Source organism: Mugil cephalus, chromosome 15, assembly GCF_022458985.1.
Source record: "Mugil cephalus isolate CIBA_MC_2020 chromosome 15, CIBA_Mcephalus_1.1, whole genome shotgun sequence".
NCBI classification, from domain to species: domain Eukaryota; kingdom Metazoa; phylum Chordata; class Actinopteri; order Mugiliformes; family Mugilidae; genus Mugil; species Mugil cephalus.
Window position 1 is genome coordinate 6706821 of NC_061784.1, and position 143182 is coordinate 6850002.

At 42.5% G+C, this 143182-nt stretch overlaps 7 protein-coding genes across 12 annotated transcripts in view; 1 reads left to right on the forward strand and 6 right to left on the reverse strand.

Moving 5' to 3' along the window:
* Positions 1-2111: 2111 nt before the first annotated feature.
* hspb1 (heat shock protein, alpha-crystallin-related, 1) lies at positions 2112-6269 on the reverse strand. The gene is made up of 3 exons (XM_047607720.1): positions 5787-6269; positions 3478-3541; positions 2112-2897 (listed from the first exon to the last, which is right to left on the reverse strand). The coding sequence occupies exons 1-3, from the start codon at positions 6157-6159 to the stop codon at positions 2744-2746; spliced, it is 591 nt and encodes a 196-aa protein (XP_047463676.1). The 5' UTR covers positions 6160-6269; the 3' UTR covers positions 2112-2743.
* Positions 6270-8307: 2038 nt separating this feature from the next.
* srrm3 (serine/arginine repetitive matrix 3) lies at positions 8308-77661 on the reverse strand. 4 transcript variants are annotated; one of them, XM_047607396.1, is made up of 14 exons: positions 77399-77661; positions 44833-45134; positions 35091-35192; positions 26771-26866; positions 26196-26276; positions 25639-25707; positions 23378-23413; positions 23077-23127; positions 22412-22519; positions 20746-20893; positions 12668-12960; positions 12319-12570; positions 12098-12223; positions 8308-9982 (listed from the first exon to the last, which is right to left on the reverse strand). In XM_047607396.1, exons 2-14 carry the CDS (start codon positions 45120-45122, stop codon positions 9709-9711), a joined length of 1926 nt encoding a protein of 641 aa, XP_047463352.1. In that variant the 5' UTR covers positions 45123-45134; positions 77399-77661; the 3' UTR covers positions 8308-9708. The 4 variants fall into 4 exon arrangements, with proteins under 4 accessions (XP_047463352.1, XP_047463351.1, XP_047463353.1 ...); XM_047607395.1 differs by having other exon boundaries at positions 12668-12963; positions 77399-77660; XM_047607398.1 differs by having other exon boundaries at positions 9833-10791; positions 12668-12963.
* Positions 77662-79894: 2233 nt separating this feature from the next.
* Positions 79895-95432, reverse strand: LOC125020735 (carbohydrate-responsive element-binding protein). Its single transcript, XM_047606201.1, has 17 exons — positions 95024-95432; positions 93733-93839; positions 93435-93517; positions 92881-92970; positions 92296-92337; positions 88305-88479; positions 87451-87531; positions 85598-85749; positions 84880-85492; positions 84701-84774; positions 83187-83454; positions 82907-83022; positions 82670-82792; positions 82308-82435; positions 82022-82145; positions 80337-80466; positions 79895-80229 (listed from the first exon to the last, which is right to left on the reverse strand). The coding sequence occupies exons 1-17, from the start codon at positions 95401-95403 to the stop codon at positions 80084-80086; spliced, it is 2832 nt and encodes a 943-aa protein (XP_047462157.1). The 5' UTR covers positions 95404-95432; the 3' UTR covers positions 79895-80083.
* A 1535-nt stretch (positions 95433-96967) lies between these two features.
* On the reverse strand, positions 96968-99933 carry LOC125021635 (complement component 1, q subcomponent binding protein). Its single transcript, XM_047607761.1, has 6 exons — positions 99544-99933; positions 98764-98914; positions 98266-98356; positions 98046-98141; positions 97827-97952; positions 96968-97724 (listed from the first exon to the last, which is right to left on the reverse strand). Exons 1-6 carry the CDS (start codon positions 99794-99796, stop codon positions 97575-97577), a joined length of 867 nt encoding a protein of 288 aa, XP_047463717.1. The 5' UTR covers positions 99797-99933; the 3' UTR covers positions 96968-97574.
* A 1118-nt stretch (positions 99934-101051) lies between these two features.
* On the reverse strand, positions 101052-107425 carry dhx33 (DEAH (Asp-Glu-Ala-His) box polypeptide 33). The gene is made up of 12 exons (XM_047607821.1): positions 107031-107425; positions 106608-106768; positions 105893-106120; positions 105611-105781; positions 105263-105448; positions 105053-105164; positions 104574-104733; positions 104371-104459; positions 103890-104017; positions 103423-103626; positions 103245-103331; positions 101052-102621 (listed from the first exon to the last, which is right to left on the reverse strand). Exons 1-12 carry the CDS (start codon positions 107239-107241, stop codon positions 102313-102315), a joined length of 2046 nt encoding a protein of 681 aa, XP_047463777.1. The 5' UTR covers positions 107242-107425; the 3' UTR covers positions 101052-102312.
* Positions 107426-110295: 2870 nt separating this feature from the next.
* Positions 110296-122779, forward strand: p2rx1 (purinergic receptor P2X, ligand-gated ion channel, 1). Of its 2 annotated transcripts, none has more exons than XM_047606457.1 (12): positions 110296-110821; positions 113624-113768; positions 116711-116782; positions 117122-117179; positions 118353-118440; positions 118585-118665; positions 119540-119681; positions 120165-120310; positions 121126-121216; positions 121301-121366; positions 121451-121546; positions 122174-122779. In XM_047606457.1, exons 1-12 carry the CDS (start codon positions 110685-110687, stop codon positions 122315-122317), a joined length of 1266 nt encoding a protein of 421 aa, XP_047462413.1. In that variant the 5' UTR covers positions 110296-110684; the 3' UTR covers positions 122318-122779. The 2 variants fall into 2 exon arrangements, with proteins under 2 accessions (XP_047462413.1, XP_047462412.1); XM_047606456.1 differs by having other exon boundaries at positions 110297-110821; positions 117122-117191.
* Positions 122780-124729: 1950 nt separating this feature from the next.
* camkk1a (calcium/calmodulin-dependent protein kinase kinase 1, alpha a) overlaps positions 124730-143182 on the reverse strand; it is a 58609-nt gene continuing 40156 nt past the window's right edge. Inside the window, exons 7-17 of one of the 2 annotated variants that reach the window (XM_047606454.1) lie at positions 141617-141653; positions 141236-141257; positions 138390-138478; positions 136395-136594; positions 134731-134784; positions 134296-134369; positions 131489-131576; positions 130802-130930; positions 128976-129079; positions 127224-127271; positions 124730-126835 (exon numbers count right to left, since the gene is read on the reverse strand). In XM_047606454.1, the coding sequence (XP_047462410.1) occupies positions 126763-126835; positions 127224-127271; positions 128976-129079; positions 130802-130930; positions 131489-131576; positions 134296-134369; positions 134731-134784; positions 136395-136594; positions 138390-138478; positions 141236-141257; positions 141617-141653 (918 nt within the window). In that variant the 3' untranslated portion in view covers positions 124730-126762. The remainder of the gene's footprint in view (positions 126836-127223; positions 127272-128975; positions 129080-130801; positions 130931-131488; positions 131577-134295; positions 134370-134730; positions 134785-136394; positions 136595-138389; positions 138479-141235; positions 141258-141616; positions 141654-143182) is intronic. The other variant, XM_047606455.1, reaches the window with a different exon arrangement.

Genomic DNA, 143182 nt, shown 5'->3' on the forward strand with positions numbered 1-143182 from the left:
TAATCAGATTAATCATGATGATGGATTAATCCGTGTTTACGCGCTAATTTTGACAGCCCTGCTAAAGACACTGTAATGTTTCACAGTATGAGCAGCGTCTCTAGTTTGATGACTTAATGATCTGACAAAGGGATTGTGACAGTGAAATAAATCAGAGCTCCTGTAAAATTTCAGCCATGCTCCAGTGTGATGCTGTAAAACTGCATAGACACAGACATACTGTTTTCTTAAAAAAACAAAAAAAAACAAGCATGTCATACCTTTGAAAAGGACATTACAGCTGTATTATGGCACTGTGCACTGTTATGCGCTGTACTGTACGGCAGGATGTGTCATAAAAAATTTAAGATTCACATTTATGCTGCTATTATGTTTGTGCAGAAGTTATTCCAATCTGTGATAAACATAACATCAGTTTTGAACAAAATGAATGAATGGTTTACGACTTGTAACACATACTCTCCATGGCTGGTTCCACCTCTGGAATGCTACATTAGTTTACAATTAGCCTGACCACTGCAAACATGTTAGCTTAAAGCAGTTAAACAATCCGTTTCAGACTTTAAGGCTGTCTCTGCAGTAAAGACTAGGAAGATTATTCTGCATCTCAGTCCCACTTGATAACAATGCTAACTAATCTTTAGCTAACACGTATAGCATTAGACATACAGTATTTTGCCGTGTTAGCTAAGCGTAACATACACTTAGCACAAGGTCTAGGTGCGACTGCTGAGAACATCACTGGTTTTAAAGGTGAGGTACCTATAATAAACACTTGACCTGATGGTGGTGCTGGATGCAAAGCATTTGCAACTTTAATTATGTATGTACCATCTTATAGCCATGAAGAACACTAAGTCAGTCTCATCTTGGCAATAGAAGACAAGTCAGCAGCCTTGAGGATTCATCAACTGGGAACCAATGCTTCTATAGTGGGCTGGATCCTCCCCAGAATCTTGAATACTTGTACAAAACTCCACCACAATCCATCCAGTTGTTGTTGACACTACAACCATATTGCATGGGATGCTTAACCGTCAATGGGGCAAGGAACCATATATGGTACATTTGACACACATTTTAAACTTCGTCACCTGTGTAAAAAAAAAGTCCTCTTGTGTCCTATAAAGGGTTAAACAAAGCCATAGATTAAGTTACAATAATTATTTATTATACTTCCAGTATCATGCACTGAAAGACCTTTTAGTGGCAGCAGACACTACAGTGTTTTCATTCTCCCAGTAGCATCCGAGCCTGGTGCAATTGTTTTAAACAACCTTGTTCAGTCAGGAGTTGAGAGCAAATCTCCATCAATTATGCACAGTATCTATCTGGGTATGAATAATTCATTAGAGACATTCTGTATGATGGAATTATGCAATTTGGGAGTTATGACACATTTCAGTGCGGAGGCAGAGCCGAGGAGGCGGCTCTGTTTCTCTCGGTCCATATGACACCCACCACATATATCAACCGCCTTATCAATTTTTCTCTTAGCTTATGAGGTGCGGACCCACCCAGCAGTCAACCAGGAACCATTCCTGTCTGCGGAAGGTCACTTCAGATATTTAGATTCACACATTACAACTGAATTTCATTAGATCATTATGTGCAGGCTTGTAATGAATATGTTAACTCTTTTCAATGTAAATTTTTATATTCACTGACTTAATGCGGGGTGCTGTAATTAAAGGACACAAAGTCTAAGAAATGTTTTAGTCACCGTGGTTTGGTCTTAATGAAACCTCCTCCACTGTGGGACTGTGTAGGGATCAGACAGCCTGATGGAGGGCGCCATTGTTAAAATGTCAGAGTGTTAAAGGCAACATCTCGCTGAGAATGAGCTGCCTGCATCACTCACGGGGGCTGAACATGTTCCGCTTGCTCTCCTTTGCATGGACGACCATCAGATGAATAATTTAGCATAAGATACTGCCACATTAAGATGCTTAGCTTTTCCATTTCGTAACTACCTTCCTGTTTATTGACATATAACGCGTAAAGCTCAGAGTGGCTGCTTTAGAACGCCACTTGCAGGAAGACCACCGATTGTACGTCACCATCATACACATAAACAGCACAGTTTGCAACAGAAAAGAAGAGACTCAAGATGCTGTGTGTTCTTTATTCTCTATTTGCATGACTGCATAGTTTCCAAAGACCACTGCAGATGAAACCAGTCACTCACTTTCTAATCCAGGGAGACCCCAGTGCAATGGTTAACAAGCATCATTCTGTACTTAGAGTGGTGGTGTTCACACTCTCTTGGGATCTTAGTTCCTTAATTTACAAGATCACTGCTCTCACAGTCCGCTTCGCTGTTGCCTTGAACGTATCCAAAGAGGCAGCGTGAAGGGGATTTACTCAGTAGAAAAGAGAAACATGTATGTGTGTACGCGAGAGATAGATACAAGAAGCTGTGAGCGAGGCTAAGCTGAAATTTCCCATATTCAGATGAAGAGTGTAATTACGGCACAAAGAGCAGGCATATGGTACTGCTGCAGATGTGTTTGCACAGTGCACTCAGCTGGGGTTGGCTCATTACCAGAGATGGAGTGGAGAGAGGAGAGCGAGGGCAATCCCACGCTTTCGTCTGCCTCGCACCTGAACAAGCCTGGTATAAGAGGAGCGATAAGCTGCCGTCTCACCTTTCTAGAAGCAGATTGTAGAAAAAGTGTTTGAATATGTATGTGTGTGCGCGAGTGTTGGTGGGTGAGTGGAAGACGCCGCACTGCTTTCCTTCCTACTTCTTCACCACTTCACCTTTGTCCACGTTGACAGGTATTGTGGTCTCTGAGGACTCGATGGCCGGCCTGTTCAAAGGAGCCTCCACGGTCAGTACCCCCTCAGGAGACAGGGAGGAAGTCACCTTCTCAATGTTGGCTATGGAGGGGAGGCTGGAAGGGAGCAAGGAGACGCAAGGAGGTTATTATCCTAAGAAAGAGCTCGTGCCTTGACAAAAATAAAAGGCTTTAACCACCACTGCTTTAAACAAAGACTCAAACATCAAGGCTCGAATCACACTGAGGTAAAATCTGATCAACGGCCAGCTCATGTTGTCCTCTCAGCATCACGGCCCCTGGATGGCAGCAGAGCCCTGTGAAGCTACAATCTCCGACAGAGAGGGGACGGGCGCTAGGAGGCTGCCGCTGCTTTTCAGAGCATGAAATTCAGTTATCAGCAGCAACGAGCCCTCTACAGGACAGGCAGACCCAAACCTAAAGGGGTTCACAGCAGTCGGACTGTGACGAGAAAATCACAGGAATCCCCGCCCACCCAGGGGAATACATTTCCTTCACTTCAAAACTGGGCAGTTTTGAAGTGTTTTTTGTTTGTTTGTTTTTTGAATATTGTAAAATCATTCAATTGTCATTTTATTAATTGAGTTTTGGTGATCAGGAAAAAAACCTTGTGTGAATAAAAATTAATGCTCTTATAAATGATAATTAATGATAGTTAATGAGCAACAGCACTTACGTGTATTTCCTGGTGAAGCATCTGGACACAAAACCGTGCTCATCCTTCCTCTCCTCGTGCTTCCCTGTGGACACAGACATCTTGCGTTTACTTAAATGCGGAGTCTCAAAGATACCTTCACTTTAAGGAGTTCTATCTATAAAGTACATTATGATGCACTAATCCTGTGCCCAAGGTTACATTTCAACCTTGATCTCACCAGGACATCTTCATTTTGTCTTGTCTGTAGTGAAAAGAACAGATGTAAGTATTGTTAGTTCTGATGCATTTCATTGAGCCGGCGTGACAGTGTAAATCATTTTCAGAGCAGCGGCAAAAGCACAGGTGTAGTGATTCAGAACAGCAACAAAAGATTGTTCCACTTAGGTGAGGCAGGGTTCCCGGCACTGCATGCTGGCCCTTTGTTGTGATCAACCGGTACACTAGGACGTTATGAGCAGTAGTCACACCTGGGGCTTTCCAGCCATCACAAGAGAAAAAGCTGGTTTTAGCTAGCGTAGTACAAAGGTGGTACAAAATTTGTTTGTAACCACACCGGATACTTTCCCTTAAAATATGTTATTTCTTGCTAATTAAGTAATAGCCTCAGCATAAAGGCGTCGACATGTCGCTGCTTTTGTGACAGTGCTAGTTTAGCCACTTCCATTCTTCAAGCTATGCTAAACCAAGAGCTGGCTTGGCATAGCTTTACTGGTACGCATACAGCATGGCGTTAGACCAGTGGTCATGTTTATTTTCTCACTAAAAGTGCAGATTATAGCACAGTGGTGTCTGTGTGTTGGCCAAGCTAACTGTAGAGTTACGGGACGGTTAGCTTAGCTTAGAAATTCTGTGAGACCAGGGGTCAAGGGCTGTCCTCACCTTGTAGATGCTTAGAATTTCATTGTGCCGAAAAATAGATTGGTAGACTGCCCTGTGTGCTAGTTCCTCTATCATGTAGTTAGGTTTTTGTACATTTTTATAATCGAAGGTGCTTGAAGAATGTTGCTAGGTTCAATATTTAGCCTAATTTTAGAATCTTTAAGTATATAAAAAAGGGAAAGTATTTCCTAAAATGCTATGGCATGTTTGTTTACCATTTCACTATGTAATAGTAATTCTAGATACTTTGTACAGTATTATGACTACAGTGTTTTTTTTTTGTTTTTTTTTGTCCCACTGGTGTCCGTGTATCCACAGCAAGAACATAATATCCTCACCAGACTCAGCCATTCATCCCTCAGATGCCTGGCTATGATGTTGAGACACTGTCCTTGTTTCTGGTTCTAAATACAGTCGCATGTTTGTTGTGACAACAGGCTAATGAAGGTCACTATCCCCATGGTGCCGTCCCCTACCCCAATAGCACCAAAATGCTAGTGAACCGAGTAGCTACTATTTCTACTGCTACATGAAGGGCCATTAGTTCTGAGCATGATGATGACTGAGGAGAGGCTGCACTTCAGCGCACGTACGAAATTCTCCAGTAAGCCACTGAAATAATCTGCAAGCATACCAAGTGGTATATAAAACATGAACTGGTAAATCCCACTTGGACTTTGTTTATCTCTGTTTCTGACGAGGTCCAGTCCCAGAGATATTGGACACACTGGGGCTCTGTACCCTTTCCCTGGACAAGATCCAACAGTCCTTTTAAAGCAGCACACGTAGCGGGTGAGTCATGGCTAAATCCTCTGCTCTGAGAGTGTGATTCTCTGTGAAATGGCAGAGAGGCTGACACTTGCTCAGAGAAAAAGGGCGCACAAGCCTTGAGAGAGCTGAGCTATTTTATGATCCATTAGACACTTTCTTTGGGTTTGCTTTGGTCCTCCATGAGCTAGGGTGGACAGAGAAAACATTTCAAAGCTGAGAGGTGAAACTGTTTTTACTCTGTGTTCATCTCTGATCTAAGAGTCGACTCTCATGTGGTGAACTGAGTGTTGTGTTGCGTCTAGCGGGCTTGTAGCCAAACTCCTCCACCCTCCCGTGTCCCGGAACACAGTGCATTGTCTCAAGATGTTATGTAACTCTGCAGCAATGCATCTGCCTTGTGATTGACCCAGCAACAAAACAAAAAGGTTTCCTTCCTTTTTGTCATCTGTATTTTTGTTTGGCCTTGTTTCAGTTTTTGTTTGACATAAGAAAGAGAAGCACTTACAGAGAGCAAGTGAGATTTCTGACCTTACAGTATCTGTCGTGCATACAGCCATATTAGTGTTACTAGATGGAGTAGCCCATTCCAACTATGTGAGGGAAAACAATGCCCAAGCTTTGTTCTTTAAGGTTATACAAAACACCATTCAGTCGTCAACTGTGAAAACACTGCTCACCAGAGATTTCCACCACACCATCCTTGGTCTTCACCACCAGCTCCTCGGGCGAGAAGTGGTTGACATCCAGGGACACCTTCCAGGTGTCCTGGGTCTGCTTGATCTCCGAAATGCCGCTGCTCATCTGGCGGGACAGCGCCCGAGCCTGATGGGCCATGATGGGGTTGGGGTACATCAAGGCCCCCATTTCCGGAGTCATGATGGAGGGCCTCAGGTAGCCCGGCCAGTGCGTGCAGGGGAATGCTGGCAAGTCCTCTGGCATGGCCGGCATGCCGAAGGTCTGGTCAAATATGCGGCTGCTCTGGTGCCAGTCACGGAATGGGTCCCAGCTCGGGGTGCGGAGCAGGGTGAAAGGAATACGTCTCTCGGCCATGACCACTGGTGGAAGAGGATCGCTGCTGTGTGCTGATGAAGAGCCCTTTGGCCTCTGTGATAATATTCTCCTTGCGTTCTGTCTGCCTTCTCGACTTGAGCTTGAGCTTTTATACACGCTGACACCACCCTTGTCAACGGAGCCCTCCCTTCTGACTCAAGCCCCCTGAGTTCACACCCCCGAAATGCTTATGGAAAGTGCTCGAATATCTATTTGTGGAGGAGGTAGCACTCGAATGGCATCCAACATGAGGGCCGTCCCCAGAAACAGCTGCCTAGTGCACTGTTAACCCCTCCTCCCCCATGTGATTTGTAATCCCCCGCCTCCTGCTCTGTGCGTCCAAAACAGCCAGAACAATCTGGGAGGCTGCTGTCAGTCTGCTGAGCACATACAGACTAATATGCTATTTCTATCAGTGTAGATGATGGTGACACACAGCACAAGCATGGACATGTTGTCATCAACTTCAAGAAAAAAACAAAAAAACTTCAAGAACAAGTTGATTTTATGTGTGAACACTTCTATACTAATTAAACTGATACTTGTAAGAAGCGGAGAGACACGTTCATAATATTTACAACAGGCTGTTATCAGATCAGTTATATATTTGTTGGCTCCCCACCCCAACTCCCATGGTCTTAACATCACAAACCGGATATTAATAAGCTCTGGTGTCTTGGAGTTTCTGACAGCTTTTATTGTACACCACTCACATACTCCCATCACCGTCTCCCTGGCACTCACTTAAGATGTTCAGCTGAAAAACACCCTGTCGTCTTGCACCTTTAGAATCTACATATAAAGACAGCGGGGAGGTTCAGTCTCACTGTTCACTTCAGTCTGGATGTTATGTATGGAATTAAATATTGCATAAAACTGACAAGCAGTTCCAGTGCTGAGTTAAGGTTTGTTTTTACAATCAGGATGCCACCTTCCTATAACCCAAAAGATTATTTATGATTGGTTATACACACAGTTATACACACAGCCTCCCTCTGGAACACTAAAGCTCATGAAAACAGACTGCATGGGGACAAATTTGGAAAAAGTGTGTTCTTCGTGTATTACCTGGTATGTGTTGTGAGCAGATTGGCTGGTTCCATGGACGCAGCCGAGAGTATTCAACCACAGCTTTGACTGAAAGAGTTAGGGTTAGGGTTAGACAAACAGATTACTGAGGGAAGATTGTGACTGTGAATATGCGTCTACAAAAACACTACTAGCAATGTACTTGAAACATTAGCAGGTGGTAAATAAATGTACCAAACCGAGGAGAAGTTCTACTAGGATACTGGTAGAACTGACGCATGATTAAAAAGGTGTGTTTTCACCTGTGCGTTTCCTGTGACAAGTCAAAATGTCTGCTGATGAATCAAATTCATTATTCATAAGTTTTAGTTTGGCTCAGGTCTTAGTCAACCTCAATGACACGCTGTACTGTGCAGCACAATGTTATTGATGTGGTGTCTGTCTCTAAAATAGACCACATCATCCCTCGGCACTGGTTGGACTGGACTGGAGGCTTAAGCAGTTGTTATAGCTGGAGAACATTCTAGCTCATTTTTGAGCGGGTTTCAAGTTTTCGTCATGTGCAGCAACCGGTACCGGAAGTTTCTCATCAGCACCACCTGTAGGAAAACACACACACAAACAACACCTGCAAGGAATCACTTCACTGCTCCTGATGTAAGACAGAAGGAGAAAAGACGAAAGTTTGATTATTTCCCCATTTGTTTCTGTTTATTGTCAGGTATAATAACTTGTACAATACAAAGAAGGGTCTAAACCAAAGGGGCAATGCTATACTTGGAGTAAATGATCAGGTTTGCAGAGTATCATAAGACTGGTTACACTGGGATTGCAACACTGTATGAGTGGGGTGAGACTGGACGAATGGTAAGGAAGACTTAGGGTGATCCCTGACAGGATCGCCTGTTTGTTGTTCGTCCGGCTGAAGCTGCAGACAGACCCTGGCGCTGTCACGGCTCTAACCAGAAGCTAACCAGGGCACTTCTGATAGAAGTGTGCTGTCGTATGGCCAATTATACAAAGGGACTGAAGTGTGCAGTGGCTGGAAACATACGGTAGAGTGGAATGATGGACTGTCCTCTCCACATAAGGAGATGATCCGTTGTTCATTGATACAGGCAAGGCCACAATGGCCTGCATTAAAATGAACCAACAGAATGGCTCAAGGAAGCGATAATGGGAATAAATATGGACAAAGATGCAGTTCCACTGGCCAAACTCAGACTTCTTAAACACTGCTTGCTGAACCCATGATGGTTTCAAGCCATCGCCACAATAAACTGCTTGGGTCCCAGGACACGTACAGTACATAAGAAAAAAAAAAAAAATACATATTCAGCAATCTCCTCTTCAAAGCATGATCCGACTGCTTTACGTTGAAAAAGACAAATAAATAAACTAGACAATAAATTACCCAATAAATAAACCAATAAATACAGTAAATTCATAAATAGTTGAGGTCAACACAAATGAAGTGCATGGAGAATTTTTGCAGACAGTTTTCCTGTACAGTTCCACACGGCAGCCCCAGATGCAGGCTTCAGTCATGTACACATAGATTAGTACCTCACTGATCTTTGCAGAGGAGGTACACACACACACGCGCACACACACACACGCACACATACAGGGCTAGCAGAATGAACATAATCATTTAAACAGGGAAGAGAGTAAATAATACATAATCAGTCAGAGGGGGCACGGATTCACCCTGGCACCCTTCATTTCGATCTGGTCCTCTTCTTCGGAGCAGCGAGTCTCTCCTGATGATCATGCTAAACAAACCTCCTCAAACTATATGGAATATACAGTGCATAGTTTACAAAGCCGGAACTTAGAGAGAGTTTACAACTATACAGACAAACCTATACAATACCGGTTTTAATCATAAAAAAGTTTTTTGCTTCCTAATTCATCTGCGGACTTCTCTTTTGTTCTCATTCAGTTGATCACTGGGCTTCGATGAAATGGAAGTCTTTGGGGGGGGTGGAGTTCACGATGACTGGGAAATGTACACTAAGCTGTTTTCCTTTGACGTGTTGGTCTTCTTTTTGTCTCCTACCCAGCTCCTCTTTTCAGCATATATATTTATACAGTATATATATATACACATACATATATATATATATATATCTATAGTTGTTAAATTAATTTATTTTTGGTTGCTTTGTGGAAGATGAGAAAGAAAGTGCTAACATACAGCGAGATTTGTTCTTTGGGCTCAGCCAATTCATTTTTGACATTTGAAAACCCATTTTCCTCAAATACCTTATATATGTGAAGACATGAACAGTGACAGCCAATTTGAGAGTTGTGTGCTATATCAAAATACACCTCTCCTCTTTGATCCAGGCTCTGTGTCCGGACAGAATGGCTCAGGGTGGAGGAGTTTGGACCCTGGACTGTACAGCAGTGCAACCACCACCGTTGAGAGGGCTTGTGAGAGATGCGGGATGACTTTACCGGAGTGCAGTAAATTCAACCAGCGCGCGTGTTTATGTTTTCCTTCCCGTGCTGCGTTCAGAAGCCCGGGCTGTCGTAGCTGCTGCGGCTGTAGTAGCTGTGGTGGCTGCGGCAGCGGCTCCTGCTGCGGCTCCAGCTGCGGCTCTGGCTGCGGCTCCGGCTCCAGCTCCGGCTGCGGCTCCGGCTCCTGCTGTGGCTCCGGCTGTGACTCCTGCTGCGGCTGTAGCTGCTGTAGCTGCGGCTGCGGCTGCGGCTGGACCGCGACGGGCTGCTGTCGTAGCTGGACGATGACGGGCTGGGCCGGTAGTACGGGATCGGCCGTTTCCTGGCGCTGGAGAGATCAGACAGTGAGATATTTGACCACATACAGGCGTGCGGTGTGTTAAGATTTGGTTGACTGACAGCAGATCTGTGTTAGGTCATAAATGTGGTGTGATCAGTACAGGATCTGAAAGAGAGCAGCTATGTGGATTAGAGAAAGCTGTTCAAACACACTCTCTATACACTCACGCATACACACACGGAAAAATGCATGTTGTTAGTTGAAGCTTAAGCTTTGATTGCCTTGTTAATAGCCACCCTGGAAGTGCTTCCTGTAAAGTAATTAGCTGTTAGCTCCCAAAGAACCCTTTCTTCTCAGTGGAGGCCAACACCCAGGAAAATCAAGAGTCAACAGTGTGGAGAGAGATAAATGCTATCAAGGTATCCCTGCTGCTACAAAGTGTGCTTCACCTTGTTATTCCAGCACCGCTGCAGATAACTCCACCTTAGCATTTGTCTTACGTATGCGAGTCCACAGTCTGCACAATAACGGGGCACCCGCATAAATAAGCCTTGATAGCATTTTAATCTCTGCCTCCCTGTGTTACAACATTAGTGCATAACCGCAGAAAGTGCAGCATTAGAGTTGTTGTGAGTTTCAGGGGGGAGATGAAGAAGCTCATAGAGGACGGAAAGTAGAAAACAAAAAAACAAAAACAGGAGGAGGCCAGGTTTACTCAGAGGAACTCCTGATGATTTGCTGTTCAGTCGCGCTTCAGGAGTCAGACTAGCAGGGTCCTGCCGCACAGCAACTGTTACCAGGGTAACTAGCCTGCAGCAGATGAGTTCAGCAGCATCCTGTTGTCTTGGAATCAGGACCTTTAGGATGGGAGTGGAAAATGAAAAGGTACACACATTTCACCCATGTCAGCAGAGGACACAGAAACACTTCCTTCCTCTGTTCTTGTGTGCGCTAAATACATTTCCAGCACAAGTCTTACGCACATGTCTGCAAAAAAAAAACGTATATATATATAAAAACAAGTTTAAAAAGTGAGAAGGAAGCAAGATACTAAGACTGAGAAATGATACATAAAGAGTTCAAAGAGACATTGTTTCAGTGCAGCTTATTTTAGCCCAATGATGCACTTTGTTCACTTCATACATTAAATTAATCATTACTATTAAATAACTTATCTCTGAACTACATCACTTTACTAAGAGGAACCACATCTACTTTTAAGGACAACTTCTTTTTCCTCTCCTATTTTATTCAATACAAATCTGGTACTAATAGATAATAGCATATCAGTCAGTTAAATATAAAGCAGGAGAGAGACCTTAAGCTTCCAGAAACACAGGGGAAACAGCCGCACTGTTCAACCTGATGTACGTATGGAGACTGAAGAGGTTCTTTCTTTGCACTTTTTATTTGCATGGGTATAAAGCAGCAAGCCTGTTTGTTGTTTTCCCTCTCTCTCTCTTTCTCTTTCCAGGAACTGAACATTAATATTAATCCAGTTACTTACTGTGCAGCTTCAGCTGTCACTGTGTGCTCAGGAAAAGAAACAACAAGTGATTTTAAGTATTATTTTTTTTCACCTCTCAGGCAAAATAGAGACCGACATATCTCATCTCTCGTGGTGGCTCAGGCACCTGAGAGGAAGACTGCAGGCACCACTCAGAGCTGAGGACAGTTTTTTTTTTACCCGTCATGTGGCATTAAGGGACAGCATAAATATGTAGCCTTTACAAACTATTAGGACTCTAAAGGAAATAAAAAATGATGAAAGCACTTTAACAACATCTGTAACATCCACTGATGTCCACTATTAATACAGAAAGCTCAGCATCGTGTCTCGTTTATTAGAAAGATTAATCTAAAGGTGTAAAGGGGATATAAAATAAAACAGACAGATTCCTAGCAGGAATTCCCTCAGCTTGTCATCGCTGTAATTTCAAGCTATAAAAGAATGAATTAAAGAACTTTTGCTCCATCTCGAGTGCAGGGCTGCAAAATTATGGGACATGTTTTAATTGTAACACTTTAAAATGTGTCATGATTAAGTGCAGCAAATTCCAGATGTGTAACGGCTGATCATGAAACAAGACTCCTGCAATATTCTGAGCTTCATATTGAGAACAAATATGGATACGTTAACTTTCTACATTCTCGCGGAGTTACCTGGTGATCCTGCGAGCCTCCATGAAGCTGGGGGAATCTCTTCTTCTCTTACGGATGGGCGAGTAGCTGCGTGAGCGGCGGCGGGCTCGGCTGTCGGTGTCAGAGCGGTTAGCGCTGTCCCTCTCTCTGCAAGACACACACCATGATATCAGGACGTACAAGACAAGAGGCTCAAAGATGAGGTGGGGTGGGGGTGGGGGGGTCAGAGAGCGGAGCCTCACCTGGAGTTGTTCTGTCTGTTGTGTGGGGACTTGGCCTTGCTGGGGCCTCTGTCTCTGGAGGCGGAGTGCGAGGATGAGCGGCCGCTGCTCCAGGAGCTGCTGCGCTGTCTGAGGTTGGCTTTGCTCCGAGTTTCCTCGTTCTTCCTGCCTGACCCGTGTGAGTGACGTCCCGGGGATGCTGATGGGCTCCGGTGGTGTGCCTGGCCCCGACTAGAGCGGCGGTTACGCTTGGAAGAGTGGCCACCTTTAGTCCTGGGGTAATATGAAGTGTGAGGGTGGCAAAGCGGAAACTCCAGGCAGTGATAAAAGCCACAAACTACAGCAAGTGACACAAAGAGACAAATCGTACTTTCTCTGGTGACGAGAGGTCCTCCCTCTGTGGGCGTGGTTGTGCTGGGAGTGGGCCGAGTCGCTGCTGTGAGCAGGGGAGTGGGAGTTCTTATTCTGACCCCTCTGGCCCCCTCGCCTCCCCGACGTCTGGTTTACGGAGCTCCCCACACCTGTGCCCCTGCCGTCCACACTCCCAGCCTCTCCTGCAGCGCACATCTGTCCTGCTTGGCTCCTGCTGGGGGCGCTGTGGAGCTTGTGCTCTCTCAGCAGAGTGGACTGGATGCTTGCCGAGCTAGTTGTCAGCACACGGAGCTTCTGTAGAGAAATGATGACCAACAAAAGGAAAAAAAAAAAGAAAACAAAAAGAAAAAGGACAAAAATAGCATCAGAGTCTTTTCAGGTTGGTGATTGAGAGCTACGGTGTACTTGCCAAAAGAAGGTAAACATCTAAAAGAAAAAGGTCTAGGTTCTCTCCATATGGCTTATAGATAGTCCTCTATGGTGCAGCGCATGCAATACTTGGCATGCAAAACCATAATGAGTTGAAGAAATCATAATTGCAAAAACAAACAAAAAAAACTAGGAAGAGGAGAAAGAGAGGGAAAAGAAAAGAAAAATGTGAACCAAATAAGTTTAAGAGCAGAGGTAGAAAGTACAGAGCTACAGATCGTGTAAAGTAGAAAAAGAGGACTTCTTTTTTTTTTCTTTTAGTAATGGTTAAAAAAAATGAAACAAAACAGAAAGAGAAGACAACTTGACGGAACATCACAGAAATGGAAGGAACAAAATAAAGATCACAATTATTGAATCAATCGAATCAGAAAACAAATCGTCTGCTACTCAATTTTCTCTTTCTGGATTTTTTTTTCCTGAAGACAATTGCTGAGATGTGAACAGCGACCCATTTTCTTTGATTTTTTTTTTAATGGTTACTCTTGTTTAACTCCCTTCTGGTTAACATCCACTTACCAATAAAGTGGTATTCCCTCCTTTAGTAGGTAAGGTATGAAGAAAAGGGAAAAGTGGGGCAACATAAGTGCATCATTAGATTCACAAAATGCAAGAGAAAAAGACACAAAACCCTTCCCTGCCAGTGACTCATGAGACAATGCATGGAAATCAATAGAAAAGAACTCAAAAGCAAAGAGGAAAACCACAATGTGCAGGGAGTCCCTCACACAGAGAGTAAATCCTCTGGGGCCAGTCACCTTCCTAGACATCACAGAGCAACTGGCTGGAGAGAGTTGGAGGGATTTTCTTTACCTTTTATCTTTCCACGTAGCATCTACCACGAGGACATGCATTATTTTACTGTCTGACATGTTTACAGAGCTTTGTCCTCATGAGTTCCTTGATATAGGACACTACTTGGAGCTCTCATAATAGCAAAGGTTTCCATTAATGTAGTTCCAGGGAGCTGTTGCTACGTAGCAACAGTGAGGATTATGCTATTATTGAGATTTTCCTGTGTTCATCCACATTTCAAGGCAATAAGATGGTATTTTTGGGAGGACTGACTAACTGAGAACCCAATAAATAATTTAGTCCGTGAAAGATCAGTGGAGCTGCATCTAAATGATAAAACAATAAGAACATGGCAGGATTTTAAGGTGAGAGGTTTCTCTTAGAATCTACTCGTTTTATAAAATTACTTTAGTGAGTTAGAGGATATGGCAGGCAATAGTATATATATAATATTATATATTTTTCTTAATGTCAACAAATCCCACAAAAAACAACATATTATCATAGCATGCTAGTTTATTCATCTGTCCGAAAGCAAATACAGACAGTAGGCCATATTTCACAGAGGTTGTGATAAATGTTCCTTCATTACCAGGAAGTCGAGCTCTGGTATGTTGTCCTGGTGTGGTAAATACTCACTAGAACTGTAAATGTGTATTAATGAATGTCTCTAAGTAATCCCTAACAAAGACACTTTACTCCTTTTTGAGTGGGGGTAGTATTTAGAGAGATATTGACTGTGACATAACTTAAAAGAGTGAATTATTAACAGTGAGTGAAACATTTGTCGTGAATTCCTTACCATACCATAAGCATTTTGTGTGCACAAAGTAGTAACCACAAGCTCACAAGTTCCAATTGAAGGCTGGATACATACCAAAAAACTAATAAGATATTAAGATATCAGCCGTAGCTCTGCTCTCTTAGCTCTAATTAGCAAATGTTAGCATGCTAACAAGCCTAAGAACATCAGCATGCTCTTTGTGAAAATGTTAGTTTGCTGATGTAAGCATTTTGTGCAATCTTTTTCCAGAGATATTACTGTGAGTGTAGAGTCTTGATAAATTTTTTTTAAAACATCCTAGTAGAAATCAGTGAATTGGTGGCTGACAGGCAGACAAACACAGTGTTAGCTTTGGCGTTTTCAAGGGATTTGTTGATGGTAAGAAAAAAATAGAGCCATGCCAGCCTCATCCTTTAATCAGTGCGTGGTGGAGGAAGCCTCTATTTTGAGCATTCAACAAAAATAGAACTTAGATAACTGATTCAGTGGGAGTTCAGGGACTGAAAATTGATGCACAGTAACGCGCTGCTCTTTGTAAGCAGGTTATAAAAAGAGGGTAAATCTCCAAAAGGCGCTTTGTATAAAAGCACATACAGCTTCCGCATGCATTATCGTGTCTGTGTGAACTGCCTCGCAATCTAAAGATACAACAAAAGCGCCGACTGAATCTTGCGGAAGGAAGAGCCCTTCTCCACTAGGAAGGGGAAAGCTAAGCGGTTTAATAAGAATACACATAACCACTGGTGCTCATGACAGTTGTTAGAGACAGTCGAGGAAATCAATATGGTGAAAATCATAAGACGGATGTACTAATTCACCAACAAACAGAGAGATGCTGGACAAACAGGAATGCATTCTACCAAAACAGAAAGAAAAAGAGATGGAAAGAAATGGACCTGGAAGATAGAGCGGGATACTGGACTTCAGAATGAAGTTAAGGAGGAAAGAGAAAAACCAGAGCGCTACGTAATCCAATCTTTTGAGAGTCAAATCATAATTGATGAAGTCAAATTAATTTGGTTAAAGACCATTGGTAAACAACAGAAAGAGATAGAGAGAAAGAGAGAGAAACATTGACGTCACTCAGGCTAGGGTGCTTGTCACATTCTCATCTGCATAAAGATCACGTGCGTAGGCAAAGCATTACCTACCTTCCATTTCAATCAGTGACACGTATGCAATATCAACAAAAAAAGGAAAGAAAGAAAAAAAAGAAAAAAAAGGAGAAAGGAATGTTCTCCGCAGCGAAATGGGAAAAAGACAATGACCTCTTTTAGTATCAAAGCTACATATTTAGTCCAGAGACTGAGGAGAAACAAACAAAACCAAAAGAAAATAGAGGGGAGGTAAAGAAAAAAAATTCCAGATGGAGTTCAAAATCAAAACTGAAATTCGAAACAAAGGATGAATCTATTGACTAGGTGATTTGCTTTGTCTTTTTCGCTTGTACAAATGCAGCCATATTTGTATCAAAACAAGGGAAGGGAGGACAGAGGGAAGCGGGTAGAGTTAATTGTCATATTAGTGGACATCCACGTCGAGAAGAGTAGCTAAAGGGAGGGAGGATGAGGAGGAGGAGGAGGAGGAGGAGGGCATGCAGAGCTGGCTGATGTGAAAGATACGTGGGAAGAAAAAATGCCAGGACAACGAGAGTGAGACATGAGTCACGCGGGACACAGATGAACAGGTAGGAGAGGAGGAGGTGGGTGGGTAGGAGAGTGTCAGTCACTGCTAAGATGGACAAACTAAAGAGTCAGCACATTTGAAAGGGACCCCAGTCACATTTCGGCCTGGGCCTTCTCCAGCAGCAGGAGCAGCAGCAGCAGCAGCGGCAGCAGCAGCAGCACTTCTCTACTCTGTACGTTTTGGACCTGAGCCCAGCTTTCTTCCAGGCATTCTTTTGTGTTTGTTTATCACTATCAACACAGGTACGGCAAGAGGGAGCCTGAAAAAGCTTTGTCAAATCTGCTGTTTGAGCCGTTGGCGTGACCAGGGATCTTACATTCAAAATGGCTTGGGTCCCCTTTTTTAAAATAGCAGCCGTGTTAATAAATGCGTGAGTTGTCCTAGTTCATTTCAAAAGTCCACGTACTCATGTTTGAAGGCATCCATTAATAATGAGCAAGAAGACGACTAGGCCCGTCTGGGACTCTTTCATCCAGTGTGTAGGTGGCAGTGAAGGATGTTTCCCAAAGAAAAGTGTGGAGAAGCTGGGGTGTGCTGCGCTTTATTAGTGGTGGCTCAGTTAGTCCTCATTTACAAAACCTGTCTGTTGAATATAACACCAACAAAACAACAACATACTGTGATTCCAATACTTGGAATCAAAGGTTTTCAACAGGGTGTCTGTGGAAGCACTTCACGGGGGGTAGCAAAAATATTCGATTTTTCTATATATACATATATATTTTTGACTTTCCCCCACAAATTTACATTTCTTTAAATATACACTAACACGACTCCAACATATTGTAGTAAAGGGACAAGGGATAGCTTAATAATGAATGCAAAAAGAGTATAGTGTATTTATAAGTAGCACTAGGCCAAGTTTAGTATAGGACACATATAATATGTAGGAGGATCCCTACTTAATCTCTCTATCAGTTTGGGGTCCTTGGCCTGAAAAACGATGGAGACCCCTGCTTTAGTTATCTCATAAGTAGTAGTTTCCTTTGGAGAGCAGTAAACACCTGGGAGACACAGGCTGACCTAGCTAGCTAATCTGCTAGCATGGGGACTGCTGTGCGGTTACTTTCCTTGTCAGTTCCTGACATTACATAATTTGGATGTAGGTTCTTCATTAATACAAGTATAATACAGAAACTGAAGCCACTTTATGTTTTTTTCTACATTTTTATGGACAGCTGGACCTTTTTTTTTTTTTTTGCTGCTTCATCGCTGTCTTGCAGGGCCAGCCAGCAAGTCAAGCGACAAAGAACTAGTCTAATCGTGTCCTAAGCTTTCTCCGTCTGTCAGGTCTTTTCAGGCCACATGCGCCAACTGTTGTTGATGAAAACCACAGACGCTGTTGGTGTTTTTTTCCTCCAGTGGCCACAAGTCAACAAGCCTCATGAAGGTAAGATTGGCCTCCATAAAATTATTTTCAAACGCCATGTGTTGTTTTTTTTTTTTTTTGTTTTTTTGCACGAGGAAAGCCTTAAAAAAGAAGGACTGACTCGTAAATTCGAGAAATACAGCACCCAGTTGTTTGCATGAGCTTTTCTGTGGGACATCTGCGGGACGGCCTTCCACACCCACACAGTGGATGAGGCGGCTCCAGATGGGGCTAGAAGGCGACTAAATCAACACAAACTGAGATGATAGGTAGAGAACCAGAGCTGCTACTATGCAGAACGTTTGCTAAATCACACAACTGCTGCAGCAAAATCAAACCTCGGGCTAGATCCAGCACCTGACACACATAACCTTCCTCCTGTGCGTAGAGTCAGTTTTATGCTACAAAGACGCTACTTGAAAAATGTGAGTCAGCTACACGCTCCTCTTTTTCTACATCCCATCTGAATGGGTCAAAACAGAGCTCGCTCGCCATTCTCCCCTGGCACATGAGAGTGGAAACAAAAAGTCGGTGACAGAAGAGATACTGCCACCTAAAGGAAACATGCACATCGACATAGTGAAGTATAGAAGTAGAGAGGAGCATGTGCGTAACCCCCCCGCTGGTTTGGCTGGTTTGTCGGACGCCTGGAGGAGAAGAGGATCTATCACTGAGCAGAGCATGTGCTTGAGAAGAAACACAACTGTATTGACAAGAAGAAACTATGACACATACCCTGTTAACCTACTTGGTCCAGCTCCAAAGCATATGAGTGCTTTTTATATAAACGAGACAGAAAGATTTGGGCATTTATTCATGGGTAAACACCACTTCTTAAACTGATAAGGAGAAAACAATAATGAATGAAATAAGCAGAGAGAGAGAAACAGAGATCAGACGAGACCTCGTAAACACATGCAGGCTGGAGTAGGAGACAGGAGACATCAGTACTTGGGACTGAGTGTTTACAGGGAGTCTGCATCTTGTGTAGATTAATATTCATCAGAGAAAGTTTATTTCACAAGTGATACTCTTGGTCTAAATGACGGTTTTCTTGTATGCCAACATACTCTTACCACAGTTCTGATGGTCCCTTTCCAAAGTGGAGGATCAAGCTTCTTTTTGTAATTATATATAAAGCTTGAGGTTTCGAAGCTAACGTAAATGGCTATGTTCAAAGGTGCAGAACAAATACGGGGCATTTATACCACTTCAAGAGTGTATTGTGAATATATATATATTTAACTAAGGAACTGGTTACTGACCCATATATTCTATAAAAGTGTCAAATGTGTGGTATGTTTTGCAGCACAGTGCGCCGCTTGTAAGACATAGCTCTACCCTATGGAAGATCTAAAAGGCTTTGCTCAGACTGCGTCACATTCAAATGAAAAACATTTGTCAAAAATACTGTTGGGATTGGCCTCTTGGTTGTATTTAATGTGCGATGTTACCGTTTGCTCCCTCGTAAAATCTAATGACAGTGATTTGCATTTAGTGCTGCTACATCTAAGCTCCAATGCAAATCATCTCATTAAATCCTTTTTCCTTTAATGACACAGTAAAAAAAAAAAAAAATCCAGTATCCCTTAATTATTATTATTTTTAAACTGTTTATGTTTTTCCGTGTAAATACATTTTAATGGCTCATCTTAACCTTGGGGGCTGTAGGAGCCATAATACATTCTGAATACAAGTATTCTGTAAGATCCATTTGGTGATCAAAGGTGTGGCTATAAATGGGAATCTATCCTTATATAATAATAATAATAAAAAATTATCAATAATGTTGGATTTAGCTTCTATACTTATATACGTTAATGAATCCAATCAAATGGGGATAGGGAAATACATAATCATATGGATTTACATTTGACTGTTAGCTTAGTTAGCAGAATCACATCTTAGTGTGCGTTTGGTTTTCCGCCTACAGAAATACCATGTGGCTGAGGCTCCATTGCTTAAAACAAAGGTAAGGCCAGTAATGAAGCTTCCAACAGCTTTCTTATTGTCCTTTAAACACATGTTTTACCATTTAATTATGACACAGCAGATCCCCAAACAACCTTAGAACAATAATTCATAGTATCATAGTATAATAGTATTTCATTCATTTGGGTGTGACATTTTTAAGCCTTCCACGTGCCCCTCCACAAACAAACTGCTGAGGGTGAGCTGCAATGTCTTCAAAGTCATTTTTTTTCTACAATTCTTTTAGGTCTGCATGCATCAAGGCTGGCGAATATGTAATTGGATTAGTCAGTTCAAGGAGGAATCGCAGATTGCTATCACTTTAGATTATCATCAGGCATTTGATTGTGACTCTTGGATAATTAAGACTATCTTCTCTGAGTCATCTCTCCTGATGGACACATTTTCTCTGATATTTCATCCTGGGCGGGGCCTTTAGGGGGGAGCAAATGTTCGTAGAAGTCACACATGTCCCTGCTTTATTTATATATATGTTTCTAAATGTGTCGTATGCCTTAGCAGGCAGCCGCTCAGAAGATTTAGCACATCTTTTTGCTCATTCATTTGGAAACATTGTGTTCCGGTGCGGCTCATATTTCCATACGAGGTCTGGTATGGTAATGTCGTGCTCTGACTCAAAGGATGATTGCTGAACAGAAACACTTGAACCTTGCTTGTCTTTGCTCCCTCCCTCTTACTGTCAAACAACAAGAACGAAAGAAAATAAAACAGAAAATAAAACAAGATGGCAGAGGAGTCCAGGAGAGCCAGAAACAAAGCAGCAGTAGCGGCAAGTTTTACACAGGACAGGAGTGTCTTTGGCATGTCAAAGTGAATTCCATTAACAGTAACGATAACAGGAACTGGCCTACAACCTATGTATGTCCGATAAAAGAAGGATCTTTTAGAGAATAAGAAGATGAGAATACATGTAAACCTATAAAGAGAGCATGTTAATATTTGCAGAGACTGTGGCAGATACCGCTGGAGTGGGTGGTGGGTAGGGTGGGGTTGTGGGAGCAAAACAGAGTAGATTACGTACATCGTTCCCTTTCTCGCCCTCGGCGGTGTTGAGTCTGCCGGCCTTCCCGTTGCGGCTCCTCTGGGTGTGCTCCCCGTTGTGCCACGCAGTTGGACTTTTCGTGCCTGGAGATGCCTTTTGTCCGTCTGTCTTGTGCTTGGAATTCAGTCTGGAAGAGCACAGCCAAACAGCACGACATGGACTGGTGTGAAGGCGTCAGTCCCAGATATTTTCCTTTAAATCAATGTCAGTTGCTCTACTCATAACCTAGTGAGGTAACACAATGATGACTGAGCCTGTGGCCAACTTTAAAAGTATTGGAATGTCTACAGTATACTTCAGCATTATTATGAACCTAAGATATGTATAGTAAATTACTGCTAACACAACCTCTGTAAACAGGTCTATTAATGTGTTAGCTGGATGCTAAATTGTCATCAGGTGACAGCGAATGGATGAGATTGAGATTGTTGTGAGTGCAAACTGAACATGTCCTGCTGCAGCAGCTTCACAAAGACGTTTGTCACTCTAAGAAAAGCAGTGTGTTTTAGGGGTGGGAAAAAATATCGATACGGCAATATATCGCGATATTTTCTATTCCGATACAATATCAATTTTGAATGTCTTAATATCGATTTTAAAAGAAAAAGAAAAAGTGATGTTTTGGGCCGATTGTGAACGACTCCAACGAATTAACGCTGTCATCTGATGTACATTTATACAACGTGTGTTTTAAGGTGAATGTGGAATATTGCAATATATCGTATCGTGTCGTATACGTATCGTGAAGTCCTTGCCAATATCCACCCCTAGTGTGTTTGTCAGTGAGCTTTGCACTCTCACTACTACACTAACAGTGCATCTACAAAACAGGACAACTTAGACATATTTTTCATTTTTCAGCTTGAAATATTTCAGGAAGTAATGGAACATGAAGAAGCAGCCGCAGCGAGCTGTTAGAAGAACAGCCGCAGGCAACGCCTCCAACTCTCAGTGAGGTAACCAACTCCTATCACTGAGCCCAGCTACTCATAAACTCAGGCTGTGTGCAGCGTAAAATCAGATGGCTACTCACTTAATGACAAAAAGTTAATCATTATGTGACTTCTTTATTATCAGGACAATAATTTGTTTTGCTGCCCTCACTCAGCTAGTGCAGATATTAAGGATTCCACACAAATAACATTTATTTTTAAAAAAGATTTCCATAATAAGTTTCTCCAAAAAAACTATTGATTGTTTATTGCTGCCCTGGAACGCAAGAGATTAATAATTTGGTCACTTGGGAGAGGCTCTTGCAGTTTTCTCATTTTTATTTAACGCAATCTAAAAAACAGAAATGTTGCATATCACTATTCAACATACCAGCTTTTTAAATAAATACGATTATCCATGCAGCATGATATGACTATGGGTGTGATTAACAATGAATATTTTTCATCGTGCTGAACATGAGTGCAGAGTGAGATATCACAGTCATTTAATGGAAGTTTTAATAAGACATGCTGAGGAGCCCCATTTGCACCCTAATCTGTCCCCCAAGGGCAGAGAGTAAATGAGAGAGACTGACTGTCACCAGGGAAACCGCTCGACGGTGAGTGCAGCAATATCAGTTTGGGACACAGCTAAGCCTGTGTGTCTGCGTGTGTGTGTGGATGAACGTGTTGGCAAACGTTGAGGACTCTACCTGGAGGGAGATTTGGAGGTGCTCCGAGTGGAAGACAGGGAGGCGCTACGGGAGCTGCAGCAGCTGCCTTGACGCTGTGAACTCCTGCTGGGGGTCTCACCAGGGGACCTGACGAATGGCGGCAAATGGGCGGAAGCACCGCGCACACACATGCAAACACAAAGCAATGAGCATACATCATGAGGGCACACATGCCACAATGAGCTCACCCTCATGCCTTTTCAACATGTATATCTTTCGCAATCAATACGGGTTCCAATGTAAATTGTGTTGAACTCACACATAATGCTTAGACGATGCAATCTGTGATTTATACTTGTACTTATAATGTATTCTCTGAGGGTTTGAGGCCAAGATGTGTGTGTAAAATTCCACTATAAATTTATAAGAAACAGAATGTGGCTCCAATTGTTCCTATGGTTGAGGACTGAGACCTCTTTTCTCTGTTTGCCTTACTGGGAGCACAGAACAAATTGTGTCTCAACGACTACTACACATCGCTACTGTTGGAAAATTCCATATGTCCAATACATCAAATGCACATACAGCTTTCTTTTGTATGTGCTGTGATGAAAACAGCAGACAAATGTGTTTTTTTTTCTACATTTGCATTAACATGTGTTGTATTCTATTATGTTCAGGAAGGAATACCATGTGCATCTCACCTCTTTTTCTGTTTGTTCTTGTCTTTGTGTTTGTTCTTTGGGCTGCCGGATCTGAAACAGAAGCCATGCGTGAGATAATGAAGCTGGGCGCGTCTAAGCAGGGAACTCAATGTACCACTCACCTACATGGATTGCATTGTCGTTTGAACAAATGGTAATCAATAGGCAGAGGTGACAATAACACACGTTATGTTAAGGTAACTCATTCGAGGCATAGCTGTTTAATACGCGCTATCGCTGCAACATTGTCATCAGCGGTGACACTACGCTCTCAGGTTGCGTTGTCTCGCTCCGTACACACCTGTTTCTTCTCTTTTTCCTGGAACCAGACGCCGATCTACAAAAACAAAATCATCACAGTTTCAGCGTCACGTCAGCGACATTACATAGCGCTGACCTGTATGATTCATACCGTTAGCCTAATAGCATAATTAAAGTCATTTTGTGACTTGCTGTTACAATTTCAATAAAAATACAGATGTGCCAGCTAAAAATTGTGTTTGTTTTTTCTTGTTTTCTGAAAATGTTCAAATATGACAATTATGCTGTTAGGCTAAGGATATGCAGTTTGAACTGGTGTCTGTTCTAAGCAGGCATAATGAATAGTCTGGGTAACATTTCCTGGTTCTCATTTGACCAAAAATGTTCACACCCATGATTACTGATGCTACACAAAGTCCCTCAGCATGTGCATCGTAAGTCAACTTAAATTTCGTCCCTTAAAATTAAAAAACAGTGTTCCTGAACCTTTCCTCCAGTTCGGATGAACTTCTAATTAAAGCAGAATCTGCACTTTATGACCAATTTTATGTTTATGTTGAATATGTTTCGTGAAACGGAAGATACAACTTTGTGCAAAACATCCTTTTATAAGGTTGTAATTATATATCACCACGTATTTCGGATGATTTAATGGCATGCGTGTGAGCTCTGTCCTTGCAAACAAATCAGAGTCACATGGATCCGTATGTGCAGGGATGCCCCCGGGGGAGCTCTCGCAGCAGGTTTGCATTCTACAGGTGTTGGATGTCACGCTTCATTTTTCCCATTCCTGTCTGTAGGATGCTGCTCCCTGCGACAAAGCGACTGAGTGACAGTCTCCCTTCAGAGTGTAATGATGGGGAGGCCGGCCATTCCTCGGTCCTCAGTGCCGAATCCGCACGTCACCTTCATATCACTTTCATTCTCATTGCAGTTTCCATGGTGATTAGAGTTATTTTCCTGAAGAGCCCTTCATTTTCCCTGCTGTTTTACACACCTACAGCATGAGGCATGGAGTGGGAGGGAGCGCCAGCACAAAGCGTGTAGATTTGATGAGAGGGGAGTAATAAAGCTGTCAGAGTAATGTATGTGGCTGGTGGTGTATGGGACTCAGAGCAGTGTTTCCCCACTGGAGGGAGTCAGTTGGGAACTGGAGTTATTCTCATCTCTCATCACACCTTCAGGTACGAGGACATGGGCGGTGAAGGTGAGACACATCCTTAAGGACACGTGCTCAACCTAGACTTATTATTTGAGAAATCAGTCCACAAAGCAGAAGACTCGGGCGGGAATTTGCAGCAACCCCCCCCCCCCCCCCCCACCCCCTTTTCTAATGTGCACCTTAAACAGGAGCCTCGAGGGAGAATGTCTCTGGGGAGGGCGCTGGATGCTGCCTTTCCCATCCATTATTCATGTATCAACAGTACCTGCAATGCAGCGCATGGCTGGTGTGAGGCTGGGAGGGAGATGTGGAGATGAGGAGAGAGGACAAGGGGGACTGGGATGAGCGTGGATGGATGAGATGTGGAAAACCAGAGTGGGGCAGCGCACTGATGCTCAGCACTTTAGTGAGAGGCTCATTTTTCTTGTGCTGCGCGACCCCATGCAGTCTGGGTTATTAGAGTAACACATTCAGCCCCGTTCCCCCGGAGTCAGACGGACACGGAGGAGGAGGAGGAGGAGGAGGAGGAGGAGGAGGCCACTCTTCAACTGCTTATTGTTGTTATGATATCCCAAGGCACTGACCAAGTTTTTGTTGATGAGCTTCTCTCTTCTTCTTTTCTTCTGTTTGTTTCCTAATGTCTTTCCAATCCCATTTTCCTCTTTCCTTTCTTTCTTTTTTATTCCCTACATTTTCTTCCTCTTCCCAGAACCCTGTTTTCTCCTTTTCTCCAACCTTCTTCTTATCTTTCCTCCTCTATTCTGTCTAATCCTTGAACTGCGTCTTTCTCTTCTCATCCCTCTCAAATCTCCCGCCTCTCTTCCACCTCCCATTCTTCCTCTTTTGGTCCGTTCCTTCCTTTACATCCAGCCTTGAAATCTTTTATTCTTCTCTTCTTTCTTCCAATCTACTTTCCACCCTTTTCTCTTTGCCTCCAGGTTCCCTTCTTGTTTCATGACTTTCCTTTTCTTTCCGTCTTCTTAACGTGTTCCTACCTTTCTTCTTCTTTTCTTCTTCCTGTAATTGTTAATTTCCCTCTCACTGTTACTATTCTTCTCTTTTCCCTTCTTCTATTCTTTCCTTCTTTCTGCAACAGTTTGACCCCCCACCAGAGCTTAATAAAACAAGAATGCACACACCTGTCTCGCTTGTGTTTCTTCCCACTTTTCTTCTTCTTCTCTCTGCGAGTGGGTGAAGAGCTGCCGAACCTATTAATGAAGAGAAGAGGTATGAGGTTGAGCGCATTGCCATGAACGCGAAATGACTCTCAGGTTGCCACTTTTCACTCATCATTGTGTCACATTTCATCGAACCTCAGAGAGGATCATTGTTGGCCGAGGTGTTACGTCGTAGGAGCTCAGCTGATTTCTCTCTCAACTCTCGCTGTCCCCATCTCTATTCATCCCATCTCCTTTTCTTCCCTCTCTTTAACACCCACGCTCCTTTTTTTCCCCTCTTCACTCAATCTCCTCCTTTCGCTGACCTTGTCAAAAGAAATTGGAAGACGAGGCCGTGCTCTGCTAATCGCTCCCTCCCTCAAACCCCCCGCGCCATGTGAGGGCTCGTTTGCGACATTCGCCCCAAAATAATTGGAATTGTGCCTCGCAAATCCACGGCGTGATTATTCTGCCAGCATGCCGGCAAACAAAGGAGGAAAAGTCGAAGCACTTCATCAGTGGAGGCCACTTCCACTCACCGACTCCTTCGGCGGCCAGATTTCTTCTTCTTCCTTTTCTTTGGACGGGGGGATGGAGAGCTGCTTGACTTCCTCTTCACTCTGAATTGGCCGCAGACGGGGAGAACGGGTGGTGGGTGGGAAGGGGGGAGGGTCGAGAGCGAGAAAAGCAGGAATCGTTTACAGATGATTGTTATTATGAGCATTTTTTTTGGTTTTCACTTTCTGATTATAGTTATTTGCTGCTGTGCCGATAACAAGATGATAAGTGTATATTTTCTCATTTCCCCGGTTCGTTTGGCAACAGCGCATCATTCTTGGAACTCATCTTGCATAGAGAAAGGAAATTGCTCCCAGAAAAATATACATAAGCTTGTTTACAAAGGGAAATGTGCAGAAATGACCTCAGACTGGTCAAACACAGTAGCAGAGGTTTATCTCTGTGTGAACTGTGTGGAAACACAGTAATAACAGTTTTTTTTCCCCACTACAGGTAACAGGTAAAGGAGGCAGTAAAGGTGTCTGATTTCATTCATCACTTGCTCAGTACATCACTGTCATTCAGTAGGTGTGTGTTTAAACATGCTCCGGCTCACCTGCTGTCACTGTGGTAGTCATAGTCTCCATCTTCATAGCCAACCACTTCAGGGTCCTCTTCATACTCATCAGGAGGATAATGCAGGTGGTTCACCCTGAGAACGCAAGAGTCAACAATCCTCGCGGTTCAGCATTTTCAAACCTGCCGTCGTGCCTTGCTGCGTGACCATGGCAACCATAGGCAGTACAGAGATAGAAACAATGCATGGGCTGACATTACAGGCTTCTGAAAGACCCGCATCTTCATCAGCAGAGTGCAGACAGATCGATGAAGAGAAATGGAGCTACGTCAGCTTCAAAGTCTGATCATCCGCTCTGGGATAATAAATGACACCAGTCAGCGAACTAGAATATATAAATCATGTCATAGCGCCGAAAATACCTCCTACATGAGGATACAGCTTACTCTACATAGCTGTAAAATGATGCTGATTATCAGCAATGGAAGCTGCTAATTGAAAGCCCCTTTAGAAAAAGGAGTGAAAAATCTGAACAACTGCATTAACTGTGTCTAGCACACTGCACGTAAGAAAAAGTTAAGTTGAAAAATCCACTTGTCATGCTGTTTCTATATAACCTCAAACCTAATTTGAATTCTTGTAATTTACTGGTAAATATATTATATGTCAGTATAAGGATGCAGCAATGGATGATTTGATGGTTTAGCTCATATGCTAACGTTTGCATGGAAATCAGTCATTAGTTTTGCAGTCGTGTTCGGATTAACCTGCAACCCCACCAGCCTCTAGTGCTTCCATTAAGTCCTGTACGTCCGGCCTCATACTTCTAACAGAGGTCCCTCTACAACATAGGGCCAGCTAATGAGCACACAATGCAGGACGCACCTCACTTCGTATTGTACTTGGTCATAAATCGTGAATCCAACGGATTAAAATATTTGACCCGATCAGGGTGTTAGAGGATGCTCCGTGAGAGTGAATATATATCCCGACACACAGCCACAAACGTTCAGTTCGGGTCAGGTCCGTTCAAATTTTATCTCTCCAGCGCTAATCATAATGAAAACTGCTTCAACAGAACCCAGCGCCTGAAACCGCCTAGAGCGAGGAGTAAGGCGACCGTGGCCACGGAAAACTCAATTTTAACAGAAAGAAACCTTGGGCTGAACCCAGTTTATATAAGAACCTATCTGCGTTAAGGCTGAGAGACAGGAAAGAGGTAGATGAAACAGGAGAGGAGAAGAGTGCATGAACAAATTCATATACTGTGTGCATCTAGCATACAGGCAGCAGATAAAAATGCAAACAAGATTACATGTAACACATTGGTGATAGATGACACATGGGACATCGATAATCAAATGTGAGTGTGAACCTTATTGTGAGTGCTCTGGGACACGTCCCAGCAGTATAGGCCTATAACAGAATAAAGTTAAAGCATCTAAAGCTAAAACAAAGGCATGTGAACTTGTCTGACTTTTCTTGCAGACATTTGGCCGCTCATCCAAATAAGAACTGAATAAGCTAGTTATTTTATCTTTGCTACGGAAAAGGGGTAGTTTGATGCTATTTGAGCCAGCCCTAAATACTTGCTTTGTCAAAAAAGAAAGTTTAAATAATATTAAATAATTGTAAATGTAGAGAGAGTATCTGCCTCCTTGCTCCAAATTGGGAGCTGGTTCCATAGGACTCTGATACCTAAAAGCACTGACACTTCTTCTACTTCTGGAAACCGTAGGAACCACGAGTAAGTCTGCACTTCCAGCGAGAGAAGCTAAAGAGAAGCTAAAATTGTAGAAAAATGATCTCTCTTGCTAATTCCTATTCCTGCCAATGATCTCGCTGCAGCATTTTAGATCAGCTGGAGGCTTTTCAGAAAGTTATTTGGACGCTGTGACACCAATTTATATGCTAATTCATCCAATAGTTTCAGCATAAATCCTAATCATAAATATTAACTGTTGCTAGAGAAAAGACACTGCATTACTAAAATCTGAGGCATTCGTCCTATATGTTTGTCATGTATGTCTGTGCAAAGTTATAATATATATATACATATATCTCAGAACATACAAAATGGCAGCACCACACACTGATGTAACTACAAACCTTCCACCTACTCACTGCGTATAAATCCAAGTTGTGTACAAACAACTGAGAAAAACTTCAATTCAAGTACAGGCAAATCTGGTGCTCACTTACTTTTTGTTACTTCAGTTCTATAGTGACATTTGTCACGTTCCCTCAGCCCAGCAGTGAGAATATTATCAGATCTCACACTCTTACAGCTCAGCTTGTGGGATTCATATCTTCCCACTTGTTTCTCACACCTGCTGTATTGTATGTACTGACAGATGGCTGCAGCCTCCTCCCTAATCCTCCTGCCCCACTACCCCCTTCGCTCTAGTGTGGCCCGCTCTGATGCACCAAAATCGGACCCTCCTGAGCTCCGCGGAGGTTTGAGAAGCCAATACAATAAAGCCACACAGCACTGATTGTTTCCCCTCAGGCTGTCTCACCTCTCTGACCTTGTCACATTGCGGTCTTGTTCCAAACTCAACATGCCATCCGCTGGGCTTTCTGACACTTTCTCTTTGTATATAAGGGCATATGAAGAAGGCATTTGGATTAGAGATAACCTTGACGACTGACCATGAAGCATCAATTAGTAGGAGAGGGACGAAAACAGGCAGGACTAATGAGACAAAGACGGCGAAGTGACACCAAAACTATTTAATAAAGCAAAGGACAACGCACCATCGGTGAGGAGAAACGGCAGAACAGAATTTCTTACAAGAGATCGGGATAGATGAATCACGTACAAAAAGGGACAAAATAAGTATCGGGAAGGAGAGAGTGGAGGGAGTTTGAGGGTTTGTAAGGAAGACACAAGGCAACAGAGCTCTTAATTGGCTGAGCACCACTGGGCACAGCAGGGATGCCAAGTACCGGCAGAACAGCCAGACTTCACAACAACAACCTTTTTTTTTTGCACACTTATATGGAATGCACACACACTGCAACACTGGCGCTGGTGAATAAACATGCATAACAAAAACCACGTTTAATTGCAACTTGAGCCGCAATAACAACAGTCTGAGAAAGCAGAAGGAAGTAACCAAATGTAGGCACTGTGGCAGTTGATAGTCAGAAACTATTATGTTAGAAAGCCAGGCATAAATATAGACTAGAGGACAAGCTGGTGACACTTTGTTGCTGGAAAACTTTTTTTTCTTTCGTATGGAGCTGAAAAGAGACACGCTGCACAGCAGGACTTAAAGACAGTTGCTGGATTTCTAGTAACCCTAGAAATGCACAAAACCCGAATATCGCAATAAAAAAATGAAAACACCTACAGTACATTTAAAAAAAACAACCTGTCGAATATCACTAAAATACTTCTCCGCTGTTTTTTCACATGTATCGATATAAAAGTTTAGTGCGTTTAGTGCAATGGAAATGCTTTTTCCGCAGTTCACTGTCACCGTCGTCACTGGAGATGATGCAGGGATGTCATGTGACCAGTTCATTTGAAGTGAACGAGTTGTTTATGATATATATGAGACGGTGCTCTTTGTAGTGAAGACGGAGCTGAAGTATTTATCAAGGACAAAGTCTGAGGTCTCGATCAACAAAAACTGGATTTGTAGAACTGCAGTTAACACTTTAGTCAATGTAGTGGTCTCTGCGCTTAGTCATTAGTGATAAATCAACTAATTCCCCATCCTGTCTCTAATCTCTTCACTGACGCCATGCTCCGATATGCAGGAGACACCGGCCCAGCCCAGACTGCGTTTCTGTTAGACAGATGAGTGAGCGGTGAGGTAAGGCGCTACCCATTCAGCCACTGTCCCTGGAACCTATCAGTGATAAAATATGGTCAAGACTGTCCTCAGGGCTGCACCACAAACTAGTGCAACTTATTCATATCCTCTCTTAGACGGGCCCAGATATTTCTATCGCTGCCCAGAGTTATTGTTTGTTATTGTGGGAGGAGGTAGGGGGGATCGATTGCGCCTCATCATGAAGATGGGGGCAAATCTAGCAGTTGCTTTAAGGGAGACGTATTGAGATGAGGGATTGACTGTGGTGGGAGTTTAAGCTGACCTGATCAATTCTGTTATCATCAGGAAAGAAAATAAAAAAACAACAACACGCACAATCACCACGTATCTGCAAAACAGTCGAGTGGTGGTTCCATTCCTACTTCAGTGATATATATTTCCACGTAAGTAAAGAAAGGTTGCTCTCAGGAGTTTCATCAGATACCGAAGGCCATGGTCAGGTCCTCCATTGATCCCACACTGATCACACAGCCTTGGTGTGTAAGCCTGAGAGGCTCCGTGAGGCTTTACGCACCGCATTCCATCTCCGGCTCTGTGTTCGCATCCATTCAGCAGGAAATCAATGTGGGACACACTAAACGGAGTTATGAGCTCGCACATCTATGCTTACTACTGCCTGTTTACTGCCAGTGTGTAAGAGTATTAAGCTACAGCTGAGGAGCCTAGACTGTCAATAGTATTGGTCCCCGCGGAAAAGATTGCATCTGAATTTTTTTTACACAAAAAAAACAAACAGCTAAACAACAACTAAAGGCTGTAGCAAACGTACATATTCACAGTACTGTATATGTATGTACGTTCCATTTTGCTTAAAGTTGTACTGCAACACTTTGTACCTAAATTAAGATTAATTAGGTGAAAGGAGGAAGGGTTTCTTACCTATTTCTTGCACTTACCCTTTAATCTACACCATTAATCACTGTATATCTGTGGAATCTACTAAAAAGGATTTGACACAAATCAAATTATTTCAATCAAAATGTGTAATCTGAGACTGCGATCATGCTAGGGGCTCCAGCACACCGTAACAGCATCCTTGACAGCACACTCACAATGACAATGCTCATAATCACGTTAACCACCATAACATGCCAACACTTCCTAGTACGCACAACGAGTTGTGTCAATCTGCAGATATGAGCTGTTATTAAACCAGTTCACTAGGCCAATTAGTGGCGTAGGAGGGGAGCAGCCGTCACAACACGAACATAGTAGCCTACAGCAACTAGGAGCACGACAAAGCTCAGAAAAGAGTTACGTTACTAATGAAGATGTTACCAGTGGTGTGTTTTGTCCTCGTTGGAGACCGGTGATCGAAGAGATACAAGTGAAGGATTGTAAGCTGTCTGCGCGCATTACACACACACTTTTGTCAGTGTTTGTGTAATTGCTCCAGCAGCCAGATGGGGGAGACAAACGTTCTGCACTGCAGTTTTTAGGCTTCAACTGGAATTTCATCAGTCTCTCGGGTATTTGGTGATAAACCAAAGACCTGAAGTGGCACTAGACAAACAGTCCTGATCACCAAAGAGATTATGATTATCATCCACCATGATGGGGACATTAAAATTCTACCTCTGGGCGACACTAAAGAGCCATGGTTCTACTAATTGTTGAAATTCCACTGCCATCCCTAGAGCTTTGCAAGCAGCATGGCGGAAAAGCATCTAAGGCAGAGAACAAGCAGCTAAATATATATAATCCAGTTTCATGTTCATGTTTATTGCTGAAGGTCTTTTACTGTATTATCTTAATACAGCAGATGTGTGAGATGCTTATTATTGGTGGCAGAGAGTATCAAGAGGGTCAGCTTGTAAAATAATAAAGGCACACTTGCTAATGTTTCAAATGTAGGTATTTTACTGAGGGACAAAGGAATATCGATACTAGACAGACTGACTGCTGGTGTGTGTGTAGTACAGAAGATGGAGGGGGAGTGGGAGGATAACAACCCTGCAAATTACGAGCTTCTTCAATTTTACACATCAAGGCCTTTCTGGAGAGGCAATGTTGCAGAATTTGAGGCGAGCGCTGACATCCCAAATTGACCTGACTCACAAGAGCCCTTGAGAGTGAACTAATGTGAAAAGCAAAACAAACAAGGCTTTATGGTTTGCCTTCTCCGGGCCATAAATGTTTGATATATTCATCCGACTGTACTGCCTGACTCCCTCCCTCGGACTTCCTCCCGACTTCAGCATGTTCTAGTTAAATGTCAGACACCGGCTGAGGTGCAAAGGAGTGAGAACCATTAGTGGTGTCTGTGAGATGGGAAGCATCGGCGTCATTAGCCAGTCATTAGTCCACAGACAGCAGGTCACGTCACCACCACCGGGCCCCCTCTCCCAATCACTCACACATGCAGTGTGATGGACTGAGTCAGGAGCGGCACCACGCCCACATCCTGCTGCCGCTGCCATTTTTCATGTTTTTCAGAGCTATGGCGGTGGCATTTATGAGTGCGTCTCTCTCTTGTGATCTGGACCACGACTACACACACATTGTGATTGCTTTAATTCCATCTACGCTCGCCTAAGATGAGACACTCTCCCTCCCATCCCGCGCTCAAAGCTTGAATGAGGCTTAATGCTAAACAAATTGACAATTACCATGCCAATCTTTGCCTCATTGGCTTCCAGCAGAGTTTAGAATAGACTTTAAAATGCCACTGATTATTTTCAAAGCAATGGGGTTTAACCATTCCCCGTGTATTCAGATAAAGGTGCTGCCAGCCAAAAGTCAAGGATTCAAATTAAAATTTATTGCACTTTTGCAATTACGGCCAGCAATCTTAGGGACCGAGGGCCTGAAGACATAATTAGAGTAGCAGGTCATTCCTCATAACCTCTTTTAAAATCAATGTTTGATATTTATTGCTGTCTAATTCCATTATGTTAATTTATTACAATGCGTTTGTATTCATGTCCTAATTAAGTTATCATGAAAGATAGCAAACTTTTTGAATGGCCTATTAAATTAGCTCGGAAACAAAGAGTGTGACGGTGAAGGGAGGACGTAGACAGATGAAGACAGGTAACACTAAAAAATACAATACATTTTTTTTTCTGCGCACAGAGTATCACAAACAACAAAAAAAAGGTGCTATCATAAATTTCAGTCTTTTTCTTCAGTATCAGATGTGCCAGCAAACTCGCTTAAGGCTAAAACGCACACTGTGAATAGTTTTAATATTCATTCACTCCCCCCTTAACCAGATCATCTATGCATTGCAAAATAAATGATCCGGGGGCGTCTCAAAAATGCATGCTGATGGCTCTGGGTTGCTTTTAAGGTGCTTGTCAATACCTTTTTCCATTTTCTTCCACTGATACTGATACAAATTTCATTTTCATCCTGATCTTTTTAAGCTAAACTTCGACTATTTGAAGGTATGGACACACTTCTTTCTGGTCTCCCTCAGCAGCTGTTAATAACTGGATTTTCTGACACCGCTAAATCTAATGAACTTCTCCTCTCGGCATAAGAGAGGCTGATGGGGTTTTGTAGTGATCTTTGCTAGGTTTTTTTTTTTTTTTTTGCTGCACACTGCCCCAACAGATGGTCTCCAGTGCATTAGGAAATAAATAAATTCCAGCAGCTTATATTTGACAAGGCTCACATCTTAAATGGAAACATTCCAGGTGACATGAAGCTTGATAATAATGCGCAAAACTGCCGCCAAGGTAATTTGTGTTACTGCCCAGTTTAAATGCTTTCTGCTTTGATCTACGCTGTAAAAAATATTAAAGTAAAATAAAGACAATCCCTTGAATGAGAGAGGCTTTCACCAAGAAAACACGACTTGCAGAAGTATGTATGAGCCCAAAATGAAACCTTATGAGATGCAGAAAGGATGAAAGGATGATATTGGCAGGTGTTGTTTGCAAAATGTTTCCATGTAAAATGTGTTCTTCAGTAGCTGTTATGACTTTCATATTGTTCGAGCAGATTTTTAAAAATGAAAGAAATGCTATTAAGTGAGCAGTTGTGTCCAATCTTTTGAGCAGTATTGTGCTTATACAAAAAGGTAAAACAGGCTACATGATCAAGGTGTGTTCAGCCTATAGCCTCAAAGATCTCATAAACAAAATAATGAGTGCTGCAGAAAACTACGCACTAACTTGAATCTTTCCACTCTTCCTGTTTCTATTTTCACTATTGATTTCCACCCTCGCCTTTGACAAAGACACCTTTTTTTTTTTTTGTTAATGGCTCAGCCTCATGTTTTTGTGTTCTTTTTTTCAAAGGTGGGGATCGAACAAAAGTTACATTTTAGAACTGATTTCTTCATGTGCCCGAATGGCCTGATACATTAAGCTGTTAACCTAAAGATATACTGGATGTACAGCAGCAGGACATGATGTAGACTAGACCGTTTCTAACAGCTTCAGGTAGAAATCAGGACATGCATTGGATACAGACACTTTTGTGATGTAAGCAGAATGAGATACAGGTGGTAGCTTTGTGTTACATCCCTAATGCACATGTCACAAACCTGATGCACAGTTACTTACATTGGTTGCGCGTGTGAGCCCTCTCTGGTGATCACGCCCTCTTTGTCCATCAGCATTTGTCTGAATGTGCTCACCTTCTGTCGGATCTCTTCCTCTGTGTACCTGAGGACGTCAAGACGCAGAGTTAGCACAGAAAGACGTAACACATTCATCAACACCTACACTGAATGCACCAGGGGTACTGGCCACGCTGACTGCCATCCTTCATAACTGCCAGATGCTCGTGTCAGAGTCGTGTCATCCCCCGCTATAGCGAACAAATGGCAACGGCCGTCTTCTGACCGTGTCCTGACCAAAAATTAGATTCAGCCAAATGATGTTCATTCCGATGACTCCCTGTCAACCTCCCCGGCCCCCCGCGGGCGCACACTGCATGTCATGTTTTATTCTGCAAGAGAGCGCCATAACTAGTCGAGCTGAATGTAACTGTGGGGCAGCGTGAGGAGCTCTGAACAAGCTGACGCAGACAGAATACTGCAAACCGCTGCACGGCACACAATAAAAAATTACTGCCCGTATCACGCTGTTGATCTGTTTCCGTGCATTCTTCTTTTTCCTTTAAACTTCAAGCATTTCGTGGCTGCAAGTGCATGCAAGAGAGGTGCAATATTGTGCAATATTTTAGTTTCAAAGTAAAAGCATAATGAATGAATCACAAATGGAGGCAGTTGTTTATGCATAGTACTTTGGGCTACACCCACCCAGTCTGTTAATAACACTAGAAGCAGTCCCCACGGGCTGGCACTGTTAGAGAGGTGACAGCTCTGCAGCAGAGACAGTAATAATTCAACCAGCCTGTCTGAGCGAGTCGTGTTCTATTCCGCAGATTCTCCTAGGATTGCTGTGCAAGGCCATGCATCTGACAGTACACGGCCTCTCCAGTATGGCCTCCCCTTCTATTTTCACACTGTCTTCAAACCATCTCCACGTTCTGTACGAGCTGTGGTAACGGGCTGTAATGAGCTACAGAGGCAAGGGAAACATGACGTGAAAGGAGGGTGGAGGAGTGGGAGAATTAATAACGCCGTGAAAGGGTTGTCAGGAGCCAGACATTATGGAGTAAGACTGACTGGGAGCCACGATCATTAATAATGAACTGTAATCTTTATATCAAGTAAAACAACAGCAGAGATCTGGCACTTTGTTAAGATAGGAGTTCACTAATTACCCCACAACTGAAAATGTAGACGTCATGCATTCATGTTTGTTTAAGTTTCGTCATACTGATCTTTCATATTTTCGCTTTGGTAAATGATTGTATCTGGAATACAAGAACTATTTGCAATTTAGAAATAGAGTGGAACTGTCCCTGTGCTGAAACACACACGCTCACTCTCTTTACTGAAGAAATTTGCTTTCTTCCTGAGAGTTGAGAAGATCAACACATCAGTACAAGATGCACGAAGGTTAGCTTGTTGTATAAACTGGCAGTATGAGAAACCAGCAGCCTGGCAGTGAATGTAAAACATCTGTATGACAGCTCGCTAATTAACACATTATATCTTTTTAATGTTTCGTTCAATGTCTACATTTTTATGCAGCTTCATTAAGGGAGAGACATATGTTAATTTGCCATTTGTGATTCTTTCAGAGTAACGGCATGAGAAGCTTTTACATTTGATTGTTGACTTCCTACACATATTGCGGTATTAGCACCATACTGCTCTAAGGGGACCCATTCAGTGCTCCACTTAGAAGTCGTACAAACTCCAAAACCTGCCACAGGATCATTTTTAAGCTTTTCTTTGTTATGGATGTAATAAAGTGCTAATTGTGGATTCACAGCTAATTGCTAATTCGACATATTTGGCATCACTGGCACCAATTTCACAAAATCTAGAGCCAGATTGAGGTATAGCAGCATAATGCTAACCGTAGACCACAATTCATGCAATAACATTTAGAACATGAGCTCCACGTGGTGTAAGTAAAAGTCCGTGACAACATCCCCAACGCTAAGCGCTCAAACACTGACTATATATATAACTAGAATATATATTTATATATTTTCTAGTTCCATAAACTAGATTGTAAATTAACCAGTGGCTCATTTCAGCGTGCAAATAGCATTAGTCTGAGGAGTATTTGCCTTCCTCAGATTAAACATCGAGGCTGATACCGCATGTCTTGCGAGGTGGTTGCCCATCAGCACATTGGCGGTGTGGAGAATGAGATTAGATGAAGAGCTGAAATAGCTGGAAGATGGCCCAGCAGAGGAGAAGAAGAAGAAGAAGAAGACGGCTGGTGTGACAGCACCATCGGGTCCTGCCGTACAGCAATCTCTCAGCCCAGCGGATGTCAACTCAGCACAATGGAGCCCACAAACACGCACTTTATATTCATGGCTTTCCTCTCGCGGTGCAGGAGGGATCGCCATAGGTTTAGCTGCTGCTCGACATTTCTACAGCAGCCCCTGTGTTCTCTGAAGGGTGCACAACAATGGCTGTGAAACGGAGTGTGTTCTGGACGGCAGGGCTGCAGGGCTTCCTCCTGCGCAGTTTTGTAGCGAAGGCAAGGATGTTAGCGCCGTGGGTATTTCTGTTGACACCGCTGCTTAAGCAAGGAGAGGAGAGGGGTTAGCTCAAGTGTCTGCTGGCATACTGTATGACCTACAGAGTCTTCACCTCTTATTACGGCTTCTCCTCCTCCTCCTCCTCCTCCCTCCTCCTCCTCCTCCTCCTCCTCCTCCATCCTATTCAACGGTTTCGCGGCAGCCAAGTTGGGCTCTGTTTGATCGCTCTGTCTTTCTAACCAAAGTCGGAGAGTGTTTGCCCAGCAGTGGTGATGCTTTAACAAGCAGCCTCAGGTTTTAGAAGTATGGGCCGGGAGAATCCCCCGCTGCATCTGAATGCAAGCAGGAACCTGGCGAATGGCAGGGCGCAGAAGAAAGAAGTCCTTTCATGATTTCCCAACTTTTCTGTGTAGCATTTCAACAGAAGTAAAGCAACGATCCACGGTGAGCTCCGAATCAATCGGAGTAAATGGCCACACATTGGAGGTTTGTCAGAAGCAATAGGAGTACACACTGAAACATCGCATCTCTCCTCTGCACATTAAATTAGCACCTCCTGCAGCTGTAAAGGTAGCTGCTTTCTGCCTAATACCCCATCTGTTCTGCCTTGACACTGCAGAGAGGAGGGGCTGATTGGAGTGGTCACTCCCAGCAATGCTAATCTGTATGAATTCAGATTACAGCTGAACTGAGCAGGTCGGTTACGTATTTTCATCTGTGCATGTACACGAGTAAGAGGTGGAAAGCCATTTAGCCCAAGCCCATTGCCTTCAGCACGCAAAGTTCCAGGGATTTGGGCGAAGAGAGACGGGGGGACATCGATCAGAGCGGGGGCCTTTCCGCCACCACGGCCATGAAAAATCACCACGATTAAAGGACTTGATTGGAGTAATTAGACAGCTCCGAGCACCCGCAGATTCCCCCCATTAACTCGCGATCCTGGAAAATGAATAGTTGTGGCCCCAAGACTGTCCTTATGCTGATAGTCATCGATTTGATGAGGAGCGTCTACGTGTGGGGCGGGCGTGCGCTCATTCTGACCGCCAGCGAGGCCTCCGTGTTTGAAGTCTGAAGAGCTCTTCTCTACAAGTCCCTGGGCGCTGCCGTACGCGTCTGAAACTCTGCACTCATCAATCCTGATGCAAAGAGTGCAGAAGCGGAGTGATGCCAGCATAGTTAGTAAGAATAAATGGCTCTGGGAGAATGGGAACTCAAACCTGAACACCCCCGCATTTCTATTTCAGGGGCAGAATTAAAACGATCCACAGAGTGCTGGGGTGAAATTGTTTAACTCTCAAGTGGAGGGGATTTTCATTTGATATGCTCTCCAGTCATATATTTTCTGGTTAGATGAGCGACGTGGAGCAGACAGAAAAAAGCAACAAAGAAGGGGTAAACCTTTCTCCCGTTTTATTAAGCTGCCATTTGTGACTGCCTATCTAGTCAAAGACCTCCTGTAACAGCAGTTTGAAAGTGTTTTGTTTAGCATGGACCTTTGATATTGATTTGGAAGCCCCGTAGCAGTGCTGTATAAAATGGGTCATTCTCTCTGAGATGCTTTTCACTTAAAATCAGTCTTCTTGGACAAAGGCTTATCGTCCGTCTTGTAATGCAGGCGTTGACTTGCAGGAATCAGGGCAGAAATAGTTATTTGCCCTGGCCTCGTAGCAACTCTCTTAGTACGACCCAGGCTACTCACATCATTGCAAAGCAATTCAGCTCTCAGCTCCAACAATGAAACTGATTCAATTGTATACATGTAACATGCACATCTAGTTACGTTGCGGGAGGTCTTGCCGTATATCTTCTGCCTTTAATGTGAAAAACAACAAAAAAACACCATTGTTGGTAAACGCATGTTGTGCATATGTAGGTAAGGTTCAGTGCACGCTTTCATGTGGACAAAAGTTTTCATTTCTCTGAAGCCAGCTCACATGTGCGTCTTTGCATGCATTGTGCAGCTGTACGTCTATGTAGAGTGCAGATGCCTGTAGTTTAGCCTGAGTGAAGGCCTGTGAAGAGAACTCATTAAGGAGCTGGAAAAAGGCTCAGACACCACAGGAGTTGAGACCATGCGCAATCATTATGCCTCAATTAGTGTGGAAAAACACCACAGAAATAGAGTCTGGACGCTTACATGCAGAGCAGCCCTGAAGCTTGAAATCAGTCAGTGAGCCATGTTATCAAACGGTATCTAAAAGAGTGGACACGAAATGTTTTTCATTACATTAATATATCTCAATGAAAAGGGGACAGGGTTTAGTAGATGGTGCTTCAATAATGTGCCATGTAATTTAATAGTCCATGCCTCATACTTTTCCAGACAGATGTCACGTTTAAATGACCTGATGTATGTAACTTCCAGACAATCTAGTAGACATAAAATAGCAATGTTCCCTGCAGCGGAGGAGCACTCAATGCACCGATGAATGGGGGATGCCGCCAGGCCTTGGTTAGCTAAATGAATAGGCTCCTTTAAAAGCTGAGCCAGTCTAATTGGTTCCCAGGGTGAGGCCATCACTCATGACAGACCATTTATCCTGGTCTTATCTCTGGAGAGGAGCATGACTGAACTGGGCGCTGTGTGTAAAGGGAGGAGGGAGCGTCTGCCATGCTGGCAGGGTTAAAGAACGGGGCAGGCGCCCAACCTGCCCCCCAGCCTAATCCTTCAGCACGCCTGAAATGCAGGGGTGACGTAGAGGCTGAGCCCCCTGGCTTAAATCCACAACAAATGAAAACCGACTCCAGCCACCATCTTAATTGTGTCTAAAGCCTGGCATTGCTCTCCCTCTCTATCCCCGTGTTCCATCCTCCACTCTATCCCTTAATCCTGCACACATGCACACACGCGCTCTCATTTAAAGATGCACATTAGAAACTGAAGCGGCAGGAGTGGCTGCACTGAGCCAAGCTGGCAAATGAGATTCTCCTTTTATTATAGCTTAACAAGATGGGTCGAGTCTGTGTAGAGCTGTAACACTGATCTGAGCAGTCGCCATCCTTCATGTGCGACTGTCTGCTAGAAGACCTCGTGCCGGCTGACGAGTGAGAGTGGAGCTGGTTGGCGCGGGTGTCTGGTCTCCGTGTCCTCTGTCATCATTAGCCAAGCTGCTGCCAGCCACTACACTGTTCCACTGGACATCATGGCCCTTTTACATCGCTCTCAAACCAGTAGCGACCGTGTCTGCTCCAGGCCAGGACATGAGTGGACCTTGACAGATGGCAACGGAGCACCCCCTCTATTTTTTTGTTTTTTTTTGGTGAAATCCCACAGCTCTCTTTCAGCTACATCAATCTGCTGTAGTTCCACCACCACTCTGCACTCGGAGGAACAGGTCAGAAAAAGAATGGAGGGTAACGGGAAGTCTAATCCAGTTCCAAAAACCCATCGCATTTATTTAATCTTTCTCAGTGCTGTGTAGTATTAAAAGTCCAACACTCAAGCGCTGAAGTGTGCCCGCCACCACTCCAGCCTACGCCCCCCCCCCAGAAAATACTCTAATTAGCTGCCCTTTTATTCAATTAAATCACCCTCACCAGTATATGAAGATTAGTCAGCTTTATGGAAATAAAAAATGTGATGTGAGTAAAATGTCACAAGGTATCAGTGGGAAACTGAGTCCTCTCTGTACTGACACAGGATCACAGAGCTCGTCATTAATTATGTTCTCAGCTAGCCTGAAGTATTCTTGCGAGCTGTGTTGATTCAAGCTGCAGTTTTTTTTTGCGCGCGTGCGGGAGCGAGGTGCTCTACGATTGCAGATTAGGATGGGCGGCAGCCTCTGCAGTTTCCATGGCTCTTCCTAACTTTGCGCTGGCTGTCAGTGCTAATGAAACAGACTCTTCAGTGACTGTCTCCATGGCAACCTCCCCGGTGACAGTTTCTTGACGAAAAGTGAGAGTAAAGCAAAGTTCACATGTTGATTGTAAGTACGCAGAGACATCAGAGGTCAAGTGACGTTGGACTGGGGGCGCATGATTGTGTAGCACAAAAAGAATGTCCATGAATTATCATAAATCTTCATGTATGAACCCTGAAGATGGCATTCGAGTATTGTTGCCAGGAGGCTACATTATTAACGTTTGGCTCTAGAGATTAAAATGATGTATTGCTCCTGCCTGATCAACCCACACTTTTCTACATTCATTTTTCAACAAACATTTCTCACTATTCTGACTTGCCACATTAGCAACACACAGATGTATTAATGATGGCTCCCCTAAGTGGAATGCATTAACACATATGTGCTCGCCCTGCTGTGACAAGTGAATGTGTCTACTGTGGAAAAAGTTCTCTTCAGATAACAAGACTGAGGAGTTTTAGTTCATTTTTCCTTCCACTTTCGATCCCTATTCCCCGCAGACATCTTTTCACTCCTACTGCTGGCTTGGAGACAGTGTTGAATCCCTCGACACACATATGCAAAGAAAATTGTCTCTCTGGGCTCCTGTTTGCAGCATGGGCACCTGTGGAGAGGTGCCCAACCGGCAAGCTGGAGCCCAGAGTGAAGTGACAACGCAGTGATCCTTCACCGGGCCGCTGACTGCGATGCTGCCCATGTTTTCTGTGGCACCGGGCCAAAAAGTAAGCACCCCGGTCTTTGCCAAATCCGCCCCTGTAGCATCCTTCACCCAACTATGAGCCTTTCCTTTATGCCAGGAAACTGTCATTTTCAGGATAATAGAAAACCTCTTACATAAGGACAGTGGTTCAACTCACTGTATCTCACATGCTGCACATTTAGGACAAACAAACAAACAGAATGGATAGTGTCATGACAGATCACAGCTAACCACACCGGGCTGCTACAAACCGGCATTTCATGCAGTTGCTATACATCATTTTCTTCCAAAAACACAGCCCTTTATCTTTACTCCGCTCCCCTGCAAAAGCATGTTATTTATTTTTTCTTGCTCTGAATATTGCGATGATGAATGACTTTTGGCAGGTAGCATATTCTGAATATAATGTTTTGGTGCAGCTTGTGAACCCATAACCCCTACAGGTACACACCTGTCAATGTCAGCTTCCGCACAACACAAGCTTTTATGGCTTATACTCCAACTGGCTCCCCAATAACTGAAATGTGATGAAAGGATAAACAAGTATCTCTCTGAAAGCGATAATGTCACTTGACATCAAAACCCCCTCACATCTCTCTTACTTATTCTTTCCCAAAGTTCTCCCGTGTAAGCATTTTAAATTGGTTTTTGAATATTTTTGAGCAAGTTGTGTGTGGGGGAAGTGTCTTAACACCTAACCAAACCGAAACAGACCTGTCCCTTAGCAGTTGCTATATGAGGATCCATACAGGATCCATTTGTGAAAATGTCAAAAATGTCACCCACGACTCGAAAGAAAGTCTCGACATCATAGGTCCTCAAATCCTGCTGTTAGAAATTAGCATAACAGAGCTAGCGTCGGAGGGCAAACTTGGGGACTTGTAAAAAGAAAAACAACACATATACAGTTGCCGGGGAGGTGTGATTAGAACAGAAACGATAAAGAAAAGATTTTTCATAGTTAGATGATAAAGAACAAAAAAACATGATGAGAAGCATTCAATCATGGCATTATTCAGTTGCCTTTGATTCGATTTTTTGGCAACTTAATGCAGTGAAAGTGAGTTCTGAATGCAAAACGGCCAACCTGATGAGTGGAAGTTTACACCTCTAATAGTTACAGAAGCAACATCATCATAGAATTGTCTTTTTTTTTGCAACCTCCTGGTAACACTTTATAACTCTGTCTACTACACATGGAAATATCTTGCTCTTTAGCTGTCGAAGTTTCAGTTGTTAACTGTGCCTAATTCCCGACTTTTTCTCTGAGAACAGTTTTCTTCTACAATCCAAAACTACCCTATGAGAGCAGTCAAGTGGGGGCCTGGACAGTTAAACAATGACCTGAAACAGTAGAAGTTGTAACGTTACATCCAGGCTAGTTCCCGTGGCAATAAATTCTGCAACTCAATGCAGTCCCACATTTGGCCTTTCTTTCTTTGTACTTTATGTACTAGCAGGATAATTGTGATATTAACTATAACCTGCTGAAATGTGCTAGTGAGTTATAGTGACGTGGTTCTCTCAGTGCCAGTAGAAAAAAATACTTTTCAACCTTTATCTATGCTGACTAAAATCTTCTCTAGTGTTCCATCCTTTTTGTTGCAGACATTGTGACCTCTTCCTTAGTCTCTTCTGTCAAGCTGAGCCCTACAGTAGTGGATGTATGGCGTATGTGAAAGTGTATGCATAAAAAGGAGTCTAAGAACAAATACCTAAAGATTTAAAAAACACACTTCCAGCGAGCCTGTGCCTGCAGAGGAGGCTGAAGTCATTTAAGGTGTGCAGAACACTTTCTATTTCACTGTGGTTGCATCAGCATCCTTGTACAGTGGAGTGGTGGAGTCACAGAGAGGGACAGGAAAAGACTGGACAGACTGATAAAGAAGGAAAGCTCCATCCTGGGCTGTCCTCTGGACTCAGTGAAGCAGACGGGTGAGAGGAGGATGTTGGACAAACAGTCTGAACAAATCCTTTCACCCACTGCATAAGACTGCTGGGACCTAAGGTGGCTCCTTCAGCCAGAGACTGCAGCGCCCACAGCGTATGAAGGAGCATTTCCAGAGACCCCTTGTTCATACAGCAGTGAATGTTGCTGACATTTCCTCCACAACTAAAGGGCGCAGACGCCCTCTGGACAATAGATCTGTTGATATCTCTGGAAAGGAACTTATTTATCACGTCATTCGGTGCAATAATTCAGATCTTTTCTTTAGTCCAATACATGTCATTTCTACATTAATGAGCAACTCAACATTATTCACGATATTTGTGAATGTCCACATGTATGTTTAACCTCCACCACTTCAACCATCTTCTACTTCCTAAACTGTGGTTGGTTTTTCATCAAACTGTACTTAGTGAGTCACCTAAGCTTGGTACAGTGACTGTAAATATTTTTGTACCATTTACCTGTGACAGCTAAATTTGTTATCTGTACATACTGTAACATATTGTTCCAAAGATGTACCTTCAGCTAACAGTGTAGTTATAAATGTTTCTTACCTCTGGAAGAAGACGAAGTTCTTTATTTCAAGGAAGCTGAATCTTTAGGTGAATATGTTCACCATTTTATCGCTGACTCCTCTTTTTATATACTGCCAGCATAAAAATATCCTTTCCTTTCAGGTGAAAGTGATTACTGTGCGGAGTCATTTATCGACTTACCCCTGCTCCTCCATCATCTCCTGAAGCTCCATACACTTGAGCTCTACCCTCCTCTTCCTCTCGTGGTCCAAGATCTCTCTGTGTGGCTTCTTCACCAGGACAGGCTCTTCTTTGGGCTCCTCTTCCTCCTCCGCACCTGGCTGCGCCTCCTCGGTTTTAGCGTGCAGCGCTGCAGTCGGGGTCAGCCCTCCCGAACCGGCAGCTGTTCCCGCTCTTGCCCCGGGGGCCACGGGCGGGGCCACCCCATTTGAGCCGTCTTTAGGCGATGGCACCCTCGCCGCATCGTACATGATTACTGGACTCTGTAAAGAGGCAGATGATGGAGAGATGAAAGGTTAGTAGGGAGGAGAGAAGCTGCCAGCTGAACACAGTATTGCAGTTTGGCAGTCTTGGACACTCTCCCTTCATTTTTATGTCTTTTTCTCCATTTGAGTTTATCATCATTTATCGACTACTGCACTGTGAGTAAATCTTGTCCACGTGCCACAAATTTAGCTAAGTATGAAATAATCCTCTTCATTTCCTCTGTGTATTATTTGTGATCCTCAGACTGCTGTTTGACAACTCACAACAAATATTTTCCAGATATGTAATACATATCTAAATTCTCAATGCATCAGTTAGCCTGAAACATTTCCAGACTGAAAGGTGAGCAGTTTGTGATTTGATATTAATATCTGTGGACAGGCTGCATCCTCTCTGCCTGAACTGAGCACTGTGCTTTCCAAACATTCACACACATGAACAAGTGAAGGCGCACGCACACAATTTGGATCTGGAGTAAACGTGGATGTGCACGGCCGGAGACAGCGCTGGCAGGTACTGCTGCTCCATGACTCAACAACCCAGCGGTGCCTAAAGGCAGGTTAGGAGGGAGGGAGTGATGCATCTTTAATTTATTTACCGGAGCAAACTGAAGCTGTAAAAGATACCACACATGGAGCATGAGAGATGATGCGAAGCCGCTTAAAGATGCAGGGAAAAATGTCAGATTCATTTATACTATACACCTAATCCCTTCTATATTTTTAACTCCTCTGACCTTTGTGTTTCTGGCTCGTTTACTTGTGAAAGGATGAGATTGTCATTTTGCTGAATAAAAAGGCATCTGGTACAAGTGTCGTACGGCTCTGATTAAGATGGATTGCTCTTTTAAGGCCAGTGTGGAACGTGCGGGAAGAGAGGAAGGACTTCATATGCCCGTGAGCCTCAGCGGCCCAGCACCGCTCGTCTCCCTCTTCAGCTAATGGCTTCATTTTTCACAGAGGAGCCTAAAAAGGCTGACCGAGGCACTTCATCACTGTCACACGTGGAGCAGTCAAGACGGGATGACGCTGAAGCGGGATGGACAGGCCTCCAGAGCAACAGTCTCTCCTTCCCTTCATCTAATCACTGAGAGCGTGCGAGCGGCTCGTGTCATGTATTCAGGCAGTTCTGCTCATTTGATGGGCTTCTGGTTGTCTTTGACTAGCTAACGGGATGCGCTCGTGTTTTGAAGTGCTGGGCGCTGGTAAACGAGCCGTGGATGTGTGCGTAGCGACGTGGCTCTCGGCTGACGGAACAGGTGGCAGGACAGCAGGATGCATCATCTCTGAATCTATTATACAGTAAATCAGCACTTGATATTCCATGACAGCGATCTCTCATCTGCGCGCGCTTGTCGGCAGAGGATTGCCGGGCGAAAAGCTCCCATCTATCAAAGGGGGCTTTAAAGATGTCATTGAGGTAGACAGTAAAGGATCTTTGTAGGCGCGTCAGCAAAAAGACCCGAACAATAAGTCAAAATTGAATGTATGCGGAAATAAATGTGTGATTACAGAGAGTAGTATAATATCAGTACGCACCAGAGATTTGACAAAAGTATATATTTTACTCTTGCCAAAACAATTCAACACCCAACATTTTTGTGGGGTAAAGTTGGAGTTGCTCCGTTGGTGACTCAAGATCTGCCGAGCCAGTTCAATGTCCAGACGTGATGTGATGTGATGTCCAAGCCACTGACCGCAAAGCCCTCCCCGCGAGTCCACGTCAACATTACATTTAGCTTATATGAAATGAAGATATCTGAAAACGAAAAAGGACGTTCTTCACAACTCTATGTGGGAGCCAAACACTGCTCTGTGTTAAACCTTGCTGCATCAAGCCCCGCTCATTATCACTAATGTGTCATTCCATAGTCATTCCCTTTGTTCCCGAGAGGCAGGGGGTACAAAAAAATCTGCTTCCTTTCAAGTTAAAACAACTAAACCATTTAATTGTGTGAACTGGAAAAAAAAAAAAAAAATAGAAAAATGGAGACTTGTCAGTTAGCTGATAAGCTGGTGGAGCACACGGTTAATTGTGCGCGAGTCCTCTGCAGGGGCTGAAGGTTATCTCCAGCTGCAGTATTAATGTTAGCACCAACCTCTTGCGCAATTATTCCGAGGGCTTAGAAGACACATCCAAACAAACGCTGTCTGTAATGAGTCATTATGCTAAGTGAAGTTGTTTAGCCACATGCATGTGCCATCATCAGTTATTCAAAATCACAAAGTGATAATATACACTTGAGCATTCAGTATTCTGATCTGGAGCTTCTCTCCACTGGATGCTTCCAGTTTTCTGTTCTTAACCTTTGCCCGCAGTTTCCTGTGCTGTCTGCATCACTGGACGCTTCTGCTACGTCTGCATTACAGCTCCGTTCTTCTGCTGACATCCCACCTTGTACAGCAAAACAAGCTCGCAGCACAAAATAACACAACATGACACAGTGGCTGTGTGAGGGGCCGGCCTCCACGCTGAAGGTTTGCTGTGATTTTCATGCAATCATTACGTTCTCTCAATTATACGCTTGCAAGCAGCTCAAGCGAGACTGACTCATCTGATACACGCAGTAGATGGATCACGCACTTAAAGCTCAATTAATAAGGATAACATTAGCTGTAGCCACACAGTGAAAAAATCTTTGTCTCATTAGGAACCTAATGCTGCATTAGGCTAATGAGACATTAGAGAGGATATCATCTCAACTTGAGCCAAAGTGTTATAGTGATATATATACATATATATACTGGATATAAAATAAATAAAAATCACAGGAAAGTTTTTTTTAAATACACAAAGTAGTAAATTACATACTGGTATTATATTCTATAGCCTCTGTGTACGAGCTGCAGGTTACTTCCACACTGTTTCCATCACAAGATTCTCTGACTCACTTTAAATTATGTAATTTGGCAGTGTCAAATATCGTCTGTATTGATGTTCTAATACTTGCAGTGCAGTGGTGGAATAACATTTCTTAAGCAGATTTCTGGAAATTTTGTCAAAATTTGGATGGATGATTGACTTGGTTTTGCTTTGCCCAGTCCTTTGGATTATGACCATAGTGATATAAAATGTTAAAGTGCTGGAATCAGATAGTTACACTGACATGGAACGGTGTTTAAAATGTGCTTAAATGTGCTTAAATTGCATTCAGAGCAATACGATTTGCATGCTGATATTAGCATTAGCATCCGTGTTTTATTATATTTATGCATTAATGTCTATAAACCACTAACTGCATACAAATAAACCTCTGTTTACTTGGCATTCACACAAGTACAATCATGAATGTGGTTAAACTGATGAGGTTTCACAATGATGTGTTAGAATTCTATTGTCTGCATTGTTTAGCTGGCCATGTGAACTGGCTCCATTAAAGCTATTCAATATGTTTTCTACATCTGACTGAAAGAATATTGCAAAAATCTGAATGTACACAGCAGGGTTTTCTCAATGCAGAACATATGCATGGCCATCTGCACGCTACATTTAGTCCTGATCAACCTGTTAATGTAAATACTGCAGATATAGCACAGTAGGAGAGAGATGGCAGTCAACACACTCAGTATGTGCATATTCCAGTCCAATACATATTCCTTGCAGTTATAAATTAATACTGAGTACTATAGTTGGTGGCTACAGTCTGCAGTTGGCAGTTTGCAGACAATAGTGTTTTCTTCCAGCTGATATTGATTTGTATCTCATCCATAATCCATAACATTAATAAGGATGGCAAAGAAGTATCTTAGGAATACTGCGGAATTACTGCTGACCACTGCAACAACCCAGCCTCAATGCAAGAGATTCATCTTATCGTAACCTTTTGTCTCTTATTTCAATATCTATTGATAGGTTAATGGAGCTGTTTTTTTAGAAGTTGGGCAAAAGAAGAAAAAAGGACAGGAGCATGCTTTCAGTTCCATTGTGCCTTAGAAATACGTGCTTCAGTGGATTCAGTGGAGGAAAACAGCGGAGAGGTGGGACTGGCCTCTGTGGGGTCATTTTTCTCTCTAAAAGCAGACTCTGTCCCTCTCTAACTCAGCGGCCCTCTCTCATACGGCCCTCTAGTACACAAAGGCTCCAATGATTGGATATCACTCATTGGTGGACGCACCTTGGCCATGATTTCAGGGTGGCAATAACAAGGGGCCTGACCTTGGTGAAGGCTGAAAATCATCCTGGGCTGCGGTCTTATTCTGGATACACTTTGTGTGGACATGCCTTAGTAAGACCTCTCACTGACTGAAGCTCCCCCTCTTCCTCTGTCTCTTATGTCCCACTTTTCCATCACACCTTTTAATAATCTGGCCCTTGGCTGGAAGCTTATGTTTTTGTTTTTAGCACTTTGGCACCCAGAGGATGTGTTCAGCTCTCCCAAGGTCAGCTGTCTTCATTCCAGGCACGTTGGGTTGCTGCTGGGTGCCGGGAAACAAGAGGCCTCAACTCAACCTTTTTTCCCCCCCCTCCTTCTTTGTTTAGTTGTAGTAGGATGGAAGGTGCATACAAAATGAGCGGTAGAGGTGTGAGGAATGGTAATACAAAATGAGACAGGTAGATGTGCACAGTGACCCCGCTGGATGTTGAAACCAAAAAGATGTTATTTCTCATTGTGTGCTGCACGCCAAATCTCTGCCATGTTCGCTTACGATAGACTCGGCCCATTTTCACCAAACAGCAGCTTATTACGTGGCAAGACACGGCCCACCATTCAGCTGACTTTATGGAGTGCGTAGAAGTCGTTTCTGTAAAGTACTTCACTTAAGTGTCTGTCCCCGCTTTGGAAGCTACAGCACAGAGAGTGAAATAAGACTGGTTTCAATTGTAGACCAGGGGGATTTCTACTCAGGGAGAATGAGAGGGCGAAAGCAGGGGAGGGAATAACTGCTGGGGACCGTTTGATGCCGCTGTGCTAAAGAATTCCACAGATAGCATTTAGCAGCAAACACTTCTTCTGTAAAGAAGCAGAGCTCTGCAAAAACTCCATCTTGGTGGGGGGGAGCTGTGTGCAAGAGACGCTTTATGTATCATTTGGGGCCAGGCTATCTGAAAACATACATCTTGCGCACTCCAAGTTAATGAGTGCTACAAGACAAGACAGAATTTAAGCGAGAAGGCGACTGGAAAAGGTCGCCCTATGCTGGAGGAACATCCTTAGCAACCTCAGAGACATGGCGCGACAGAAATAAACCACCACTGCCCCAGATACCGTCACCCCCAAAGGAGCACAGAGAGGCTGTCTGGAAGGTGACATCTGGGCTCATCTTGGCACACAGTTCAGCCGTGGGTTGACAATCAAAAGGAATACATGCTCAACCTCAGTCGAGAAGTGTTTGGAATAGTTGGTCCCGCGATGCTCCTCAGGGATCAAACTGCACTATTAAAAAACCTTCCTCGACTGTTACAGCGGGTTTACGTCTGCTCCGGCTGGCTCGTGACACGACTGCTCTCACGTCGCTCAAACTCAGAGAACTCGACTGCGGTGCCAGTGTCTATTGGGAGAAATGATTAGCATAGGCGTAATGCTGATGAGATTAGTGAGGTCACGGGCAGGCGAGAGTGGGCTCAGGTCTGCGTGGCTGAGTCAGTCCCTGCCTGTCAGAACACTTGACTACACAGCATATCCTCCTCTGCACTGAGCACAATTGACAGGATTTTTATGGCCAAATAAACATGGAAATGATTATGCAGGATTATTAATTCATCTCTCCAATCTCATCCGCACGACAGAACCGTGATCCTCTGAGTGCCTCAAGTTATTTTACTTTTTAAAAATTGTGCTGCCAAGTTATTTTGGTAAATTGGGCTTTTACTATAAATTCTGCTGCGCATGACTGGTTTATCCTTTTAAAATATGGAAATATGGGAGTTGTTTTTCCAACTTGACTTCAGCCAAGATTGGCAGATCTTTTTTTTTTTTTTTTTGCAAAAAGCATTGCCAGTATCCTAGTGACAAGAGGATTCAAATGGGAACATTTCATTAAGATATGCAGGTGTATTTGAGTTACCTAGGTGAAATGTTTCTGACATTTTGACAGACGCTTAGTTAGCTACCTTATTTTTTCACCCTTTAATTTGCGTGTCTGCCTGAGCAGCTGCGCACAAACCCCTTGAATAGGGTTGCGGGTTGGCAGGTTTACATGCGACAGATGGGGTTGAAACAGTGTGTTGCATGTGGCTTCTGTGTAGAATGCGCTTCATACAAGATGTAGGTAATTGGGTAAACTTATGTGGTCTACCTGAGGATCACGCAATGGTAATTTCCTAAGAAACACAACAAAGCGGAAAGGGTGCTGGGAGAAATGTGGGAAAAACAAGTGCTGGCAGGTACAGTACTGTGATCAATATTTGAAATTGTTTAGACATCAGATATAAGAAAAATCTTAAATCTCTGACATCTCAACCTAATGCGAATACAGAAATCAACCACGTGCAAAACACAAAACAACTAGAACTTAAATGTTTTACAACAGGAAGTTGTAACATTTTGTAAGCACTTGTTGTTCCTCTAGTAAATCAAGAGGCCAACTTTCCTTAGATGGTGCGGGAAACTGAATTAAGTTTTAACACTCTTAAGGGCATGAATCAAACAGCACAGCAGATATTATTTAGTGTTAGCAATAAGCTTAGAAATACACTACCAATTCAAATGATCTGTGGTAATACATACAGTTAACATTGAAACAGGCTATTTTAGCATTCCTGAAGGACAACTTGGTTGAATTTAATTAACTGGAAGCACATGATCCAATAACTGCGTCATCATGTAGAATGCCAACACTAGTATAGTATTACTATACATAGCTAAGCCTTGTGACCTACAAATAATGTAGGTAACCTAGGTTTCATGTTAGAACATGAGATATCTGCAGTGATATGCGAATCATTCCAGTACGATGGAAAATCCAAAAAGTGGAAGATTTACATGTTAGCTCACATTCGGACACGTATGCATATGTCAGCAGGTCGAACACACTCTTTTAGTGCCCCATTTGGGCTGTAGTTTCTGATATTTACAGCATATCTGCACTTATTAATGTCTTTGCAGCTTCAAAGAGTCTAATTTTAAGGCTATAGATCACGTAGGAGGATGTGAAAAAATATCTGAAAAGATATCGATGTTTAGCTTCCACTGCATCAGTACAAAACACAGCGGTTCTGAACAGCCTGGAGACCCCTGAGTTATGGAGCATAACATATGGATTTAAAGAGAAAATGTCAGCTACCTTATTTAAAATGCGTGCATGCATTTGGTGTGCTCTATGCACAAGAAAACAGCCTGCCTATCTAAAGGGGTTTCGTCTACAGAAGCCCCTGGATGATAACATATCATAGGAAGCCTTCACTGGATCTGCCACAAAGCCGCTTTCATTAGAGAATAATAACCCCGCCGTCCCCGGGTGGACAGTTTACATAAAATGGAGATGATCTCATTAATAGTGCAATCTGACTTTTCTTCTGAGAGATACGTGTGGGACCAAGAGATGGATCTTAAATTAGTAACACAACATACTTTTATGAGAGATATGATTTCAGGACAGTCTGTGTTGAGTGTATTAATGGTTTCAGCCTCTATCATGTGGCTTGCTTTGTCAGCAGAAAACACTTAAGTTTCATTTCAGGTTTCATCAGCTTGTTTGGCCTTTGTTCTGCCACTATAAGCCTCAATGTTCTTTGTGCGAGCGAAGCAGTTTTTCTGATACTGCCACAGTGTGCTTCTAAGCGAAATTAAAGTCAAGCTGCAACAAAATACTGTACGATGATCTAAACCTCATTTTCTTGCACTTTGAAACTGGGGCAATATATTGCCACAATCCTAACCTTAAGTGTAAAGTGATACTGGAAATACTTCAGTCCAACTTCTCCATGTGGCTCATCTTACTTAGAGGGCAACAGAGATTGGACAGTGGAATTCAAAGAAAATTATTTTATCAGCGTTGGGGATAAAAGCAGTTTCCTCAGTGATGCCCTCGCTGCCACGCTGTTTTTTTCTCGTGCTTGGAATGTCAGAGAGCTTCTGTAGATTGGCTCGCCCTTTGCACTCTCCATCAAAACCAATCATTCACTGTAGAATATATCAATACCCCCACTTAAATGATCTCCAACCCGTACAAGCAGCGTGTCTGTGCATTCAGTAAGTGGCTGATTTGTTCCCACAGATCCAACCCATCTCCCCAACATCATTATTGTAATTTGTGTCTATATTTATCCCCCTGAACTATTACCCAGTGGCCGATCTTCACAAAACTCATCAGCTACAATTATACATCCATAAATATTTCCATGAAATTATCGTTATCCGGCGTGTTAATGATAAAAATGAACCGCAACCCCTGGCTCAGACAGAACGGAAAACCTCCAATTATGAGGCAAGGGTGCCAGGGCACATGGCGCAGTCAGCTTCAAAGAAAAATCTCATTTAAAAAGTTAGTACAACTAGAATGCTCTGAGTACAGGGTGACTTAAAAGTGGCAAATGTCGCTCCTCAAAAGTTTGCTACTAAAGTCATCAGAGTACAGCCCAGAGAAGTAATGTCCAAATTTAAAGTACTGTGGGGGGAAATACTGATTGTGCGATTGCTGCAGTCTGTAAAAAATCTTTCTTTGTAGGGTCTGAACCCTTAGAGGTGATAAAACAATTATTTCTGAAGCTCTGGGGCTGCACAGATCCACAATGAGAGGCATTAACTTCACATGGAGAAGACGATAATGAACCTTCCCAGAAGGGGCTGACTTGTGGGAAGGTTCCAAAATTCCTCCAATATCACAGAGATGACTCACCCAGGGAGCCATAAAAGATCGAAAGAAGCCATCCAAGGGGCAGCATCAATCAAGGAATCTACGACAAGGGCCAAAAATGATGGTCATGGGAGATCGGTGAGGCGTAAACCACCACTCACCCAGATGAACGTTAAAGCTCGTCTGAATTTTTTTACGCCTTGCTGAGCCTCAAGCCTTTTAGTCTAGTCTATGCACTGATGATTTAAATGTTAGACTGTTGGCTGACTGTAGGCTGAGGTGATGCTACATCTGGGGCAAATGACAAAAAGAACATTTTAGCTATGTCCAAGCGTGGCGGTGGCAGTTTAATGTTGTGGGGAAGCTTTGCTGCTTCAGGGTAAGGATGACTAGCCAAATTTTAGGAAAACGTGTTAAGCGTAACTGGGTTTCAACATTAAGAGACAGATTGTGAAGCATAAGAAGAAGTTTCATCTCTGAATAGCTTAAAAAGAACAGAAAGAAGGTCGAAGTCTAGACCTCAAACCCACAGAGATGATAAGGCGGGACCTCAAAAGAGTAGTACACATAAATTCTCAAATGTTATTGCAGTTACAGAAGCACTCATAGCAAAGAACTGTCGGCCAAAGTTCAGCCATTTATCAGGAGTTTGCAGGTGTTGCTATTAAAATTGGCACACGTAGCTATTAAGTTCATGATGTCACACACTGATGATTTATATACTGCATAATCTGTTTGTTTCAACATGCACAATTATGATTTAGAAATGGGCATTTTCCATATACTCACATTGCCTTGGTTTATTTTTATATAAATTTTGTTACATTTTAATATGGACAGAAATAGAAGAAATCAGAAATGGGGCAGAATGCTTTTTCACCACTGCATGGACACAATTTCAACAATGTAAAAAGACTGTGATGGGACTGTCAGGGGCACAGCTGTCACAGTTTCTGACTTTGAAAACCCTTGGCCTTGGTAAATGTACACTTTCGGTTAAGGAGACAAACGTATTTTTATCACAGGTACCCATTCCTTGTCAGATTTCAGTCTCTCTTTTTTTTTTTTTTTCAAGACTGCTTTGAAGAATTCTTGCAATAGCCCACAGTACTCCAACCTGTTTCATCATGTTTAAGCGCTGTATGCTTTGAAGACATCAGAAGACATGGTATTGATATGGATGAAATCATTCTCTTATCCACCTACCTGCTGTGCATGGGTGATTGAGCCAGTCAAAGTGAGGGCTGGCTGAATAGAGTCAGTGCCTGCAGCAATCTGAAGCCAATCTCCAGACTGCTGCAGCACAGAAATGAGGCTGTCCTCTTTTCCACCTGCCCAGGCTGTCGCTATTTAATTGACACAGCACTCTGGAGCGCAGAGTGATCAGCTTCCTGATACAAAGTGATGTCTGTCAGTTAGCAGCACACGTTCATTCCCTGACTGCGGTCACCTCTTGACTGTGAAAACATCCCTCTGAGGCTTCTGCATCACAAGCACCTTTCCTTCTTCTAAGTGCAACACCTACTTTCATCCCACATAACAACCGCCTTCTCCCAATCATGGGAAAACAACAACATAAACTTTCAAGGTTTTAGACAATGCCCCCTTTTTCACTGCACAGGAATAGAGCTTTGCAGAGGAATTGTTTTGCTCAGTGTAGCCAAAGGGTTGATTCTAAATACAGGTTTCCTGCCTACACTTTTCCAGGATCGTAATCACCAGCAACGAGCTGCCCTCCGCTGCTATCACCCAGCTTTATGCATAACAAAATCCATGCAGGCTGATGAGTCATGAGCTCAAACCTCTAGTTAATTACACCCTGGACTTCAGGCTCTCTCCCACTTAGGTCCAGGCAAATGAACCAAATGATTTTGTTTGTTAGTCCCCTATGAGATAACACCCAGTTTTGTTTTGTTTTAGTTCAAACATTTGACATCTTCAGCTAATTTGATTTATGACCGTTATTTAGCAGCACAAAATTAGCCGTTCATCAGGTCATATCGCGCTTCAATTTAATAGTTACAATAAGGTCAATCTCTGTTCAGAGCTGCAACAGACTCAGTGTCACCGTTAGTGTGGAAATAACAATTACGTGTGGCATTAAGGCCACTGTGCAAACAAAGAGAAGATGATGTATAGACTGAGTTTATTGCTTCTGCTTCTCAGTTCAAGGAGTTCTTTACATCGACAATCACAACAGGTGGGATGTAAAAGGACATTCCAAGCTCCTTTATTGACTCTAAAAAGCCACAGCAGTTTCTTACACTGTGTCAGAGCATGTGCATCATTCAGATCAGGCCATACAAAGAGATCCTTTATAATTAGTGGTGAACATTGTGAATTATTGCTAATTTACTGATATTGTCCACTGTTCCAGTAGCAGCTAGTCCATTTGAACTTCCTGTAAAACAGCAAGAGGTTGCTTATTTTGTCTTAATTTTAAATGACATATTATTATCCAAACTATAATCAGTGTTGCCGTTTTACTATTACAATAAAAACCGAAAATCTTTTTCGCTCGAGTTTCAACCAATCAACAAGTCAAAGAACCTGCAGCAACACTAGGGGCTCTGTGTGTTTAAGAGAGACCTTTAAAACCAAATCATAGTACCTGTAACGTTTTGTTTTGTGTCGTATTTGTGTAAATTGTAAAACTTTTTTATTTCGTAAAACCAACACATAACAGAGGTCATAATGACAATGTAATGGCGTAAGGCTCTCCTAAGGGCTTTTAAATGGAGGAAACACATTCATATCAGGGCCTCCACATCTCCATTTGCTTGCACAGTAAGACCGTCTCTCTCGTGTCTGCTGCTGGAGCATAACATATGATTCGAAATGGAGCACAGCCAACAATGGATTTCAGTCCTTATTAAATCCGTTATATTGACTGAAATGCTGCATTTTTATTTATAGCTACATCCTTGTGTGCCTTGTCCATCTTTCGCGCCAGCTAATTAGATGGCTTCGTAGCAGTCTAACACGTTCACTGGATTATTTTTAGCCACTAAATACCGAACATATTTGTCTTTTTAACCCATCCGTGCCTAATCTACATCGCTCGGGAACACATTCATACTCAGACTCATTCAGCCTCACGCCTGGAAGAAAACACGTCACCCAGAAGATCCAACCTCCACAGACTGTGGCTTATACCACTTACAGTCAAACCATCTTATTATAGATAGTGCATCAGTTTACAGTAGATATTGCACATATTTGCATTAATTTTATCCACAAATGCAGCAGATGTACATATATGTACATATTTGATTTATTGCAAATGCAATTCATGATGTTCAGAGTTGTGGCAAGTTTCAGTCATGATCATGGATCATATGGAATAGTATTGAATCGTATCAGATCGCATCATATCTCATCTTCAATTACACACACTGCTTCTTGGAAATAACCAAAAAAAACGTCATGTTCAACATTTCAGCGATCAAAACTGAGCCTAATCAGTGCAGTGGTCGATATCAACCACCTGCTGTATTATTCAATGATTTATCTTTTTTCTTCTGTAAACTCTCTACATGCATCATTCATCTGTCGTATAGTCAATCATGACGGACAACAACGAGCCCGCCACTGCAAACAGAGCTCCACGGCTACAGCTTAAAACAGTGGGAGGAAGAAGAGAGAATAATTGGTGGTGGATTTCAGGTTAGACAAGGGCAACCACACACCATTTATCAACAGACAGTGTGTGAAGGTGTTGAGAAAGTGATTTACAGGACGCCGCCGCAGACAACCTTTTAAGAGAGGAAAGAATGCATCTCAGTTCCTGTCAGAAAAACAGACAAGTGGCCAGATTTGATGAATTGACCTGATTTAACAGAGGAGCGATGAAAAGGATTAGACAATATCTGATCAAAATGTCTTCACCATCAATCAAGTCATTATGAAAGCCATTATTACACCTTGTGTGTGCTGCTGATATTTATTTCTAAGTGTGTTTATTTCCAGTGCTTTGAAATTAATTTCCCACTAGTTGCTATGGTAATGAAATAATGAACGTTAGGTTAGATTTGTAAAACCCCAAGGCTATCATAGGTTGACAGAAACATCGCAGAGTAGCCTGAAAAACAATGTAGCAACTAGGAATGGAGGGCAGAGGGAATGGAAGATGTTTTCTTGAAACGTTTCAATCTGCATTAATGACTTTTTTTTGTCTAACTACAACGATGAGAGTATCAATCAACTTTCCCATTTGCTTCTATGGAGATGGATTTAATCCTGAAATCCAGCAATTATAGTAATGCCATTTGTTTCATCGCAGGCATGCAATGATCTGCCAACGGCTGCTGCTGTCCTGGTGAGCAGTTAAACTCGTACTTTATTTGAGCTGCCAGTTTGCATGCAAATCTGATGCATTTTTGTCTTTTCTCGTTTACACGTAACAACAGCACAAAATGATAAGAAAATAAGAGAAAGGGGGAGATAAATATGTGTTATAAGAAGGTTAGGGTTTCACTGTATCAGTAGGCTCACTGGCCAAAGACATGTTGAATAAGCGTCGCAGTCTGTCTGGCTGCAGATGGTCCAACAGGCTGCTACAGACAAAGGCAATGGAAGATAATGGGGAAGTATGAGCCCACACATGTGAGAGAACAATGCAAAGTGAAAACAAAGGGGAAAGTAAGAACATTCTTTTCTGACGAAACATCTTCAGAAAGTCAAAATTACTGCACCGCGCTGCGTTGTCGGAGTTGTACTGACAAGAGAGGTTCACACAAAATTAACCAGCGACTGTCAGAGCTCAGGCTTACACAGAGAGCACCAGTGGTGATGTCTCAACAGCAAGTTAATTGGATAACAGCGAGACGAGCCGGTAAAGCTGGGACAGCTACACATACGAAGATGCTCCGCACGTCAGCGTAAGTGTGCAAAAACACTGTGACACCTGGAACACCAACAAAGTACTGCAGAAGGTTGGGACTGACGCTTGTATCTAACAAGCTGAACTTGCAGTTCTTGTTAATTAGCAGAAAGTCCTTTTCTCAGCAGAAAACCTTGAGAGTAGCGAGCTAAAGTACAACAATAGGGAAAAATGCTGCACAACGAGCTCATTAGAATGAGAGCGGTGCGATTCGGTCGGCTTGATCAGCACAAGTGTAGCCCAAATGAACTAATTTAGCTTCCTGGAGAGTTAATGTGTTCACTGTGTAACTATAGATTATGTGTATAGCTGATGAGCATTTTCAGAGGCATCCTATACAGTTACAGATATTTGAGAGCATTTGACCTTTGACTGCAAGTAGCCATGAGTAATCTACAAGAATCAATAAGCAGACTGGATTACACAACTCCATCAAGAGTGAAGACTCAGGACTGGACGGTATGGAAACAAATATAAACCAACTGAACAGCTGATGACAAAAAATGCGCACAAAATCATAACCTGTGAAAACTGTAAATCCTTTAAAGTCCCTTATAGGTTAGTCTCAAGTGTTAAATATTCTCAATACCAGCAGAGAATAAGCAACAGTCAAAGTTAAAGACAGCTAATATTTGATGTTTAGACTCTCAAAAACTCAGCTGAAATGCTTCATGAGACTGGTCTGATGATGTTTGACTGACGGATGAAATAATTAGTCAAAAAGAAAATTATATCCATAATCATTAATTACTGATTATGCTTCATAGAGTATTGCTTAGCAAAGATACCAAGGGTTTCTTGACATGGGGATCTGCTACTTGGACACAAGAAGACACTGGACTGCCTCACTGTGAACTCTGGAATATAGCCACTGTTTTCAGAGCTGGCAGAGACCTCGCTCTCTAACTGGTTTCAGCTTCAGCTTTCTGTTCAAGTGCATTTACACCAGCTCATACCAACTGACTTTGGGCAAAAACCCTCCCGGTTTCCAACCAACAAAACATGTCTGAATATGACTGATAGACACCAAATATCCCACAAACTACCCTTAGATGCTTATTTCTAAATCCTGATTGGTGCACAGAAGTTTCACAACATCATCTGTTCATCTTTTGATATTTTGTGTTAATGTAGGACCATGCTGCTTATAGTAAAAATCCACATGAGATTCATTTCAAAGTCTTTCTACTGAGGCTTTGTTAAACTGTTTGTGTAACCCTCTGTGCTGCGTACAGCAGGGGCTGAAAATGCACATGAGCCATGACAAATCAAATCAGTGGCAACCACAAATCCTAAACTATTTCCCAATACAATGAAGTGACTCATTTCTTAATATGCACAGGCGGCCTTCCCTGTGACAGCCCAGGTGAGTTACAATAGCAGGCTTCAGTCTAAGCGTGTCTCCAAGGCAACCCTACCGTTCCATCTCAAATTAATTTGGACAGTAGCACTTTTATAAATCGTGCACACAGCTTCATTCCATCTTGACGGAGGGGGAAAAAAAAGACTGAAGGCAAAATGTCAATCCATTAGAGATTGTTCTGCACTGTGTGCCTCTCAAAATCACGAGGCAAGTGTGTGAAAGCAGCTGCGGCGATGATTTATTTGATTGCGGTTGTTTGATGATGAGGATGGTAAATATGCTTCTACCTGTGGGTATTTCTCCGCATTTGTAGTAGTAGTAGTCTGTAAATAAAAAGAACTTGAATGCACGGTTGTCACAAACTTATACAGGGTGTAACCTGTCCATTGAAATTCTCCACACATGACTAGCTCAACCTTAACCTAAAATTTCTATTTCATGGCTGGATGCTTGAGGATGTAATCATCTATAAGAATAATCTGGGGTATAATTTGTGTGTGTTCCCCAGTCGACGATGGTCATATCTAAAATCAAGTTAGGCTTCCATGGCAATAAAGGACTGGACAAGATATGAGAGAGAACAAGTGTCACCGGGGGAGGCTTTTCAGACGGGGCCCACTGCACACTGCCCGTCTCCTCGCCACGATAAGGCACGCAAACACAAACAAATATTTTTCTTGCTACTTTCTCATTCCAGCCACAGTTCCTTCGCAGCAAAGGGAAACGACTGTGCACTGCACCATCTCATCTCTCTGCATTTGTAGCGTACGCGTATGCATTATTTCAGCTCCGCAGGTGAAGAGCGTCCACTGGTGCCGCACAAGAGTCTGGGGCTGCACAACAGGAGTGTGATTAGGGTTTTGTCATTTCCCCACCAATATTACCAGCTCTTGGATGGCGTATTCTTTCCCCCACAGTCACCGACAGGCCCCTGGCCTTTCATGATAAGACGTTTGAGCAGAGAGGCATAGGGTGATTAGCCAACGCTAGACGACGGATAGCTTCCACTGAATCAAGGTCAACCCGCAAAAAGCTCTGTTTTGATAGGATTTATCAGTAATGGACATGTTTGTGGAGACAAACTGTGAGCAGTGCAGGTAAAAACTACAGAACGACCAGCCACAGGAGACAGACGCAGCTATAGACAAAATAAATGTGCCGCTGATATTGACTGTCTGAAAGCAGAAACTGTAGAAGCCCGAGACAGAGAGACTGAGAATGTCAAACAAGGATATGGCAGTTAATGAGAAACTGATTGATTGATGGAGGACTGAGACAATCGTCCTATCATCTCTGATCTGTGACCTCAAGCTCGTCCTTAAAATGTAGGAACAAAAAAACATCACACAGAGAAAAGCAGGCCTCCATCAGATGTTGAGGGGTGTGGAGGTGAAGCCACGGTGACAGTGTCGATGTCCAGTGGTCATCAGCTCCTACCACACCTCACTGGCCTGCACAGGGAGACGCGCCCTGACGGGTTACGCACCCCGCAGTTAAAGAATATTTTAGCACGCTGCCCATATCTGTCAAGGTGAGAGGGCTCAGCTCATCCACCCTCCAATCTCTGCTCTTTTACATCTCAATCGCCAGCGCTCCTGTATCTGCAGGAGTGCATGAAACGCCCTGGTCTTGACCAAAGGGAGATAACATAAAACAAACCATGATGCTATAATGGACACCCAACCTCACTCTGTCTGTTCAGATTCCGTATCTCCTCAGGCCATCTGTCAGAAAGGACTACGTGCTAGTGGGCAGAAGCGGCAGATATTCCAGCATTAAAGCAGGCTCCAGTGCACGGCCTGTGGATGAAGTACATGCGTGCATGTGTGAATGCAATAAGCCCTTTGATATCTCACGGGGGTTGCGTTTATTTGGGGGTCCAAAGCCCTGCTTGTGGGCTCATCAGCATAGAAATGTGTTTACACGCCCGCAGAAGGAGCAGATATTGGGTAAAATCTTCAAAAAGCAGAGGCTTCTAATCTGCGAGCTGGGAGCAGGATTATGTCACCTTTCAGAGGAGGCATCCTGCTATAATCCCCAGCCTTGATACAAACAACGGTTTGTACGTTCAGACAGAGTGGGAAGGGAAGCAGTCATAGATCACCCCTGAGCATGAAGTAAACTGATCTACCAACAGGGAACAGTGAAAGTTCATATCTGGAGCTAACATTAAATTCAAGCAAGTTGGAATAAATTCCATTAACACCACCTTTGTTATTAATGTGCAGTGACTTCAGGCCTAATGAAGCACTGATCCGTTTCCTTTGGTTGTTAACTGTTAATACCAGCAAGAAGAGCATTCATGCAGCAAATATGTGCCTATAATTATTACTGTAGATTTTCACTTCGGTCTTCAGTCCCAGGGACCTGTGGTGACAGCTCGGCCTAGAATAACATTTCAACTGAATAACAATGCACCGCATACACATACTTTTATATTATGATGACTATATAAAAAAGTGCAAGTCGAGGACTCTATTATCAGGTTAAAAGTGTATGGAACATTAGACGGAAACTTTTGATGAGAGTCACACAGACGCGGTGTCAACACGGAGCATAGCTCATCGGAGAGCGGTCCCTGTCCTAGTTGCGGTGGAGCTATCTGTCTTCCCTGTCTGGTTGTCGGGTTGCGCTGTTTGCTTTTCCTTGCCATCCCTGCCTGCACGTCTACAGCTAGAGACAGGCTGTGGAGACAAGCCAGCTCTCTAGAGAGCAGAGGACAGCAGCAGATCCGGCTTGTCAGCACCAGACACCAGGGTGTGGTGAGCGCACTGAGAGTTAGCTGGAGAGAGGGGGGGGGGGGGGGGGGGGGGGATATCGATGAAAGCACTCATAAAGGTCAGGTGAGCTGGCTTCTGCTCTTCCAGTGAGCTACCACTTGGCGCCTCAAAGGTTACACAGAGCCCTTGGCCGCACCAGAGGTGATGTGAGAATACAGGAAATGTCACCAGCACCAATAGAGCTCCAGACAAAGTCGATACTGACAGAGCAGCACCTACACGCCAGGCTAGAGCCTTTGTTAGAAAGCCATTTCACTCACTCAGCTTGGAAAGCTTGGTAAAATATCTGTAGAGGTCACACACCAGATAGAGGTTGGACCGACTTGTTTTTCCTCTCTGGCCGGCCTTTTCTTCTTCTGTAAAAGGAACATAATTGGGTTGCAACATATGTAACAGGAGCATGTTTGCCAAATATAAACGACAAAATGACTAATTATCAAATCATCCTGTCAGTTTCACATTTTGTCATAAAAGAGGCTTGAGACAGAGGTCAATTTCATGGAGGTTGTTTTCTATTTATTACCTCCTAGTGACACACCACACAATTCTACAAGCTCCAAGCTGTTACAGCTGACATCAACCAGCATGCACACACACAAAGGCAACTAGCTGCGCTTTAAACCCTCCTCCTGCTCCAGGTCTTTAACAGGACTGCTCTATTTACAGGGGACATCACCTAATATCTACATCACGACACTATCTAAAACAAAACGGCAACAATGATTATATGCATATACTCGTCGACATAGCAATAGCATAAATCATCAAAACTAAATACTTATTTCAACACTAATTATAATGTATTGCTCCCTGTCTTGTGGAAATGGTTTAACCCTTGAGTTTAAAAGCAGGTGATCCGCCATGCCTAACTCTGAAGTAGGGGAGTACTGACACTGAATGAAAATTTCAACATTAACAAAGACAATGGCAAAACTATACTGATAAAGTTTTCTTTTTCTTGCACAACCAGACTCCTTTTTCCTCAATCACCTTCGTACTTGAACTGTAATTACGTTGGAAAAAACGTAAATGTGCATTTCACCCAGTCAAACAAATCAGTGCGTGTGCAAATATGAATTTAATTTATCTATGTATATATTTTGCACACATGAAGGAACGGGACCAGTGGTCTCCATGACACACCCCTCCAGTTTCACATCCCTTCAGTGGCTCCCCGTGTGGGCGGCAGCCATGATGGGCTTATTAATCCTTTGGGAGACACGGGACAGAGAATGAGTGTGTCCAGGCTTGCCGTAATATCCTCCGGCCAGGCAGTGCGTCTATGTGCACACTGCCCACCCCCACTCCTTCCACCAGTGCCATCTGTTTCCTGCCCAGCACTCAGGCTTAAATCCCTGCTGAGCCTTGGTCTCTCCTGCTCTGTCTCCAATGGGCTGTTATGACATGTACATGTAAAATATTCAAGTCAGAATCTTAAACATTCTGTAGTAAATATTGCACTACCAAATGAGAGTAGACATATTTCATCATCTGGGTTCCCTCGTCTTATTTATCAGTACTAGAAAATCACAGCAGAACTCGGTTGGATTTTCAGTGCTATTTTTCAGTTTTTAAGTTTTCAGTTCTGCTCATGTCTGACGGGCCTATTTCACTGCCATCATTAATTACTAAACATATTTCTTCCACTGAGAACGTGTATACCTGGGCTGCCATTTGGACCCAAATCATTTTCTTTCTCCCCATCTGTCTCCATCTGTCCCTGAGGCCCTGTTTCCAATCCAGCAACACAGGGGGTGTGCTCTGGTCATTTCAGCAGCCTTGCTGTGAAGCTGGCACACTGCAGATACTCTCAATCCAACTCAGAACATGGTCTGAGCGCTCCTCTACGCTGAAGCACACATTTCACTAAATTACTGCTTGTGTCTGAGCCCAACTTACATGTGTTTTGGGATATTTTATATATGGGAAAAAACTCATTGCAGTTAGTTGAAGCTACATAGAACATTTTGCTTTTTTTTTTTTTTTTTAACACTTCTAACTGGCTAGCTTAGCAAAACGCTGGAAACAACTTACGACTACCTCAAAAGGTTAATGATGGTTTAGAGTATTTCTGGCTGGCTTCCCTGTCCGTCAGTCTTCACTGTTCCTATTGATAAAGGCATTGAAAATGGTAATTTATTACTATGTCACCATTTAATCCATTACAAATACAACAATTTGTGTGTTTACTAGGAAATTATATGCTTCATTGGCAAGAACTGCTGTGAATGTTGGCTGTGTCCTTGGGAAGAAACCATTGATTCTTGCCAAAATATTCAGCCACGCAACCCTGCAAAGTTTTACACTAATTAAAACTAAGTAACATGTTTCATAGTCTGGTATGTTCTCCCCACTTCTGTCCTTATATTAAGCGAGTCAGTTATTGGCGGCAGCTTCACATTCACAATGTATCAATCCTCTTTCTCTCCTTAGCCTCCGTCAGAAAGTGTCAGATGAGTCCTTGTGGCGCACAGTGACACCAGTCGATCAATCCGTGGCTCGCTTTCACCCTATCCTTTAGATAGATAGACAGATTACTTTATTCATCCCATGAATTCAGAGGCCAATTCTAACACACCTACTTTGATTAAAACTAGGTCACAGATCCATTTCTTTTCTCACTCTCTCAAATCTTATCCATATCACATTTCAAACTCTCTATTTGGTAATCACATTTGGTGCCACTGACTAAACGGCTAACATCCTCACAAACCCTACCCTTTTAACAAGTGCAAAGCTGAAAAATTGAGAGGGATGTTAGCCCTTTACAGCACCTTGAATACAACACTGAGCTGCAGATAAGAGGAATACAAACCTTGTGTTACTTCCTATTCGTCTCCAGTGAGCTGTATGACCTTGCACACTTTCTGGTTCATAATGTGCTTTAACAGAATCTATAGGGTACATGGTCCACATCTTTTAGATGCATGCCCCCGAGGAGTTGGATTCTCCTGTTTCTCCCTAATGGAAAAGGCATTGGGCATGAAATTTCCCCTGACAGCTGACTCCTTAAACCCGCGAAAAATCTCCTCTACACCGTAGGGTTAATCGATGGGACTAGAGGACGGAGTAAAGAATACAGATGAGAGTGAAATGCAAAGAGGATGAAGTCGTGATCTCCTCTCTGTCTCTCGCAGTTTTGTAAAAAAATGTTTTAAGATTTTAATTTTTGTGCTCGGTGCCAGTTGAAGTTTTTTGAGCAGTTTAACTCCAGTATTCATTTGGCCCAAGCTTGGTTCCCACGGTCCACTGGCCCTCACTGGGCAGTGACGGTCACCTTTCCTGTAGCGCAACTCTGGAAGAGGACGAGCGTCTCCCTCCAAGACTTTTACACATCATGAAGCCTACTGTGGTTGGCTGCACTGCTGGAAATAATGCTGTTAGATTATTTTGCTTTTGAGTGGAGCTCTTCAGTTAACACCCATTTACACCAAACACTTTCTTCAGTTTAGGAGCTCATTTTTCAGATCAGCCTAATTAGCATAGAAATAATTAGTATAGGAAAAGAAACACGTTTATATGTTATTTTGATCGTACTCTTGAAACTTTGAACTCTTCTGTGATGAGACTGAAATCATGCTCTCTCTGATACTGAGCAATTAAAACCACTAACAGCTCTGCAGACTATCAAAGGACTATAAGGTCTACGCCGCTGATGTAAGTAGTCTATAAAACCTGTAACTTCCTCCATCTGAGAAAGTCTTCAAAATAACACCTGTTCAGAATGTGAATTAACAAAAGCCATTTTATGGCTACTGGGAACCTGAGAGATAAAACGGCTGTCAGTGTGTCTCTTTTATCAGACTGGTTAATATAAGTGGGTCCCCGTGGTAAATAGCATCGCTGTATTGCCTGAGACAAATGCTCTGACTCACACACAATAGCAAAAGTAAAATGTCCCACTTTATCTCCATCTTCTCTCTGAGGTCTGTGCCTGCTATCAGGCTATTGTTAAGCGGAACTTAACAATGGTGAAGGGGCAGCCTCACAGGAGCACAGAGAGATCCACGTCCCCTTCCCTCACACCTCTGACTCCGTCCGCGTCAAATAACATGCCCATTTCTAATTCTACCAGCGACGTCCACATGGAACAATAAAGCCCAACATTCAGCCACAAAGAAACCGTCATCTAAAAATGTTCACCCCATCTCTGTCATGTGAACGGATGGTGTTTGGCCTCACTGAGGTCCCAGAACATCTTTGTTTTACTCGACATGTGTTTTTTGTCTTCATTATTTGAACTGCAGTCTCTTTGTGTTATTGTCTCCAGCTGGCTCGCTAATCATGGCCGCGCTTTTCTCTGTGACTTGTACTCTCTTGAGCCCGTCGTCTGTATGCAGATGAAGCTGAACTTGATTCAGTGCTCTAGTGTAACAATACAGGAAGGACTTCTGCATGAAACTTTTTTTCCCATCCAGATTAATCAGCCCTCTTAGCGTAAGGCACTGAAAATTGCAAAATTCTACCAAGTGCTAATTTTACTGATTGCAGAAGTTTAAATTGCTTACAAAATGAAGGAAACTTTGATTGTAAAATGGTTAAAAACTCACTGTAAAGGAGGTGCTGTAGTATTACATTTATTTTCATCTCAGAAAGTATTGTAATATAAGCACAATGATGACTGGAAAATTACAGTAACACCATTCATCAGTCAGCTGCTGGTGAATTCTTAAAAAGTCCAATTACTGAGATTCTGCATCGTGTTATTAAAAGTCTCTGCAATATTGCACAAGTTCTAATGAGTTTTCCAGTAGGGTCTGGAAATACAGCAAAGTACAGAACTGCTAGAGGCTATACCATACAACTATATGACTATAAATGCACAGGGCAGATGGGAAGAGAAAGAAAATTAAATTGCATTATTTTGGGATTTCAGCGAGGCAGAAGAAACGGGTTTCATCTGCGAAAATAAGACATAAACACAAACAGTTCTTAAAGATGATGAAACTGATGCAGAAAAGCACTGAGCTGAAACTATGCAATTATGTCCCCTGTTTATGAGGGTGCACACATGGGAGAACGAAAAGAAACAAATGGAATCATGATCCATGAGCTGAGATTCCATTCTGAGCAGCACCTACCCAGGTTGAATGCAGCTTTTGGGGGAGTGAGACCTATCAGGAAGTTTGCAATTTCAAAATGGTGTGATAATATAACAGTACTGAGCAACAAGTAAGGAAGCAACCGCCCTCTCTAAAATCAAAAATGAAGCTGAAATCAAAGGAAAACCAAAAGATAATCCTGTAAACCCTGTATAGCAACAGTGAAATATATTCGGTTATTTGCCACCTGTAGCGAGTACTTGTTGCTAGGTAGTCTGCACGATATGTTGCAGAGTGTGGCAGCGTTTTTTTTCTTCCAGGGGTCTTGATTAATAAGTCTCCTGTGCTGCCAACACTTTCCTTCTGTAAAATTGGATACAATTAGTTTGAGTAATTGCTTGTGGTTTCTTGATCAAAGTGGTGACAGCAGTTTGGAGACATAAAAAGAGGTGACAGTATGAGATGTTAAGAGGATGTCCTCTGCAGCCTGCAGTAATGTGTCACTTCACCATGTCTAATGTACCACTCAAACGTGTCTGACGAATAACCGCAGCACATCTGACATCTTTACTCTCAACCAACCAGACTGCACTTCAATGGTCACGGCCTCTCCTCGTTGGGGACATTTAATTTTGAGATTGATTCCCAATGAAACACTCATTCTGCTTTCCTGCAGCTGAAAGAGTCTTAGAAATAAAGCACTTAACCCAAAGGCTACATTATCCATTAAACCAGCTACAAATGTGTGTGCGCTTTTGTACCCTAACCCTCTTTAAAAACATTCTGAATAAAACTGAACGCTGATCTACTGTCAGGCTGCAGGTTTTCCACTAGGAGGATCTGTCAGGCTGCAGATAGAGGGCTCAGTGGGGGCTGCCACCTTATATCTCTCCCTGCTTGCATATCAGTCCAATATCAGGTTTGAATTCAAAGTCTGGGACTGTGTCTGGCAGACGCTGTCTGATAGATCTCCTAAATAATTCACTATCTGCTATCCGTGGCTATTGCCTGTAAACTCTCTCGGTGGAGGGTAGTTGCCGCAGATACAAGCAGACCAGGAACTGCCATCTTGAGCTCTCAGAGTTGATCTTTACAGACTCAAAGAAGATATTCTTTGTTGTATGTGTCTTTTGTGAGTGGTTTCACTTTAATTCAAGCCTCCCATTGTTTTCTGTGAGAGTAAAATCAGTTGGTGTAATATCTACACACCATAGGAGGCCTTGTTGTTTAAAAGAACTGGCTGGTGCTATTGGAAAAAATGACCCTAACACACACGTGTAAAAGTATAATACAGAGGCAGTGGCTCATTGTATTCTTGTCTCACTTTACATCACTACATCACATAAGCTCAGTGAAAGTGTACAGAGAATTAATTCACATTTCTCCTATTAATTCTATTTATATACGACTAATTGTGTGACAAGAATATGTATAAACAGATGCTGGTAATTATCGTACATGGAGAGTGGCAAATGTTTTTCTCCCCAGAAAACTATAAAATTTATAAGGCAATAATCACTCGATATAGTTTTTATGGCCACACACAGCACTTGGTTTAGGACAGGCTAGACGTATTCTAGCATGAGACATTATAACATATCTATTTATGTCTGAAGTAAAAGGACGGCTCCAGCTGTCTCTAGACTACATCATAGGTTACTGCAGCACACAGACAGAGGTTAGTGGACACGTATGTAGGAGAGGCACAAAACTATATATATAACTAGTAATGATGGATGACACGTGCTCTGAAGCAAAATGTGTAATTCAGAGCTGGATAGTATCAGCCTTTCATTTGATTTAAAAACCTGAGATGACACTTCTGCATTTAGCGGGGGTGCAAACGCCACAAAGAACGCTGGCATTGCTTCTGTTGTGTCTTCACCTTCGGTGCCTGTGTTAGTGCAGCGTGACATTTCTGTTTCTTCTTTACCTATAGGCAGCGTAATGCCATTCTCGCTATCCATTTTTGTCTTCTCTCTCAACATTCCTCTTCCTTCTTACACATTGATATAAATATATTTGGCTGTTGTGAAGAACCCCGCACTAATGAAATGAATTGAAAATCGGATTCATTTCCAGAGGTTGCAGAATAATTCCCACCTGGCTGCCATGGAAACGATTAATAATATGCTGTAAATATATTTCAGTGTGTCTGACAAGCTTTATTCCTAAATTAATCCTAAAACCCCTTTTGTCCCAAGTAAATGCCATCCAGGTGCTGTTAAGTGGCCAATCTAACAAATAAGCTATGAGAGTAATCAAAAGATAAAATAAACCTTGAGCTGCTGAAGAATTAGCTGTGAGTATGGTTAGCACCCTTTTTGGTAAACAGGTTAGTTTGTATTTAGAAGAAGCTCATATGTCTGACCGTGGGATGCTCACTGAGTCACACACACACACACAGCTCTATGTACGCTGGGACTACAGCGAAACATTTGTCAATTACCATGAGCACACGGACACATACAGTTTTACATAATCACAGTAAGAGGGAATAATTGATTCACCCCTCCCCCATGACAGCTGTATGACTATGACGGGGAGGAGTGATGAGCGGCTTTGAACATGCACCGTTCAGACAACAAAACCACAAAACTGCATCTGAAAACCGGGCACTGCTATAGATTTTACACCGAGATCACTCCACTACACGTCCACCAGCATGCAGCTCTGAGCTGAAGATAAAGGGAACAAACTGTTATTTTAAGTCTGTCCTGCTCCAAATAGCGGGGAGATGACTGCAGCAGACGGGACTGATATGAATTCCCAGTATGCTGTGCAAAGAAAAGATGGAAAAGGTCACAGCCTGCATTCATCTTTTCAGAACAGTTTTTGCTCACAGCATCACCTTTTCCTGCTTTTATTCCTCTGCGTCCTTGGCCTTTTTTCCGTCTCTCCGGGGCAAATAAATGGAATTCTGCCACGCAGCGCGTCTCCAAGCTGATGACATTTTCTCATCTGCTGGTATCTGCCAGTTTCCTTCATGGTGAACCGCTGTCTCTCATTACACACACCCGCTGACAATAATGTCTCTCCGGGACAATTAAAATCATGTTTATTCAAAGTGAGCTGTGTAAATGCTATAAAGATTCAACATGAATTTGAACTTCAAGCTGAGGCTAGTGGGGAGTTCTATTAGTTTGTAAATACCGTTTGTAATTGGTGAGAAAGGCAGAGGTTAGTATTTCATAAAACAAGCCCTTATTGAGGCTCTGTCTCATTTCCTCAAGTGATAGTTGCTCCCTGAGTCATCATCTTATCTTTGCCCGATCCTCACCACCACTACATCCACTCAGGATTATGACAGCAGTGGATGTGCTGCTGAGAGGATCATTTCTCCCACTTGCTCTTCAGCGTTATCTACCATCTATCTACAGCGGTTGGATTTTGTAGGGCTTTCGAGAAATAAAAACAATCACCTGCTGTCACTGCATAGCGCCGTGCAATAAACTATCATCAATAAGCCATTTACTGTATGTGTTTGTGTGTGTGAATAGGACGAAAAGAGCTCCAGTCTCCGGGCTGCTAATTTAAATGTTGTCTTTTGTGGTGCTTGGATGAGGCAAAAATCCTAATCAAAACGTAAGTCATTCATTTTTATAGATCTCACATACTGGAATATAATTATGCAATTTTATTTCTTTGTCTTCCACAACAATGAAAAACTGGGAGCACTGATCTCACAGACCACCTATTGTGTTATTCTGTTATTACATGCTTATCTTCAAGAAGTGAATATAGATCATTTCATTAATTTGACAAATAAAGTTAGCTAGATATATTGGTAACTATAGTTCCAAATAATAATTGATAATTATTAAAATAGCTGAAACTGATTTTTTTTTTTTTTAAAAATTGATAAAATAGTATGCTAGACCTAACTGTAAAAATTGATAGCTAAAACGAATAGCTAAAACAGGTAAAACTAATAGTAAGCTGGAACTAATTGTTAAAGCTGTTAGTTAAAATTAATAGTAATCTAAAAGTAGTAGCAATTATTTAGCTATAAAAAGTAAACCAAGACAAAGTTATAATAATAAAATAATAGTAGCAACTATTGTTAGCTTAAAACACACATTTAGTTAAAACTAATAGTTAAAATACGTAGTTGCACATAATGGATACAATAGTTAGCTTCAATAATGGTTGAAATAGGAACATTATTTTAACCATTAGCATTAGTTAGCTTAAGCTAAATACAGTTAACTAGCTTAGTGTGGTTTGTGTGTACAAAGGAGACAATAGGGGGGAGTGTGTGTGTGTGTGTCCTCTGGAGTCAGCATGGCAGATGGTTTTGTGTGGAGGGTGCGCTGGGTGCAGCAGCAGCTGCTCTCGCTGTGCCTCTCTCCATTCTTCTCACCTTCACACCCACCCACACACACATATAAACACACACTGCTCCTGAAAAGTACACCCAGATCACCTGACAGAACCGGACACCGAACCCCTTCATTATTCATCACCTGACCGACCGCGGCTACATGACCGCCCTAATATGCTGTAAATTCCTGACACAGCGCTGTCCTGCCTCGGACCACTCACCCTCTCTGTGAGTTCTGTGATTTCGTCCTCACGTCATTAAAATGGGCTACAGTTTGTCATGCAAAAAGCCCCATGCGGACTGTGACATCATCCTCCAATTATGACAGGGCTGGCCGATGAGAAGGCTGCGTGCAAGGAAAAAAAAAATTAAGCATTTAAACTGCTTTCCCTCCCCCACCCATCTTTGTCTCTCTGCCTACATCCCTCCCCTTCACCTCTCCTCTGAGAAAGAACTTCAAAGCAGCTCTGAAGTCAGTGGGATAGAGGAAGGGAATCCCTAGGGGACAGTACCACACACACACACACACACACACACACACACACACACACACACAAACACACACACTGGGTATACACACACTGAGCCAAAAGATGGCTAACAAGCAGTCAAACAGTGCCCTTTGAGGAGTGACTGTGTGACAGCTTCAAACGGCCTCAACTCCAAAAGAGCGCAGCCCTTTCTCATGACTGTATTGACTTCAATGATGCAGTTGCATGAGCGTGTTCTGTCACCCATCTCTCTCAGTCACACATGACACGCTTATGTGCATAATCACTACATCTGATAGAAAACACAACAGTTTGGTGTAAAAGAATATAATTTTTCACTGACAATGGTGGCCAATATTTATTGTAGTGATAATATATATCAGAGCCAACTTAGGACTAGAAATCTCTTTAATTTAACAGTCATCAGTGCGCAAAGGAGTAGTTCATTAGAAAAACTCCCCCACCCTCATACCCCCACAAAAAGAAAAAGCAGGGGTAAATTATTTAGATTTAAGTCCTTGATCTAAATTTCATCTAATGTTTTCCTGCTTCATGATGAGCATGAATCTGGGGCTGAGCTGCCTTTGATCAAGCGATGAAGCAGGCGTTCTCTTCATCTGAAGAATTTCCTTAAATGCCTTTCACTGAACGATGCTGACCTCAAACCTGCAGTCATATTAGAGACCTCATATCAAAACAGCTGAAAGAAAAACTCTGAATCTCAAGTGCGATTTCAAGAGGGCGTGAGAGGAGAAAGGGCTTTAAACAAGATGTACAAAGGCATCATCTTGGCATCTTTATCGCCGTACAACAGATTCACAGTCTGATTTGGTTATGGAGATGAGTCATCCTCTATATTGCACAAGCCCGCTCGGATATTAGTTGTGGAGTCACAGGGAAGCAGAACACAACAAAAAATAATACAATCTCCCACACAGAGTTGTATTGGAAACATCCAAAACAAAGTGCACATGATGGGACATGTGCTCTATAGCCACATTGGGATAAAACATCACTCTTCAGAACCAGCCAGACAGAGAAAGAGGGAAAGAGAGAGTGTGTGCTTGTTTGTGCGTGTACTGAAGGAGGGAGGATTAAAAATGGATGCTCTTTAACAAGGGAAGAGTGGTGGACTATTTTGTCAGTCTGAGCGTTGTGCCACAGGCCCTGCTGCTGAGCCCATGGGTGGGGCGATAATTCTTCTCAGGTAACCTTAATGGGTCGGGGAGGGGTCGCATTCAGCCTAAGAGTGGGCCACTGCAGGTTCCGATGACAACAACAACACACCACAACAAGCTGCTAGTATCGATCTGTGTAGAGTGCATCGATCTGTATCAGACTTATAGCTGCTACTAATATTTCCACAAGTGCACAGCGCTTCATTATTAATTCTCAAAATTAACTTTCAAATAAATTGCTGCATAATTAACCATGGTCATATTTCAAGCTTGCAAAGATGCTGTTATCAAAGTGACTGGCTGTTTTTTTGGTGCATTGTTATTAAAGGGTAGGTTCGCAGTTTACGGAGCCTGTCCCAAAGCAGCCTTCTGGACATTCCTAGCCACGATGAGATCATTTGTAATGTGTGTCCTTTGGAAGTATTGTGGGTCATATAGAAATGATTTGTTCTAGGGGAAAATGTGCATCAAAGTTGATCTGAAGCTAATCTGAGGCTTCGGGGTCGGTCTGAGCCAGATAAATCGAGTGGTTATTATCCCTCCTCTGTAGCTCCACAATAAAACACTGTTTGGTGGAAACACAAAGTACTTGTGAAAAATATACACGAACTGATGCTGTTGAAGTGTCATATTCATTTCAGGAATTTCTACACAGGACGCTGACTGTCATTTTTGTCACCTATATGAAGGGAGTCAAAGCTTCAGCCTCTTTCGGGAAAGTGATCGGAATAAATTCAGTGCCGATTTTTTGTAAAAACACGTTGTGATGGGTCAGAAAAGGGTCTTGCATGCAGTGCAGGAACCAATGCAGGAACCACTATGTTGTCATTTAATTTAAAATATTTGAACCCGTTTTCACTAATGATTATTCCCAAATACCTCTGCAATGAATGCTGGTGGGGGGTCTACTTACCCCGCTGTTCTCATCTCATTCTAATTGTATTATCACCTACGGATAGGTAGCTGTGAAATTGAACTCTAAAGCTAGGTTTGGATTTGAGGCAGGAACCCGCTCTGACAAGCCTTTTAAATAAAACATAGGGCTACCTCCTGCAGAGGAGGCACGCAGCCCCTCACAGGCCAGTCTGAGTACAGATTCAAGCGGAATCAGAAAGTAGTGTTTCGGGCGGATTCTCTAGTTCTTCGAGGTTTCAGATTTATTCAGCATACTTTTATTTGAATAGGTACAGACGCCCCTGCTGTGCTCTCACCCTGCAACAATTTGTATGTTTCTTTTTGTTTTTCTGTTTTTTGTTTAAACCCCCATCAGACCGTATCGTGAGATATCTTGTGGTAATGCTTTGATACTTGGCAAATGCCAGGATACAGCCTTTCCTTCCTCTTCTGCCTTTTCAACCGCCCCCCTCCGTTGCCACCCCTGTGTCACCCTTGAGGCTTCGCCCTTCAGGAGCGCTGAAGAAGGAGGAAGTAGGGCAGAAGGAGGAGGAGGAGGAGGAGGAGCAGTTTGGTGGCACTGACGGTGGCTGCATGTGGCGAGGAGCGACAGCGAGGTGAACCACTGCGATGCCGCAGAATGGTGGCGCGGTGGGGTATAGTTGGGGTGGTGGTGAGCCTCACCTAAGAACAGTGTGAATGTGGAGCAGGCAGTAGACAGATGCTTCATGGAGAAGGAGGCTGAGAGACAGACGTCAGGGGCAGATAGAACCAGAGTGACTGACATTTCTCTCACACCCCTCTGAGCACCCACATACTAATACAAGCTAATCCTCCTATCAGCCTCTTACCTCACCTGGGCCTATCCAACCAACGGCAGCGCTGTGACAAAATGGAAGACAGCCTTCATAGATACACTCTGTGCTTCAGTTTGGCCAGGCCAGCGCAGTGGCAGCGGTGCTCGAGTCCTATGCAGTCCTATTCCAGGTCAGAGCTGTCACTGTCACTCACACAGCTCCCGCTGACTTTTCCTTTTCAGCCAAGCAGCATGCCTCAAACTGAGGCCCTGATTACTCATTCATGGGGTGCTCATAGGGACCGAGGCAAACAGTCACTTGCTATTTGGGCATGCACTGCAGAGGGATTGGTGAATTATACACAGCTGCATGTCATAATGAAATTTGCAGCAGCATGTTGGAACATGAGTTGTTGTCATCAGTTAGGCCTGCATCTAATAATTATTTTCCCTATTATCCATTTGCATGGTTTATAAATTGTCATATAATCCTCTGTCACATTTATTTATTTATTTATGATCTTTTTATATTGAGGGGGTGTCTTCTTATGCCTGATATTGTCTGAAATGGTCCAAAATCATTAAATATTTAGACAAAAAAAAAAAAAAAAAAAAACAATTTGAGAAGGTGGAAATATTGACTCTCACTCACACTAGACAGATTATCAAAAATAGTGTCAGGTTTATTTTTTTTGGTCAATGAACCAAGGGATAATATTTGATGGATAAGGAACAGGTCCAGCGCAACCGTGCTCTTGTTACTTTACTTTCACCTTAAGGAGTGTATCGTGCAACATTACCTCTAATACATGGTGCAATGTTTTCAACGTCAAAGTTGCTTTGAAACTTAATATTATAAATGTGAATCCATTAATACCTCAAAACTGCAAAAAAACAAACGTGCATCAGAAAATGCTTAAAGGATTTACGTAATGTACATAAAATGCATTCAAGTGCACCCTGCCAACTGGATTGATCTATGAAACATCATAGATCTAGTTCATTAACAACAGAGTTATTGGGTTTGGTGTGTTTCACAAAAAACTGCGCCGTGGTTGTGAACGTAGCCTGATTTAACGAATTTATTATATAGAATATTTACTGTAAAATATTATAATCCTTTCTCTTGACTGATACATTAATACCAGATGACTTTTACAAAGTATGCACCATAAATATGTTGTCCTACACTAGTGTCCTGAAGTATCCATCTCGTGGCAGCTCCGAACAGAAATCTTTGTTAATTTTCGCTGCTTTTAGAGACGCGTGTTTCCTTCAGTAAAACTAACGTCCGCATATTTAGACAGGGCTGGGCAGATAAACACCACATATTTACTGTTGGCTAAACGAGCACGTAAGCTGAGTACAACCGCTCTATCTTTTCGATACCCTATCCCAATTCACAAAACAAATAAATAAAAAATGGTGCCGGAGATATTAAATGTCCCGTAGCTTGAACGGAGGGGGCAAACACGGCAGCTGGTCACAGTGTAGCGAGCAACGGAAATCGGCGAGTTATAAAACACCACCATCTGCAAAGCGACTCGACGCAGCCCAGCTTAAACACGGTCTCTGAAGTGTCCCTCTTTGTCTCTCGACAAACTATCCCTAGGACGAATCTACGGAAAGCAAACAAAAACAGGACGCCAACACCGCCTCAACACGGCCGTACAATATTCATTAACCAGGAAGGGCAGGGGAGCGTGTTTTTCTTTAGGGATGCTCGCTATTCTCCACCAACTTGCTCCCATATAATCTTCTCCCAAAACTCTTACCTTGGCTGCAGTCTTTGTTTTTCCCTCGTCGGTTTCTCTGGTGGATGAGGTTGGGTATTTGTCAGTGGTTTTCTTTTCTGCTGAATGCGGGACGCGAGTCGGCGGTGGTGCTGATGTTGAGCCGTGTCTTGGGTCCCTCCTCTTCAGCGTTAGCTAGCCTGCTGCCTCCGCTCGGCTTGTGGTGCTGAAGTGGACAGCGCACCGAGGAGCTCCGGGAACAAAAAAACCTCCGCACACACTGCGCTTTCAGCGACCCGGCCTGCGGCACAGCGCCCTCTGTCGATCCGGAGGAGCCTCTACGTGGACGTCAAACGCACTTGGAGAGAGACACCTAGAGGGGGGGATCCCACAATGTTTCTGTGTCAAGGTTTTCATCATCCCCACCAGCTCGGCGTGCTCACTTTTTAATCTAGGTACTAAAATGAAAATTTCACAGCAGACATTTTGACTCATCACAGTGGGAATAGTTGTGGTGGAAATAAATAAATGATGCGGATTTCATTTCACTACTCTGTTGTCTGCAGTGTCCTTGTATTAATTATGCATGTACCTGAATAGAAGAGAGCCATTGTTAATATCCCTACTATGGCGAGTCCAGTTGGGAACAAAACAATAAACAAGTGCACTTGATGTACTGATGTGATGCAATATTCTGTCCTTTTTCAACTATACACCTTCATTTATTCCTACTAATACACTAATGCAATGGTACATGTAACCAACACAGCTCAAAGGAAAGGTATAAAAGTAGATGGAAAGTAATGGTATTAAATTATCATATTTTTGGACACGTATCTCTAAAGAATTAAGATACAGATACCTCATTGTTGTTCTCTGAACATCTGACTGACCAAACAAAATTAACTGTGGCTCTGAGGTTAGCACATTTTATGTACCCTCCATGTTGTGTTGACAACATATAAAGATCAGCTCATAAATGTATGGACACTGACAGTTTTTGACGGTGCAAATCATGCATTTAGACATACCGTGTTATTATTTCAGGAACTGCTGATATCCTGTATTTTTTCACATAACCATGTCCAGGTGAAACTATCCAGTGAGTGGCAGTTCTATCAACATACCTGGTTGACAGCTGTGGTGAGAGGAGAATGGCCAGACTGGTTTCAGCGGATAGAAAGGCAACAGTTAACCCAAAAAAAAACTTGATAGAACTGAACGCACAATACCCTGTAGAAGGTTGAAGATGATGAGCCACAGCAGCAGAAGACCACACATAATCTCACTCCTGTCAGATAAGAACAAAAAACTAAGCCTACAGTGCTCACCAAAATTCAATGATCTGATCTGATGCGTATCAATTTCCTGATCCATCAGCGGTTCAGGCTGGAAGACATGGAAGTGGTTAAATGATGTGGGGCCCTTTGGGCCCCTTACTTCCAACTGAGTACTGTTTAAATGCCACATCCTACCTGAATACTGCTGCTTACCACGTCCATGCCTTTATAATCACAGAGTACAGAGTATTCTAAAGGCATCTACCAGCAGGGTGATATGCAATGTGGCAAAACTAAAATACTTTCAAACTGGTTTCTTGAACATAAAGACAAAGAATTAAGGTGGTTCTGAAGATGGGTAATTGCAACCTGGTAATAGCCAGGTTTATATGTGAAGTGCAGACTCTTAGCTTTAATTCAGGTGTATTCACATCTCATTTGAAATCAACTGAGGCCTCTGACCTGCTTAACTGATGAAGAGATATTGAATGGCGTATCCTACATCTGTCCATGAAACAGAAAAGTGTGAAAATTACCTAATAACATTTGAGCCCGGGGAAATGGGGGACAGTGTGTGAAAATGATTACAATTCCTGCACCTTTACTCCAGTCTGGATGTGAACACCATTAGACTAAAGCTGACAGTCTGCCCTTTAAGTTAATATACGCCGATCAGCCACTACATTAAAACCACTGGCAAGAGAAGTAAATAACACTGATCATGTAGTGACGACGCAGTGTTCTGCTGGGAAACTTCTGGACTGGGCAGTCATGTGGATGTTACTCAAACATTTAGCACCCACCTACACCAGACCAGACACCCCCACCCCATAGTAATGACACTCCTTGATGGCAGCAGGATGCAGCCTGACACACACGCACAAACAAAAATAAAAACAAACATGAAAAACAGCACTAGGAGGTGACCTGGCCCCCAAATTTACACCCAAACTCAACAAGTATCTCTGGGACGATCCACTGAGGCCCCTCCCCTCAACACATAGGATCCAAAGGTCCCCACTAACATCATCTTGTTCCCAGACACTACAGGACACCCTCAGAAGATGACCAGGACCATTCTCTGATGGGTAACAACCGTTTTGGAGGCACAAGGCAGACCTACATAATATTAGTGGTGGTTTTATTGTTGTGGCTGATTAGTGAAAAGTTGAATGTTTTAGTAAAAAAACTAAAACAACAAAAACTGCATTGATGTGTGGAGATGTGTGGAGCTGACTGTAGTTTGCATGACTATGATGTACTAGAATCCATTTTTTTTTTTTTTTTTGCAGCTGGTTGGATTTTATTGGAAATAAGATTGTACAGTATTATCAGTCTTGAGTCTCTTTAAACGGTTCCACAGTTGTCCCCTGAGCCCTAGTCCCCTGAGCCTTGTGATGGCTTTCCACTGAGTCTGCTCTTCAAAGGTCACATGGGGTGTATATTACTACTGAGTGGCGGGCTGTAAGGAGTGGTCCAGGACAGCAGCAGGGTCACCCTGAGTGACAGCGAGTGTGGCCTGCTCTGGCAACAGGCTGGGGTCTGTAAGGATGGACGTGGTGGTACTCAGGAGACGGAGTGAACTCAGAACCACTGGGAGAGTACACAAGAAGATGACAAATATATGTTAGAGCCAGTGCAAGAGGATACCGGCGAACATATAGATAAATGGCAGGAGAAGGAGAATTGAGGGTACTCACTGGGCCTCAGGGCAGGCAGGGAACAGTGCTGATCCAGCCAGGACAGAGTGGATCGACACAGATCCTCCACACTAGCGGTGGACACCATTCCATTATAGGACTCAAACAGTGGCTCAATGATTATACTGAACTGACACAGAGTTAAGGAAAGTGGATAGAAGGATAAAGCCAAATAGCCAAAAAAAAAAAAAAAAAAAGAGCCAAAATATCTCTTAAAGCTTTGCAACTTCAGGCATTCAGTGCCATCCATTGGTTTCTACTGCACACATAAATCATTAACAGCTGGACATTGTAGTTTTCACCAAAAGCTATTCAGAAACTAGTTAATTAATTGGAGATCAATACACATTTGGTGGGCTATTTACAGCAAGCAAAATGGCATATGAGACACAGAAGAAGAAGGAAAACAGTGCAGGTATTTGGTATAATGAAAGATCATGTGGCTCACCACTGCTTTTTGTTTTTTTTAAAAAAAAAACGACAGTCCAATACTTCAACTGTTCCTGCATTGCATCCACGTGGAGAGAAGCTCTGACAGTACAGAGCAGTCAAGTTTGACGACTTATTGTCTGGGACATCCATGTCCGATAGCTTTCTGAACTTGAAAGCACTTTTAACTTGGTTTCATAAGAGCAGACAGAGTCCAGACCTCAGCAGGGAGCACAGTGTTCAAAGTTAGCTGTGTTTCTTTACCAAACCCTATGTGGCCAAGCACAAGCCCTTGTGCTTTGGGCGATTTGAAGCAGCCTCATCAGCAGCCGTCTCCTCTCTTTTCTTCAACAACTGTACACATACATTTTGCCCAAAACGTAGTGTAGCGACTGTTTAAAGCTGGCTTCTATTTCCATTTCATTTGTAATACAAATGTACTGTGTAAACCCACTGCTCGAGAATTCATTTGGTGAATTAATCTCACACAGTCAAACAGACAAATATTGAGATATTGAGCTTGAGCTCCTTGGGGCGGTCCAGACTTAATATTTAATGGATATTTCTTCCATCAAAAAACTCATTCTAGTGCAGCATCATATAATTCTTTTTTTTTTTTAAGTTCAGAATAACTGCTTGGAGATAAAAGCACAGTCCCTCGAATAGCCATAAAAATATTCACAGAGAGGAGACGCATTCAAGGTGTTTTGGGCCACGCTCAAAAGATAAAGTAAACATCTAATCTCATCTTGCCTGCAAGATAAAGGCAGATGTAGGAAATCATTAAGGACAGAGTTATGGATTAAATTTACATAATTTTTCAATGCAACGCACAGGCATTCATTTTATACGCCTGGTTACTCTGAGACATCCCAATTGAATTTTGTGCTCTTTCCGGACTATGCCATTAAAACTTGTAATGTAACATATGCAATACATTCCAAAGCTTCCATTTTTGGGGTATTTAATAAACTAAAAACACAAATGTCTTCTTTGTATCCATGCAGATTATCATGATATTTGCTGTAATTCGTTTATTTGGATTCAAAGACAGAAGGTGTTGAAACAAACCATAATCTGACATTCCTCAGGGGTTCTGAAGATGCCATGCGATGCTCCAGACAGCTACAGACCTGAACCTTAAGCAGCAATAGAAGGCTACGTTTAATCTCCGTACATTCTAGTTTTAGAGAGAGACTGCAGCAGTGTGTTTATGTTTTAAAGAGATCTTTGTAGATTTACATTCATAAGGATACAATCCAGAACTTCCAGTTTTGTAGAGTCTGGGCCCGGACATACTCTCTGAACTTCTGCCTCATGTGATCAAAGCGCTGCCGTGTGATAGGGACACCTGTGGCTGGTAGCTGCTGCTGGCACGCGCTGCACGAGGAGAAAACACTGAGTCAACAAAGCAAGCATGGCGTTTGTTCGTGTCGGCAGATAGCGGGCGAAGACCCAAGGTCCAATAAAATCGATGAACTTTAAATTAAACCCACGTTATCACCCACACGTGCAAAAGTTGAGCTCAGTTAAAGGTCTCACTTGATGGCGGAGTTCAGGAGCTGGATCTCCTCCCGGAGTCTCTGAGCCTCCTCGTGCAGCTGGGCTCTCTCCTGCTGCATCTTACCGATGTACTCGGCAGTCTTCTGCAGTGTGGTGGCTTTGCTGATCTGTGACGGAGAGATTACCACGTGTCAGACATGTGCCCTGATTGCGTAATTATTTACACATTTCCAGCATTATTGTGGTTGCCGGTGATGAGATGTTTCCTCGGTTGAATTTACATGTCACCCACTGTAGTTTTCCAGTTTAACACTGAAGCAGCTCAACAGTGCTTTGATGCGCACCGCCTCCACCTTTCAACACACCTAGCTGTAATGCAGCTGCTCGTCGTTTTGCAGTACCTTTATGCTCGGCTGAGAGCTCAGGGTTGTCACGAGGTTATGTAAAGTGTCAAATCCCAGTTTGATGTTGAAACGCCTCTTCTGCTCTGCAGAGATGTGAGTTATCCTCCTGGTCTCCGTTTGCTGGAGAGAGCACAGCCCAGAAATGTGAACATCATACTTGACACTTGAGTTAGATAATGTACACATGTATACAGTAAAATGGATTTGTAAATGAAATGAGACACAATGCCCTACCTTACTTGATTCAATTTTCCCATGTCCTGAGAAGCCTGAATGTGGAGACTCAGGATTGGAGGCTTTGTCTAACGGGTTTGGTGGTGATGTTTGGCCTGGATGTGCTGGAAAGTTCACTGAAAAAGAAAATTAAGTAACTGCTACGCACTGCGATGTGTGCATATCAGCAATGCAATTTGCAGCTCTCTGCCTCCTGTGCTTGCTTGATGCGCTCTGCAGCATATTCTTGAGAACCTGTGAAATACCCGAGGTGGGTTGTGCTGCGGCAGCGAGTTCCTACCACTTAAGCTGCTCCTGTCTGTGCCATATAGCTGGACAGGCGAAAGCTTCTCGGTCTTGGGTACGAGGAGGGTTGTGCTGGTGTGCGTGGAGCCGTGGGTGAGCAGGGCAGACACCGCCGAGCCTCTGGAGGTGCTGGCGTGAGGTCCGCTGTGGCCCAGGGTGGCAGTCTGACTGTGCAGAGGGGTCAACACGGGGATCCCTGCAGGCCAGCCAGCTCCATGCCGCAGTTGCGATGAAGCGTCAACAACATGTGTGCTGGAGGTTGTCTGTCGAACAAGATGATGTCCGGTTAAAGGTGTCTTATCTACATGGCTATGGACTATTAATGCACACACAGTACATCTGCAGTTGCAGAAAAGATTGCATATAGTTAGCAAGATTCTACAGTTAGCAAGTCATTTGTGATGGACACATTAATGTTTTGGTGGTGAATCTGCTGCTGTAACTACAACAAAGAAAGGAAACATGTTTCTACTTTGATTGCACGATAAGTCATTAATTCCAACGATCAGTTTGACATCTAGAGGTTGTTGTTTGTGTTCCCTTGCTGAGGGGGGTGTGAGAAGATTCTCACATCTGTATCTTGACAAGAGATGGCTAACTCATCTTAGCATGTACTCTGAAAACAGGATGAAAGAGCTAACCGGCCTATTTCGAAGGGAAATGGTACCTTCCAGAATGTCTAGAGATCAATCACATGTTACAACGTGCTTAGTTTGTACTAAAACTAAACTCACGAGTAGCTGCATTCAGACTATTTTTTGCCAGGCACAATGACTTCCTGCAGTCTTTTAGTCAAAAGTATCGGAGGCTCTATTTGAGCTTTGCAAGAGCTCATAGGCAGCTTTTGTTACACTTGTAAAGACTCAGGCATGTTGTTCAGCAGTATTTCTAGTCTGTCATTTGTTTTTCTGACACAAAAAAAATGTATTTGAGGTATTGATAAGCAGGTTATTAACATCTAAGAAGACTTAGACTTACTGTTTTTGCTTTTTCTGTAATATGCTAAGCTATGCTGACCAGCTGCTTGATATGTAGAGCCTACGTCATAGGGGGCTACACTGCCAAAAGCATTTATACCTTTGAACTGATGTGTGTACTGTTCTGTAATGACACCACTAAAATGCTAGGCAGCGGCTAGCCCTTTAGTGGTGAGTTTCACTTTGTGTTTCACACAGTGAGGAGTGAGACGGAGCGGCTCATGTTGGAGATGAAGTTAATAAATGCGGATTAATTTTCACTGAAATCACTGCAGAATAAAATATAGAGAACGTCTAAGTAGATGGGAGGAGGCTGAACTAGGTAGATCTTGTCTGGCTACTGAAATATGTGAACAAAGAAACGCATTTAAGACAGCCGTTACGGTTTGCATCACTGATGCTGACGTGCACGTCAGGTTATGGTGTAGGAGCTATGCCGTATGTAGTGAAATCATAGGTTAAGCAGGACTATTGCCCTCAACTCTCGCCAGGAAAGTTAGATACTGGGCTGAGCTGTTGTTGACAGGCTCACCAAAGTGCTGGGAGATGATGACCTCTGACCCTTGGCTGTCACTAAAGCAGTATCAAATCCTAGTGTTGGCTTTCCTGAAAGAACATAAACCAGAAGTTAATGAGTTCACTGTGACATAAACGTGATCAGTCCTTTCAGATTATTATTAAGAGATGGGACACGTGTCGGATGTGACTCACGTTCATGGGCGCTGGAGGACAGCAGTTTAGCCAGGCAACTAGTGGCTGTGGGGGTGGTGGACGGGGGGCCAGATGGCACCACGGAGGGACCGGCTGTCCTCGCTCCCCCCGTTTTTTGCTTGTGCTTCCCTCGCACCCCTGTAACGGCCACCTGCTCCGGGACGGAGAAGCAGTGGGCTGCAGTGACGGAGGGCTGCACCGCGTGAACCGGGTTGGATACAGCAGCCGGGTAACTGAGAGACTGGCAGGGAGGCTGAGAGTAAGTGTCCCCTGCGTGATGGTAGCCGTGAGTCTGGTGTGCAGAGCCCTGACCCCCGGTGGTAGAGGCCGTGTGAGTGATGACAGTGGACGTCAAATTTGTCGTTGTGTAGTAGCCAAACTTGTGGCAGGGCAGCGGGTACACAAAAGGAATACTTGCACAGGCCGGCTGCTCTGTGCTGCTTGTAAAGGTTACAGTGGCTGGTGCATTGTGGTATGACTGATGTCCATACGGCATGGCTCCCGTTATGATGCCAGATGAGTGGTATTCACCGCAATCCTCCTCTGGCCTGTTCTGGTCTGGGCGTGTGTTGGATGTAGAGGGCTGGGGCAAACTGTCAGATGACAGGTTGGGCTGGATAAGAAAGACAAATTCACGCATTAACCTGTGAGTATATTAGTTCCAAATGAAATCTTCCCGAGAAACTCAAGCAGGAGGACATGTTATCAGCAGTCGTACCTGAGCCAGCTGGGTGTCGATAAGTAGCTGAGGAGCCGTTACCACGGGGGAGGGAACTGGAGCAAATGCCGAGCTGGATGAGCTCTCAAAATAGCCACAGTCAGCAAAACCGGTCTGCTCGGTGGGCTGGCCCCGGTAATTCATGAAGATATCTGGAAAAGACGCACACGGAGGCAGCCGGTGAGCACTGACACAGCTGGATGAATAAAGTTCAGATCAGAAAATGGCAGAAACAATTACTTTTTTTCAAGCCAACATCAATATTGGCATGTAGTACCCAGCCAAGGTATTTGCTTTGTATCAGCCAGGTCGCATATTTCTGAAGCCACCGTGACACCCGGCGGTGGCAAGCCGCCACCTGGGGTTAAAAACTGTCCTTTCATATACGACGTTACTAAAGTTCAGAGAAGACAAACTCACTTCTTCAACAAGACACTGATTCCAGCTCTTTCAGAATGAAACAGCTGTTGTTAACATGTACAGCATTCAGCATGATCTCCCAGACTGAAAATACATACCACAATGTCTGTGTTTTCATCTCAGTAAGGAGAAACCTCTGGCATGGCGCGCTGTATTTTCCATTTAAGAGAGGCACTCTGCATGAATTAATCTCATAGCTGTGTTGCTCTGACAGACACTCATTAGCTCCCTGGACCTTGTGACCAACGGGGAGGCAGACAGCTGATCCCCAAGGACCCTGCCAATGCTGTGAGGACAAACACTGGCACACACACGCACATATATTACAGCAGTGGGCAGCAGGTTGCCTGTCTGTTACAAAGGCCAACTTGTAGCCACACAGCTGCTGGATTGCTTCACTGAAAGGAACACAAAGGCCAAAAAAACACAGCAACTGTACCCCTGACCAAGGAATTAAACTCCAACTTGCTCCCTCCTGACTGGTTGAGGCCCTTCTGCTCTTTTTCTGAAGGCTAGCTGCTTCCTATCAAATGCTGAGGCAAGCAGACCAAGGGCAGATGATACATATATATACGGTATCATTTATATAAAATAAAAATGGAGGTCCTGCTCAGTAAAGCTTTGTGCCTTAGAAGAAGTTACATCCGAAGCATACTTTTGGAGTATATTCCATTGTGCCCCTAATCCTAGATGCCAGCCCAACTTCCTCCACCGCACTTTTGTTGTTGCAGAAAGTTGGTATGAAGTTGTTAAACTGGGAACTGGTTACGCTCCGGTAAAGATCTGCTGGGTTTTATCTGGTCACGGACAGAAACAGTAACAGCAATAAAGTCATACATGTTATTCCAGGTGGCTTGTTTACCACAAAACAGCTCTGATGTTGTCCATGATGAGCTATATTATTTCAGCCTTCTTTGTCAACCTGTATGGGCTAAGACACGCCTCAAAATCAAATCCAAATGGTGTGTTCCCAGACTCATAATCTGATGATAGCCCACAGAGTCGCACTATCATCTCCCAGGGCATCACTTTATTTTATTTTGCCCCAGTGTTATAGGTGGTGCCAAAGTGGTGGTTAGACACATCCTCTTCCACTTCCCTATTCTCCCACTCCCAGCTCAGCCCCGCCTTTGTCAGCCCTTTAAACTCTGAGGACCGAATCGTGTACTGCGAACACAGCACATAATCAAAGGAGTGGCATTCAAGAGCAGATTTTTTGATTCATCAGCAACTAGAAAAACAAAATCATGCGAAAATATTTTATAAATAGTGTAATTCAAACATTGATTCAAGACTAAACTCATCTGATGAGAAAATTCTTCTAATTGCTGTTAATTATTACCATAGGAGACACTAGCAGATATTTGTTTCCATTCTTCTCCGACATTTAAAAATCCCACTGGCAGATAAACATACACAGACAGACGTAGTACCTGGAATATCCATGAAATCATCCAGGTTGGGCTGCAGCGGGGTAAGGCCCGGCTGAATGATATCAGCATTGTTAGTGTACGCTGGGGAGAAAGAGAACATGACGGAGACAGAGAAATGACTAAGTGTTATTGCATGTGGTTTCTAGAAATATCATCTTTCATCATAGTGAATTTCCTTATTTGTGGGGTGGGCTTCCTTGGCTGGACCCATGTGACCATCAGCCACATCAAGAGAGAAAAAAAAAGCTGCTATGGGTCAGAACATTAGCGTTGTTATTGTGTAGTAAAGGAAGTGTTTGAAATTTTAGACTTACTTGCATTCTTGGCGAGAGTTACAAGCTTAATACAACTCTAATATCTGTCAACATAAGGTGAAAATCATGAGCTGTTCCAGGCACTGGTCCTGTTTGAAGCGGTTAAGTTGGCCTGAAAACGCCTCCCCAACTTTAGCTGAGCTTTAGGTAACAGACATCTTTTGTTACTTTCAGATAAATTGATGCAAGATGTTTCCCTTTGTTTTCATATCTGACAGCAGTCTCAATCGTATCGGCTAGTTCTTAGCAAGAAACTCAATGAGCATTTCCCAAAATGTCAATCTTTTCCTCAAGAAAATCACACTTACAGGATAAAATGTCCATCTCACGCGAAGAAAACAAACTGCAAATGTGCTGTTCATGCAAGATCTTGCCATTCATAGTAAGATTTAGAAAGTTTTCTTATAAGAAAAATTTCTCTCTACTCTCTAGAATTCTTTGCAGAGAAGTTTCTGTTATTCGTCATCATTTTTTCTATGATTAGATTCAAAAGTCACAGTTGAAAGTCCTTCTGAAAACTTCAGAGCGCGGACTACTTACTGTTGTGTCGGTCGCTGGCCCAGGGACATGGTTTCTGCGTCATGGTGAACAGGGTGTCGGAGATGTCGGACAGAAGGCAGTCCAGGTCGAACATGTGGGCCTCCACCGGGGCAGCCTCAGTCTCCTGGTAGATCTGATTGGACCGCCTTTCCAGCTTGGCCTGGCAGATCTGACCCTGAAGCACATGAGCCAGGAATAAAAACACTTACAGGCTTTATGAAAAGACAAAATGAAAAATTCAAACAAAAACCACTGCCTGATCTATCCAATAGAGGGCTCCCTACTGATGGGACTGAAAAGGCCTGATCAGACAGTGATGCACTGATGGCATCCTCGTCAGTGCGAGTTCTGCTTCTGGTGACTAAAGACTCTCAAATAAGCAAAAGCAAATCACTAAAATGTAAATATCAGAACTGCAGGATTCTGTTAATATCCTCTTAAACAAAATCTAAATTAAACCTAGTAGTCGCATCCCTTCTATTATCGTATCCAGCCCAGCCAGGAACAAATTTTCCGTTTTCTTCTTGAAACCCAGTGAAAGAAAAAGTCACTAAATATGAAGCTCCAGACCCAGTCTTTTCTCTGGTCCAGTTGCTTTGCTCCCGCCTGATCTCCTTCCTTGCCTTTATACTCCAAATCCAAGTCTGAGGCCGCATTTATAGGGAAGCCCAGATTGAGCCGGAAGCTGTTTTGATTACGTCTGAGCACACGACATCCCCTCTTAGCATATAAATGTGTACAAGCAGAAATGAGGTAAGATTGTTGTGTGCATATGCATGTGTGTGAGTGTGTAGAGCATGATGAAAAAGCACTTTTGACACATTGTTCAAAAACATTAGCCCCTTACAGGTTGTCATTATGTCGGCTTTGTTCGTTTCTTTATTTTGATGTCTCACCATTTCAATAAAAGTGGCCGCCTTTTGTCCCTGACCTAATTCTGGGAGTCACACACACACGTGCATGCAAACAGGAAGACCTGAGGCCCCTGCCAGTGCAAAGTGCTTTTGCTTACGTGAGTGAAAAAAAAAGAAAAAAAAAAAGAAATATATATATATACATACACACATATATGTACATACACACATATACATGAGCACCTGAAAATTTCTCATTTCCGTTTTCATTTTTTGAGGGTTTTCCTGCAACTAGTTGGTACATTCCATTAAATGTATTTTAATGCAAAATGGAGGAGATAAGAAGACACTGAACACAACATAAAATATGAAGAATATTTAAAGGGCACAAATACGGCAAGACAAAGGGTCTGTTCCAACACCTTTTTTCTACCAAGTCCTTGACTGTGATTTGTAAAAAAGCATTTGAAAAAGCAGCTGGACTTCGGCGTTGTTGAGTATGAGTTTGTGCTTACACTTTCAATGGGCAATTGAGCACTGAAGAAGGCATTTGATTACTTGCATATACCACAAGTGAATACTAGGATGTGCTAGCTGCTCTGTGTGGCTATACTTAGCTTTTAGCCCTACTCTGGCTAACGCTGGTATGCAAATAAGTGCTTAATAGCAAGGCTGCCAAGTTTGGATGTCCTTGTACTCACAAGACATACAGGTTCACCATCTCGGTTTACTTTACTGTTAACATTCAAACATTTGCTCAAGCACAAAACACAATGTACAGCTAAGACTAACTGGAGCATAATTTATTTTGCAGGTACTTAATCTCAAAGCACTGGAGGATATTTCATTTTAAAAGTGTATTCTTAATATTGGAACTAGCTCCTATTTAAGAGGTTGCCTGATTCTTCAGGATTTGTCCACACGGGACCTTGCATATTCGTGACACTATTATTATTATTTTATTTATTTATTTATTTATTTTTAGAGCAATGGCTCAAATAGTTGTACAAAACCAAAGCTAGATGAAAAGTCAGGAAGTCATTAAGATTCCTCCTCCTGGGAGACCACAGAGGTGAGCACCGAAAACACACTTAAAAAGCTCAATAATAACTTTGACTTGATGATGCCGTTAGAAGAGCAGACAATGGAAAACCACAGTCATTATCCTTCAGCGTGGAAAAACGAGGTTGAAAACTATAGTTCTTTGAAAGAACCCAAAAGTGAGTTAATCACTATAGTCGACCTTGTTAAAATACACAGCCTTACACCAGTAATAAACATGTTAACAGCCTGGTACGACTACAACAAAAACAAACAACAAATACAATACAACAACAACAATACAACAACAAAAAGGTTCTCCTTATTTAAACTGTATTTAGGCTTAAAGTGACACATGGGTACCCTCACACGTTGTTAGCTGTCTGCCTTTGCGTCATCTGCCTGCATGAACTCTTACCTGCCTTTGAATTCCACCGGTTTGTCCATTTTTGGATCAGCCCAGAGTAACGCAAAGTCAGGCAATGCCTAGGTGGTCATGGCTGTAGCAACCACGCTGACCTTCAAATCCACGTTCTTTCAGGAAAACAATTAATCAAGGGAGGTTTGTCCATCTTTATGCTCCAGGGACGATAAAGATCTGTAGAGAATTTCATGCCAATCCCAATACCTTTCATTGGGACACATGTGTCGACGTCAACCTAGAAATCTACGCCCGTTTGTTGAGGGTTTCATAGCAATGCTCTTAGCGGTTCTTGGGATATTTCCGTCTAAACCAAAGAGGTGTAGATTGACCAGACGACACAATTTGCCATCCCTGGGGCCACACCATTTAAGTAGCTAAAGTCAACAGTAGTATTCTGTTAGTGTCAAAGAACAGACTTGTTACTGGTTGTGCAGTCAGATGTTGAAGCAGCTCCACTATCACTTATGGTTTGAGTCCGTCCCATGGAGGGACTTTTGTTTTGCTCTCAAACTGACAGTTTTAATGAGGACAAAGTTAACTTGTAAGAAACTTCAGCCAATAATACCGTACATTTGGGCAGAAATCTAGCATAATGTGATGCCTGCTGCAGATATAGTTACTTTATCTGCATATATCACATTTAATGAGAATATGACTGAGGCTGAAACTATATCATCATTAAATTTTCAGACTAAGACAGTTTGAGCTGAAAACTGTTGTTATATGTAAATATATGTAAATATGTAAACTCTAATATTATAAAAGCAACTAGAGTGTTTTTCCAGCCACTGGATGTCAAGCTAAGACAAGACTTTGACAATGAGGACCATAAAAACCCGGTTTAGTGATCTTTGTCCCGTCAAGTAAGTGCTGATATGATCCCTTTCATGCGCCGTACAACCCATCAACAAGGAGAAGGTCACAATGAAAAGGACTGTTCTTTGGCGTTCAGACCTCAGTTCAAATGTTCTAGTGCCACAGTAAATCCACAATGGAATACAAAACAGAAGGTTGATTATGACAAACGTGAAAGAGAGAACAGAGGGATGGCTGTGGCTTATGGGGGCACACGTCACGTTCTCATGTGAATACTATCATGGACGAGGTGCTTCCCCAGGGTCCCTCCCTCTCCTCTCCACCTCCGAAGCCTTTGTTTCTGCCACACTTGGCGTCACTGTCAAACCCACTGCCCCTTTGCTGCTCAACGTTTACAAAGCCCCGCTGGAAGTAGGTCAGATTTGATTTTAAATGACATTAAATTTTGCAGCTAGTTCACCTGAATAAAGATAAAAACCAGAAAGAGTTGTTTGCGGTATTGTTGCCGCTGGCAATCAATGTGTGTCAATTGCCTACAAATGTCAGGCTGTGACGCATGAACCAAGCTGTTTTGCCCTCTTCTGTTGCTCTCTTTTCCTCTCTCATTAAACCGAGGGAGGCTAAATTCACATGCTAAAAATAGCCACTTGGAGACTTTGATGATCATATGTTGGGTTCGACCGCATTCAAAAGTAAACAATGCCAGAAGGTCACCAACACACAGCACGCCAGTCTGGGTCAATTGGTCAACTTCGGCCTTCAAAGGGTCAAAATCAATATTTGTCTACTTTTAAGTGTTCCCAAAGCCAGCTGAAAGACATTGTACTAAAGCCAGAGTTGTCCTCTTTTGACATACCTCTTGTAGCATTGATAGAATATCATCTTTCTTTTTCTGGAGCTGAAAAAGAAAAATAAGAAAAATAAGAAAAAAATAAGAAAGAGCATAGTTTTGATTTGAAAATGAAATTTCTTTCTGGCTAATTAAACACAAGGTACAGACACATAAACCAACATATGGACCAAATTACTATTTTGACTATTTAAATACTGTTGGAAACCACACGTACACCTGATCCTTGTTTAGTCAGTCCTTTCATTTTCATTTTATTGTCCTTTAAATGTAAGATGCAGAGCGAACTTACAATGCATCAGGAACACATGCAGAAAAACACAGGCTAAATATATTAATACATCTACAATAAATAACTCAGATAAAACATAATATTTAACAAGTAATTTAAACACACCAAAAGCTAAAACTGCACATAAGTCTACAGAAAGAATCAATGGATCGACAACATACTTCACTCTGAGGACTATGACTGTCTAAATATATTTAGCTATCCATCTATCCGTCTGTAGTTATTGAGCAGTCTGAACAAAAATATGGACACGGACTAATCTTGATGAAATATATAGTGAGGAAGAGATGAGTGCTCACCCTCTTCTTGTAGTAAATCCTCCACTTGTGATACTCCTTGATCACCACCTCAATCCTTCGCTTCCAGTAGCTGCCCTCTAATATAATCGCCTGTGGGCATGAGGCCAGAAAGAAGCACCAAGGAGAAGAGTTTTGGGTATGATTTCTTAAGTGCACAAAGATATACACCAACCAGGCATAACATTATGACCTAATATTGTGCAGGTCTCCCCTGTGCCTCAAAAACAGTTGTGACTCATCAGAGAATGAACATGGGTCTTCTTCTAGTGGGGGCTCTTTGGGTCCTGTGGATTGAGAGGAGAGGCCTCTGGCTCATTCCAGTGTATCCCACAGATAATTGATCAGTTTGGGATCTAGTGAAAGTGGAGGCCAGGTCGACACCGGTTGTGCTGTTTTTCATGCTTTATTTTAGTTGTTCCTAAACCGTCTTTGTGTATGTGTCAGGCTGCATCACGTGACGGTCAGTATCATTCCCTTCCCTGTCAGTGGTCATAATGTTGCGGCTGATCGGTATGTATTATCAGGTGAATAATGTGCAGCTGTAAATCGCTTACTTCAGGCTTTCGATGTGCGTCTGCCTCCGAGCCCTCCAGCGGGGTGGAGAACCCACACACTGGGCTTTTCCTCTTCTCCACATCTGAGCGCAGCAGACGAGAGAGAGTGACAAAATCAGCAGATTTATACCGCAGGTGCTGTGTATACATTTACATTTACTCTGGTGCTATGATGCGTGAAATATGTACTATTTCAGGTATCTGGGTGTTTGTTTGTTTTTTCCCTTTCCCTTCGATTATGGCAGTGATACAGGCAGCGGCAGCAGCAGTAGATGGAGGCGAAGGTTGGCAGACTCACACTGAATGAACCAGGCTCTCCAGATCGCATTGTTCAGACGGATCTTATCCCTCCACAGCAATCGCAGACCTTTGAAAGACTTCCATTTGGGGGAGACTATTTTACCACTGCAAAATAAAAAAAAAGTCATATCTATTTAGATGAAATGTGAAAGCTCTGCTCTTTATTTTAAAACACTATGAAACATGAGGGGAGACGTGGAGAAATGACAAAATACCCTTCACAGGGACAATGGAACAAAATTAGCAACTCCACTTCCTCACCCGCTGTTGGAAACCTGTCCTGATTTTGACTAATGGCACCCAATCAGCATGTTCCCCATCACCCAGCCAGGCTGGTTGTGCTTTTTTTTTTTTTTTTTTTTACTTTTATTCCAGCATCTCTCTGCGTGCTGAGTGCTGGAAAGATGGCTCCTAATGCAAGGTGCTCAGGGAGTTGCTAGGAAGCCAGGCGAATCTTGTTCAACTTGCTTTAAGTGAAGTGACATGTTACTTGCTCCAAAACAGCAGAGGCAGCATATTACTGACAAGAAGAGAACAAATACTGTGCAGCCAAGCATTACACTGCACATAATACATTACATATAAAGCACTTAGAGGAATAAAGAAAAAAAGAAATGTTCAAACATTTCTAGCTATATGTATCCAGCCATATGTGGCTTTTAAACAAAAAGAACTAAAGCGCAGTATGGTGTGAAACTCAAAGAAAAATATATTTATGCAATAAAATATGCTAACTTCCATCTATCCTATATGTACCCTAGAAAAAGCAACAGGCAGACTTAATAATAATTATATAATAATCCGGGCATCATTTTAGGACTTTCCCTCGTTTTCCTCAGTTGTGCTGCAATCTTTCCTGTCCTGCCAACTAGAATCAAAGTCCATCTTTCAGTGAAGATTTTCCAAGCGGTTGTGCAACACGCTGACAACAAATCCAAACATAGTCACCAACTTGACTGTCGCGTTTTTAAAAGGGAAATCTGCTGGAAAACAGATAATCATGTGCAGCTTCAATGAATGGGCTATTTTTTTCCTTGTCTTTACGACAACAAAGTTAAGTATTTGTACTTAATCTAAAACCCATAACTTCGACTGCAAAACGCACTATGCACAAAAATACGCACAAAAAGTCAAGTGTAGACCTATTTTTGTAGACGGTGTTCTTTGATCAAGATGAACAGAAAGCGATCCGGCTAAAGTAAGAAGTTAGTCACACTTTTAACAAAAAAAAAAAAAAGAAGCAGTTGGAGTGAGTGTATTCTACCCCACATTGCAATGGAGAGACCCACCTGTAGGCCAGGGACATGCACTCAAACAAGCGGGTCAGAGTTGGGTCGATGCTCAGGCTCCCGGAGCTGAACGGCCCGTACCGGTACGTCAGGCACCACGTCCTGTTCACCGTGTCGAAGTCGTACTGCAGAGACCCGCCGCTCTTCCTCCTGCGCGCCGCGGAATCGCTGTGGGGCGACGACACCATGAAGTGTCCGCTGTGGATGACCTGGGCGCAGGGGAAAGAGCCGGTGGACGGCCCGACACCGACGAGCCGAGCGGGCTCAGGCTCCGGCTCCGATTCCGACTCCGAGGAGTCCTGCAGCTGACCCTGTCCGGCCGGGCAAACTGCGCCTTTGGTGCTCGCCATGGTGCGCTTCAAATCAGAGGAGACTGTCATGCAGACAGTGAACTTTCTCCTCAGCTGACTCCCCCCTTCCTCCCCTCCCTCCCCGCTTTCATCGTTATTGCAATATTTCCCTTAAGTGTTGCCTGTTAGCAGCACTGAGGAGCGACATCTGTCAACTGAGACAACAACAACCTCCACCACCACCGCACCTCTGGACCACGGTGGGCCAACTTCCTGTATTATTAAAGTCCTTCATGGAAAGATCAAATCTACTAGAATGACAAATCTTACTAGATCAAATCTTCCCAATATTATGATTACACTACTATTATCAGTATATTTATCTTACTCAAGTATTATTGTTCGGTCGTGAAAAATAAGTATTTCATCAAAGTTACAGGGTAGCTTCTAATAAACGTGGAAGTACATTTTCAGTGCCTGAAAAACAGGCTCCTTTGGAAGTTTTCCCATTTCATTGCTTTTATAAATGGAATTGGGATCATTTTTGTTTAACCAGTCCGTAGTTCAGTCAATTTCACCTTGAAAATTACAATTTAACTCTCCATGCAACTCTGAGAAAAGTTTATTGAAAAGTTATGTGATGGACACTATATATAAATATATATATAGTCACTATTGCGTTCATGGCACATGTGTAAATCTGCCTAGACTGGGCTATCCTCAAACTGAGGAGATTTATTTTCCAGCAAGACGATGACCCAAAGCATACAAAGCTAGAGAGAAGGTATAAAGACAACAAGGACATTCTGGAGTGGCCGAGTTAAAGCCCAGACATCCAGTAAAGAATTTGGAATCTGGACTTGCCCAATACAACTACAGGCCGACGTGCCGGCCACTGAGCAGCTGCACTTGAGTCATCGTAGTGATGTAAATATAGGCGGGAGACACCCCGCTTCGTCATGGTTCTTCATCAGATTTAATCATGGGAGTTCAAGGATTGTATGGATGACCTTCTGGATTCTCTACACTGACACTCTGGTTGTTCAGGGATGAGCTACGCCAACATGACATACGCTTGAACGTACAGGTAGATTTGAAGGGTGTATGTTAAAACTATGTTCACACGGATATTATACAGCGTCCTCAGCTCAGGCACTTTATATACCAAGTTAACTGAAGAACCATAAGGTTAATTCTGGTCAGTTCTTTATGCAACTTAAAATACTTGCAGGTGCTCCTTGAACACCGACTCTGGAAAACTTTTTTCTTTCACAAAACACGAATAGCTTTTATGCTATGGCGTAGAACGTTTGTCCCTCCCTTCTGAAGTTGAAATTACACCGTTGACAAAGGTTTATGATGTATACTACCTTCAATGCTTTCCATTCACACATAATGAGTGAAAAGTGTTACATCAGTAATTTTACCCAGAGAATCACAAAATTGTCTCTAAACTTCCTACGTTCTTCCATTGGAGTCCTCGTAGCTCATACTCTGATCTACTTTGCTGTGGTTGCTTCTGTTCTGCTCTGGCAAACCAACGGTTAGTGATGTAAAACACCTTGTTAACTGTGTACCAATGAAACCTTTCCATTCATGAATGAAATATTGCCACGTGGTTTCATTTACCTGCCTAAAAAAAAGCAAATTCATCTACTGGTATCAAACTGTTTTATTTGACACTGGCCCTCCATCTTCTGATCATGCTGATGTATGTCATGCAAATTTAGGTGTCCTGCATTATAGTCCAACGTAGTCCGATCGATATTAGCCAACATGACCTCTCTTGCAAGGCAACCAAAATCAAGACGGATATTAGTGTGAATTTTTGGTTTGATTTCAGTTCTTGAAAAATTTGCCCTTTATTGGGTAATTGAAACATTCATACATATTAAGTGTGTACTGTATTAAACCGACTGAAATGGGAGCTGCTGAATGTAGACCTTTTTGATCATTCGGATTGCTGCACATTGTCATGACCTGCATCATTTGTGGGTATCACATATATGGTTTGAACTATGTCACTTAAGTTACAGAAAAATAAAGTCACATTTTAACAAAGAGAACACATCTGAGCCAAGTATTAATATGACAAGTGCCGTCGACGTGGCTCACTGTCACAGACACTAAAGCGAGTCGTCATCAGTCGCTTTAGTGTACCAATCGTACATCAATCTCTCACCGAGTGCTTTAGTCTTACTGTATCACCACACCACCGACAGGATGAGTTGAAGAAAAGAGAAAATTTAGCTTGACCAATATTAATTACATTTAACAAAGCCTTGGAGGTTTTCCAGGAATTTGATGTACTCTTGATGCTCGATGGCCGTGCTCAGCTCCATCAGTTCATCAGCAAAGGTGTTGTCAACACCGCGGTCAGCCAGGAAGTCCATCAGGTGGTCGTACAGCGCCTGAAATACAACACAGTCAGTAAACAGTCTTGGGAACAGCTATCCTTCTTTATTTGTTATGCAAATACATTGATTTATTAATATTTGTGTCTCAACTCTTACCCAGTCCAGAGAGTCTGTGTTGAGTGTGTAGCTAGTCTCCTTCCAGTCTAAATCTCCCTCAGGCTGGAAACTGACCTCACGAATGGCAAAGATATCGGCCTCCTCTTCTCCTTCGCCGTGACTGATCTACAAACCACAGGTCAAGCTATTTAACTGAAACAATAACCAGACAAGAGGTTGAGAGACACTCACTGCTGACAATATAAAATATATTTTTACCTCATCTTCAGGAAAATGGCAGTCAAACACCAGGGAATGCTTTGCAGCCTGTTTTGTTACTTCAACAACAAAGTTGGGTGTTGACACAATTTCTGGCTGTAAAGGGAAATGGAATTAAAATAGATTTTAAATTCAAATTTCAAGGTTAACAGTTTTAACAAGTCAGTTCTCAGGCCTTAAATTCTATTAGAACGGTATAATAAGATTTGCTGCGGCTCACCTCCTCTTCTGCTGATTTCTGCTGTCCTTGTTCCAGCTCTTCCTCAAAGTTGGGTGGAATGCTGTTGTTGATGTTGAATGTGACAGAGATTCTGTGAAGAGAAGACACATTATGAGGCGAAGTATGTTACGATTGTCAGGCATCTAAAACATGGTATGTCCAAAAAATTAAGCGAAAACTGGCAACTAGACTTGCAGGCGTACTTGAAGACATTTCTAAATGGCTGGTGGAGAGTTTGTTGGATTTTATAAGGAACATCTGTGGGTGGTGCCCACTTGAAACTTGCATAACCATCACCTGTTGACGCCAATATACTCACCTGCATGTGCAGCAACCGACCGTAGTCATACGAGTTTCCAGGGGGGCACCCACAAATATTAATCACAGAAAATAAAACTCCCACCAGTCAGTTATTTTTGACTCAACAACTCTAGTTGCCTCGGTTTTAGCTTTAGATTTGTTTTCTTTAGATGTTGTGAGTAATTGTGGCAGTCTTACTTTTCCCCAGAAACACTTTTCGAGAGCTTGGCCTCTGTGCCGTTCAGCTCCAGGTCCCATCCTCCAGACATCTTAGGCAGGGCTTTGTTTTTCTGGATCTTCTTCTCTTCTTTGATTTCATCAGTCAGGAAGTCGCCAAACGCTTTGTCACCTGAATCAAGTACACAGGATTAAGTGTATAAGACACGTTATGAGAAGTTCACACATTGCTGCTCAGTGTTCCTTTTAACAGTTAATTTCTAGTTAATTTTGACAATGGAAAGAAGAATCTGAACTGAACAGTTTAGGCAATAGCTTTGGTGTGATTAAAATGAAACGACTTTACTTTGTAACTGCAGCTGTTAATATAAATATGAGTGGGCAGCTCTGATGCTCCACATTACTACTTCTTACAATCTAAAACTAGTTACTCAGTATGTTATTTAGTAAGTCAACGCATGTCTCATGAATGAGAAATGATTTTATTAGTTCTATTATTAGTTCCACTGGAGTCTTTTCATTCATAATTAGCTAGTTGATCACCTTTTTTCTGACAGCCACTAACCTTCCCTTTCAAGGTGAATGCCAACCATTACAGTGAGAAGAGTCTTAGTGCTGACATCACTTAAGATGGGCTAAAGAACACATGTAACACTTTTCAACATTGCTTATTAATTTAAGAAAGCCACGTTTTAACTGTTCACCCGTTTTAAGTTATTCTCCTTAAGGCTAGCTAACGTTAGCTTAAGTGTATCATTAGCTAGCTGCTAGCTCGTTTAAAACGATTAAGTAAATCCTCACCTTCTGTGTGCAGTCCTCCGCATCCACACGATACCGAGGGACTCAACACTTTTGAGCTGAACAGTTTGGGCCTGTAGCCGGACGAGGCTCCGCTGCTGTTCAGCATCCACAGAGAGCGGGTGAAGGGCCGACTTGTCGCCGGAACACTTGAGCGCATCGCCGGGCAGCAGAGAGGCAGAGCTCGCGCTGTGGACGTGGTGGCGGAAGAAAGGCGAACAGCGGTTCCCGCCGCGCGGACAAATGACTTTAGCATGGTTATATAAAATATTAAGGTACGTAGCAACACAATAAGTTAGTTTAACGCCACTCAACGACCTGGCAACTCCACCGGCACCGCTGCTTCTAGAGGATGCAGACAACACGTGTGGAAGGGCACATTGACCTACCGTAACTATGACCTCTGCGCCGGAAGTAATACTTTAAAAGACGAAATGAAAAATAAACTGTGTTACCTGTGTGTGTGTTTTTTTTAACTCTAAGTGAATAGCGCTATATATATACAGTATCAGCTGCATTTATGATTTTTATTTTTTTAATACATTTAATAACTTGTACGTTTGATTGATAATATTAATCTACTCACCAGCGCCCCTTGTGGTTCAAATAAGCACGACATGTTCTGTGGTGTTGGTCTCAGTTGGGCAATTTTACATCAGCTCAAATCTGTGACTCCTTGCACGTGACTGCTAGTAAATGCAGCATCAGCCAGCGAAAGACAAGAGAACACGGAGAGTAAACTACAATCAAATCAGCGCCATCACAACAGTCTGTCTGTGTCACATGATCACATTTGATCTGCTGCTCTGACAAACTCCCAGCTCAAAATTACGATCAGTGTCTGCTACAGCAGACATGTTCATTCTCAAGGATGGGGTTGCATCAGATTAAGGTGCACTTGCCACTTCACCAGGTACATTAGTGAAAACAAATTTCTGAAATATCCTGCACTAAATCTTATCTTAAGGTCGTTGATATTCAGCGTAAATTGGTTTCAAATAACTGAGAGAATGGTTGATTCAACCGTGTTTTCATTTTGTAAGTGGTGACTTGCAGTAATATTGAATTGTATGACATGTGACAACCTCATTTTAGTCACTGGGCTGGGCTAAACACCAAAAACACTTTAGTGTTTAATTGACTCCATTTTAAAATTGCAACAAACTACATCCTCCAAAATGATTTTACAGTTCAATTACCACCTTTCTGACACTTTCAGCATAAACTGAACATTGCAACAGCCATTAAGGGCGATTTAGGGCAGCACTGTTAAATTAAAATGCATTTGTTTTCACACTGAACTGGCAAGCACGTGTATGTTCCACTGCGTAGACTGCCATGTATCAGCGGCATCACTCAGACATGACGCACCGTTGCCAGAAGATGGGGCTGTTTTCAAATGAATCCCCACAAAATATTTGATCACTTACTTAAAGGTCGGTTGTAAAACCCTTTCAGTTAAGTGAAATTTATTAGCTACAAGTAATCAGAAAGAAAATCCCACATGACACTTTTAAGTTTTACTCATGTAGGTGGTCAGATGTTTTTATTAGAAACTGTAACAAGTGTGGTTATATAAGACCATATCAAAGATGTGCAGTTCACCTACTACATACATGCAGATCCTAAAGTCTGCACTTCTATCTGTGAACCACATGTGCAGCGTGTTCTCTAAGAGATTCAAAGAAGAGCATAGACTGACAACTGTCTACAGCAACCTCAAATACATTTGGTGTTTGATTGCAAAGTTAGAAAGGTTATGTGATTTATTCAGATTCCAGTATATATTGTACAATCCTGAGTCCAGTTCGGGGGAAAAAAAAAACAAAAAGAAAATCAAAGCATTCATCCTATTTCTTAACACTATGATTTACATTCTATGAAGTATGAAGGACCTGAGCTAACAGATCGTTGACTATAATCTCCATGCATTGCATACATTTGCTGTCAGTAAAGATATGTGTGTAGTCTGTGTAGGGGATGAGTGAGAATATGAGACACAGTAAAGACTAGAACCAGGAGAATAAGGCATGCTATTTCCCCTGACGTGCATGTTATTTTAGTGGCTGTGAAAAAGAACATGCACAAGCTAACATGGCAAGTGTTGAATGAGGACTATTAAACATACACAGTATGTTCACACAGTGAACTCGTGTGATATCTACTTTGGCGTTTTTCCTTGTTTTCTTAGATTAAAACAGATCTCCTGTGTGTAGAAAAACTTATCTAAACCTATAAACTACACAGTGGCCAAGTTAAATACAACATTTCAATGTCTTCACTATTATTCAATATTACACTGAAAATATCTAACCAGTCTGCTATGGTGTTCTGAATGCTGCTTGGTAGGTAGTTTAACTACTTAGTGCAATATATAGCGAGACAAACATATGATGAGTAGCATTTAAACCTTAGTGAGTCCTGCTAACTACACTCTGAGAGGTAATCTATGCTGCTAACTTGCATGCAAATACTGAAGGAACTGAAGAATCTTCTTTTCAGGTGTTAAACATGTGGCTGAATGGTGAAATGAAACGCTGTCACACAGAAGAAATACAGCTTATAAAATTGGAATTACAGTCTGGAGGAAGTCAACGTTGTGAGGCCTCAAAATGCAGATTTCTGCTGCAGTGACACATGCTAGATGCTTGTCAACTGGGAGGTAGTGGAATCCGGAGAATATACTACACAGAAACTGTTCTGACTTGCAATAAGTGTCTTAATCCATAGAACGCATTGTGATTTGAGGCAGACGTCCTGCATCTCTATTGGTTAGCTCTTGCTGAGATGGAGCTTGCGGCCAAAGTAATCTGGCGCCGCGTCCAGCAGCCAGTCGGCGTCCACCAGACAGAGGTCTCTCATGTAGCAGCGGGAGGTGTGCAGCAGTTCGTTGAACACCACGTATGCTGGCTTGCCCTGGAAGAGGACGGAGGAGGGGTGGATGGCCACGGGCTGGTGGGTGTCCAGAGCCAAGTAGCTGCCGTCGGGCTGCAGTTCCGCCGCGTTGACGAACATCCCGTGGGCGAGGCAGCGGCGAACCTTCCCCATGTCTGCCCCGCATGACTCCAGCTTCAGGTTCAGCTGACAAATAACAAAAAGTAGTTGGTTAGTAAGATCAAATGAACTGCGGTGTTCATCACATGCATCATCCTTCATGTCACGGAAGTAAGCTTGGACAATTAACTGAAAGGTTACAAACTAGAGCTAATTTTACTGAAGATAATATTCCCACCGGCACCTTGTTAGTGCTTAGCACCAACATAACCTTTAGTCCTAGAAGGTTAGCCTGTGTGATACCTGACAGCGGTACATCTCTGAAGTCTTCACATCAGGATTTGTTGGTTGTTTCTTAACAGTTAAAACTAAATGTGACTGTGTCGAAGCAGCACTCAGTTCTTAGGAGAATATTAGACTGACAACATGCCACCATTTGGACTCCATTATGGGGTCAGGTTTCAAACGAGAAAAAAATACTTCTCCACACAAGTGGATCGTCCTCCAACCAGTCAGAGCCAAATTAAACTCCACGGTGCTCTAATGATGTGTATGACTATATCACTGTTAGTCTTGTGGAGGGCCAAATTTCAACACTAAAGATCTGTTGGTGGGGAATTTCATCTGGTTACCAGGCTGCTGTGACATCATTTCTGCAAAGGTGCTCCATTCAGATTCACACATTAGTCAAACTGATAGCAGATGTGTACCTTAAGGCAGATTTCCTTGAGTTGCGCCTGGACCTCCTTCACCAGACCCATGTTCCTGCTGTTGACAAAGTTCTCTCGGCACCACTCCTTTAAAAATAAGGCAGATCATGTGTTAGAGCGGCAGCAGATTTTGATTCTCAGCCACATTCCAGTCAAATCCTGATCCAGCCACACCTACCTTATTACCACTGACTTTCTTGAACGCCCTGTAAATGTTGAGCAGCGTCACGTGGTCTCCTTCGCTAGAGGTGAATTTCTTGCGCGCTGATTGCACCTCCTCCCGCCGGGCTGGTGGGTTGTACAATACAGTGTCCACTGACAGCAGAGACACGATGCTCAAAACCTCCTCGGAGCAGGAGTAGTCCGGGGACAACAGGATGGTCTGAGATGGAGAAAACAAGGAGGGGAAGTGAGGTCATGAGGCAGACCTTACATTCTACCCCTCAAAGTCTATGACATCCAGACTGGCACTAGTCCCCAAAGACTATGATAGTTTTCTACTGCATGTTACTAAATAAAATCGTTATTGTTCACTCAGAGCACAGTCTTTCCTGATTGAAGTTTCTATACTTGTGCTATTTGTCAGCTTATGTCAGGTTATCTTGGACTACATCTAGAAAAAGAGTAGAAGCAGCATTATTTCACCTTTGCATATCTGGGCTCCAGGGGGAAGCTGGCCATCTTCTTTCCCAGAGCAGTGAGAGAAACCTGGCCCTCCTTCTTCTCCACAGCTCCCAGGAGCTCCAAATGCTCCACAGCAGAGCGGACGGCCTCTGGGATTAAAATCTTGGTTTATACTTCTGCATCAAATATCTGCAGAATTTACATTGTAGCCTATACTTCTGTCAACATTTATACTTGTGTGCTCCTGTGTGTGTGCACCTATGTCACTATGTCACCGTATCAACCAGTGAAACAACTGAGGCAGAAGGAGAGCAAATGTCTTGTGCTTGTCAGGTCAGTGAGAGACATGGATGAGGAAAAGAATTTCAGACCAATCACAGTTGTTGTGGTCTGCGCTGCCAGAATGCGTCTGGGGAGGTGCACGTCTCACTACAGTGTGCCTATGGTGTAGATAGACAGAGGTACAAATGAAGCTCAACACCAGAAGTAAATAGCATCTTACCTGGAGATGGCTTGGACATGAAATCAAAATTCATCACATCTGGAATCCCCAGAGCCATGAGCTGCAGCATCACACCGGCCAAGTTGCACCTGCGAGACACAACAGGATGACAGGCCTTTCAGTCACGCTGCCCTAAATAGAGACTCCTGCGGCTCAGCTATCCCTGCACTGAGCTGTATTGTCTGTACAGCTCCGCATCCTACCTCTGGATCTCAGGCACAGTCATGGGGATGAGGTTGTCGAATTCCTTCTCAGTGTAGAGACGGTAGCAGGAGCCGGAGTCCTCCCTGCCGGCTCGGCCCGCTCGCTGCCACGCCTGGGCTTTAGAAACACGCTGCACTGCCAGCACCTCCAGACCACTGTCTGAGTCACACCAAACACGTATAGTTAGACAAATTAGTGTTGTAATCTAAAGATATAGTGATAAGCTTTGAGTAAGCGTGCCAATTGCACAATGCAAACATTTAAATTATACCGCATTTACGATGTCGATGATAAAGTATTTATTAAGTAATAAGGTAGTAATAACTCTGACTGTATACTTTTATTGTTGTAGCTGGTTGAAGTGGGGCTAGTTTAACAAATGAATCAGTCAGACTGTTTTCTACTTTAGGGCCAAGCTAAATTTCCTTCTTCAAATGTTCAGACATGCGATGATGAGATGATGACTGAATCTTCTTACCAGGATTGAAACGTTTGGCCTTCACCATCCCCGTGTCTATGACGTATTTAATCCCAGATATTGTAACCGATGTCTCGGCAATGTTGGTGGAGATGATGATCTTTCGGGAGCCCTGGAAAAAAAAAGCAGGATAGGCCCAACAGTTTACAGGAAGTGTACAATAATATCAAGTGACATTCTGTCCTGCTGTCTATGAAACCGCTCCTTTACCTTGGGAGCTGGCTGGAAGACCCTGAGCTGCTGTGCTGGGGGCAGCGATGCATACAAAGGGATGACCATCATGGGGCTACAGCCGTCAGGCAGATGCTTAGCGATGTCCCGGCACGTCCTCGCCAAAGCTTCGATCTCCTCCTGGCCCGTCATGAAGACTAAGATGTCATGGGACGGAGGTGCCTCCTGCACGCAAGCAAACAGAATCATTACAGCATAAAGGTGTGTAGAAAAACTGGGTCCTGGGTTCTTAAAATATTTAAGATTTAATATTTTGCCTAACACAACTGATTTAAACAGGAAATATAAACGACTGACACAGTGCTACAAGATAAAAGAAGTTTGTACCTGGTGGATCTGGAAGATGGAGATGAGTGCAGCCTGCAGATAGTCTGACTGGGGCTGCTTGGTGTAGTAGATCTGAATGGGATGCTGCCTGCCCTCCAAGTACAACACAGGGGACTTGTTGAAGTATTCTGAGAATAAATCCACATCCATCGTGGCTGACATCACGATGACCTGCGCAGATTGGTGAGAATGTGACATTAAGATGTTTATAGGAACGAATGAAGAGCAAATGCTAAACTAAACGCTCCTACTGATGCCAGAGCAGCAGGGACGCTCTCCTACCTTCAGAGGAATCTTGTTGAGCTCTCTGCGCCTGCGCTGGGCCGTCTTCACCACGCCGAACAGCACGTCCGTGTGCACGGTGCGTTCGTGGGCTTCATCCAGCACCACCACGGTGTAGCGCAGCAGTAAGGGGTCCCCGATGGCCTCACGCAGGAGCATGCCATCTGTCATGAACTTCAGCTTCGTCTCCGAGGAGGTGACATCCTCAAAACGCACCGTGTAACCGACCTAAAAAAGGAGTTTATTTTATTGACTAGAAACACAAATGACGTCAAAGGCTTTTCTCATTTCACTATTTCATGCTGCATCGCTTCCTTCGTCATCCTGCCCGTGACCCAGAAATGGATCTCATTCCAGTAACAAAAATGCATCTGGAGGAGAGAAGAGGGTTTTTTTTAGGACTTATGGGTGAGGATGCACAGTTGTATCGTTAGTGGAATTATTTACAACACCAACGACCTATAAAAGGGGCATAACACATCTTTGGGAATGTCATGTCGCATTGTAAAACATTGACAACATGACAAGAGGAGGAAAGAACGGAATAAAATATGTAAAAACAGGGTGTGATATGAAGCAAGTTATCCATCACATATATGTGACAGATATCGGTATGCTAAGAAACTGAACTAAAAACATACAATAGATACATGATAAGGATCTTGAACATTATGACATTGATATACTGTATCAGGAATGTGGGAGACGTGAATACCAGTTTGCCAAGTTGAGTCCTTTTCTCCTCTGCTACCCTTCCTGCCAGTGAGATCGCAGCAACTCGACGGGGCTGGGTGATGGCGATCACTCCCTGTCGACCGATGCCGGCCTCGTACAGATACTGGGGGATCTGAGTGGTCTTCCCAGAGCCGGTCTCCCCTGGTGTATGACAGAGGATGGCTCAAATGTTACACTAGAAGTTTGAAAAGTCTAAATGACACTTTGTAAACAAGATGTTCACCCGTGTGTGACTTTCGTCAAATATATCTGAGGCTATTAAAGCGTGGCCACTACGATCAGAATCATAGAATAATAGTGAGAAACTCAACGTCGCAGATGAAGCTCTAATTAAAAGCGGACTTTAACCTGACATGAGCTGCCTTGTAGCAACGTTAGCTAGCAGGAGCTTTGAGCACGTTACCTATCAGGATGGCATTATGGAGCTGTCTCAGTTGGTTCAGTAGCTGAGGTTTTGCCTGGTAGATTGGAAGCTGTTTCCTCTGGACTTCTATCGGAGTGGTCGCATTTCCCTTTCTGGGCAGCAGCATTCCAGGTTTATTCTTATCGTGGCGGAAAAAAACAGACCCCGGCTTAAACTTTTTAGCCGGAGGAGTGTCGGGGTCGTGGGGCATTGTCTAGAAAGAGTGGCCGTGGTAGAAAACCCGTCGCGGCTTCGTCCTCGAGTTGCTTCAGTGTCAAAAAGAAGGAAAACAAAGTTTTTTCAAGCCCTCTGGCAGACGCGGGGCGAGCATCACTGCGGATGTTTTGCTACCTCTGCAAAAACGTCCCCACGTGGTCAAAGTCGGCGCAGGCGTTTGACGTCAGTGCCTCGATGCGAAATGTGACCTGAGTAAGGACTGTCAGGTACAGCATACAACAAGCACTTTTTTTTATCACCACCCACAGTAAAATAAAATAAAGTTACATGGTGGAGAATGGTCTGTCAATTGACCATCTTAATAATATATACATTCTGAAAATGTAGAATAAAATATTACAAAAACGCTAAACATCGTCCTGTGAATCTCCTCAGAGCATTAAAGTGTCCTTAAAAAAATGAAAATACAGTTATTTACTTTCAACTTTGTGAAATAATGATTTTTACAGTGATATTAATTTTCCTTCCTCCATTGTGTTTTATAAGGAGCCGTTCCTTTCTTTCCTTTTATTTTCTTTTTTCTTTTTTGACATAGAAATGTCATATTACTGTAAAAATGAGAGGCTGTCAACTGCTTGCTTGCGGAAATGTGGTTGAAGCTTATTGTAACTGGCATGATCACAGATTGTGCCCCACTCAGTTTTGCTTATTATTTGTCCCAGTGGCCTCTTGTGACATTGCACAATAAAAAAACAGAACAAAAAAATATTGTCATCATTAAAAAGGAGACTTCTCTACTATTGCCTCCAGAAAGTCAGTTTTGGCAGCCTGCTGCAGGTTGTTGTGCGTCTGTTTCTTATTTGTTTATGTCTGATTCATTTGAGGAACCTGTTGATGCAGGTTTTAAGGTGTAGAAGGCACATTCATGCTGCAACATTTTACTTGAACATTTCTAGCTCTTGAGCTCGACAGAAAGTCTGAAGTTACAGTGAAAAGATAATGTTCCTATTTTAATCATTATCCACCGTGGGATAAATTAAAGGATTATCTATTTTGTTTTCGTTTTTTTATCTTATCTTATCTTATTTTCTATCATCACATTCCTATGCCCTGTGTCAGTGTGTCAACAGATATCAGGGAGAGCAGATCTGTTGAAGATTCAACACCACTTTTAATTTGGCACTCACGTGCAGAACAAGTGTTTTTATCCTGCTGCATTTGCTCTTCAGTGCTGATTTGTAATTACTGGTTGTTAATTTTCTTCCATGTAGTTACACACGTGCTGTACTCTCCAATGCTGTAACCTGAATAACCTTGAGTTCTTTACAGATTAGAAGTCCTCTCTGCCGTTAAATCAGTGACAATCACAGACAGCCTGCCGAGCTTCCCAGACAACCTGGTGAATTAAGTTAACCTCTGTCTTAATTATGTCATCCTATACACTGTCTGTATTAACTAAGGCTATTGACCAGAGACTCAACTACACTGAGAGCTTGGCACCGCAGCTCTGCCCTCAATCTGATGTTTACACTTAGGCTTTAGAGACTAAAGCTTCTCAGTGTTTCTGTCATAAACTGCATGGACTGGAACTGCTTTGGCTGAAAGAGATGAAGGTTTTTGGTCTGTCGGTCGGCCCATCACTTTCAGTTACAGTTTACACTCACGGTGCCCGGTCCCTGGAGTTGAACCCTCAACATTTCATTTAGTACCATCATCCAGTTGTTAATTAACTATAATAAATTAATTACTTTAAAAATTGGAGCAGAAATATACAGCCCAGAGGATGAATCCTAATGACTATGATATCTACGTTATTCCGTCCTGTTAAATGAGTGAGCGACACTCCTCCTACTTCTGTCTGCTATAGTAAAATGTTGGCTCCTACACAGCTGAACAACAGCACACTTACAAGGAAGTGAACCAGCATCTGGAATGCATTTTTACGAACATAAAGCCATAAACAACCGGTTCACAGTGTGACTTTTCTAAATAAACAGAAACTCGTCTGTAACAAATTTAACAAGTAAGTAAGTAAGCCATCATCTTTCTCTGAAATACTTTTGTGGCCTTAACCTTACTCAGCGGATTCTCTGGAGCTAGTCTGGGGGCTTTGTATGCACACAATCCACCCTGACTTCCTCATGCTGATTAAATGCATGAAATTTACTGTCCACTTTCATTTGAGAGTCTATATTCTGATACGTGATCTCAAATAATGGAACATTTAGAGTCAGTGGCATGTCGTCTATCTTCTACTAACGCCTGACGTATTTTTTGAAACAGAATATGTATATTTAAATGTAATCTCAAACACCTGGAGTGAATGAAATGAATCTCCTCTTGTCTCTCATTCGCTTACCACCCCATGTGCCTAAAAATGACTTTTTATTCCAAATGCCGCGCATTACATTGTTTCCACCAGAGCATTTATCCTATTATGTGAATAAATCCTCACAATCCTGTCAAATCCAGACTACTTTGTGGCAATTTCCAAAACATATTTGTATAACCTATAGGGAATAGGCTTTAACCTGATTTAGATTTGGGTTTTAAACGTGATTCCAAACTAAGATGTTCCATTTACTAATCTCGGGGGATTAGAAAGCACAGCACACAAGTGACAGAAATATGTTTTTTTTTTTTGTTTTTTTTTCAGATGAGGAACCTTTTATATAATATTCCCAACTTCTTCAACGGTGAAAAGAAGCCAGCCACTTTCATTATCACTGCTTACCACTTCCCCTCCACGAGAGAAGATTAAGAAACGCTAAGAACCTCGTATTGTGTGAAATGAGTGTCTGTCGAGTGGGGCAAGAGCCTGTTTGCCTGTGTGCCCCCACACCAAATGTTGATAAAAAAAATAAGACGGCTTACTGCCTGACAAACGGTGACATGAGAGTAGGCAAACGAGCCCAGCTGTGGAGTACGCGTAGTGTGTATGTGCCGAGCTCATGTGGTTTCTATCTCTGCCTAACATGCAGGAAGAGGGTGTCATTGGAGACGATAAGGTTTGATTGCACACAGAGAGGAGGAGGTCTGCTGCTCCTGTTGCAACAGTTGAAGTATTTAAACTGAGCTGAGACTCTCTGTCAAGACAACGCGCTGACAACATGCAATGAAAGGCAAGTGGATGCAGGGATGTGGGCACCTGGATGTGACGGAGTGAAGAGTCTCTGTCCACAGAGAGGGAGAGAGAGAGAGAGAGAGAGAGAGAGAGAGAAAGAGACAGAGAGAGAGAGAGAGAACAAAAGATAGAAAGTGGGAGGGAGGAAGTCCTGTACTTTAAGCTTTCTCATCAAGATGTTAGACGTCAGATGTTACTTACCAGAGGAGGAGCAAAGTGAGGGAGAAAGGCAAGGGTGACCAGGAGGGGAACAAGTGGATTCTTAGTTTGTTATTATTATTATTTTTTTTTTTCATGCACGTGGGGTGAAAAGAGAGAGACTCTCCTCTCTGTGGGTCAGTCGCTGACAGAAGATGAAGAGCCAAATCACCAACGCCCTCTCCGATTTCTTCTTTGAGTACGAGACCCCTCGTCAGGTGCTGGTGAGGAACAGGAGGGTGGGAGTGGTGTGTCGGCTGATCCAGCTGGGGGTCCTGGCTTACATCATAGGGTAAGACCCGCACATTCACACTCGGTTAAACTGCATTTCTGAGAGGCATCAGGCAGGCTTGAGTGTAGAGAGAGTTCTCATTGTTTAACATGCTTCAGCTTGCTTGGAATGACCACTCAGAGTAACTCAGGTTTGTGCTCGTCATTTTCGGCAGAACAACGAGGTTCCGGCTGAAAAAAAATGAAAGGGTGATGCATTATATGACTTGTGCAGGCTGCCAATTGTCAAGTCGGAGATGAATGCTGTAACTTGCGAGGTCCTGTTGACACAGCAAACAAGCACAGCAAATGAACTAAGAGAGCAAAGACTGAGTGAAGGCAGAAGGGGAAGCGACTGTGAGATAGCAGAACAGATATTACCCATCCCTATCAAGTTGAAACACAAAATCGAGCGTGCTTGTTGACTTACGTACACTGAGCTACTCAACACCCACATGCATGCTTTGACATGCTGGAGTTCTTCGCTGGAAATACGTGTGTAGAGTCTTTTGAACCACAGCGCTGATTTTTATTCAGCTTGATATAACTGAGCACGAGTGTGATCGCACCTCTGAGCAGCAGAACCTAAGGAGCTGTGTGTGATGAACACGCTGAGGCACATGCTTGCACAGATAACAATCAACTGTTGTCCAGTTTGCTGCCAGACATGTTATCTTCTGCTGGTGATGGTCGACAGAAGCTGACCAGACAAAGACAAATTTAAGAAGCTCCTCACTGCCTAATGGGAAGTTTATTATATGAAAAAAAGAGCACTGATTGAAGCTTTCATTTCAACAATCTCCACAATCAGACAAAGCGAGCGTTTGCTTTTTTTCCCAAATCCTGAACACATCAGAGAGCGGCTTTAGTTTGCCATGCATACTGATGTAGAGAAGTGTCCTTCAAAGATTTGATAGATTTCTCTCTTCTCCCTCCTTCCCCTCCATTCACCTGCCTTTTGCAACCACCAGGCCACATTATGGTTGACTGGTAGTGAATGTGATTACAAAGCTGCTCACATTCTTCTCGTCAGGAGTCGACCAGTGGGCAGACAAGTCAGAGCATAAGTCAATTTGTGTCTCTCAGGCAATGAGCAACCAATCGGCAAACCGGCGGCTGTCTTGCCAGAATCCAGTTTTTGGCAACATGTAATTTCAATCAGAGGAAAATTTCACAATATTTAATTGACTCTTTAGTGCATCACACCATCTCTCTCAAAAAAAGTATACTTTCCACAAAAAAAGTACACTTTTTTTGTTCTGGAGATATTTTTTAATGAGTGTATCAGTCAATTACTGTCAAATCTCTTAATGAAGTAAAGAAGCACAGATTCAATAGAATAGAATAGAATAGAACACAGATTTAATAGAGAGCAGAGGCTTCAGAAAACCGCAACGACTATTCTTTCAGTTAACTCCCTTCTGTGGCACTTTTAAAGCTCAAAAATAGGAAATGCATTATTTGCATTTCAAAGCTTTTACTTGAAGGCTGCTGTTTTTTTCTTTCCAATTTGCCTTGGTCCAAAAGTACTAATCTCAGCACCACAGCACGGCGCACAGAAAAAACCCGCGTACATCCAGTAGCCTCCTCCCTGCCTCTCTCCTCTGCTTCTGTCGGAGCAGATACAGATCTCCCTCAGACAGCTGTTTTGGAAGATCCTAACATTATTTCCACACTCAAACTCATTGCTTTCTTTGTTCCAATAATTCGCTGAATTTAGTTTTTTCTCGCCGTCCCCTTAATTACAAGCTCTACTCGTATAATCTGATTGGCTTCGCTGATAGAAAATTGCAGCTTCTGCGAGAACCTCACTCCACTTTACGGCCTGAAATGTGTTTCTGTTCATCTGATGCTTTGAGGTGCCTTCATTGTCAACAGAAAATTGCTTTTCACACCCTATATAAAATAGCTGTACATGTTCCACAGTGTGTGTGTGTGCATACACTATCTTCTTCGTGCAGACCAGCTGTTGCCCGTACCTCCTGGCAACACCCACACAGATTATTGTAGAGTCAAAGTCAAATCAAAAGGTGATCCCAAAAGGCGTTTAAAGAAAGGCAACTAGAGTTTGTTGAAGATGTCTCACCACTCCTTTTTAGATTACCATGACCTGGATGACTGAGAACCTTCACAGACAAATCAAAAGGTGCTGCACCCCGTGTTAATTTTGCAATATGGTAATTCTTTTAAGTGATGAGGCCTTGGGGCTTACAGTACAGTTATGAAGTTGATGAAAAAATAAATGAATATACTTACACATCAAAGGTAAAAAATACTTTCATTTATATATGCCTGATAATACTGGCGTATTGATGTGTCATTGTGATTTAATGGATGGAGCTGGCTACGGTGGAGGTACGTTTAATGATCATCAGCTTAAACCAACGGCTCCTGAACTAGTGGTCGAGCTTCATACCTTTTATTTTTTTTCCTCAGTTACAGAAATGAAACCATGTTGGATTTCTAAATGTGGAACTAATAACGGAACATCATCTGAAAGTGAGAGGCAGGCTTCAGCTGTTGATAATCCACATGGCCTGGGAAGCGTAGTGGAGTAGTACTTTTAAAAAGAGCCAAAGAATGGATTACATAACTTAAGAGAATAAACTAATTGAAGTGGGCTGTTTGTTTGGTATGTCAGTGGTAGTGGTGAAAGGAGAAGCACAACCACGGTACTTGCACTTTGCGCAAGATGTAATGTCAACATCACTTGTACTCTATGCGTGTCCTTGCCGGGGGGGTTAGATGTTTAAACTGGGACGGGGCGGGTGACGAAGGGTGCTGGACAGGACTGACGGCGTATTCTCTCTCTCTTCTCGCACAGGTGGGTATTCATCTACGAGAAAGGTTACCAGTCCACGGACACAGCAGTCAGTTCCGTCTTCACCAAAATGAAAGGTGTGGGCTACACCAACGTGAGTGGAAAAGAGAGAATCTGGGATGTGGCCGACTACGTCTTCCCTTCTCAGGTTGGTGACTGGATGGGGTATTCAATCTGTGCTTTCCTCGTGTCCACCAATAGGTCAAGAATTAGTTATGCACCTGACACAAGTCAGTGACATTTGTCAGAATAGTAAATCTCGTTCAGAGTCAGATGCCAGAGTGAATAAACATCAGGCCGCCAGAAGTAAGGTCAAAACTCTTCTCTCCTTGAAGATAGGCTAGACATTTAAAATGGAAAACATTTTGATTTTGAGTCAAATCCAATGAATGACAGCAGTAGAAGGGCTTTGTCAACAACAAGGTGTCTCAGTGCTTTCTAAATGTCATTGCGTGCAAGAGTTAAACAAACAGCTTGCCAAAAGGGACTGCGGCTCAAACGCATCTCTTTGTTTACCCAAAATGTCGCACAGTCCTGTTATCTGTGGGAAAGAAATAAAAAAAGATACAACGGAGTCTGGCATGTGTGCTTTGAGGTGTGGGTGTCGGCCTTTTTAAAAAAAAAAATAAAAATTCAGAGCGGGATCAGCAAATACTATAGCGTGATAAACCCAACACACAAGACTAAAAGGTCACTTTTCATCATCAAGTATGTATCAGCAACCAGCTTTATCCCTGCTTCTTTGTATACCGGTTCCCAAAGCGATCATTGTCTTAGCAATCAAGTTCATTACTATAATGGATGTGGAAAGAAACTTCAAACAGACCACACTTGTTCATGTCACAATGAACCCGACATTTAGTGTGACATTGTATTATCATGTATTATAGTACATGATCCAACATCATATTGTGACCAGCAATAGAACCTTACATAAAGAAAATTCTCATTGGGAACCAGAGAAACAAAAGTAAATATGTGTTCACAAAATTTTGGGAAAGCAGGTGTGTTCACTTCCTTGACATGCTTTCACTTCTCAAAAATAGGTACCACAATGAACTTTCAGTTCAGACAATGGAATGATCAAGTTAAAAGTAATGTTGATTGACTGAAATGAACAGCAATCTTGTTAAAAGCCAGTGTTTTTCCCACCTGTCCATCCACCCAGACCTCCTCCCTTTGTGACTCTAAAGCAATGTAGACTCCACATAGACGTAGGTCAATAGGTCCTTGTGTCATGGCATTTCTTCAGCCCTTCAAAAGATCAGGGGCTGGGTCAAGTTTGCCTGGAGGGGATGTGCAGCAATAGGTTCACTCCTTTGCTTCTTAAAGCTGTTAATGAACATTTTTGCTCAACACGTGATAGTATTAGAGATCTAAATTACTAATAGTATCCATGACATGTAATGACATGTGATGAAATAAATAATCTCTTGTAAGCCACACTACTCTATTGCAATAAAGAGTAGATTTTTATTAGATCTACATGATCATATACATACTGTATGTCTTTCTCTTTCATATTTAATAAATGAGGCAATGAAAAAATAAATTTATGTACAGTGAAATGCAGGCGGAGCAAACCATTAGATGCCTAGGATGCAAAAACAAGGTACAAAAAATAGAAACACTTAGGTAAACTTAAAATAGACTTAAAAACTGAAAGTACTATTTACAAATGTACACTTTGCAGTTGCAGTTGAATATTGTGGTTCAGTTGTTTGCTTCGGTTCATTATGACTATGACTATCTATGCTGACTATTGGGTTCACCGGCATAGCCTATATGCAAGAGGTTTGTTGTGTTTACAACACTGTGAGGCTAGAACTGAACTGAACTGAACTGACCTGAAGGAGCTGGAGAACCTTCATTCACTTCACTATCAGTTCACTGTAGCTAATCATTGCTGTTATTGCTGCCTTAGCAGCTTAAGTCCCATCAGTAAATGTTTATGTTGGTCATCAACACAAATTTGCGCGTTGTTTAATACCCACACTCTATTATTTTCCTTTCTTTTAAAAATGGTAAATGAGGCCACATTGGTTCTTCAGACAGGAAGTTTTAATCTTGATGTGCACGTTGATCAACATCTAAACCACTCCCACACTCCCTCAAGAGCTGCAACTCTATTTCCCCGTTACTCTGGGTTTTTAAATAAACATTTCATTTTCAATGTGAAAATAAGCTGACAATATTCAGAGCCCAAATGATCAGAGCTAATGACGTAGCGGCCTTTTGTTAGCTAGCTTAAAATGAATGTCTCTGCAGCTGATATATTGCCTGACTGAGACAAATCAACATAGACCTCACAAATGTCCAGTCATCAAATGTATGAAATGATGACGCAAGAAAAAACTGTGCATTTTGCGGCTTTTATCAGGCCAGACAGATCTCAGAATTTCAAGACAATGCAATGTTCGGCTGGGAATCATTCTGTCACCAGACACCACAGGACACCCTCAGAAGTCCCATGTCCCTTCTCTGATAAGTCAGCACAGTTTGGGAGGCACAAGGGAGACCTACACAATATTAGGAAGATGGTCATAATGTTATGCCTGATCGGTGTGTATGAATGGCATAAATCTTGCTAGGTTATTCAAAGTGCTGCAGAAGACAAGAAAAATAAATCGCTACATAGAATAAAACCAATACAATAATAGTGCAAACTGGTTTAAATCAGGGTTCAAATGGTGATAAAATAGACAAAACACAAGAGGCAAAAACTAAGAAGTGTTCTTAGCCTAGATGAAATGGCTATTTTTGGTGTATATCTAAGGTCCAAGGACAGTTTATTCTAGCAGTCAACAGCATAACAGCAAAACCACTGTTTGGATTAAACTCTGGACACCGCTAAACAGCCCTCTCAGATTTGAGCCCTACATATGCATGTACTCAGCAAACACATCTCTGATGGATGATAGCTGGTGCACAGATCCTTGAAAGATTACCAGACAATAAGTAGGAAGTTTAATTGTGTTTTACAGGTTGGGTGTAGCTAGGTTTTGCAAGCTCCATTTACTACTTACATTGTGTTATTTGTGGGACTAAATGGGATTTTAATACATTCCTTCTTCTATTCCAAAACTTTAGGGAGACTCATCATTTGTTGTGATGACGAACTACATCATAACCGAAGGTCAGACGATGGGAAAGTGTCCAGAGGTATTTGGAAAGGCATTTTTTTTTTTTTTTCATTTTCTCCAGCTCTCTCCCTCCTCTTCTCTTGCACACTTATACATTGCTATAAATAGTAAAACAACGGAAATTGCGTCTCATTCCAGGACTGCTTCTGTAATTGGGCAGTTGCGCAGCTGTTGTGTTGCAAGAAAAAAAATTTTCAAGCTTAATGGCTTCAAAACGATGTGGAAAAAAAAGCCGTTTGTGTGGGCGTCAGAATGTTACATTCTCATGTTGCTTTCCTGTTTAAAATCAGCCTGTATCCTTGCGTTCGCATTCCACAATTGTGAGAAGACACTGACCCTGCTCTCTTGTTTATCGCAGCTCCCAGACAAGCACAACTGCACCTCAGACGCTGACTGCAAAGGAGGGAGTTTCAAACGTACGGGACATGGTAAATCCTGAGGGGCCTTAGCAGTCCCCACTGAGTGCTGTGCTTAATTCAGATCAGTCCTTGGCTTCCCACTAACCTGCCCTGTTACCTTCTGCAACTTGCTGAAGCCACTGACCCGATGACGCGCTGAGCATGGTGGACGATCGCGTCCGGCTACGAAGGAGTGTGTTTGCAAAATGGGCTGTGGTTCTCGAGAGGCGCTTTAGTATGGGCTCATATGGTGGAATCTAAAATACACCAGCTGTGACTCATTGCTGCAAAGGCAAACATTTCAACGTAATTCAAGCGTTGCTCTTGTCCAGCAGTGAGGGTAAAGAATTTTTTTTTTTTTAAATCAACAGGTTAAGTCTTAGCAACCAAACATTTGGTGCATGTGAGTGCTGATCGTGGAAGTGAGCAAGTAAAACCCTGCCCTAAGCAAGCAGACATGCATGTGCAAGCTGATGTTGGCTTAGCTCCTGTCCATGGGTGTAATAACCAAGAAATCGTAAAAAAAAAACAAATAACCTTCAAGACATGAGCTTTTTATGGCTTCAAATGTGTACAGCATTCTTGAGTTCAAAGAGCAGTTACATACATTTATTGTCCTCCATCTGTCCCTGGGTCCAGTTATGAGCCTTTTGAGTACTCTGTGTCTGACTTCAACTTCAATAAGTCCAGTGTTAGTCAAAGCTTTAGATCTGTCCATTTTCGACCAGTCAAATTCACCTTGAGGTGCCAGTGTTGCGTTAGGAGACGGCGTGCTGTCTCTATGCTTGTAGACAGGCAAACATGCGGGGGGCGCGCCCGTAGCTGAACAGGCCGCTGGGTTTCCAGAGAAAGGTCACAGACCGAAGCAGAGTAGCCCAACGCCTGGCAGAGAGCCGTCTGTGAACTTGCACGATGAGAGGAACCGATAGCAGCAGAGCTAATCACACGCGGAGAAGTGATATGTTAGGATCAGGCAGAGATAAGGGAAGCCGCCGTTTCAGCGTTTGCTTTGCTTCACTTTAATATCTCGCTTGCCGCAGTTGATGCCAATTGAAGATAAGATAAAAATTGGAGGCAGGGAACGTTTGAAAATTTCTCATGCTCTGCTCAAATGACGCGCCTCTGCGTAATTCTTGCTCCGGTTTGAAGTCATGCCTGTTAGGATGGACTCATGTATCTCTCTGTTTCAAGGACAAATGACTGGAGTCTGTTCGAAAACCACCAAGACCTGTGAGGTGTTAGCCTGGTGCCCAGTTGAGGATGATACCAAGATACCGGAGTATGTGCTGACACTTAATTAGCCACACTACAAGCTGACTTGTGATGACTGAATTTGCAATGAGTGCATAATTGTCTGAAAATGATGATTCATGAAATAAAGTAAGGCAATAGCGTCTAATTCCCTTCTCTCTTCCTTTTACAGTAAACCTCTGCTGATGTCTGCAGAGAACTACACACTGTTCATCAAAAACTCTGTGACTTTCCCATTATTTGATGTCACAAGGTGAAAGACCTAATTTATGTCGAATTACGTCTAGTCAAGCAAACGGGACAAAATCTATGTAAATCAGCACAAATAAGATTAGTTGTTTTACCGTCAGGCTTTTAACATCTGACTGAAAATATGTATTTTGTATGTGGGCACTTCGTTCTAAAGATGATGGGAATTTGCCAGGCAGGTGCAGTCTACTGAGATGCATTATGGAAAAGGGTTTTGGGTTTTATGGATCAAGGGTTTTGGGGGATTTACCACATATAAAAGATGGACGTAGCCGCAATGATGTCATTCACTGATTTGTGCGCTACCACATGTAGAGATACAACAAAGGCACTTTGCCTTTGCCATCTTGTTTCTTTTTTTTTTTTGAAGCCAAAAGTCACCATACTTAGATGAAAGGAATGAGCTTGGGAGAAGCAATGGGTGGGTGTAACCAAGAATGTATTTGCAGTCATTAGAAACCTGTCATGTTCATCAAGCCAGGAATAACCCTAGACATATCTCTCTTTAAAGCCTAATATCTGCGTAGTGATGGAGTTGGTTCCTAAAAAGTGGATTTAGGGAACAACAACATAATGTGTTTCAGTTCAGTCTCTGCAGCTCAGTTTCAGGACATTTGTTTTGCTAGGCTATCATTTTTGAATCCAAGATGAATTAGAATGAAATAGATGAGAGATTATGAAGCTAAACCTTGAAAACAAACAGAGATGTTGTTCATGCTATATTCCAAATTTGAATAAAGATGAAGTTAAACAAATAGAAAGTGCCCAGTCATGCAAAAGATGAGGGGGGAAGGAAAATTTTCAAGTGGCCGTTAGGTGTGCAATGAAATCAATCTTTAATTTAATATTTGTTTTATGAAATGTAATTGTGCTTTCAGGAGCAACCTCGTGGAGGGCATAGATGCTCAGTACATTAGCAAATGCCTTTACGATCCAAACGATGCTCCACTGTGTCCTATATTCAGACTGGGAGACATAGTTAAGCTGTCGGGCTTCAACTTTGAAACAATAGCTCGTGTGGTAAGTTTCAATTCCCCTTAAACATTCAACTTCCAACTTTTCGGTGGCTATGCTACACTAGTAATCGTTCTAGTAGTTACTTGTTCATTCATGAATTTAAGGTAGCATATCTGTGTGTCTTATTTACCAGTCAGCTCTGTCACACTTAAGTCTCTCTTGGCTTTCACTTTCCTTCCGTTACCAACATTTGTTTGCTGTCACCCCCAGGTTTAGTTTCAACAGTCAAAAGTCAGCAAGCCCTGACATGCCTCGCTTAGCATTTGCTTTCAGCCACAATCTGAATAGACAAGTGACAGAACAAGAAGTACTAATCTGGTCAGGGAAGTGAACCGACTGCCAGGAGTGTGTAAATGTCAATCAGCCATAACATTAAAACCTGCTGCCAGGAGCAGGGAATAATATTGACTTTAGATTTAATCATAGCTGCATGGATATTGCCTGCTGAAGTTATTTTCCTCCTGTGTCATATGATTTTCCCATTAGGGAGGGGCCATTGGTATTGTTGTTGACTGGACATGTAACTTTGATGTGGCTGAGAAACACTGTAAACCGCAGTACAACTTCCACGGTTTGTATGGGAACCCCACTGAGACAGACAAAGCCAGAGCTTCAGTGGGCTACAATTTCAGGTGTGTGAATATGCTGCACTCACTCAACATGTTGTTGCACTGCAATGAAACATTCACAGTCTCGGATGAAGGGAGTATATCACACAGAAAGTCACGTACAAAGAGTACTATGTCTAGAATTATGAAGAAATGAAAGGCTAACGACCAGGTAATTTTATGTAGGATATGGATCTTGTCATGAAGTCAGTAAACACAATCCCATTGGAAAATACCATAACTTTCATATGTCTTACCAGGGTATTTATTGGCAAGAGAGGACATTTTATTGTTTTGTCATCTGACATAATCTCATTGAGAAATTTCAGCCTTTGTTTTTTCTTGTCGACAACACGCTGATGTTAATATACTGCAACTTTATTTGTCGTGGGCTAGAGTGAACTCCGTGTTTGCTCCTGATATTGCTTTGCTTTAGGTTCAAGCCTGCAGTGCTGACTGAGGTTTATGATGTTTACTTGCGCTCAATTAAACACCTCAACCTGGCTCTTTGAGATTTGTCTCAAACTGCCACTTGTTGCAGTTTATGCCTTCCTGTCGGCTCTCTGGGCTTCAAATGTAGACACTGCTATTATTCAGTCAGTGCTAATTGGGTTCATGGCTGTTGATTATAGAGTAACTGTATGGGCAGCCCCCTGTAGTTTATTAGTAACAATGCATTTCTCTCTACTATGGTGCCATTAGAAGAAAGAGTGAATCCTATAATTTCCTTCTCCTCCAAACTCATGTTAATTAAGAACTGAGCATATGTGAGAAACTAGTAAATATTTATTTATCAAATGCTTTGACAAGCACATTTCGCGTGATATTCTATTTCGTAGGTATGCAAAGCATTACATGGAAGATAAAGTTCAGAAAAGAACTCTTCTCAAAGTGTTTGGCATCAGGATCGATATCATCGTCCAGTCTCTGGTATGTCATACCCTCCAGTGGTTTTCATTTATACTTCATTTCATGCTTTAGTGGTAATCGAAAGATGTATTGTTTTATTCACAGGCCCGAAAGTTTGATATCATCCCGACGCTGACAGCAATAGGCTCTGGCGTGGGAATTTTTGGAGTGGTATGTTGCACAGTTATTAACTACACATCGTCTTCTGAATAGTCGCATTAAAACTAATACCATTGTGTTTTTCTTTCTTTCCAGGCAACTGTAGTTTGTGACTTAGTGCTGCTCTATTTTCTGCCAAAAAGAGAATTTTACAAGAACATGAAATTCAAATACACACACTCACAAACTCAGGTAAGGTCCACACTTTCCACAAATGAAACTAAAATAAAGAGAAGCAGATTGTGAACACAAGATGGCAGCAGAGAGGCACGTAACAGCGCCAGACCAGACAAACCGACAGATCAGACCCCAACAAAGGCTGTGGACGTGTAATTGTTTTTGCTAGGATCTTCTGGATGTATTTAAGCTGAATGCCACATGAATCCTTGCTAAGAACCCCCGCTAGCACACAGGAGCCTTAACCTGATTGCTGTGTTTATCCCCATACATTCATTTCTATGCTCGCCAGAGGACGACCAGTTATCTGATAGAAGATTAAATCTACGCCTGTCCCACCCAGACAGCTTCCCGCTTTGACTGAAACAGACAGAACTTTTAGTATTTACAGAAACACACCGAGTCACTGGGTTTACACACAAGCGTCTCTGAAACCCTTGAAGCAAATGCAAGACAAGCCCAAGGCACTGACCGGCCCAGTGTGAATGGAGAGAAAAAAAAAGTAGTAGTAGTCTAGGCAAAAGATTAGATTCTCTTGTTTAATTTATTTCATGTATTCCATCATGTCATCATGAGGAGTGTCGTTTGGCGCGTTACCTTCGAAGTCTAAATGGCTCCTCTCCTGTGGCTTCTGTCCTACAGGATCCTGATTCAGAGGCAGGCAGCACCGAGACTGAGGTAAAAGTAAGACATTTTTGGAGGTCAATGAAGTCCATCATTTTTGTGAGGGCTGATTATTTGTCTTTTGTGTGTGCAGAAGTGAATTGGGAACAAGCAAGGCGATAGCCGTGTGACTTTCATGGGTTAGCTGCACCGGGACGAAGCCACAGGCCCCTGCAAGAAAACACACTTTAAACGGAGGACACCATCAATTGACACTGCCTGACGTGTCCTGTACGTCTTCTACCAACAACACCCTTGCACTCCTCAAGCCATCCCGAGTGACTGTGATTCTTGCCCATTGTCTGTAGAGCCGGAGATAGCCGTGGCCCGGCTGTTAGTGTGTATTTCTTTGGGTGTAGCTCGGTTTACTTTTTCTTTGGGTGTAACCTCCACCTCTTAAACCGTTTCTGTTTCCGAACAGGTGACAGTTTTGCTCTGTGTGTACACAACTTGCCCATTACCTCTGTCACTGTCAGAGACACACACACATAGCGTGTGGACACTGACGTGCCACTCACAGAGTGATTCATCTCTCTTGCGCACCTTGTGATCAACTGTTAAATAAAAGACAGAGAAAATAATCAAGAGAGTTTAAGATGTTCTTTTTCTTTTATTGTCTTTGATTATGTTTAGGTGTACAAAAAGCATGCAAAAATAGCTTATTTATATGTATGTATATATATATATATATATTGGTACATATTTACAGTGTAACAACTGCATTCCATAGGGATGTGCCATGCTTCTGTTTTAGCGGCTTTACACAGGCGAGTGAGTACATTCAGAGAAATGCACCAGACAGACACCCACAAAAGACAACAGACACCTTTGACATACACACACACGCTGCACACACACGCACACAGCACGACAGTCACGTAAGATTCACAGCAGTCGCCCGTCAGTCCCTGACTCCTTATTATGTACACACCCGCTTTCCCACACTCCTCCCTCCTCCTCTGGATATAATTATGACCTGAATATGACAAGAAATTAGTCCCGCCATTCACTTCCCGTGCTGCGGCTGTGGCAACTGCACCCATTGATTTTTCCTCTTCTCCCGTTTGCTGCAGCTAACACAAAGCTGGAGAGCACGTAGGCCAAGTAGGGACCAAACAGCAACAGTTACGGCCGATTAAAAATAGGATGCCTTCAAAGGTTCGTGGATATCGTTTGACAAAAAAAAAAAATAAATAAAACTGTCATTGCCAATTGGCAAAAAAAACAAACAAAAAAAACCCCCCACAAGGAATACACAACAAAAAAAAAAACTTTTAGATTTCTGTGTCTGACATTTGTTGCACTAAGAAATCAGGATATTCTTTTTGGTGCACCTTACCTCAGAAAATATAGAGCAAAGTGCTTCACACATGGCCACGTAATCGACCCCAGAAAATGGATCAGTCTGTTTAGAGGCTGTGGATACACCGTAGAGGGTTACTGTATAGGGTAAAAACAGAGCAAGGAACCATGATAACCAAGATCCCTTGAGAAGATCCGAGCACAAGGCTGCCTCTTCTAGCTTCTCCTGTGCTCCAAACCCTGGAAGGTTTCCGGATCGAATGTGGGGATGCACAACAAAAACAGGCATTCAAAACCAATCTCTGCAGCTGTTACAGCCTTTCCACGCAGACAGAAGTCACTCGTATCAAATTCTCACACACTAAACAGCAACGCTGTGACATGCAGATCCACAGCGACGAGCATCAAAAAGCACAGTAAATATGGTGTTTTACAGGTGAACCAGTGATGCATGTAATCACAATGACTGCAGTATGTATTTACAGGTGGGGTAGTGCAATAATGTGACAGTAAGCAGTGTTTAAGTTAAACTTGAACAACTTGAACGCGCGACCTTAAAGGGCTGGTGACCTGAGTGCTGCGACGGCAGGGAACGGGACGGTGACGCACCGACGATAAAGACGACAGCGATATTGCACCTCTGACAGTGACATCCACACAAATGGCAACATCTAGATAACAATAACAACAAAGAAAATCATTCTCTTAAAACATCCTAGGCAAAAAAATTATACAGCAAAATGCAACGCTGTGTCACACTTTTTGGTTCAAGAGCCCTTCACTGAAGGCCACCCAGCAAACACACAAGTCGGCATCTACTTTCATGTAGATCCTTAAAGAGAGCTAAAAATAACCGCTTCACTGTCTCTTGTAAGATAATAAAGCTCATTCTCAAATGTCGGCATCCTTCAGGATTTTTATGCCATGTGGTAATAAAGCCCTAGACACGATGGCTCAACAGCAGCATTTCATCTCTCTGTCCATCCTGCGCCAGAGCGAGGGGACTGAGGGCAAGACTAATAGAGGAAACACACAGGGCTGCACTCCATATTTTAAAGGGGACAACACTTGAAGTGGATGGGGAAGTGTTGCTGGCAGCCAGTGCCCATTCATGACATTGAAATGCTCCTTTTCAAGTGTTAAGAGTGCTCTGCCAGCAGTGAGCGCCTGTCTTTCACCGGGGCTGACACGGCAGGCCGCCAAAAGAGGAATCAAAATGGAGTAGTGTAAATATTGGAGGAAGAGCTGTTTATTTCCTTCTTTTTTTTCAGATATGAGTGAGCAAAGATCATTAGTTTAATTAAATTAACTTACAGAACACATACAGAAAGTTCTGTATTAATCCACAGTGCCTCTTGTGATCTCACATGCTTACTAATTAACTTTCCTGTCATTAGCGTAGCATGCTTGAACTACTGGAATTCAGTCAGGAAAAACTAGTCAGGGTCTATGTGAAAATTACAGGAGGTTGTTGCAGGGAGAAGTTGAAGTGTGAAGGGTTGCGTTCACAAACAATCAGTTTCTTTGTATGACTCTCTGCTGTGTGATTAAACCGTGGCAAACGAGTCGAGCTTTAAAAGAGCTCTTCTTTTTATTGTTGTTTGTTGTTTTATTTCATAGCAGTAGTTCCCAGAGGTTGAGAAATTACTTGTGGTAACAGGTAGCGCGACATGAGACCTCATGATAGCACTGCAGACATGATAGCACTGATTGAATGGAGTGCAATTTGCAAATAAAATTAATGTCACCCTAAAAGAACGATGGAAACAAGCTCAGCCATAAGATCCTCATCTCTTTAAAACGCCAAAAATCCTACAGTTTGATCAGATTTTTATTTTTTTTATTTATTTTTTTAAATTCCCTGATGCTCCCTTAAGCTTTTTAGACGCCTGACATAAAAACTAACCCTGCACCATCCTGCCACACCATCAAAATATGAGTGGCACCGGTTTGGTACAACACATGCAATTCAATTTAAACCTTCATACATTTAAAGATTTTAAGTTTTCATGTAAACTATCACTGCGCAAATATGAAGTGCAATTTACAAGTTTCGGTTACATTTACGGCAAGTCTTAACATGTGTGCAACATCGTCCTTCCTGTTTTTGTTTTAGAACAAACGGAAAGTTGCGAGTGAATCACTTCTCTCTGCTACTACTCTATCGTAATAAAACTCTAAGATCCTTATGGTCTGGACCATTCTGGTCAAACAGAGACGGGCTCTGTTTGGCCAGAATAAGTCACTTTCCTTAGCAAGAAGAAACACAAATCATAATAATTGGCGTCCCTTTGCTTTAGACACACTAGTGAAGACACTGAATCAATTTGCACACGGTGCAAGTTGATACAATTTCTTCAGCAATTTCTTCTGCGAGAGCACTCGCTGATATTTAACGTGGACATCATTTATGCTTTTTAAATCAGCTCTGCATCCAGGAATGGTCCACACAGTAATGTGTTCTAAATTGCAAGTGAAATTATTTAAGAGACGCTCACAGACTGTGGGAAACATAACACTTAACGGAGTAAGAGGAGAAACGCGAAATGACCCCGAACACGAAAATAATTACACGTAACACAGCAGGGAAAGTCTATTAAACGTCCTTTCTGCCTGGTCACCATCAGACAGCGGACTTCCTTCCTCATAGAAGCGCTGCCAGTCGACGTCTGCGAAGGCAGCACAGGAAGGATTCTGTCCTTCATTGCCCTGCTTTAAAATGTAAGTTATCAACAGCGTGTATTTACATGCTGAAGCACTGAACAGGGATGTCTTTACCCACCACGACTGTGACAAAAGGCTGTAAACAGTAGGATGACGAGGCCTATTAATTCAACATGCATAAAGATAAAAAACATCGCGGGGATCGCTGTCCAACATGTCCTCGTCCTTCTGCACAAAAAATAACTTGAACCTGGAATCCCTCTCCCTCTCGTCGGTTCAGTGAGGCCGGCCACGGCGCTAAGTGGTCGAGCAGCTAAGACAAGCAACGCCGTCGAGCTCAGCGTCCACAGAGTCCACAGTGGAGAAATGGGGGTGAGGAAGGGCATTCTGAGGCAAACAGGAAGCAAAGGGGAAAGCATCACAAGCGTCTGAACGTTTGCACAAGCAACGTCAGATTTAAAAAGCCGAGAGTTTTTCAACCTCCAGTTTATAGAACGAAACGTTCATGTTGTGCCACTCGTTTGAAGGAAATGTTTGGATGAAGGCGTGGATGGTTTCACGTTCGGGACAAAGCTCTGTCGACCGGGGAGTGTCATTGAGACTCAAGAGGAGGGCTCGTCTTCATGCAGGTCCTCCAGCTCTCCTTCTCTGGGTCCATCTCCTGTGCTTCCCTTCCTAAAAGAACAAGACGCAGAGAGAGATAGATAGAGAGAGAGAAGGATGTAAAGATCAGCAGGTATTTTGACTCTTCTGATCATTTCATCATGGGCAGCTGCAGCGAAGGCAGAGAATGCCTAAATGGTCACACTATCAAATGCAGCACGGCAATCGAAGCAGCTCTTCTCCTTTTTTTTTCTTTTTTCGTTACACGATGGATGTTAAAAACACACAGAATGCTTCATCAATGTAACACAACATTTAAATGACAGCAGCGGGGACATAACAGCTGGAGGGAGGGGTCGGGGGGGTTTCAGTTTCAAGTGGGGACTAGGATGGCAATGGCCGCAGCGGCTGGTTGATGTTGGACAGACAGCGTGCCAGACTGCTTGGCGCAATGCGTTACCTGAGCGAGGGGTGAAGTTTTAAAGAGGGCCGGAAGGGCCACGAGTCCCTGCAGCAAAGTGGGAGAAAAGATGGAAAGGTCACAGGTGAGAGGTCAAAGACATGCTCGCAATCAGACTCGACCCAGCTGTGATCCAACTTGAGGTGGTGGGGAGGTCAGTTTAGCAGTACATTTTAGTACTACTTCTCACGTGAGCGGTTAATTAATCATCACTTTAAAATCAATTTGTATTCAATTACAAACATTATACGTCCAAAGGAGGAGCACTTGTGATCTCATAGTAATGTCAAAAGTGTCTTTGAAATGTTTGACGCAGAGTCTACATCACGAACTGGGGGGAGGGCGTTAAAAGACAAGTGTAAGGCTCCATTATCCAACATACAGAACCAAATTTGGAGGTTGAAGCGTTCCATGACTCTGACGACGTAAACAACCAACACGGCTGCGTGCCAGAAAGCTAAAAGGGGAGATTTCAAATGTCAGCAGCGCTTAACTGAATGATTGTAGATCAGAGATGTAAGAAGCAGTCACAAATAATATTTCACATCCAGTAGCTAGAATACTAACTGTACTATCATCTGTGCGAACATATGCATGGAAAGATTAGATCCTAGTCAGGATGATGGGGAGCGTCTGTGTAGCCGCTTTACTGCCAAAACTAACTGGTTCCTGTCACGAAAGAAGCTTCACAATCTGAGCATGACTCAACCTACATTTGTTTTGTCTTTGAGTTTGGGAAGAAAAAAAAAAATGTTTAGTTTTTTTGAGACATTCGTTAGTTTCAACTTTCTGAAAAGGAACTGAAAGCTTCGGCTGCAGTTGAGCTTCAAAGTGGAGCAGTACCCGACGCTCTCCGAGCCTTCCAGTGCTTTTGGTAATGGTGCCGCACAGTATGTGTTCATTAATAATGCCTGTCGACAGCCTCAGTTCTGTACTGACTCAACGCTGATCATGATGGCCTAACTATTGTGAGCTTGAGATGCGGCTACCATTTTCCAGCAGGGGGCAGTATTATTTCACGTTCCCCACACATCCTCTCAAAAAAAAAAAGAAAAACCCTTCAACTAAGGCAGCAGCTCTCTGACAGCCTAGAGGGAAACGGGGGGAAACCTCGGCCGAGATAGAGGAGACATTATCTAATAAACTGCTCACAATGTCACATTAGAGTCTGCTCCACTTTCAGCACAACAGTGATCCATTTTCATGACAAACTCTGCTGGACACTTAACACAGGATATTGTTCCAAATGTGCCTGCAGAGCAACAGGGAACAAATCCTGAGGCACATATTTGCCCTTGGCTATATACGTTAAAAATCATGACAGTGTGAAATGATTGTCGATTTGTCCATGTGATAATTTCAATCCCGAAACAGGATGTAACAGAAATCCAAGGTCAGCCTGTGGCGCTGGTGGATCTGTGTCACTCTGAATCTTTCTAGCCTTGAACGCCAGGAGTAACACACACACAAAAAAAACACTTATAAAAGCTGTAAGCTCCGGTGCATACAATGAAAGAATGAATTATGGTGCTATGGCAACACAAAGCAGCAGCTGCTGCTGCTGCTGCAAGAATGAGCGCTGGTTAACCTGATACAGCAGACAGAAGAGACAGGTGCGAAGTACTGATCCGTCAGAATCTCTAACGATGCTTCCAATCAGACTGGACTTGTGTGGTTTTGTCTTTCTGGATGAGATATGTATATATTTAGAATGTAAGGCAGATCTGGATGTGATGCTGTGACTGTGCTTACATGAGCAGACTGCCCGGTGCAGACATGGACCGCTCCTCTCGCCTGCTCGGACACTCAAAGGGGTTACTGAAGGAGCGTTTCCTCAGCATGGCTTTTACCAAGATCTGAAACAACACAGGATGGTTACATAGATATGCAAAACATCTATTGTTTTTTTTTTTTGTTTGTTTTGAGCAGGTGATTCTGAGCAGCGGCTAAAATGGTCTTCCATGTGAGATGTCCATGTGAGGTAAAAAATAAACTAGAATTGGGGAGCTTATGAGAGCTTTCTTCTGTGTTTGCACTGCACAAACATGAAATGTAATTCCAGGAAAATCTTCAGTTTCTTGGTGACCACTGACGGAACTGTAGAGAGCTTTTGTCATCGTGATTGTTGATATTGATCATGAAATATCTCCCTGAGACGGCCTGCAGCAGATAAATAATGGTGTCAGGCCATTTACTGAGACATTTTCTTTTGAGACACTGCAAGCATCTGAATCTAAAGTTGCTGTTAATGTAGGACAATGGCACATACAGTATTGTGATGGGTGGAAAAGCAGAAGTTCATTCAGACTAACACTAACACTCGTATGTCATCTCTTTCTTCAATTGTTAAACAGAAACCTGTGTTTGTTAGCTAATTCTAATGCAAACCCACATCTTTAAGTTGTAACTTTTTCCTGTTTTGTATTCTATAGAGACATCATACATTTGTGAATGAAAGGACAAATGAGATTAGTAATTTGAAATAAACACAATACACCAAAGGTTTTTGAGAAAATTGGCAATTTGTTTGAATTTGGAGAGAAGTAGCCCTTTAAATATCCTTCAAGGACACAAGATGCTAAACCGAAGTCCCACAACCCAATAATTCATTATTAACCATCAGACCAAACCTATTGTCTGCATTGTCCACAAAACAGTTTCATTAGGAAATTCTGTCCATGTGTAATAAATTTGTCTAACTACAAAATGCGTCTCTAAAATCAGTTTTCATTGTTACCAGGCTCCCAGCTGCTATAATGATTACTGAGGTCTAATATTTTTTATATATGAGAAACGTCAATGTGCAAAGACCTATTTAAGCACTAAAGCAGATACAGGTAACAAGTGTAACTAATAAAACACATGCCGATAACTTTAATCAAAGCAGAGCATGGCTACATAATAAATGGTGTAACTGTAAAACTCCTTGAGACAGCTCATTTTTCTTTCAGTTTACAAATGTACAGATGTGTCGGGAGTAATTACCAATCACAAATCAGGGCTGTTGTGCCACATGTTAAAATGCACGCAGCTCTGTCTTTGTGCAGACGCTCACGTGCATCTTCTGCTGTAAATTGCTGCAAATATTTTCAATGCATCAACAAAGAAGAATTTGATTGACTTTTGGAGAACATAATGTAAGCTGTGTCTTTTTTTGCTCGTTGTAATGGTTCTGGCCCAAGTGTTGGTGCTGAAATGTGTAAGAGACTGATGTGCAGAAAAAAAAACTGTTTGACCTAACTGGGAAGCATGACAGCCTGAGGCTGAGTCTGAAAGCCAGGGTCTCGTGCCAGAAGTGTGAGAACTGGCAACAGTGATGCTACTGCGGAGGCCTATGCCATTTTATAAACATGTTTCCAAATTAAATCAGAGAACGTTTGGGAAGCCAGTTGGGGCACAATCTGGCTTTCCAAATTTGTGAAATGTAGCAGAATTTCAGCTAAGATCAGCCTCAAGAAAAAGTTTGAAAGCTGCTTTAATTTTAGCTTTGAAAAATCCTTGTGAAGGTGACCGAGGCCGTCTTGAGTTGCTGCTGAAAGTATCACGTTGACACCAAAGTCCTTGACGAAGTTTCTTACCACTGCAGAAAGGCTCGGAACAAATTTCACTGAGTTCTGGATGTCTTCCTCTGTGACCTCCACCACGGAGCAGTGCTCTTCCTCCAGAGGCAAGGGGTCAGTGCCTCCCTGGGTCACCCACTGGTCCATCTAAACACACACACAGACAGCAATGATACAGGACACTTTCGTCCTATCCTATCTTTGATGTATCCGTGATCTGCAACCAGTCGGTGTGGTAGTTTATAACGCAGCAGAAGGCTGAGGAAAATTGTTAAGAACTATTTTTTATTTTGTAACAAGAAAAGTGTTTGTGCGTGAGCGTTTGCCTGAGGACATGGCATGATGTCTGACAGCCTCATTATCTCTTGTTCCATGAACACAAACAGTCTCTGGTGAAAAAAAATAAATAAATGAGTCACTGACACATGATTAGATTGTGTCATGGAAACACAGTGGGGAGTGGGTAATGTCATCCATCCATCCATGGCTGTCCTGGACCCTCTGTGGCCCTGTAATACGGACTGACTCAATTTCAGCCCAGTCCTCCTCAGGGACAAACAAGTTTCATCATGCCCTGGGGCAGCACGGCATTACTAATGAACCTTGAACCGTTTTGTTGTGTGTGAATACGAACAATGAAATCCTCCTGTTAGGATCATGTTTGAACTAATCTCGTAGTCTCATTTGACATCTGCTTTATGTTACCTTGATCTCAGGGAGGGTGATCCTGGTGTCTGGGTTCTTGTCCAGCATCCGCAAGATCAGAGTCCGCAGCTCTTCACTTATCGCTGGTCTGCAGAATACACAGGGTCATGATTTGAAGAAAGGAGATCGGGTATTTTGCACACATTATGTGATGAGGACATGGTAAACAAAGTGGTGTATTTATATCCATTTGTCTTTTCTCACAACTCAACACGTTCACTTTCTCACTACTTCGGTTTAATGAGGTGTGAAGAAAAAGCATGAAGAATGATTCACTCATTTCTTTGACTCACAAGTCAAAGTTTAGGGCCAACCAAAACATCACGAGAATATTTATACGTTTTGGACCTGAAGCAAACCATTCACTTGAGGAAACCCACCAACATCTCAGAAATAAGGCGGTTCTGTAATTAAGGAAAAATTATTCAGCAGTTCGTTTTGTTTCTGTTGCTGCATCAGAGGGTGCAGCAGATACTGAGAAAAAAAGGTCACACAGTTATGTACAATCATTAACTTTCTGAATAAATACCCGTGCAAGTATATTATTTCTGTTTAATTTGTTTAACAGGCTTATCTTGGTCTACTCTCAGGACTTGCATCACAATCCGCTGATGATTTGAGCCATTTTTATGCTGTAATGTAGAAAATCCTAAAGGGTTCAAAAACTTTTAAGCAGCACTGTAGATAGGTAGATAACGAGACCGATAACGAGACCCCTGAGCAGGTGCAGTAATTTTGCTTGTTTTGTTGTGTGGTCCATGGCACTGGTGCACAGAGTCACCTTTGTGTATGAATGCCTAACAAATGGACAGAATTTCATGTGTCATTGTTAAAATGCTTAGTAAATTAGCAGGCCACTTCATTGTTGCATCCCTGCAACCGATTGCCAGGACCTGCCCGTAAAAACCAAATGCCAGGCCAGTTACTTTCCCCTGGGGCCTTGATTGTCTCAGTAAAACAAGTTCATATGAGCTCAGATATTGACCATGACAGTGGTGTGACATGAACTCACAGCATAATGACTCTGTTATTCACCGGAGAGGACCTCTGTGCTTTTATATAACCTTTTGCCGGAGGAAGATTGGGGAGACACAACAGCTTGCATGTGTAAATTAGTTTTTATTTCAGTTCCATTCAAAATCATATGAACAGAATCATATCTGCTATTTTTGTTTGTTTGTGTTTACAGGGACATGATAATAGTTACGACACAACAAAGGAGATAGAGACTGTAATGACAGAAAGGAAAAAATAAAACAAAATAAGGTAAGAAAATAATATATATTAGATATATGTTGTATAGGTTCCTCACTCTAACAGTATACCCCCAGACTAACCTCATAGTCTCGGGGAGTATGTTACTTGTTCCATTTGATAGATTTTCTTTATTTTTTCAGTCCACATATTGGAGGGTCGGGATTCAGCCGCCTTACTGTAATGCATTTAACTGCTGTTGCTAATATTATCTATAAAAGGCATTTTTTGGCTCTTCCTTCAATGGCTTTTGATAATAGACTTAGCAGAACCACTGGGCCTGTCCATTGAACCACTCAGTTAAGTATTGGGTGGAAATATTACAAACACTTCTTTCCAGATCGTTTCCAGTTTCGGGAATAACCAAAGTACGTGGATCTGAATGCCAATGTGTGGGCCACAGTTTCTCCTGTATTTTCTCCTGTATTTGAGCGCGTAGTGCCAAATTTAGCCATAATTTCAAGTGTCCGGAAGAACCTCAGGATTATCTTCCATTCAAATTCCCTCCATACATTTGAATTAGTTACCAAATGTACATGAACACATGCTGGTTTACACTGTAGCAACTTTGATCCAGTCTTTGTGTTATAAAATACATCCCTTAAGAACATGAAGAAGTCCATGCTTGGCAGCTCTGCAAATGATTCAAAGTTGCCAGCATGATGGAGTTGATGTAAGTTGGTGAGTCCATACTTTGACCATTTTCTGAATCCTGTATCTGATTTAGAGGGCGGAAAATCATTTATATCCATGCTCAAATTGTTTCAGACAGGGTAAATGTAGGTTTTATTGTAGGTCTTCCATATTAAATTGTCCAATTTCTCTAAGTTTTGGAGATGTCAATAGGTAACATTTGAAAAAGATATAGTAATTAAGGCAGCACATTCACAGGGTCGCTCTCAATGTAGCCCGAAAAATGCTGTTCTGTATGTATCGTCATCCCTAATCAGCTGTGCAAGTGGTTCAATACTGATATCAAAAAATAAAAGGAGATTGTGAGCAACCTCGACTACTGCTTTCATGGCACCTAAGCATAGTGTCATTGACTACTCTTTAACTTTTGGGTGTGTCATTAAATTTCTGTTTGCTTTTTCAATGCTTGTTCTGATCACATGCTGGTGACATTCAGTGTGTCCTGGCACTGACCGCTGTGCAGAGCTATTCACTTTTCTTTTTGGCTAAGCTCTAAAAAAAAAAAAAAAAAAAAAAAAATGAAAGAAGAAAAATGTTTTGTGACTTTGATGCAGTTGAAGCGATAGCTTGTGGCGAGGACAATGTTTTCTGCTGTGGACAGGAGACACACTCACTTACTTATATGTGTGTATCTCTACAGCCCTGTTTTTATGCATTTTATTTTATTCTATAGTGCTGTTTTTCTACAGTTTTTTTTGTTTGTTTTTGTTTTTAATATTTGTGCTACTTTAGCCAGGAGCTACCACTGAAATTTTCGTTATGTACGCACAGTGACAATAAATGATCTTGAACGTTGGAGCAACACTGCTGTCTTTTTTAATACAGAGGAAGAGAGGGAAGGCTGCAGGTGATGGACTTACGTTTCTGGGAAATCCACAGGTTTGGTCCTTATCTTATTGTGCAAAGCCAATATGTATTCATCAATAAACGGGCACTGCAGGTGGAACAGAAGAGAAAGAGAGTAAAAATCACAGAAAGTAGAATCCCAGAAAGAAAGTACACTGAACTACTCATGTACCAAAGACAATCTGCAGCCCTAAAGAGAGCCAAGACAAAAAAAAACAGCAGCAGTCATCAGCCTTCAGTGTTCATTAAAATGAAAGATGACACCAGAAAGCCACTATATAAAAATAAATAAATAAAAGGTGATAGATAGTGTTGTTACTGAAGTGCCACTGTATGCCGTTAACAAGCTGTGTAGTCTGGAAAATAAACACCTTCTCCAGCCTTCTCTGTTACTATTTTTGCAACAGATATTAGTTAATGACTGAGAGACAGAAAATGAGCAGACTTGCCTTCCCAAAGACGAAACAGTAGAGGGTAACTCCCATGGCCCAAACGTCCAGCGCCTTTAAGAAAGTGTTAAAAGTGACGTTAAGGGCAGCTGAATGCCAAACACAATGACAGACATGCATTTACAAGAACACTGCAGTGATGGCAGAACCTACTTTCACAGACAAACACAGTGCCCCGAATCGCTGCAGACTGCCTTTCAGTGATTTATGGGACATTTTTAGGTTATTTTTTAGGGGGGCGTGTGATGTCAGATACCTTGAAGATGGATTTATGTGATCATACACCCAAGGCTCTGCTGCTAACCATCAGTCTTTCTGCGTTCCACCCACCTTCTCTCTCTTGCTCTGCAGCTTCACTGGAAATCTTAAATGGAATAATTAAACAAGCCCTTTCAACCTGTGCAATGTATCTCAATGCCAGCGGCATGTGTTATCAGACAGCATGATGTATGTCCTAATGGCCCAATGTACTACTGGGACTGACAGCTCAGGGGGTTTAAGTGACATAAGTGTTGGGTTTTAAGCATTTCACTGCCAATATACACTACCAGTCAAAAGTTTAGACACACCTTCTCATTCAATTCAAGGAGAAAGTGTGTCCAGTCTTTTGACTGGTACCATACATACTCTTTGAAACATGGCTTCCACATCCAAATGAAGCCTAATCAGACAGAAAAGGGCGCCAAAACTGCATACATTTCTGTGAAAGCTTCGGAAAGCAGCAGGCTGCGGCACTTGAAGGTCTCTTACACCCTGACAGCTTTTTGTCCGCAATCAAATGTTCTATTCTGGCCCCACATTTCATGGACATGAAGCCACAGGAGGAAGGAATGCGACCATGATATGACGACAGGGGGAGGCGGGGGTGGAAGAGAAAGGTTACAAACGCTGATTGGTAAACTCTTTTCTGCACCGCTTGCTCAGGTGTGTGGACACTGGTGTCATGCAGTCTGTTTATATGTTATTTGTTCAAACTAATGACTACCACAGAAACGCGAGGCTCAAAATCCTCGGCAGACGTTTTGTAATTCATAAAAGCAGATCTTCCAAACACCTTCTTTTCAATATGGGTTGTTTATGTCCTATATTTACAAGGAAAGAAAGTGCTTGATGCTGTAAAGTCATAAACGATGTTGCACATGAAGTTAAGCACTGAGCAGTGATCGGCCTGAAACTACTCGACTTCTGCACAAAGTGGTTAATAAGCCTGAACAGATCTTAATGAGTATATTGTAATTAGTTTGTTTGCTTCAAAATATTCTACAGATGTAGGTGGTAATCAATCCAATCATTACAGATGATTCCTTAATCATTGCTTAACTGTGAAATGCAGACATGGTGTACTGACGAGACACATTCCTACATCAATAATTGCTATATCATAAACTGAATACTCAATTGGTTAATTATTAATATGCTGCTGAGTGGTAGTTGTTAATATTAGCCAGCACACAGGATGAATTGTTAGATGGATTCATGGATTAGCAAGCCGGTAAAGGCCTGACTTGTCAAAGCTCTTATTTTCGAGTCATATGGGTAAAGGCTTAGAGGCGGGATTTACGGCTTTTACAGCATTTAGTTCATTTCACTCAGAGGCCCACTCATTCCCCAAATGCCCTACTCAGACATATCTTGCTGTTTATATACCCTACGAGATCACTCACTTTTCCACTGAAGCTCTTTCGCTTATCCGACAGGGTCTCTGGTGCCATAAATGCAGGTGTGCCAGCAGTGCTGGACAGCAGAGCATCGTTGCCCTCGAACTGGTTGCTGACTCCAAAGTCTGCTATCTTTACGTGGCCGTCGTCCCCCAGTAACAAGTTAGAAGGCTTGATGTCCCTGTGGACAATCTTTTGGTAGTGTACTGAGGAAAGGAAACAGAAAGTAATTTTTCTTTTTTTTTTTTTTTTTCATACAAGTACGAAAACAAATCAAGACAAACAACACTCTGATGACTTTGTTATTCTTGGAGAAGTGGGGTAAAAATTGAGGCTGTGTCCTAAGTGTGCAGAGGAGGCCAACTAGCATCTAAAGTGGAAATGGTTTCTCCCCTGAGAATGAATCTGCTACAGTAACATTTTAATGTCTCACTCATCTTTTTGGGGGAAACTAGGCCACTAACTACTGAGACACTTTTCATGGAGCAAGTTGCTACGCAGAAAGTTGGGGACCCTCAAAAGCCTGTGGTGAGATTATAAATGTTTACCTGCAAGTTAACTGCTCCCGCCAGGTAACGACAGTGGATTAAGTATAACATTTCAGTAAATATAACTGGTTTCTTTTTATTTTCAGTCGAACATCAACATATTTATTATGCACCAACACCGTGTTCTTGTTCCGTTTCTTCTCTTCCCTTCTTTTCACTTTATTCCCAGTGTAAGAACACAGATTCATATTTCTTGCATTGTGACTGTGGCCTAAGTTTGTTTGCACAAGAATGATGTGAGGACTGTGAAGGTCAGCGAAGACTGAGAGCTGAGCACATCTTCAGACCTTAACACTTAATAGCCGCCTTGTTCTAAGCACTGGACGCTCCACTGATTGGATAAGTGGGGCCTTCTTGTCTGAGGAGGACGTATTGAGACATGAGGCACTTCACGCATTAAAGGGCCTTAGCAATTAAATGCTGTTGGCACTAATTACACTCACAATTAAAACACATGTGGGTGACATCCAAAATGACCGTTCATACATAAAATATTGCATAATTAATTAGGCTGAAGGAGACATGCTATTTCACCTACATTTCAAACACAAATGACAGCTACAGTTCATCAAGACAATATTAAAACGCAGTGACAGTTTTGTTCAACATTAAATACATCACTTTAAAATAACATGATATAAACTGTAGTATATGATTAAAACTAATAATTTGTGAAATAATATAAGATATTCTTAATAAATAGCTAATTACTGTAAAATGTTATTTCAGTTTTATTTTCATGCAGCTTTCTAACAGTTTATGTCAGTGGTGCTGTCCCCGCCCTCCCACCTTTCAGACAATGACATGGCTACTGCCTCTTTACAAAATAAGCTCCGTCACTGTTTACAGATTTAATCAGATACATAGCTCCTGTTAGCTTAAGTAAAACCAATGGCAACTAAGTTAACGCATTAACATTTTCAGATTTGTCTTTTTGCAACAAAGTCAAGTGGCTAAGATATACATTTTCTGTCCATGATGACTGATGATCATCATGTACATTTACATGCGATCTCTCTGTTGCCTTATTTTCCAGACAGACTCCTTGGTCCAGAAAGAGGGAGTATTGATCCCTAATGATTAGGCTCATAGCCCAGAAAAACTGATCCACTACAGCAAATGATGAGCCAGCTTGAGAAAACCCACTCTGCTAAACAGAGGCTAGATGCTGATGAGGCAGACAGCACCAAACTGCAGCCAAGATGAGGATGGTAAAGAACATGTTGTTCCACTCAGCAGTAAAGGAAAACACAACCATATCATTGTTTTCAGAAAGCGTAGCACAAGAGAAAACTGCCAAACCTTTTACACAGAGTGTTACAATGTGTGTGATAAATAGCTCTTTAGTTAGTAATGCTGTAGAAGTGAATTAACTGCTAAAAAATGTATTTCACTTAAACACTAAGCCAGGCTCTGAACCCTGTTAGCCACTTTATATGTGTGTGGTACTTACAGTACTCTATACCCAGGATGACATCTCTGAAGTACAAGCGAGCTTGCTCTTCTGACAAAGGATTGTCTGTGGGCACTTCCATCACTGGACTGCAAATCCACAGGCAGACAGTCAAGCAGTACACAAGACAAACAGAGACACAGGCGGCATGACAGACAAATCATAATCACATCATCACATAGATCATGTGTATCAGATCCTTCATTATCAGCATTGGAATTTGGCGCTTAATGGGATAAAGACTGAAGCATTCTGATCAAACATCACTGACGTTCTACGGAAAATAGTAAAATAGTAAAAATAGTAAAAATAGTAAATTGAGTCAATGATGCATTGCATTTGAATGATTTGTCAATAAAAAGCACATATCATCTATATTAGCTGATCAGTTTTACTGTGCAATATACAACACTTATTAAGATATATATTGATTTAATTTAGTTTCATTCCTTTTAATCTGATGAAGGTTTCGAACCTTGATAACACAAACATCTTCTGGCATATTAAGTGCTCGTGAACTAAAAATAAATCTCAGAGCACTTTAAATCTGTCATTATCTTACCAACTGACTATGCTGTTCTGTGTAATCCATATTTACAAAATCAATATCTATTTTTTCTTATGAAGCACTGAGGTATTGTGCAGCTTCCAGCTGCCTATTGTCCCAAGGACAATACAAAACAAAGCCACCAGCCTACTGCTACTTACTCAGACTAAACACAGATTCTCTGAACACACAAATGTTGTTTTTTTGTTTTCTTTTCTTTTTCAGTAACACACTTTAACAAATCTTATAGTTGCTGAACAATGTACACATCTTTTGAGCACCAGACAATAATTTATTCATCCAAACTAAGTATCTTCCTTGACAGCCTGCTTTCTTACAAGAAATCAATACCATGGCTGAGCGCCTCCTCAAGTTTTTTTTTTATTATTTATTTATTTTTTTTTTTACCAGTTTTGCATTTGCCTATAATCAGTGTCACTACTGGTAGTATGAGGCAATACCTGGACACTACAGAGGTTATACAGGCATATTGATGCTCCACTGCCAGAGTTCGACTGCCTGTTTGTTGTGTCTTCCGGCACAGTCTCAAGAGCATGGAGAAGATTCCAGGAGACAGGCAGTTACTCTGGGGGAGTTTGACAGGGTTGTAGCCCTCAACTGATGAGCAGCACTGGTATATTTATCTTTGAGTAAAGATGAACAGGATGACCACTGCTAGGGCGCCACACAATGACCTCCAGCAGGCCAGTGGTGTGAATATGTCTGACCAAGAACTGACATCCTCTAGTGGGCCCTGTGCCCACCGCCTGGCACTGTGGAGCTCAACTGGCATTTGCCATATAACCCCAGAATTTGCAGGCAGGCTACTGGTGCCCTGTTGTTTTCACAGGTGAGAGTTGGTTCATGGTTCACGGTTTCACCAGTTCACCAGTTTGTAGATTCTAGAGAAGTGGTGGAGAACATCATGCTGCCTGAAACTTCGTTCACAGTGGCTGGTTTAGCGGTGGGTCAGTGATAGTCTAGGGATGCATATCCATTGAGGGACACACAGACCTCTACAGGCTAGACAATGACACATCCATTGCCATTAGGTATCAGTAAGAAACCCTTGGACACACTGTCAGACTCTATGCTGGTGGACTGGGTCCCAGTGTTCCTCCTGGTGCCCAACAATAATCTGACTCTGGGAACTGATACCACTGACTGGCTTCCTGATCTAAATCCAATAAAACGCATCTGGAACATTATGTTTTGGTCAATCTGATCCTGCCAGGTTGTTCCTCAGACTGTCCAGGAGCTCAGTGATGCCTTGGTCCAAGATCTGGGAGGAGATACCCAGCATACCATCCGTCATCTCATTAGGAGCATGCCCTGACATTGCCAGGCGTGCATACGTGGGTGTCATACAAACCACTGAGTACCATTTTGGGTTGCTGAAATTTCAGCAATGTGTATTAGCCTGCGGCACCATTTTTTCACTTCGATTTTCAGATGGTCTTTATCAAACGATGTCCTTACCTCGTCCATATCAGTAAAGTTATAGAGCATTTTTTCCCCCATTGACCTCTGATAGGGCTTCAAAGTGTTCCTTTAATTTTTTGATTAACATTTTTCCTCATATTTGAGACGCTTAATAAGTGACTTAAACCACAAATCGTTTATGAAATTGCCCGTGGTTAAAATGGCAGTTTCAAAGCAAAAAGCAGAAAACCCCGATTGTAGTACCCACAAATCTTTAATCATAAAGGAGGCACAAGTATTTGTATTATTATTGCATTAGAAGCAGTAGAATCTCTTCCCTGCAGTATAATAGCTGTGGCATAGCAGTAGAGGCAGTTAGTAGTTAGCATTAGCAGTAGCTGTATTAATGGCAGATGTATTAATCAGCTCAACTGCCTGTCAACTTTCTCCCAAAGGCAACAAGAGACCAAAGTTTCTCTGTAAAAAGGAGTAGAGAATATTCATTTATAAAAAGGAGAATGTGACTTATGTATATACTTGAGTGATACCAGCACACTGCATTCTCTTATAATAACAAAAGGTCTCACATCATTAGATCATCACACATTTTTAGTCGTGTAGGAAGGAATGGCTCATGCATCAGGATCTGAAACACTTGCAGGGAAGGCTGCCACTGGTAATAACTGTGAAAACCTAAGAACATTATGAATCCCTTTGATGCCTGAGACGGAACAAACACCAGCAGTGACAGAGGAGTAATGGAGGAGAACGCTGCAGAGGCCGAGGCAGAGACGGCGGGGAGGAGAAGTGAGGAGGTGAAGGAACAGAGGGGAAAGGCTTTAAATTATTTAAAAATCAAAGGATGTGCTCTACTCACCCCTTACGCATCAGCTCAAACACTGTCAGAAAGAAGGGGAGGGAGAAGGAAATAGGAACATGTAAGACCAAACATTTTATTCATTCATTCATTCAGCTGGGCTCAGCCGTTGACACTGAAGCAAGAACCAGGCTTCATATTAGTCAAGAGGGTTGAATTAGCTCATTAGGACTTTGACGTCTCACACCAACAGGCGTCCTGACTGTGACCTGGCACTGCTGATGGAAGATTCCTGCATAATGTGTGAGCCCTGGGGTGGTGTGGCAAGGGATGGTCTAAATTCTGAATAAATTATATGAACACTTGTTGGCATATGTGCCAAAAGCTGAGGGCTGACAGAGAAGGGCAAGATTTAAACATTGAAAAAAATGGCATCCATACCCATATGAAGGTTGTCCTCAGAAGGATCATCCAGCACCTGTAAGGTTAACATAGGCTCCATGAATGAATGAGTATAGGCAGTGTAAACCTCCCTCCTTTAAAACATACAGTTCTTCAAACTGATGACATGCCTACAAAAATTCAGAAAAAAAATCTGCAGAATGTTTTTATATCATGCTACTCCTATACAATATTTTTATCACCGCTGCACTGCACTGACTTATTTTTTAGGGCATGTTTATTCAACATTTGTTATTTTACCTAGTTTTCTTCTAGTTCTTCTAGTTTTGCATGATGACAATGAAGTTCACTTATTCATTCATTTTGAACCAGCACACTGCAGAATCTTCTTCTTAGCCTTTCCTATATTCTCACATAAAAGCTCCTTGTAGCTAAAGTTGTTGGTACAAAGGATGTTGTTGAGGTGTGATATAACCACGATACACATCCCACACCTGGGAATAAGCACAATGCAGTGTAGGTTGCAAGTATGGCATTCATCCATAACGATGGGTATATTCTTAAAAAGTGGGAACAGTAGAGAAAAATGTAACAGCCTGATTACCACAAGCCATGTGAAGGAGAAAGAAATTATTTGGTGAAGAAAAGGCTGCACAGCAAGTTAATGATCACTGATGTAGGCAAACATGTTTCCTTGTCAATGATCCAAAGAAGACTAATAGGATTGACCAGAAATTCATTGGCTTCAAGAGCCGAACCCCTGGAAAGCCTCAAAAACAAAGCAGGATCGGGCTGTAGGTCAGAAAAAAAAACAACAGAGTGGAAAGAGGAAAGTGGTCATGAGTCAAAGCACTATTTCATCAGTCAAACATGGTGGAGCTTCTGTTATGCCTGGAGTATGTATGGTCGCCAGAGGAACTGGCCGGCGGGCATTTATTGAGGATTTCACCACTGACGGAAGCAGCGGGATGAAGGTGTACAGGCAAACAAAGAGCTTTTCAGTGTGATGAAGCTGGATATTGTCAACTGGCCAAATGAGCTTCATTCCACTTGCTGCGTGCCAGACTAAAGGCAGGGAGATGCCACTGGCAAAAGATGAAGGTGTCTGCCTGCATTTAAAGCCTGAGAAAACACCAGCAGGAAAATACAAAGCATCTGCTGGTGTCTGTTGATTGAAGAATTCATACAGCTGCCAAGAATTATCCACAAAATATTCAACTTGATCGTTTTATTTGTCAAATTCTTTGACGATTTCTTCCTAATCTACACAGGTATACCTAGAACCAATTTAAAGCAGATTATAAGGTTCATTATTTTGCCTTTGCATTATTAATCATTGACTGCTTATATGACATGAGCCGATGACTGTGCCTGCAAGGCCTTCTCCACTGGCCTAAAAAATTAATTCTATTTTCCACAAATACCTATTAAATAATTCAAAATGTTCTGTTCGCTTCCTCTCATACCTTTCTTTTGGATGCGCTGCTTCCAAACGTGTATTTCCATGATTTGTTGCTAGGGTCAAATAAATCTGCCTGGAGGCCTTCAGAATCATTTCTGCAAGCCTATTTTATTGGGTTGACATTGATGCTTCTGCTGGATTTG

What these genes read in the sequence shown, in the direction of transcription:
- dhx33 (XM_047607821.1), bottom strand. Translation starts at nt 107,241, where the DNA reads ATGCCCCACGACCCCGACACTCCTCCGGCTAAAAAGTTTAAGCCGGGG. An exon ending in CCATCTTCCAGATCCACCAG is followed by an intron (nt 105,449 to 105,610) that starts GTACAAACTTCT and finishes GCTTGCGTGCAG; the next exon opens with GAGGCACCTCCGTCCCATGA. An exon ending in TGGAGCCCAGATATGCAAAG is followed by an intron (nt 103,627 to 103,889) that starts GTGAAATAATGC and finishes TCTCCATCTCAG; the next exon opens with ACCATCCTGTTGTCCCCGGA.
- p2rx1 (XM_047606456.1), top strand. Translation starts at nt 110,685, where the DNA reads ATGAAGAGCCAAATCACCAACGCCCTCTCCGATTTCTTCTTTGAGTAC. An exon ending in CGATGGGAAAGTGTCCAGAG is followed by an intron (nt 116,783 to 117,121) that starts GTATTTGGAAAG and finishes TGTTTATCGCAG; the next exon opens with CTCCCAGACAAGCACAACTG. An exon ending in GATGATACCAAGATACCGGA is followed by an intron (nt 118,441 to 118,584) that starts GTATGTGCTGAC and finishes TTCCTTTTACAG; the next exon opens with TAAACCTCTGCTGATGTCTG.
- LOC125020735 (XM_047606201.1), bottom strand. Translation starts at nt 95,403, where the DNA reads ATGACAGTCTCCTCTGATTTGAAGCGCACCATGGCGAGCACCAAAGGC. An exon ending in GGCCAGCGACCGACACAACA is followed by an intron (nt 87,532 to 88,304) that starts GTAAGTAGTCCG and finishes CTTTCTCCCCAG; the next exon opens with CGTACACTAACAATGCTGAT. An exon ending in CTCCTGAACTCCGCCATCAA is followed by an intron (nt 82,146 to 82,307) that starts GTGAGACCTTTA and finishes CTCCTCGTGCAG; the next exon opens with CGCGTGCCAGCAGCAGCTAC.
- LOC125021635 (XM_047607761.1), bottom strand. Translation starts at nt 99,796, where the DNA reads ATGCTAAAGTCATTTGTCCGCGCGGCGGGAACCGCTGTTCGCCTTTCT. An exon ending in AAAAGTGTTTCTGGGGAAAA is followed by an intron (nt 98,357 to 98,763) that starts GTAAGACTGCCA and finishes TTCTCTTCACAG; the next exon opens with AATCTCTGTCACATTCAACA. An exon ending in AGAAATCAGCAGAAGAGGAG is followed by an intron (nt 98,142 to 98,265) that starts GTGAGCCGCAGC and finishes TTCCCTTTACAG; the next exon opens with CCAGAAATTGTGTCAACACC.
- srrm3 (XM_047607395.1), bottom strand. Translation starts at nt 45,122, where the DNA reads ATGTACGATGCGGCGAGGGTGCCATCGCCTAAAGACGGCTCAAATGGG. An exon ending in GGCTCACACGCGCAACCAAT is followed by an intron (nt 26,867 to 35,090) that starts GTAAGTAACTGT and finishes TTGCGTTCTCAG; the next exon opens with GGTGAACCACCTGCATTATC. An exon ending in AAGAACAAACAGAAAAAGAG is followed by an intron (nt 22,520 to 23,076) that starts GTGAGATGCACA and finishes GCCATTCGTCAG; the next exon opens with GTCCCCTGGTGAGACCCCCA.
- hspb1 (XM_047607720.1), bottom strand. Translation starts at nt 6,159, where the DNA reads ATGGCCGAGAGACGTATTCCTTTCACCCTGCTCCGCACCCCGAGCTGG. An exon ending in TGGTGTGGTGGAAATCTCTG is followed by an intron (nt 3,542 to 5,786) that starts GTGAGCAGTGTT and finishes CTGTGTCCACAG; the next exon opens with GGAAGCACGAGGAGAGGAAG. An exon ending in TGCTTCACCAGGAAATACAC is followed by an intron (nt 2,898 to 3,477) that starts GTAAGTGCTGTT and finishes GCTCCCTTCCAG; the next exon opens with CCTCCCCTCCATAGCCAACA.